We start from the raw sequence: 144,179 nt of genomic DNA on the forward strand, positions 1-144,179 counted from the left end.
CAATGCAAAACCACGGAGAGAAAAACTGTACTTCATACCACACTGTACTATGGGTAATTTGTCTGATTATTTCAAGTTTAGAATTCTTCTTAGTAAGAATAACATGGCTGTTACAATTTTGAAATGACATTCAAACTGACTATGAATAAGGCTAGTTGCTATAACACTGTTAAACTAGTGGTTAATGGGATTTTTAGCAGGGTAATTATCCACCTTACCATACCATTTGCTAGACTTTGCAAGGTAGAATTTAAATGCAGGCTGACATACACACGTATCAAAGCAGCAGGTGTTGGCACAGAGAGTTTCAGTGGTACATTGGATGTATACTTTGGACCTAGTTTTGACACAGTGTTAAAGCAGGTCTCAGTTTAACGTAAGTATGGAGAAAACAGATGGCATGAGGAAGCAGTTAATAATGTCGGACAAGCCCAACATGATAGTAGATGGGCAGGAGAGGTGAAAGAACTCCTTTATGAACATGGTGGATTCACATTACAACACGTTTTTCATTGTGGATTAAAAAGGAGCCGGTTAAAGGGAATGGGCGAAGCCACACGAAGAGTCTGTGAGGCCCGATCCTGAGCAGTTTATATGGAGGAGTGGAGGAATTTGAAGGAAGTAAAACCTAAATTGTTCTATAAAGAAGACACAGTGGTGAAGGACAGTACAAGGATCATACCGGGTAATACCATGCAAAGTGTCTGCATCAACAGACACTACCTTTGACTAAATAAGGTATGGAAGATACACCTGAAACTTGACTAATAAACAGCTACACATGATTTTTCCAATTGACATTAATTATAGTTTAATTAGCGTAATTGTCCTTTGACCCCTGTGCATGTACTGTATGCTAACAAAACTGTGATTAATTTTATTTTTTATTTTCTGCAAGCCGTGGCACATTGTGTTTCATTATATATATATATATATATATATATATATATATATATATATATATATATATATATATATATATATATATATAAAGTAAAAGGTCAGGAATTAAAGTTAGGTACAGTACAGTAAGCTATGATAACAATAATATACTGTAGATATTGTAAATGATCGTTCTGCATATTTGTTGGTGCCACTTTCCAGTGTGTTAATGGTTATGTTGAATCATAGTGACTGGGGAGCCCACCTTTCCCTAAAGAATTGTCTGAGACAACTCATAATATCACACAGGCCCTGAGCAACAACAGATGGGATTAATTTCCTCCTTTAAAACCTGGAGCGATACAATAGTCCTATACTGTGATAGCTTGGTGAGAAGGTGACGTGAACATCATTCTTTTTTGGGACACTGCAGGAAAATCTGGGATATTGGGTAATTCAACCATACCTCCACTCCTATCATTTTTTACTGTGCCTCTGAAACTGCAGGGTGAGATAACAGGGATCCAGGCCTAATGCTGCCTCCCGGCATACTTGCAGGCAGACAGTTGTGGCGCCATGATTTAGGGCATTTATTACACAGCTTCAGCCAAGGCAAATAAGCATTTAATATCTGTGTCCGTTAATGCATCCTCTGTCTGCTTCTCTGTATACTGCATGTGTGTGTGTGTGAGTGTGCGTGTGTGTGTGTGTGTGTGCGTGTGTGTGTGTGTGTGTGCGTGTGTGTGTGTGTATGTGTGTGCGTGTGTGTGTGTGTGCGTGGCTGCCTGTATGTGCGTTTGTGCTTACTGAATATACTTGTTTTTTCTTAGTCAAAGTAGTAGTTTAGTACGGCTGTATACTGTATGTGTCTGTCTCTCTGTCTTTGCCTCCTGACTCCTTCAGTGATCTGCTGTTTCAAATGCATTCTTCATGCACAAGATAGTAGCCTACCTAACAAACCAGATGCACTTGCACAACTCCTAGAAAGCACAGCAAGGGGAGACACCAGTTTAAACAACCTCGCCACACCAACATCTGCTGTGCATTACTAAAAACATGGGTATTTAGCTGATTTTAAGAGCGCTTTGTAATAATAAAAAAAGAAGAATGAAACTAAGGATGTACTATGAATTATGGAACATTTTGCATACCTTTTCCCCTCATTACCCATGACTGAGGATAGTTAATTAAATGTATACAAGGATAGGATTTACTAGTTTTCTGCCGTCGCTCTGTGTCATCTTGGCACTGTTAAAGTAGAGGAGAGCCAGCAGAGAGAACGATAAATAATGCAGGGAAGCTGGTCGCACCCGTCTGTCAGGAAATGTCATTAAGTACACGCTTAGCTTGGAGTTCTCTCACAGAACTTCTTCCCCCGAGTCCTGGGTGCCTTTGCCGAGTATTTGCAATCCCGCACAGGCTCTCTTATAACCTCATTATACACTGCAGTTAATTTTTCTTTTGCTTGAGATTATTAATATAATTTTTCATATGATTGTCAGCAGTGTTCTTCTGCGCAAAGCATTAGTTCTTTGTAGAGGGACAATGCCAAAAATGCAGGTGATTGACTCCTGTCGTTTTCATTTAAAAAAAAAAAAAATTGTATTTCATGTTTCTTAAATATTTGTGATCATTTTGAGCCTGTGTGTGTGTGTACAGTATGCAATTGTTTTGTAAAAGCCCTCTCACGCTTACCGATCAGAGCAGGTACAGAACTATAGCCAGGTTTGTAATTCACAGCTAGAAAGATGTATGAACCTGAATAAAACCTTTGCCTGGCTTGCCAAACGTCCCTCAAAAGTTGTTCATCCTCTGGGTTCCAGGCTCCTGGTTAGTAAGGCAGCATTCATCAGGTGTTTATACATTCTGCAAAGGAAAACATGATTTCACTTTTAATTAGCTTGAAAGAGGCACTCGATGAGTGCAAGGAGTAGAATCTTTTGGTTTTCGCACGACTGACCCAAAGCCACCCAAAAACCACACCATTAATTAGTGTAAAATCACTTTTTTTATTTTAAAATGTCTAAAATAAAACAGTTTTCTGTTAAAAAAAATATTTTTATGGATGTAGATTTCAGAAAAATAAACATCCATTCCACACGTACGGTCAATAAACACGAACTAGCATGTGATTTACTAATGAATGCAGATTAAATAAGCAATTCCTGACACACTTAGAATACTCATTTTAACATTTCCATATCGTGAACGACCTATTTTCTTACTCTACAGCCATCCTTCATAATGCATCAAATACAGTTCCTTCTGAATTCCAATAAAGTGAGCAGCTTCTTCAAATCAACAACCCTTTCGTACTGTAAACATGGTACCTAAAAACAACCAATTAAAGCTCAAAAAGGCAGTGCTTTGAACCTTAACTGCTCCCCATCTGTCCAGGTTTACCCCTTCAAAAGAAGTGAGCAAGCCCCCGTTAACACACCTCAGACGAGTGCTGCCATTTAAGATAACAGGTATCATTTGTTTTTAGCAGGTGTCATTTTTCTTAAATGCCTGCTTTCAACTCAAGTCAGGACCCCCACCTCCTCTTACCTCAGATACCACCTACAGTATTTCACTTCATATTTCTATTGCCAGCGTGGAGGTCCCATATCCAATGCAAACTTCAGAAACCATTAAAAAAAAAATCTCCCTCACAAAAGAGAAAAATCAATATTGACCCTGGCTATTCACACAATACTAAAACCATGTGTGATGTTGTGCAATGGTCCTCTTCAGAGCTGTTTTGACTGATGGTGTGAGTGAGTACAGCATTAAGATAGAACCATCTAAACTCTCTTAATGCTCGCTGTTGACAGGTTCACTATAGAAGAGCCAGTGCTGAGATCTGCATTGGTGCCATCAGCAATACAGGCAGCTGAAAGTACCACAATGTGGCTGTGGGTTTCAGTTCAAAGCCCACGGAGGGTAAACAGAGCCTCCCACATGGGAACTTTTCATTAATCCATAACTTCAAACACTCAGTCAAACAAACATTTCAGCTGATGCCTTCATCGCTGTCGTGATAAAATACGTATAATTTAAGTCTTTGTCGCTGTATTCCATGTTGAGAAATCTTCTTGGGTTCATTTTGATACTTGAAATGTAAATGATATCCATCATAATCTGGATGAAAAAAAAATGTGTTTATCAACTGTAATACGTTATATTTAAATACAATGGAATACAACATTTGCATTAAATGCACTATATACATTGTTATATTTTAGTCAGGAAGGAACTTTTGTGAAATGTCAACCCATGGCCATATCCAAAACTGCTTTTTAGAAGCTTTGGTACAGTATGTCCTTGGTAACCATGCATACAAACATATAGCAAGTGAAGCAAGCACAACCAGATACTGTTAAATACTGTCAGATTTATGACACTGAGGCTTCTCAAGTGCCTATTCCCATCTGGGCCCTAAGCCACCCCTAGCAAGAAGATTTATGGCACAGTTGACATTTCTGATTATTTTCGGACACTGAGAAAAATTGAACAAGGCCAATTTTTACAGAAGGAACAAACCTCAGGCGTGCAGATATGTCTAGTCCCTGCCCCCTGGGACTAAACATATCTGTTCCCCTGAAGCAGTGAACCCCACCCGCTCGGCACACAGGGGCCTGATAACGCAAGTGTGGGCCAACTTGGACTTGTAAAGGTCAATAAATAACAGATGCTAACATGGAAAAACCACAAGGAGGAACAACAAAATATCGGGTAATATTGCAACTCCAAAAACCTTTCTTTTATTTCATCTAGTTTTCCAATGGGGGTGATCTGAACTTGGACTTCAAACAGTCAGCCAAACCAAAGAGGTCCCAAATTGGAGCTATTGATCAGTAGACTTTTGTCCCACACCTGTGGACACCCATTACAATACGACCCCAATGTTACATCTAGAATCATTTCATTCCTGATCTTTGTACAGTCCATGCTGTTTGCATCAAGCCTATCTTTTTTAATTGATTTTTCTTTGAACCTTTTTTTTTTATTTACTTTGGAGACCGTACAGCATGTGTTGGTCTTTCTCACCATTTGCTCCAGAACGATATGCAGGTGATATATTTGTGGGAATGTGATTGTTTAAAACAAATTATTACAGAGCAGGGTAGTTTTATTGGTTGTATATGTATGCATGTATTTTAAAATTATATCTCAACTAAACCAAAAAGTCTTCTGATTTATGGACTCGAATTTATAAGCAGGCTGTCTGGAAATGTTTTAAAAAGTGAACGGATAGCAGACAGATAAACAATAGTGTTGACATCCATTCGGTTCTCCTCAAACCACAACCCAGCTGCTCGCTCCACCCTTGTTTGGGCTCTGGTCTCTGCATAAAGTGGCCCTCCAAGTGTGAGTCCCACTTCGATCCCATTTGAGAGATGAGGCCCCTGGGGGTTTGGCTCAAGCAAGTAAATACTTTAGTTCTTGGCTCTAACCATTACACCCCAGTCCAAGCAGAATTTGGTCATAATTGCAAACAAAAACATAGCTCTTTTAGAACAGTTAGAAATATCTGTTTTCCAACTTTTTTACAGTTTATTCTATAGCAGCGGTGTGTCTGGGAGAGGGTCTGGCATTCCTATTTGTTACTAACAACATCTGAGGCGCCAGTTCAGTTCCTCCAGTAACATCACTGTTGATCTTGAAATCAATTATACACAGAACGCCACTTCTGCATCTGTTTTTAATTGATTTTGTAGGCAACTTCGAAATTCCTTACATGGTGCAGTACAGCCGATGCAATGCTGGTGTCCGAGACAGTGCTCATAAATCTTGATGATGCATTGCGGTGATGACAGCCAGTGGGGCCCTTATTATTGTTGCAGACTCCTTATTGGAGTCTAGGGGGCCCTGTGTCATTTGCCTCCTTACAGCATGAGATATGAAAACAGGGTGAAACAAACCTAAAAGTGTGCATCTACAAACCAGGGAGGTTTTGGGCTCAAACCCCCCTCTCCTTTAATTAGCTCTATTAATGGACCTATAGCATTTGCTTATGTAACCTCAGACCAAGGTTGAGTTTCAATTGATTCACTGTGTCAGCTGGGCGCCATAATATTCTTTGTGGATTGCGAAGTTAGGCTTCTAGAGCATTCTTCTGCTCCATTACCGGTTCCTAAAATAAACATTTATTCCTTTTTTTATTTACCCGACTTCAGAAGGGCAAACACCACTCGAACAAATTTTGATGGTTCTTCTCCATCCATCTTACTTATGAATGTATTTTTGTTTTATGAAGGACTGTGTTTGCTTTGCTTTATGTTGAGCCGTACAGTCAAAAGAAATGGTAAAAAAAAAACAGTATAATGGAATGTTCCTGCAATAATACAACCTGTGCTCTTTAATATACAGGAGTGTTATTTTAAAATGAACCGCGTTATATGTGCTTTGATTATATTTTAAGAACATGTTACCAGCTTCATGAGCTATTGAAACATGCTAATGATAAGGTCTGATTACTGATGTCTGAATCAAAATAATTATTAGATGATCCCGTGCAAGTAACTTAAGAATTAAAGCACTGTAGTGAATTTGAAATGATACTAGGTAGTACCAAAATGTTTATTATTTGATCGAATTCCTATGATATATCGTGCTTGAATTTCTATCAATATCAATACTAGACAAATTGCCTTTTCAGTTTTTAATAAATCAACAGCAGAACACCTACTGTTGATATTATTAACCTTTTCTTCGAACTTTAAATCACCCACATTTAATTGGTAATGTATTTAAACCTGCGGTAAACAAATGTAAAAAGCAGTCTGTTTGCAAACTATAAGAGGGTTTCAGACTGTTAAAACCAATATTTTGATATCCTAAAATTAGTAGGTGTCCCAGGCAGAGCTGCCTTCACTTGAATCCAGTCATTCAGAGAGAAGACAGAGTCTCTCAATGCCAGTACAGTGTTCCCTGCCCAGATGAAAGCTCTTCTGTTACTGGGTCATTAATGTGTTCAATCGTCTTTACAGCAGGTAGATGTTAAAAACACATCCACGTGCTTATTTAAAGACTATGGTTCAAACCCTGGTGTGTTTCTTTAGTAACTTTCTTTATTTGCTTGAAATAAAACATTTAAAAAATGAAGACACCCAACAGACTGTAAATATTATTTTCCCGAATATGCCGCGGACATTTCTTAAAAGCTAGCTTCATCGTTCCAGCCCAGCCAAGCTCTGGTGTAAACAGCATGTTTGAAATTGGGTCTCTTTTTTTAATAGGCATTGGTGTTTATTTATTACTGCATATTTTGCAGTTTATATAACTTCTTAAAATGTCTGCTACCACAAACCCCTGCACGCAACACAGTGAGACACATTTTCCTGAAACAAAATAAGTTGGATTTAATGCTCGGCAGATATAAATGCCAGGTTTCCACTGGGACCGACTTGAAAGCAGCTTGAAATCAGTCCTGTGCATTTCCATCAGCAGAAGATCAGGACCAAACCAATTTGAACTGGGACTCCTTCAGATCAAGTTAGGGTTGCGTGCAGGCTGACAAAACTTGATATCTCCAAATACGTCCACCGGCAAGTGTCCAGTTTAAAGAATGGCAGAGCTGGGTTTTCTCTTTTGGACTGCCAGTGAATTAATTATATTATCAGGGAAATAAAGTAGCTGAATTAAGTTATAAATGGCAATTTTAAATTGTAAATTTATATTTTCGATTAAAACACTGGCTTATTTTAATGACTATATGTAATTCTCTGCTATTCAGGCTGCGATTCAAGGTGTTACTGACTGCAACATTGAGCAAGAAACCAGCGGTGTTGATTTAGCAAATGGCAGTAAACTAATGGCCTACGTTGCAGAAGCAGTAAATTAACAGGGTGATAAAAACAAAATAACTAAACCACTGTCAAAGCACTGAATCCCAGTATTCAGCTGGGTCGAAGAGCCTTGCATCTCTTTCCATTGCAGCCAGCCAAGGAAACCCACGTTTACGGGCTGGGCGAGAAGGGAATGTGTTGAAATGACTGTGCTGGCGACCAATGGAGGTCTTGGACAGAGATTGATTATTGCATAACGATATAAATAAATATTGTTCACAACTTCAGTTCTGGCAAGGGGCCATGTGAAGTTATGAATGGTTTAGTGTTAACTAAGGTCTGACAGACTATTAAAAACAAAAAATAGGGGGGTACTGGAGTAATGCCTGATTTCCACGGGCACATCGTTGAGAATTCCAGCAACTGTACAGTAGCTGAACCAATTTCACACAATTTTTAAAACTAGGAAGAACTGATAGCATGTTATCATTGACATTGGTGACCTAGAGAATAGGAAGGGAATTGTATTTGATAAGTCAGGTTATGGGGAAACTGATTGGGATGCACTGGGCTAACACAGCAGCTCCCTTCTGGTTGATTAAGTTCTGCTCATAAGATGGTCTAAACCCCCAACTAACGGAGTCCATGTTGGAACATTGTTTTAAGTTCTGCTCAGAGAGAACAGTGGCGCCTACCGAGTGACAAACAGCACTTTCTGTACAACTTGGCTTGACTTCTGAGATCTGCCAAGGACAAGCTCCAGGTTGATGTGGCTGCAGACAATGTTCTGATGATCAGCTTGAGAATGGAATTGAGTTTATTCATGACAACCTTGCAACCAATTAACATGCAACTTCATCCTCCTCAACTTTACAGCTGTTTTAGGTCTGCCTAAACCCTGTCTATACAGCTATTTAACATTTTACAAGATCCAGAATATTAGGGAGGGTTGACTTTAATAGGTTCTTCAGTGTGGTGCAGTATCAAGTCAAGAGTCAAGATGGTCATACCATGAACACGTTCTGTAAATACCTTCAGCTTAACATATCAAGATAACATTAAGTACTGTATATACAGTACTGTGTGGAAACCAAAGATAAAACTAGACGTTCATATATATATATATATATATATATATATATATATATATATATATATATATATATATATATATCTGTAGCAGTAAACTCTTAAATGTAATGGCTAGATTCCTACTGGCAGCCCAGGCTGTGTTACACAGTAATTTATTATGTAGACATTGTTTAGCAGTGATGTATCTGTGGTATAACAATAACATGTATTACAGTAGACAGTATATATAACTCATTAACAAGATTTATTCCTTACTGACTCATCCTTTGCAGGAAATTGTTTATTTAAACATTTTATATTCGTAAAAAATGTGGTAGGATTTTGCATGTTCTCTTTTCTGTAGGGCTTACTTCAAATACCAATATAGGCAAGAACCCTTTTTAATATAAAGAATGGTAGAGTGCCAGCTGTATACATTTATACAGGAATCTTGGCACCTGATTCAACACTAAACTTTTTTTTTTTTTTTACACAGAAAACTGGCTGGCCTCGTGAACATTTTCAGCATTACTTTAATGCGTCTTGCATTATTTTACCAGTGTAATTATCATAGTAATGACCCATGATCGTCTCTATTTCCTAGCAATACCCGTTAATAAGGGTCAGGTAAAAGAATAGGGGTCTAGAGTTAGGGTTATACAACTTAATAATGACTTCTTAAAAACGATAGCAGACTAGATAGTGTTAAACTGTATTTATGGGCTGTGCTGACCAAAACTTTTAAAACTTGACAACACTTTTAAATTCCCTGTATGGACTTAAATACTGTATATTGGGTCCAGTTTAGTAAGACTAAGGTTGCAAAACAACAAAAACAACAACACAACACAGAGATGGGTCACTCTTGCTTTGCTAAGATTAATTCACCTGGCTCGGTGACACAGGGGCAGGTTCAGTACAGAAATGAAAGCACATGTTTAATGACTATCAGACTACATTGTGTTATTGATTTACCATGTTCATGCCCTTCCCAAAAGTGCAATTACAATATGGTTTGAAGGCAGTGGCATTGCAGTGGTAACTGCTACAGTGCTATTCTGAGATGCTCTCGCTTAGCAGCGGTGATAAATCACAGAGGTTTAATAAGCCTGCTTGTACTCGTATATCCTTGGGCAGCACAATGGCACCCCTGTAGAAGCAATACAATGTTAGTGTATGAAATGTTCCGAAAACATTTGGAATTCCCAGTAGAGTGAGCAGAAAACCACAGCAATACCAAAGGGCTGAACCACAATGGTATGGGACTGATGTGGTATTTTCACCAACATGTAACTATTCACTAACTCCAGATGCTATTTTTTTTATTGTTTTTGTGTAGGTTGCTCATTCTTTGTGGTATTCTGAATACGAGATGGACCTTTTAATTTCACTCCTTAAAATATGAATTTACAATTGATATAGTGAGTTTTATGGCAAGCTACTGTATCCCATTATTATTATCCCAAAAATAATGTTTCACCTCAAAGCATCCCTTTAGGTTGTGAAATATTAATCATTTTAGTTAATCATTAAACATTGATGTGTTTTACAACACATCACCATGTCTAACATTATTACTGCCACACCAGTATGCACACAGCAAGCCTCGCAGTTACATTGAACCCTCAAGCACCGACTATCAAAGCATACAAAAATGAACAGAAACTCTTACACCTTGTTTAAAGAATAAGGTGAAGCTTTTTAAGCTTCTTGTGAAGTCTATTTTACATGATCAGACTCCAAGTTCAGGTTACAAACACGGCCAGAATCGTCAAACAGGTACCGATTTCCGGAGATGAATACAGGCCTGCGTTAAACAATGGAACACGGACAGATAAGCTGGACTTCTGCCAGCATTTGTCTTCTTTGGAAAGTTCTCTTAGTTCTTAATGAATTAATTCTAATTCTTATAACTAGATATACCATTGTGTTATTGGCCCAGAGGATAGAAACAAACCTCACATTGTTAAAGATGTCGTATCTTTGCCAGAAAGGAACAACTTTACTGAGATGAATATACATTTTTTGGTTTTTAGAAAAACGTCAATAATGTAAGTAACTCTATAACAGAAGGGATCTTCTGATGCATTGTTTACCTGTATGCATAAAATACCTGGTATATTATACACTTGTATATTACTTCCTTTGCTGGTATATCCCAGCTTGTGTTGAACTCTTCCCGCTTCTGGAACCATGACAATTCAGTGGTCAGTAGGAAAAGATTAATCTGGCAGTCTAAAAAAGCAGGCCATCAGAAAAAGCAGAAACATAAATAATGGGCCAAGTACCAGGGGTACAGAGGGGGCAAACAAGGGCACGGGGGCAAGAGGCCAGACATTGAATGAAAAGGCAATTTAGAGTTAAAGGAATTCCATCCACATGTCAGATTTATTGGCAGGAGCTGTTTGGCAGATGATGGCTGAAAAGGACACTTTTTTTTCTTGGCTAATTGGGTTCTACATTTATGATGACATGTGTCTGCACTTGCGCTTATCCAAGTACTGATCAGACCCAGTCCCACTTAGCTTCTGAGATATTTTTAGCGCATTGAGGGAATAGGTGTAGAAAGATGGGCCAAGCTTTTCAGAAACGGGCTAGCTGAAAGAATTTGAATACTAAGCTTAAATCAGCCTAATCGAAAGAATGCAGTCATTTTACATTGGCCCGTCATTCTGTACCTGTGCCACATCGAGTAGCCTATCAATAGAATGTCCCGTTATAATAAAAACACATATTCCTGACATTTAATATGGATTTTTTTCTGTTTTATTTAGAACAACAACCCTAAGATGTAGTTTCATTTTGATTCTATCAGTAATGTCACATGTGGGTTGATTTTGCAGTTCTTTAGTTCTGTTTTCATTCGCTGATATGAGACGTCCTGCGTAATAACTAACAGCGTTTAGAATTATTGTACGTGAAGGGGTTGAATATACAAGTTAGGGCTGCTAATATTTTGGCAGGAGCTGCCTGTGAAAACCACAGACTGAAATGCATTGGTATACAGCGCTATAAAACCTTGAAATTATAGTCCATCATAGTATTAGAATAATGTAGTGGGAATGAACGTAAAAATGTTACTGCAATATTCCGTGTTTTTTTTCTTTTCTTTTTTTAAATATTGTTATAAAAATACCATAACTGGCCACAGAACGTTTCATAAATGTAATTTAAATTTGCAACACTTTGGAATGAGGATGTTACACTATGTACCGTACACTTAATTATAATAATAGTACGTAAGAACTGCACTTTGCTAATTCCCATTGTTGGTAATGAACACATGCACATTTTACACACGCACAATAAACAGTGAAATGTTGGAGGTGCTCGCATTCATTCAAAATATCTACTGTTATTAAAAACAGCTCAGTGCCGGCTTTGCAGCTGGCGCATGTCTCTTTAATTTCGCAGGACAGCAGCACGGAAGCAAGTGCAGATCCGGAAGTTGTTCTTTTCGCTCTATGCAAAGATGGCGGCCCACAGCATGTGAAGAGGACAGAGTTAAAACGAGGGCTTTCTGCCGCACAATCATGTACAACTCGCCATGCAGAAAGCTGACAGGTACGGACCCGGGACCGGAGACATGATGCACGGAGGGGCGTAACAAATCAGGGGCGCTGGAGCGCCGGGAGCTGATTATACTCCTAAAATTAAGAGCAATGTCAGTTCTATAATTCAATATTCACTGACCTTCTCTCTCCAACCTTGAGAACCCCCTATGTTGAGATTGATATACTGATTATATATATATATATATATATATATATATATATATATATATATATATATATATGTTGTTAATACGGGACCTTATATAGGGCGAATAAACCGAGAACAGACTATATTGCCTTGTATAATTATTTACTGAGTGCATGCAAATAAAGAATTTTTTTTTTTTTTAAAACGACAGTATTCACAAATTATATTTTCATAATATGGTACGTACAGTACCATATTATGCTTTCAGATAAAGCAGCACTAATAAAAAAACGTGTTCATCTTATTGACAGGTTACACAGTGATCAAAACCTCAGCAATTGCTTGAGGTAGTGTTAGAATCAGTAGATGAATAAAGTTATCAACATCAGGTCTTGCATTAGTATTGTTTTGTGTTACTAGATTGGCCTCCTGAAAGATAATGCATTACCTTTATTGCAATCTGTGTCACTTTAATTTGTATCACTATGCGATGGCTGAACTATGCATGTATGTCTGTCAAACTGTTCACATGACTGTTCCTATATTATCTAGGTCTGGTAGGCGTTAGCATTCTCCAGAGTCTTGAAAATGCAGCCCAGGCAAGGCTGTGCTCCTCTAACCTTGTTCAACTATGCAGATCCTCCAGCAGCAAATGGATTACCTTTCAGCACTGTAACTTTCTCAAGCGCCAGGTATGCTGCCCACTCAAGATGTATATTTACTAGCACCTGCTGTAGTTTATTGGGTCCCATGCATAATGCATGCTATCTGATCATTCAGCCGATGGTACTGTCGACACTTTTCATTAAAATGTATTGGTGTACGATATTTGAGACAGCGGTAGCTTATTGCTTTTTTGTAGACATTTTCAGTAGCATCATTAAACAGAAAGCACAGTTAAATAGACAGTAACCAAGAATTGCCTTCCTGTTACAGTCTTTGTTTCAGAAAGTTGCACATCACAGTATTTTTGGTTCTTTGGTGCCCACTAATACTCCAGTGTAATTAATGTTTTTTTTTGTTCCAGTATGTCACAAAAACAACCGAAGGGTGTCAGCGGGCAAAGCCAAAGCAGGAAGCACTGACCGCTCCGCTGGTGGATCGGCATCCGCATTTACAAGATGAAACGGTTATTCGTCAGGTCCAGCAGATTTCAGCAATCGACCAACATCCTTCCAGCGTACAATCCTCTAAGGAGACCCTCACTCAGGATACAGAGGGGGCCAGCTCGGAAGAGGATCCCTCCACTGCGCAGGAGACCAGACAGTGGAAGGAAATCAAGGTGATGCTTGGGGACCTACCAGGAATCTACGCGAGGCTGTCTAAAATCAGGCTCACAGGTACACTGAAATCAGGCTTCCTGCCTCACGTTGCAAAGACGGGTGGAATGTTACTAATCACAATTGTGAATCTTATAGTCATTTAACCTCCAATCAATCACAAGGTACCCCAGGTTGTAAACGTTTAAGCTGTAAACAAAAATCCCAAGCGGTGAAATATGTTACTAAATGTTTATCTGAAAATGTCCGGTTTTATGAGGGTCTTGCATCGGTTTTCACATTTTTATCAAAAAGATGAATAATTTCTGTGCATTGTAAACCATTGTTATTGAAAACTGTATATGGAAATGAATGTAAAAAAGTTAAATATAAAGATAACTATATATATCAAATCCACTCATTTTTTTTTTTTTTTATATTTTCTTTTAAAAGCTGCTATAAGGATAGCCACAACAGAATTTAATTTGTAATCTTTGGGTTTGTTAGTTATAATTTTGTATTTTTGAAGTTATTCCCCTTATCTCCCACTCCATAGAAAAAGAATGAACTGGGCAATTTTCCTGTAGTGGAAAATCGGTCCCCTAATCTGCTATTAAGAAGCACACATTTGTCTTTTGAGACGCAGATTTCTTCATACATTTTCTCACTTGTGATTGGGTTCATTTTTAACATCCAGTCAGGTAGCAGCTCACTAGGGAGGCACATCTTTGCTGTATTATATCTTTTTTTTTGTTAACTTTATGTAAGGTTGATTATTTACAGTATTGGAGCAAGGTTTTAAAGCACCCTGCTTCATAGTGGAAATATTCCACCTTAATGAAGAATAAAACCAAAACTCTTTATTAACAATGTCTAGGCGCATGAAGCACCATGGATTTGTTTTTATAGTTTACCTCAATTCAATCATTTTTTTAAAGAGGTAATTAGAGGTTACGTCCTAAACTTGGCTAATCCCTTTTGAAGTATTGTGCTGTCCTATAAAAACCAAATAATTAAGTGCAATTGAAATATCTTTTTGTCTGCACTGCCCTTTACATACAATTTATAGAGCAGGTGACAATAATGGATTATTAAATAGAATAACTTGACACATTTGAGCTTGTTTTTCCAAGATCGAGGCTGAGATAGTGGAAGAAGGTACGATATATGCTTATTTTTTTATGAAAGCAGAAGGCCAACAGAAGCTTTTGCTTTTCAAACCGCTTTATGATCTAAGTAGTCCACAGTGGAGAATGTAGATGGCAACAATTACCCCTTAACAACCTCTGAGTTTGTGAGTACTAAGTTTTACATTGAGTGGACATATTTCAGGACCAAGTCTGGATCAGTCTGAGTTGCATATTATATAAAGCATCCTGGTGCTGTAATTTGGGCTTCAGATACCTGAATTGTGCATCTCTGCTTCATAGCATTTATTTCAGATTAGATCCCTGGGTTGGGGACTGAAGCCTCACCCTCCCAATCCATTGACAACTGCAGCACGCCAGCCTGTCCCCTGGTTTATATGCAGAGAGTAAAGGAAATGGACACAGCATTTGTGTATAATGAATTGTCATCGGACATCAACACACATAAATCAATGCAAAATGTGTGTTAATTGTTGCTACAGCTGTATTTGTTTGAAGAAATGTATCTCACAGGTGGTCAGTCATTCCAGTCTATGTCACTCATTTCCTATTCTGTTCCATCTTTCTCCCCACTACCCCTGCCCCCCAAATTACTGATGTCCCTGAATTCTACAAAATAAATGATCATGAAGCACTTCTCTTAATTCAAGTCGTGTTTCGCTGTTGAATGATTGGTTTATAGTGCGAAGATTTAATGGATCTCTAAACCTGTAAATCAGAAAGGTTGTCTGTTTTATTTTCTCTGACATGACTGTAATAGAATTTTAGTCTTTTTTTTAAGTCACTTAAAATGTCAAAAAGCTGCTTAGCGTCTGAAAAATGTTCAGCAGTCAGTATACACAGCGACTGACCTCTGGAATTGTTTAAAGTCAGGCTGACAGAGGCTGAAGTAATAGGTTATTCATTATGTTATACCCAGCTGTTCATTTTCCATGCAGCTTATACAGTACTTCTTACATAGAAAGCATTGTTCTAAACATTGTCTGTTTGTTTTTCTATGTGCCAAGATTTGTTAAGCTTGTTCTGCTCTAAGAGCCCATTTCCAAGTGGCTATCTGACAAACGATACAAACAAACAAAACCATGTGCATTGTGGTGTTTGGAACTTGACACTTGCTACAAGCTTTGCAATCCATCACATTATTATTATTATTATTATTATTATTATTATTATTATTATTATTATTATTATTATTCCTTACTTAACCCTCAAGGCAAAGTTTAAATTAAACCATGTACATATAATTTTGGGTCTCTGTTTAAGTGCAGCCAAGAACCAGGCAATGATTTACTCAATCACAATATACTTAAAGACATGCTGAAACAAAGATGACAAGATTTGGGTTAAACCAAAAGCTGTCTGGTGTGTTTGAGCTGTGCTGAAGGATTCTTGGCTGAATACAGTCATTTATTGCTAAGAAGCAAAATTATCTCATTGAGACACTTTGCAAAGAGTGCAGGCGTTTGACATTGTGTTAGTATGCTAAATGATCCACTAGAGCCTTATAAAACCAACATAAACATGTTTCCAAAAAATCAAATGCAGGTTTTATGCAAGAAAATGTGTTACAGGGAGCAAGTCATTCATATCCAAAAGTCTGTTGCAAAATGGATAACATTAAAAAAAAAGAAAAATAAATTTATCTGGTCCAATGCCAGCTATTTGATAGACCAAATACTTTCATATAGTGAAATAGTATTACCTATTTGGCCAGGGTCAGCTGACTGGCAACACACACACATGGAATTCTCAGCACACACATGCAACAGAATGTCACTGGAATCATGCTGCGTGTGTATTCTTTATACAGTCAACAAGAATCAAAAGCTGAGTTTCTATAGGCTTATGCTTTTAAATGAATTATTTTACAAGCAGCTTGTACATGTAGGTTGAACCACTAGATCTGACTGGCAGGGTGATTGCCTTGTTTGTTTTTGACGCGTAGGGATTTACCATTCCAGAGCACTCCCTTTAGACTAAATTCCAACGAGACGATATTGAATGGCTTTTTAACCTATGACCTTACAATCCTAAGTTATGTCTACAAAGCCATTTGATTGGGATCCAGGATCTGCCAAGTACTCCTCACATGCATCCTAAAATAAATTGATGTCTCTCGCAATATTGATTGATGAGGAGCAAACAGCAGTTGGATTGCACGTGTTAGCATAATCTAGATGTACATTTTTGATTTCTATGTGAATAGGTAACCTCCAGGTGGTATTATCTCTCATTTGTTTTCCTTTATTACTTTGCCAATTTGATGCCCCCTAATTTGTACCCTCTGTGTTTCTCAATTGTGTTTTCTAGCCTTGGTTGTCATGACTGCATCAGCTGGCTATGCTATGGCTCCAGTGCCCTTTGATCCCAGCTGCTTCCTCCTTGCCTCCCTGGGAACGGGCCTTGCTTCCTGTGCTGCCAACTCCATCAACCAGGTCAGTCAATTTCACACTCACCCAGCAGGCTGGGCGAAAGCTGGCATCTGCCAGGCTCATACACAGCCGTTAATGACGTGCTCACACACAGCAAGGCTGTGATTGGTATTGTTCCTCGCCAGTGCTGGGATGAGTGTGTCATTAGGGTTAGGAGTATGGATCCTTAATGATACAAGTAGGTTCACTGTATTTTCCAAAGTGGGAAATTGGGATGTTCAAGTGCCTGTGATGTCATCAAAATTTGGAAGGAAGGTGCGGTTTAGAAAGTTCAGTGAGTTATAAGGGGAAGTCGGTCACAGTTGGGAGCAGAGTTCTGACAGACACATACTGTAACCTGCGGTCTTTCAGAATATCACAATTGGAACTTGTCTTTTTTGAGCCTCCATTCTCTGGGTCTGGGATCTGTTTAAAAATAACATATAAACAGATGTGTACCCATTTGATCTAAGCAATGACCTGATCTTAATACCGCTATTGCAGTACTGGCAAATAAGATCTCTTAACAGTGCAAATTAGCTTATTTAGTGTATTTCTTTCTGTAACAACACATATAACTTTTTATTTATTTCAATTGCTGTGGTCCACTCTCCAAAATAGTATTTTTAGTGAGTCTCATACCATTCCAGCATTTGAAGACATTGAAAAAAAGACATCTATTCGAAACGTTTATCATTGCATTTTAGTATTTCTAATATTCATCACTATTGAGTGATTAATAGTTATGGAGGATGGTATTAGCATCCATTGAGTAGATCCCAGGATGTGTCCCACTGCAGTCTTCAGACACCGTATAGCTAAGTCGAGGCTACAGTGTCCCCTGACATATAAGCATGCATATTGTTTAACATCTATTATTTTTAATAGCACCTTATTTTCATAAACTATATGCATTTACTGTAATCACAGGACTAGCCAGTTGTATTGTTAGCTTGTCAGGTACATTCCGTCCTTCTATTTATCCATTATTAAATCATTTTCTATAAATCAAACTCTGTTTGATTTCGTCTTCACGTTTGTTTTTGGAGGAATGCACTTCTTGACTTGCCAATATTAGATTTAGTGTCTTGACCGTTCCTCAGCCCTGCACTGAACCCCATTAAAAGACTCTGCCCTGTAATTTAGAGAAGGCGCTGATTACACAGCAGCCCCTTTGCTCTGGGCTTGTTTTGTTGTTCAGAGCTATCGTTCAGAATAATGCGCTGAGCTTGTTACCTAATTGGGTCTTGGAGTAGCTTTGGCTGAAGCGGTTGAGTGACATGGAAGTTAGCTATGTATTGGAGAGCCTGTGGTTAACTTCAGTAAACATGTTCAAATCTACCCTACCGCTTGAAAGAGAATATTGTTAAAGGTTTGTAGTGATTCAACTTGTTGGATGTTGATCAGTACAGTATATCTTATTTTACAGTCACAATTAAAGACAATCTGTGCAAGTAATTGATACTTGATGTGTTTGAAGTTTATGACTGGCTGAAGAATTGTAATAAGAGTTAATTGGTTCTGTCAAACAAGGCACCACAATACTGTTTGGGGGGAAGGGGGGGGGTGAGGGGGTGAGGGGGTACCTCTAAATATGTTTATGGTATAGTGTTACTTAAATACAAAAAAAAAAAAAAAAAAACAACTTTTTATATTTTTGCTTGCTGTTTTACCATGTTTTCTAGTGCATTTCGCTCACATAGCCTGCTGTATGCAAAATAGCTTGCCAAGCCTTGCTGTAGTGTACATAGGGAAATGTCTGCAGCATAACTCTGGAACACCCAATAGTACTCCTTTAAAAGATACCTTTGAATGCCAGCCAATGCTTCCGTGTGTAAACTGGCTGCTCCTTTTGCTTTCTATATGAAGGTCAAATTGAGGTTTTCTACTGTAACCAGATCAGTAGGCTGCTGCTGTCCTTGTTAAAGTTCAGGCATGCTCTTATTAAGAAGCAGATCTTTCCTTTTATGAAAAGGATGTTAGCAAAGGATGTTAGCCATCACTAATCTACTTATTATATTTTTTAATTTATGAAAAGTCATCAGTTACTTTAAGATAACCCTTGTTTGACCTCCCCGCTCCCTCCCTCCTCCCTCTGAAATTCAGATGTACTGTATACAGCACAGCGAGTGTCAGATGCAGGGTCTTCAGTTCTGGGTGCTGGAAGTTCAACAACAATGGAAATCTCAGTTCTCATTCCGGGCTTTTCTGTTTGGCTGAATTGAACCCGCAACACATTTCTTTCACCCTGCATTTTTTTCCCCCTTCTTGTTTTGACTGTGGAGCTTGCCTGGGGCAAGAAAGTGGGATTTGCCTTTCATCTCCTTGCTGATCAAAAGCTGGCACACAGTGCTTTTTAGAAACATTGAGTTAAGGTTAATGTGAACCCAGACACTGCCTTGTGTATAGGAGCTCTACTGTAAAAGGGTGGGTGGGTGGTGTCATTTACAGGACTTGATATACAGAGGAATGCAGCAGTAATGGAGACCTGTCATTGTTAATGTTGTCTCGATAAGCAGTGTTTGATGTACACAAGCTTTGATCTCTCAACAGGCAACTTTAGACAGCGGTCAGTCAATGGGGTTCATTTACAGTTTTACCTAGAAATATGGAAATACAAGGAATTTCAAATGGAAGGGGAAAAAACTGTAACAGCAGGGCGACTTGGGGAGGCGAGGTAGTTGCTACGAGCTGATTGATGACTTGTGGATGTTCCCGTTAGTGTTGGTCTTGCAGTCTTTTCTATGTGTTTCTCTTCTGCTGGGTTCAGCAGGACAGGATTAAATTCAGTTTCACAATTGGGCCAGTTTATTGGCAACCCTTTAAATAACACGGCTACTTTCTTAAAGATAGGACGCTGATGACTGGCCGAAAGGCTTCAATAAATTATTATCTGCACTGCAAGATCTGCTGCTCATGTAGCGAGTCCATTACGTAGTGCCGGTGTTACAAGCGAATTCTCACCCCATCAGGCGACTTCTCACTCCATCAGGTGAATTCTCACCTCCAGAGAAGGTGAACATAAGCCTAGGCCAATTCTCACCCCAGCTTGCCATATTTAGAGGTACGCTGGCTCTCAAGAATGCAATATTCCCTTCTTTAATTAATAAATATTTTGGTATTGAGCTGGTATTGGCTATGATGTATAGTTTCTCATTTTCCCTTTTGTTCAGAATTGTTTCTAAAGCTTCAAATACTGTCTAAATCATGTATTAAGTATTTGGTCCGGTTTCTGGTGCTTTGTGGAGTTTTTTTCTCCAGTGATACAGTTAGCGAGTCTATTTTCCTCTGCTTATTATCTTTATATTGGGACTTGCGCTCCTGTGCTGTACGTTTGTTGGACATGTGTATGTAAGGCACAGTAACTTGAGGACTACTTATACCTACAAAGATGAAACTGACCTTTCTGAGCATGAAGTCATACCGGTGCAAGTTGAGAAGCCACAAGAAAGGCAAAGATCTCAAAAAGCTTTCATAGACCTGGGGGTGAGAATTGACATGACGTGATGAGGATTTCTCACTGGCACTTCATACGGCTACACCGCCAATTATAATGGGAGGCTGTATGGTCCTATGAGTTAGACCTGGACTCGCTGGAAGACCTGCTTGTATCTCTGTCCAACTCTGCTGTAAAATTGTAGAGAAAAACATGCATGTTAGTTAAGAAGTCTTGGGTGAAATTTAACACCGAAAGTGGATTCATGATGACTGATGGGATTATTTTAAACCCTCGAACTTCCTTACCTCTTGTGGTTTTTAGTTGTTGTTTTTTTTTTTTTTAATATAGGTTTTCACACACGCACAAGAATTTCAGAAGTGTGCTGTTTTAAAAAAATATATAAATTGTATGATAATTATGCACACAGCAGCTGATGGATGTCACCTAGGACATAATTAAAAAGTTTGCTTCAGGCTTTCTGATCTGAGTAATGTTGCTCAGTAACGTACTGCACACCTGATCGGGCTGCTGCTGTCTTTCTTAAAGAGCAAAAGGATGTCACTCCACGTACCTGTGTAATTGATCTGAACACTTTGTTCTTTTTTTTCCCTTTAGATCTCGTGCCAGGTTTTGTTGAAAAAGAAAATAAAGAGCAAACTGGGTGTGGGCTGATCAAAACGCTGGGGTTAGTTTAGGATTGTTAGAACATAAAAAGGAGGTGGGGGCTGCCTCTGTGTTCAGAGATGTGTAAAAGACAAAAAACTGCACACCCCCTGGAAATCATTTTATGCAGTGAATTAAAACGTTGATGTCGTGGGAAACCACTTTAATGGAAATACCTCCTCAACGCGTAATCCAGCCAAGGCCGTCGTCAGCCCAGGGGAAAGACCACAGACGTACTTTTACAAATGAATTAGAGTTTAAAGCTCAGTTGAGATGTGGCTTCTCTCTTTCTTGTGGGGTCCTGCTTTTGAGCAAGGTGGTTTTTACAGCAGGGTTTGTTTCCAAGAACTACAGTATGTATTGACTAAAGGAGTAAAAGCAGAATCCTTTTTGTGTTGTTTTTGTTTATTTTGTTCTCTAGGATTAACACCACTGAATGTGAGGTGCATGCTTCCTAACACCACTGAATGTGAAGTGCATGCTTCCTGACTGTGAGGTGCATGCTTCCTAACACCACTGAATGTGAGGTGCATGCTTCCTAACACCACTGAATGTGAGGTGCATGCTTCCTAACACCACTGAATGTGAAGTGCATGCTTCCTGACTGTGAGGTGCATGCTTCCTAACACCACTGAATGTGAGGTGCATGCTTCCTAACACCACTGAATGTGAGGTGCATGCTTCCTAACACCACTGAATGTGAAGTGCATGCTTCCTGACTGTGAGGTGCATGCTTCCTAACACCACTGAATGTGAGGTGTATGCTTCCTAACACCACTGAATGTGAGGTGCGTGCTTCCTAACACCACTGAATGTGAGGTGTATGCTGCCTAACACCACTGAATAGTCGTGTTAGTTCCTGGGACCATTTATTATTTACAATGGAAAAAATACAATGTTGGGACCATTCCAAATATCCTTAAGGAAAGGAACACAATGTTGCCAGTACATCCAAGTTGCAAAAGCTCTGTGACTCAATGACTTTGGCAGAATAACACTCACTATCTCATTCCGCTGAACAACAATAATAATATAGAGAGGCTAAATGAAGCATATAGCTGTCATTAATATATAAAGACCTGCTCATGTAACAAATAAGCAAAGTGCTCTTTTTGGTTCTGTGAGCATTGGAAGGCACAAACCTGATCATTAGCCAGACGTGTTGAATCTTATCACCTGACTTACAATTAGAAGTAAGTACTTGTATTGAATGATGTAGCTGTCGAGTTCAACAAGACTATCTTTGTGCACAAAGCGCTTTAATTATTTCCATTAATTTTTGGTTGCCTGCTACAATGCTACAATGACCTCTCCCAAACTAAATGGAGTTCTAGCAGATCTACCAGCTGAAACCATATATTTTGCATGTCTCATAATCTATTGGTTTAGGAATTGAAGAGCAGGAAAATGTTTTGCTGATTCAGCCACGCAGAGAGAAGCTAAGAAAAGCTGTGACTTTATCGAAAGCATTCGTAGCCTAAATGCACATTTAACTCGCGCAGAATCGTCCCTTGCATGGTGCTCTCATTATAACATTATACAGTACGTGATAAGCAGTAGTTATGTGTTATAATGGAAAAATTATTTTGCAATTCAAATGACATTTGGGTAAATAGGAGCTACACATTTTCATGTGCTTTTAAAACATTGTGCTGTGATTGGGATTATTCAAATCTTTTGGACATGCAATGGGATATATGCTTTACAACAGTCCTAACTATGCCTTTAGGAGGAATTTACTGACTGTAGATGCAGCTAATATTCCATGCTTGGTATTTTTTTTATTATTAAAAATTCCTTTACAGTTTCCTTTTTTATGGGGAACAGGTGCCAGGTCCCCAGAGAGTATATCACAGGAATTAAAACCTACAAAAACACGTCTGATCCTTTCCATGAGGTTTCTGTCTCTCTGCCACTTTGCCCATATACAGTGTTATTGGAAATCCCACCAGCCTCTTCAAACAGCAGTGCATTTTATATGAGCCATTGGAACCCCTGACTTTTGACTGCTGTAAAATGTCATTACATCCGCAACCTTTTATTTGTAGCAATTAAAAGAAAAAAAGAAAAAAAAAAAACTTAGGGTAATTAGCAGTCATTCAGGTTAGTGATTAATTGGACATTGAAATTAGCTTAAATAAATGGCAAGCTAGTAAAAGGGGATCTGTAGTATTTTGGTGTGGGGTCCCCTATGTTTCTGAGGTGTAAAGCACCCCTTTGGTCTCAATATATCGTTCAGAATCGTGTCTTGTGCACCAAAGTGTAACCATTAGTCTTTCCCAGTGCAACACAGCTATTAAAGGATTTAGTAGTATTTCAAACTGATGTATTTTTTTTATATACAGTCGAGGCCGTGTGTTGCAGGTGAGAGGAGATGAGGAGTGGTAGTTAAATATTTATTTCTTAGGCACGTTGCCCACACTGCGAGCATAAAAACAAATAGGTGTGTTGACTCCGGTTTCATTGTTGCTACACCAGTCTTTTTTCTTGATTTGGGGCCAAGGCATATGTAATTATCCTATTGAATCAAATATTAAACCACATTGAGATGCTCGCTGTAGACTTTTGATTGCCTGTTTGAGCTGTTACTTGATCCCAAACCCATATAACCCGTCAGGAACGTCAAGCAGCTGGAGCTCTTTCTTGAGGCACATCACACCCTGCTATCCACCAGTTGGCCACTTACACCCATGTGACTGGGGGGGGGGGGGGGTTCGCTGAATGAAAAAACAGACGTGGTTTGAAGAATTTTCAGTGCATTTGATTTCTGAGAAAATGAAAAGTATGTGGAAGGTTTTGCTGTGAGGAAGTACTTGAATATGTGAAATTGTAGAAGGAAACGCTTTAAAAAAAAAAAAAAAAATTATTGAGCATCACCCACCCCCCCAAAAATAGATATTCTGAAACATTTTGGTTCAAACAACACATTATAGGTGGATTCCAATAGGATGTAGTCCAGGGATCAGTATTAGTCCTCTGTTCTTCCTAATCTCCATTAATGACTTTGATTCTAGTACAGTAAGCAAACTTGTTAAATTTGCAGTTGACACAAAAATAGGAGGAGTGGCAGACACCATTGTAGCAGCAAAGGTCATTCAAAATGATCTAGACAGCATTCAGAACTGGGCAGACACATGGCAAGTGAAATTTAATATAGAAAAGTGTAAGGTACTGCAAGCAGGCAATAAAAATGTCCATTATAAATATCATATGGGAGATACTGAAATTGAAGAAGGAATCTATGAAAAAAGATCTAGGAGTTTATGTTGACTCAGAAATGTCTTCATCTAGACAATGTGGGGAAGCTATAAAAGAGGCCGGTTGGGGAGGGCTTAGGTCGGCCAAGGTGTCCTTGGCTCACCGCGCACCAGCGACCCCTGTAGACTGGCTGGGCACCTGCGGGCTTGCCTGTAAGGTGCCCAAAGCTGTGTTGTCCTCCGACACGGTAGCTCTGAGGTGGCTGCATGGCGGGCCTGCAGAGTGAAAAGAAGTGGTCGGCTGACGGCAGAAGTTTCGGAGGACAGCATGTGTTCGCCGCTCCTGAGTCAGCGCTGGGGTGGTAGCGGTGAGCTGAGCCTAAAATAATACAATTGGCTATTTCAAATTGAGAGAAAAACGGGGTAAAAATCAATTGCCGACTACTAAAATTAAAAAAACAAAACAAAACAAAAAAAAAAACAGCAAATTGAATTTGAATTTAAATCAAGGGAAGTAATGTTAAAACTTTACAATGTATTAGTAAGACCTCATCTAGAATATTGTGTTCAGTTCTGGTCACCTCGCTAAAAAAGGATATTGCTGCTCTAGAAAAAGTGCAAAGAAGAGCGACCAGGATTATTTCTCGTTTAAAAGGCATGTCATATGCAGACAGGCTAAAATAATTTAATCTAGCCAGTCTTGAACAAAAAAGACTACGCGGCGATCTGATTCAAGCATTCAAAATGTTCACCCAGGGGACTTTTTTAACCTGAAAAAAGAAACAAGGCCTATGGGTCACAAATGGAGATTAGATAAATGGGCATTCAGAACAGAAAATAGAAGGCACTTTTGTACACGCTCTTATGCTACTTAGATTGGCATTGTTGCAGTTCAGTTTACAATCCAACTGTCTGAAACCATGTTTTGAAATAGTATTGGGAGCTGACCAAACCAGCATTCACAGACCCTGGTTAGGTCATGCTAATCAAGGATTGCGAAACCAGCGAAATAATTTGTATTTATTTAGGACAAAATTATTGGTGCAATTTTGATTACACAACCCTCTAAATGTCTTGAGCATTGATTTCTAAATTACAAAGCAGCCTACCGCTGTGGCCAAAAGTTTTGCATCACCCTCTATGTAGAATGAACAAATTTTGCTTCAATAAGTCGAATGAAACCTGCTGAATAATGTTACATTAACGTAGTAAATTACATGGTGCTTTGTAGTTTTCCATATACTTTGTTAATTACATGATGTTAAATAAAATATCTAAAATGATGTCTCAATCCTAAAAATCGATGTGATGCAAAATTATTTATTTTGTTTAAGTTAGTAATCACCAATTATTTTTTTATTATTTTCTCCCCTTTAGTAGTGTCCAATTATTTTTTTTAGCTCAGCTCACCGCTACCACCCCTGCACTGACTTGGGACGGGCTAAGACAAACACATGCTGTCCTCCGAAGCGTGTGCCGTTAGCCGTCCACTTTTTCACACACTGCAGACTTACAGGCAAGCCCGCAGGCGCTCCGGCCAGTCCACAGGGGTTGCTGGTACGCGGTGAGCCGAGGACACCCTGGCCGACCTAACCATCAGACCCCCCCCCCCCCCCCCCCCCCCCCACCGCCCCCCCCCCACCCCGGGCGGCGCTCGTCCAATTGTGCGCCGCCCCCTGGGAGCTCCTGTCCTCGGTCGGCAAAGGAATAGCCTGGACTTGAACTGGCGACATACAGACTATAGGACGCATCCTGCACTCTACGCGAGTGCTTTTACTGGATGCGCCACTTGGGAGCCCCTTGATGCAAAACTTTTGGCCATAGCTGTAGATAGTCTCTCAGCTAAAAAAAAAAAGATTAAACTCGTTTTTTTAATTCTTTTTTTTTATTGCTTGAAAACAATGGACCTGATAAAGAGAGAGGTGGTATTTTCTAGCATTTTAACTTCCAGTGTGTGATACCATTTATAAAAGAGATGGCCCCTGCAGCTACTCAGCTGATTCCTTTGTATTGTGGACTGCACTCGGATAGCATTGCTCATGAACTTCACCTCAACACAGGCACCTCTGCAAGTGCCATTAGCTGTAACAGTATCTCACATAACACCAGCCCTCTTTAAGCATCTTCAAAGACAATAACGTGTTCAGTCTGCATTTATATAGCCCCTAGTGGGAACTAACTACAGTGTATACAGTTTCAAACAGTATAAAAATTCTTGACTTATTACATCAGCTTGCTCTTCTTAATGCTTTGAGAGTCAAAGAGCAAGCAACTGTACCTCAGCGTGGCATTTCATGTCGCCGATACTTATCCGTTTTCATCTTGGAAATTCTCCCTTTTTATTGGTTTTCTGAGCACTGGCCCTGGTCTTTTATTTTAATAGAACTTCACATGCTGGGAGGATACCTATTGCATGTGGCTCTGGTCAAATAACTGATCTCAATCCAAACACTGGTAAAAGACAAATACCCAGGGGAGACATTAAACCAGCCTTGAGTATGCAGGCTGTGGAATTAACTATTCTTTATCTGAAATAATATTAGCTGATCTGTGCGTGAGAGGCTTGGATCTGATAGCCAGTTGTTGGTAACTTTATGAACAGCGAGTTCGTGTGGCATGACTTTAACCCTGTAATGGCCATTTCTGTTTTATCATATGCTACAATGCTTAGTATGTTATTATTTTTTAAAGCCAGAATTTTTCACATGCAATACATTGTGTTGTCGGACAGAAAAAATGTGTTTTGTAGAAGAAACTGCTTGGGTGTTACAAGGTCGTCTCTGTGAGATTCCCAGCATTGTGTTTACAGAGGGGGCTGAGCTGGTTACACCAAGGCTTCTCCAGGGCCTGTAGTTCAGGTGCTTGCTTTTGGAGCCTGAGCAATGGCCCTGTTTCATAGAGGAATAAAATGATTTTAGTTAGCAAGAAACTGCTCACGATTATAATGCAACGTTTCAGGGACAAAACCTTTTTCCCAGGGTTATGTTAGTCCATTTGCAGCCTGCTAAAATCCCAATTCAGTAAAAAGGCACAGCTGGCATATATTTTGCTATGGCTCAGCAGCATCCAGGGACTCTCTGCTGTGTGGTCTCTTTGTATTTTAACTGTGGTTACAGGAGAGGGAATCGTAAAGGAATCTGCGTTTTAAACACCTGGGAGAGGTCTCAACAAAAGCAAAGTAATAAACAAAGTGCGAAATGTGCCATTAAGTTTATGAAACACCTTTACAAAGAAATTAAATATCCAGGAAATGATTGTGGGTGCCTAAGAGGCAAAACTGCCTTAGGCTTGTGTAATCCTCACAGATTTAGTTTTCAAAACCAGTGCAGTTTTAATGTGGTGTAATACAGTAAGGTGCCTAATCCACCTCTGGCATGTTCACAATGCTATACAAGACTACATTCTATATTTGTTTGTTCGTCAGTGACGACATCAGATACATTTTCCAGCTCTATTTCTCATCGGAAGATGCGCTTTACATGCAGTTTAGCTAAAAGCAAGTTTAAGCGAATAAGATGGCATCAATAGACCTGATGTTCATTTACAATCATGCAATCAAAAGCTAGATTGCTAAAACCGTGTATTCCGCTAACCAGAAAGCCACAGAAGAATGCATGTTAAATCTAAACATCAAACGACTAATTGGTCCAGGCTTGTGTATTGCAGCGTTTCTGTATCCGCTTTGAGTTTGGAATTGTCTGCTGCTGTCCATGTTTTGACTTTTTTTTTTTTAAAACAAGCAGTTTGGATGAAAGAGCCTGGCTAATTACATTGCAACTGGCAGCATCTTCACTTCAGTTGCTGTAGCAATTGAATCTGTCCTGAGTTGGATCAGCCTTAAATTCTGTTGATTACCATTTGCATAATGGAATGTGTTCTGACATGCATGTTCTGCATACACTGCAGTTATTCTGTACCCTGATGGGTGTGTGCGTGTGTGCATGAGTGTGTGTGTGGGTGTGCTTCAACCTTCTTTCTATAGCCTAAAAACTTTGGATTTGTGTAGAACTGTAAAACAGTGGCTGCCTGCACATTATTTTGCAACAGTTGTTGTTTTTAGTTGTGCATTATTTAAAGTAATCTCTACCAGAAGGTAGAAGCTATTGAGATGCTTTTCCTATTAAACTATTTTGTAAGTCTTATGCAAATGGTGGTATTTTTCTAACGTTATCACATTATTGAAAAGGTGTGAAGTTTCGGAAATTCGGAAAAATGAAAGCAGAGTAAAACACGCAGACTTGGCACGTTGAAAAACAAGTGCAAAATTGCATAAAGTCCTGGGGATACTATAAAGCTTGTACAACATCTTTCATTACAAACGTTTGATGGGCGCTTTGGAGTCAGCAGGTTTATAAGATTATTTTAAGAATAATCGCCGAAAATGATTTTCTGCTGTGGCACTTAATTTATTTAATTTAAGTGATGTGGAAGGAGATTTCACAGAGGAGGAAAATTACCTGTTTGCTGAAAGATGCAAGTTGTGTCCTGGGCACTGTCATCTGACAACCCGTTGAGATTACTGCTAAGAATATTAAGACGTGAATAAAAAGATGCTGGAAGAAAACTACACACTGAGGTTTAACGTGTAGTGTAAGGTGATATGGGTGGATTCAGACACCCAGGATTATCTTGATCTGTTTTATGATCAAAGGTGTCTGTCTTGTCATCCCTCTGACGGCTCTTCTGTGAGGTGTCTGTTTAATAGTGTGCATTAGCAGTTCCTACCCCGCTGCGTACAAATTTCTTCAAAGACGTCAAATTAAATAAGAACTTTAGAGTATCCCTTGTAAATGCACAGGTTTGACAAACAGCCATGGGAACAGATATAATTACAGGCTTCAGCGATCCAGGGGAAAACGTAAATGCTTTTAAAATGACTTTGTAGGCAACTTCAAATTACTGTCATTAGATGGATACGCGACACTGTTCATCCAGTTCGGCACAAATGGTAATGCTGGATGTGGAATTAATTTGTTAATTAAAACTTGCAGCACCTGTGACATTTTTCATCAGAAAGTCTGGTTAACTTTAAGAAAACAGAAAACTAATTTTCCATGAACAGAAAGGTCAGAGAAAAAATGATCTTTTTTTTTGCATACATGTAAATGAGCTGAAATGGCCCGCTGTACCAAAACGCACTCACATACGCCCACACGAATGATACATAATTCAGTGTTGCATTACTTAATGTTTTAACCGTATTGTGTTATTCATCTTGTCTATGAATAAATTGAAAAAGAAACAAGCCCAGTTTTAATCAATGGTTACCAATGTCTCCAAAGAAAACAGGGATGTTGCCTAGAGATGAATGCATTTGAAAACTCTAATAATAATTCTGAAAGTTTTTAATTGATTCAGATGTAATTTCCTCCTTGCCTGAATTGTAATCACCTGCAGTGGGTGCAAAGGCACTTTCATTGAGCATGTCCGGGTGGGCTTACAAGCTTGTTAATGCTTTATCATTACAACGTGTCTGACTCCCCCTGGTGTCCTAGTGCCTGAGCTGGTATTTGAACCCCTGGATCCCCTATACCCACGTTGCTATACAATGTAAGCCATGCTAATTCTCTAGCCTCCTCCAACGATTTGGAAATCGGCCCCAGGACTGGATTTTCATCTCATCTGAATGAAGTCACCTCTGTCGGCACAGTGCTTCCACACACACTGTGCTGGACAGATGAGGCAAATGGGAGATTCAAAACCAGCCTTCCACCAGCACCCTTAGGTACAGTGACTGTGATCATGCAGGTTCAAGCACTCTGGCTGTGTCATGGACCGGTTAAGTGGTGCCTGATCATTGCTTTTTTAATTTGAGCGAGCTCGGGGATTTGTTGCCAAAATATGAAACTTAAGACTGTAAATAATATGGTGACATGAATCAGATTGGCTGGGGGTGATAGCATTACTAACAGCCCATTATAGCACATTAGCTCTCGTAAGTCAAAAGTTCAGATCACTTTGCTTATGTAATGAAAATGTTTTTTTTTTTTTTTTACTGTTGCTGTAATTGTTTTGTTTTGTCTTTTACAAATGCTGCCAATTGTCAAGCTTTTGAATTTTTTTTTTCTTAAATTGTGAAGTAAAAAAAAATAATAATAAATGCCGGCGGCATTCATACTTTTGTTTATAAATATTACAGCTTATTACTAAAAATCCTATATTTATATATTACATCCTAAATAAAAGATTAATAAAATAAAAGACAGACATTGGTGCGAAGCCAGTTGTATTAAACCCAGTCTTGGCACGCATGGTTATTGCATAATTAAAACGTTCTCTTTATAGGGGTCAAGGGCAATGTCTTCATGCTTCATTAAATTGGGAGGGCAAATACAGGACTCAGCATGGCATTCGGACTGGCGTCCAAATCTCCCTTGTTCTGGTGACCAATCGACAGCAGACTGAAGCCACAAGCTGCAGTGGAAGGTCACAATCATTCTGTAAATAGATGCAAATCTGAGGGTTGTGTCTGCCTGTTTTTAAGAACCCACTCTGATGGATTGAGTAATTAAATAACCCAAGATGGGCTCTTATGCATTATTTAAAACAACGGTTTTAAAGCTTTTATTCCTGTCCAGACTTTTTAATGAACCCACCTTCCTCCCTTTTTAGTTACAGAGCAAGGAGGGTCCTTCGAAGATGTCTCATGGACTGACTATCTATGATTTTGTTTATAGACAGTCAGAACCCTGCTTAGTGAACATGACCAGCAATGAAGTATCAATAAATGTGTTGGAATTAATCTTCTTAATCTTCTTCTTCTTCTTCTTCTTCTTCTTCTTCTTCTTCTTCTTCTTCTAAATGAGAACCATTAAGTAATTTGCAGGCCTGTGCTGTATAAAACATAGAAGATGGAGCCTTGCAAATTTCAACATTTGTAACAAGCTGAATGCATGTTACATTTAATTGGGGGGAGGCGTATGTTGTCTTAGGGAATAGACCTTACATACTGTAGTAGGTCAAAGTTCAGTACAGCACTGGGCTTGAGCACAACAATTTTTTTTTATAACCGTTTACTCCAGGGTAACATTTGCAACATTTTGTTCTGGATGAAAGCAATTAGGTGGATTTCAGAATCCATAAATTAATTTCCTGAGTTGTTTCTCGCTATTATTTTTGGGTCACAGTTTAATTTTCCTTTCACCAAAAAAAAAAATAAAATTATGCAAATTGTACACTGGAGCATTAAGCAGCTTTCTCAGAATTTACCTTGAGAAGACGATGATAATGATTTTGGCATAATATGAAAGGGACACAGTAGGCAATTAGGAACTGGATTCTCGAAAGGACTTATCTGTAGCAACCTTGCTTTAATTAAGAGTGTGAATTTTGACAGAGTTCGCTTGTAAACGTATGCCTTTGGCAGGGTGGGAAGGCTGCCTAAAATAACTTGGAAGTGCCATTGTGGAGACTGTGCGTGACGTCGGCCGGAGATTCGATGGACCTGAGGGAGTGCTGAATTAATGTAACGAGCAGTAAGGGAATGATTGATGAAATGTGCTCCTTGTTCGCCTTCATGGATCATTTCCACTGCTTTGCCAGTTTGTGTTGGGCTTGCTGCAGGTGGAATCAAGTAAATATTTTGAACAATCTTTCTGTAGCGGGACTTGAAGGCAGCTTAGTCCCACAGCAGCCATTTTCAGGCTTTTTAGACCCTTAGTGAAACTGTAAAAAGTTCCTACAAGCTTCATATATCACTAAACCGTCAGGAGTGGTGAAATCGTGGAGGGGTGCTTCAACTGTGAAAGCTGAAATAAAGAACATGGATGGCAGTAGGACTTGCAGTACACTGTGTAGCAGTGTTTGAGCCACTTCTCATTTTAATCATCCATGTAAAACGTGGATTGTCATAAAACATTTAGGATATTCTCACTGATGTAATGTTGTTTGAAGATACTCCTCCCCTAAACAATGTAAAGTCTCATGTAGACGGCACACACACAGAGTTGTGGGTGATCTTTGAGGACCATTTCCTATTTATTTCTGCTTCTCTTGACAGCTCCATTTTCATCTTTCATAAGCTTCATGGAAAATTGCAAACTGGCCAGCAAGACTCGTTTAGGCTTGCTTTGCATTCAGTACAGATTTGACTAATGACTGTGCTCCTAAATGCAGGGATTTATGCTTTTTTGAGATGTACAGCTTGCACAGGAATGTCTACAACAGCGTTCTCACTTTATTTAGAGATGAAAGAGTGAGACCACACTGGAAAGGATGGACTGTACAGATTGGAAGTCATTCTGTTAATGCCAAATCATACCCAAGATGTACAACGTGCTTCACTCTCAGAATATTTGCTGTTGATCTTTTTTTTTTTTTATCCAAACTTTATTTTCACTAATAATAAAATGAAGCCTACATTATCAATCATGCAGCGACAGTATGTGTTTGTTGGTAGTGCTTAGTTTTTTTCTCCTCAATCGCTTCCTGGGTGTAAGGCTGAGGTGGGACCCGATTTTAAATGTAACACAGGAAGTGAATGTATAGCATTGAGGTAGTAAAAATGGACTTCCTCCAAGTATGGAAATGCAAGTTGAGATGTTGCTGCCTAAGCAGCATTATTGGAACACATTGTCTGCAGGTAAGAATTCTGGTTTCTGATATTCGGTAACACGTGGAATTCTAGCTTAAACCACGCTTCCAATTTAGGAAAAAAAAATGATTTCTTAGCAAAGAGACCAAGATTATTAACTGCTATTATCTGTCTTGTTTTGGATGTCAGCGATTATCTGTCTTGTTTTGGATGTCAATGATTATGTCTTTCGGTTTGCCACCAAACATTCTTCTTCACATTAACTGGAGGTATTTTTTCTGTGCTTGATTATTCTCCACCAACATACCATTGTTTATTAGATGCCAGACTGGGATGGTTATCATTAGTGTAGCCCAGCCTTTATCATTGCTGCTGCTGCTGCTTTGTGTTAAAGGCTATTGAAAGATGTCTGCTACAGTACAATTCAGAGTTCGTTAGTAACCAAGCCAAGTATAAATTACAGACTGCAATCACAGTCTGAATTAATCCTAAATGTTCATACGCAACTTGGAACCATGTGCTTCAACCCATGGACATGGAATAATTTTCCCTTCAGTCTAAAGCTGAAGGCATTCTTTTTCGTTTAACTCTTTCCATATAAGTTGCTGGCCTATGTTGTAGACTCATTGCCTATCAGAAAAGTACAGTGGCTTAACAGGAAAATACCACTGAGAAATCCTAGCAGGGGATGACCATTAGCATGCCACAACATTTCCAGCAATGTAAACATAATGGCCACTGATATTGTTCCAGGAATGTGTTTGTTCATTCCATTGTGATGCCATTTGTATGTATAAAGATATAATGTTGCCACTGTGGTCCCATTGTACTAATGGATAATTCAGCACAGTTTTTCCTAAACAGACACATGATTGATGCAATTGGACGTTAGCCATACAGTGAGATTTTACAAATATTTACTCTGGTCACAGGCTGATTTGAAGGGCTTTGAATGGAGAGGCAAGTAGACGGAACGCTAAGTCTCAAACTTAATAAAGTGGTTTAATATATTCTCATCTTTATTTAAAGAATGTTTCGTGTGAGGACTGACCCTTGTGATGCAGCGTCATGTTTTCTAATGATATCCCATGAAACTATAGGATAATAATTGTTCATGCTGCAATTGCTCATACAGATTGTAAATATATATGTAGATACAGTATATATATATTAACGTCATGGCAGTTTAAGATGTTTACACAAACCATCTGTGAAGCTTCTCCAGTTTGTTTGATCAGATTCCAGTACGAGTTAGCGTTGGAACAATAAGAGAGTATTGTGGCATTATCGATTTATTCACTGTACTGAATTAATGATTTATTGTATTTTCGTCTAATGCGAGAAAGGATCAGCACTACTGCTACCTAAATGCTGCAGGGGGTTAAGCACCATGTAATTAAACCAGGGCCTCAAACAATATGTATTTATTGATTTATTGAGTGATACATTTAATTGAACATCGGATAAATAGTAATTCAGTCCCCCCTCTACTGTGGGAGAGAACGGGCATGGCATCGGTGTGAGATTGCAAACTACTAACTAGAAAGTCCCAATTAATAGCAGTTAAAATGTGATCTAAGACCATCGTGAGAATCGAATTAGTTTTTAGCTTATGATCGGTAATTGAAAAATGCCATTAGTGTCCAACTCCCAGTACGAATGCACTTCCATCAGCAGTTGCAACTGCAGAGAACTCAGAGAGTGCCCAGAGAGAGAACCGGCTCAACAACAGAAGCATCACGGATAACGGTGTCTTGCTTTCCGGTGTGCAGGTGGTCTGCAAGGAATGATATTCCTGTCCGCAGCTGTAAAGCACTCTGACAGTTTGTGTTGGTCCTGTCATTCTGTAATTACTGAATGTAACAGCCAGCGTGATAGGCTGAAGGACTGATAGAAGCCAGAGCAAAGTGGGACCACAGAGTAGCGAGAGCTGTGCTGAAAAGCATCGTGACACATCTGTCTTCACAAGGGAATCCAACCGTCTGCAGCTCAACAGCTCAACATCAAGCATCATGTCCTAACATGGCTTAGGTGAGACCGGTTACCTGCCGATTTGAATCGCCCTTGTATGTAGTGAAAATAAAAACACTCCATAGAAGAGCACGCTATGTGTGCTTGCAGTGATCTGCTTCTTGGCTCTCGGCTTACAGAATACACATGCTGTCATGTATTGCTAGAAAAGAATTCAGTGGCGAACTTGCAAAACCTTCAACCCTAGTAGCTTCTCTGTCGCCATATTTGGGAAACACAAGGTTATTTGGGAGGGTACGTGGTCTTATGCAATATTAGAACTAATAAAAAATTAACTTTTATACGAATTTTGAAAGAATATTCAACTGTTCAAAATGCATTTTAGTCCCAGTGCTAATAAAAAATAAACAAATCAACTTGACGCTCAAATTTTACATAAAACTGATTGACAAAGTCTTTCTCGATGTCTTCAAAAATGTAGGTCATTGCATTTGACTTAAACCTACTTGAAAGAGACATTGTTTTCAAGCAGGTACCAAGATTTTCTGCAGTCCCACACTATTTGATGTACAAAAACATCCTCTGTTATCTTCAGTTTTACCATTTGCAGCATTTATGCAACGCATTTTTTAAAGCTCTTTAAGGAATAGTCTGCTCATGTGAAAAGGAAGCAGCGTCTAAAACTCAGGGAGTTGGTAAATAAAAGCTGTTTACTTGATTGTGATGATTAGGAAATTATGTACTGCAGGCATGTCATGTCCCTTTCTATTAAAAGCTATTATCTTACGTCACGTATCTAGTCTGCTGGGAAGTAGTTAGAATGAAGCATGCACACTAACGAACACAGTTAAACACCGTTGAATTTCTAATTGTCATTAGGGCAGCAAGAATTAAGGCAAATTTAACATGTTGTACACACTGAGATAACAAGCACGTTATAGCATGAGACATCTGAATTCAAACCTGCAATGTCCCACAATGGTACGCATTGTTACACTACAGTCTAATCTGTATAATTTCAGTTTAGCTATGTGTGCCGAATGCACACGTTGACAGTACAGTTTGTTTTTACATTCCCATAAACTAAAACCTGCAAACAGTGTGTTTTAATAACGACCTGATAAAAAACAATCCCAAAGTATTAGCATTATAATAATAATTATAACTTTGAAAATATGAATTATTAAATTGCTATATACAGATAGATAATGTGTGATGCAACAAACCATGAGAAAAAGGAGGGGGGGGGGGTAGGAAGAGAGAGAGAGCTTCAGCTGTGAGCTCTGTTATTTGTCTGTGGGATATTGTTATACAGCTGCCTTGAAATATTGGGTGTGTTAAAGCACTAGATATTCCTTAATTATGTGCTCAGTCTTTAAGATGACAGATTACTCCCTGCTTCTTGTTGTCAACCAGCATGTGGACTTCTTACTAGTTAGAGGATCATTAATTAAGCTTTGTAAAAATAATTTCCTGTTTCACGTTGTTTAAGAAAAGAAGTAGAGAAACTGTATGACTGGCAGTTTTATATTCCATTTAAAATTCATGTCACAAAAACCACAAATGTGGTTCATATCATACTTTCTAACATGTACAGTACTTTTAGAAACAATTCTCCATAATATAAACTTGTCAATGTAGGTCTCTTATCGCAGGACGTGGAAGTTTGCCATATATTGTTTAAGAGTACTTTCCTGCAATACTCATATCATGCTAATTAAATAGGCAATCCACTTGGGTGCTCTCTTTACAAGGAGTAAGGTTTTTAGACCCTATTGCAAATCGTTTGGTCATTGATTGTAGTCAGGTACTGTGCTGTTTTCTGTTCTTAGCAAAGGGTACTGTATGGTTTGCTGGCACTATGTCCGAAGTATTTCAAAAGTGTGTATCTGTCTTTGTGTGTTCAGTAATTCTCTGGACATAGTGAACAATCTTGTTGAGATTAGTTGCATTTCTTTCAGTTATCAGCCAAACATTTTTCACTGTCTCCGTTTCAGGATGGATGGTGTAATTGATTTTTTCTTTTTTCCTTGCCCAGATGTATAGACGTTACTGCACATCGTTTTCAGATTTATTTTTGGCAATTTTCAGGGGCTTGACATATGGAAGACACTTCAGTACTGTGCTTGCAATGGGTTTTTTTTTGTTGTTTTTTTTTTTTCCATGAGCAGTGGAATTACTGGAATGATTTTATTAAAGAAAATCATATTTTCAGTGGTTTCTGTGGGATTTGCAAATTTTTTGGAACAAAGACGGCGAATTTTTTTAGGAAATCAAAAAAAAATTAAAACTTAGCGAGAGAAAAGTGTGTGAAATGTAACCAAAGGCAAGAGAAATTAATTTTTATTTTTAAAGCAGCGATTGTATTAAAATATGTGTATCAATTCACCAATTTACTGCTCAAAGATGGGAGCAATTTGTATGATGAAGCACTCCAGTTAAACATAACTGTTGGAACACATTTATATTATGGGTGTAATTGCGTTCACAAGTTGGCCTTTCACTCTAAATGCAATAGAGCAGAGAAAGCTGAAACTCATTATGCTGTTTTCACAAGTTAAAATAGCTGAGCCAGTGTCTTGGAGTTTGTCCCAGATCTGTTCATCACTTAATCTATATACAGACCTCATTACATCTTAATAATTGTAGCTAGCCCATGATAAGTAATCTGGCATTAACCGCTCTTCCCTCTAGATTCCTGAGTGTTGAACCCAGACACACGCAGGGTCCTAAATCAGCATCGCTTTCCATGTTCCCTTCACTGACATCTGCAAGCTAACTCTCCCACCAACCCACTTTGTGCGTTTAGTAAGAGAGTGGCCCATTATGCAACCTCAATGGAAATGCGGTTATAAACTAGCAAACCTGTTTTAGACTGCAGAAATAACACTGTGTGGTCAACAACAGAGTCTGATGAGATAGGGGCAAAGGCATTGCAAGGGACTGAGGGAGAATTCAGCACTGCACATACTACGTCTTAATTATTTCCTATGCAAGTTTAAACATAAGATTTCTAGCACTAAAATAAACTTTTTTTTTTTTAATGTACAAATCCGACTCCAAATCGAAGTCATGTCATATGCAGAACTCTCAGGGAGACGGGACATCATTCCAAGGCTTTTTTTTTTTTTTTGCCAGTACTGTAGAACGTCATATTACATGCGTCGCTCTGCTTTGTTTTGTCAACTAACATTTGACGGTTTGAACTTTTCCAAAGGTGATATTCCCATAAATATTCATTAACGACTGTGCAGTATGGCTTGGAAGAAGCATTTAATCCATCATCAGAAACCAATATGAGTTGTTAGTGAAGCAGCTGTCCAGTTCTGAGACTTGATTCGGCACATGCGTTCAGCTGAGAATCTTAACATGAATAAACAGAGCTATTGTTTGGCTGTACCGGGCTTCAAGGTCTCTTGGTTCCCTCCATTAATTCCTGCATCCAAGTTCACACTTTCATTTATAATGCCAGTGAGAAATCTATATTAAATGTATATTTTTGTGTCTGACTGTCTGCTACTGTATATTGTTCTTCTGAATGAGAGCTGTTTGTGATGACACCAAGTACATTATACCACAGTACAGACTGTTGATTTTTGATGTGCACCCTCACTGTAAGCATGTATTATGTATGAACTTTTCACTACGGCACCAGATTTCAAGTTTGTAACAACAAGTATGTTGTAAAAGCATGACTTAACCCTTGGCTCCAAAGTGTGCTAAAACCCCACAAATTATAGTCCACCGAAATACACTTTATTTTGGCAACGTGTTACATATGGTTAAAATGATTGTGCACATCGTTTTGATCCAATCTAAAATGGCCACTTCTGAAAAGCACTGCAAACGACAAAACTACACTGGGCAGCTGCCTGATCAGATGTGACTTTTTTATAGCTTGGAGCTCTTGTGCAGCACATGATACCGCATGATTGTGTAGATTTAAAGGCAGTCCTCTGCTTTAGCTGGTGTAAAAGATCTTCACCCACTCGGGTTCGTTGCCCCTTTAAAAATGCGACCCAGGACACTGAAATGGATTTTCTTGCGCGGTTGCGCTATTTTTTTAATAAACACAAAAATAAAACAAAGCACACAAAATAAACACCTAGCTCTTCTGGAGCACTAACTCGACTTTCAGGAACACCCTGACTAACGCGGGACAGCTACGCTGTTTACCCGTCCTTCCCAAACACACTGGTTTCAAACAGCACTTACTTTCTCTTCCTTTGGCTACTCGGAGACAGCGCACCTCTCTGCCTCCTTCCACTCAGCAGCCCCGAGCAGACTGCCTGCTCTCCTTTTAAACCCCCGCACCTGGGTCTAATTTCCCAATAACGCCCAGGTGCGGATGTTCATTACTAATAAAACAATTAACAAATCAATTAGAAAATTAAATAAAACAACAAAGCAATACAAAACGGTGCATTCTCACATGTTTTTCTTTTGCAGGGAGGTTTTAACCCCCTCCCTGCCGTCTCTCACAACCCGCTATATTACACTGGACAGTATGCCATCAGAGGCATTTTACAGGCTGTCAATGCAGATCTGTGTTGGGCAATAAATGGTTCTTTCCTGTGACAGACGGTTATCTCCCTGTGCGTTTCTACCAGCAGTGCTCTGCCTGGATTGCCATGTGTCTCAGCCCTGATGGATAACATTTATTCCTTGTATAAAAACAAGACAAGCCGCTGACAACTCTCTTTAGCTTTCTGAATAGCTGCCTGCAATCTAATCTGGCATCGAGATCTGACATTTCAGGAAAGAAGGAAGGGCTCTGGTGCCCTTGGGGTTTAAGAAGATTTAAGGAAGTCCAGCTCCATCTCTGCATCTGTTTGAACCTGTTCCTCTGTGAATCTGTGAGGGTACATACTGGTACTGTTTGCATCTTATTTAAACATCCGGAGATTCTTTGTAGCATCTCCTTTATCTGATCTATCTTTTTTCATAAGAGATTTTAAAGAATTACCAAATTGTGCTTTATCCTCTTTCCCATCATTGCTTACACATGCATGAACAGGAGTAATGAGAGTGAGATCAGAAACAATTAAGCAGATAGAATACAGTAGCTGTTCAGATTCCTGAAAGCCTGTCTGTCAGCCATAAACATAAATACATAAATAAACCAGTAGCACTAATGACACCTAATAACATAGTACCGGTACTTATCTATGTAGTTTTTCAGCAGTATCAGTTTAATTTATATTGTAAATCTACATTGAAATGATGGCAAGATTTTAGATAGGGATTCCAGACAGGGATTCCAGGTTTTGCTATGAGCTTGATGGCGGTCCCAATTAGTCACAGTAAAACCTGGAATGCCTCAAACTGCCCTGTAATAGGAGTGTTGCTGGAACTTAGATCTGCAAAAAAAAAGAAACACAATGCTTCATGCTTGCCTTGCTCTCAATATGCAGTAATAAATGCAAGAAAAACAGCCTGTAAAGCCAAATATAATTAATTTGCCTTATCTTGTGCTGATTACCAAACATTGTAGCATCTATTTGTAATACAAGGAGCCAACAGGGCCCCTGTAAAAGCAGGTCTGATTACGGAATGTAAATATGCTCCTGTTGAACAAAACGCTGCTGTACACAAGCTCTTTAACAGACCTGCTGTGCTGGGAGCACTGTTGACCCATGTCCTGACATGTTAGTCGCATCCCTGACTGGGCTGATAAAGACGGGAGCACTGAAGAAAAGCCATTAGCTGTAGAATTGACACAGGTCATTTAAACCTCCGGTGGAGAAAAATCAAGGGTGTTTCAGACTGGCAATGGGCATATTGTGCACCAGTGCTGTGGGTAGATTAATCTTTAAAATTGATCACTTCAGAGCATATGTACTCGGATGACTAAAAAAAAGACTTGGTGGCTGTTGACCTAGTTTAATCAGTAAAAAATTCACTTGCATCTAAAAAAAAAAAAAAAACTGTTCAAGTTTTAAGCAGTTGCTAAGAATCAATATAGTCGAGGATTTATTTTATGTATAAACAGTAACGTACAGTAAGATCATTGTCTTCCATGCTGAATGTTTGCAAAAAGACAGTTCTGGGGACTGGATTAACTGTATATATTAACCAATGCCAGATGACTCATAAAACCTGAATAATTCAGGCATTGAAACAGCAGCACTGGAAGATGTGTCATTTTTTCCTGAGTAAATCACTTATTGAAAGACATGTGCCTAATAGAAATGTAGCATTGCGGTTCAAAAGCCATACCAGAACTGAGCTCGGCACCACCAAGCCAAGCCGGGAGCACTTGATGAATGCCCCTGTCGTAGAAATTAGCTCATTTGGTCACAGGCAGATAACCGTGTGAGTGAACACAAACTTGTAATGACTGATGATGGATATCGCCTTGTTTCTGAGTTAGGAGTAATGGAACGTGGAATCCGGTTAGATAGTGCCACTTTGTGTCTTTCTTTTTAAACTCCCCCGTAACCGGCGACGAGATTGATGGGGGCCCCCCCCCCCCTCATATCTCTTAACTTTATCTCAGCGGCTCAGGAGGAACTAACTGGGCTTGCCTGGCAAACACCTTCAGACAGGCTGCTAAGGATTGATGATGATCAGCACGTAAACATCTCTGGCTTTGTGTGTGTTGACCACACTCTATTATCCACCTGGTACTGTACGAGAGGGGGAATGTAAGGGGGGTGGTTGTTAATGGCATCGAACCGATCTATTGAGCCAGTTAATATTCTGCCAGAGGTCTAATTAATCATTGTTAACAAAATAAACCCTGACCAATAGCAAATTAAACATGCATAAGGAAAAATGTGTATATATAGTAGTTATTCACAAGGCGAATTTGTTGCATTAAATAACAATTACTTTATCATAATAATTTGTCTGTGTATTGAGGACTGTTGAAAACAGGCCAGCGACTTGGAGTCAGTGTTAAAGGGTCACTTTTCAATTCCTTGCAGGCTATTGAAATGGGTTTTACACCGGGAGGGAAATGTAACAGGATCATAATACTGAAATCCACCATCTTTCAGGTGGATACATGAGTGCTACATTTGTATTTATTTATTTATTTAATACTTTTTAATTATGTTTTTAATTTTTTTACTGTTTCATAATTTGTGTAAGCTCCAAAGTGATGGCAGGCAGGTCCAAACTTTAGCATGGCAGTGCTACTGCAAGTCAATAGGGGGTGGTTGACTGTGTTCAGACAAATTAAAACAACAAGGACTGAGGTTCAATCATTAATTCTAAACTGGAATCAATTAGATTCCATAGTTCCTGTACTCGTGTTGCTATCAAACATGTTATACACATGTTATACACAGCAAGTAAGCCCTAATGAAAATCAACATGTTGTACAGAGTGTACAGACCTGGTTCATCTAGTATTAAAGCCATTAATCAGGTAAAGACTATTCTCTGCCAACTGGTAGTCATTACCAGGACAAGGAACTTATCCAGTGAGTCTGGGATGTGAGTTTAATTGGAAACGCTGTGAGAAGTTTGACTCGGAGAGCCTCTCAGCTTCCCAGGGTGTTTGCAAAGGTGCTACTTTTAAAAATGACTCCAGGTCTCATTCCCATTTGAAATAAGGCATGCACTTTCATTTAACAGTGAAATGCACATTGGAAATCAAGAATAATGAGCTGTCCTCAGTGTCTGGAGAGTTTCGGTTTTATTTTACCTGTGAAATGTTTCACTGCGTGGTGAGATGATGTATGGATGTTCTCCTTGTCTCTTAGTAACGTGTTACAGCTGTGTGTAAACTGGGTGCTGTGTCTTTTTTTTATCCTGTGTAAATAATTTTAAATAAATATTACCCTTTCATGTCATCTTACACTGAATTAGAACCAAACGGAGCTCCATTCATCAGATCGGAACAGCAGTGGATAAATGTCACTGGCTCTTGTGTACAATGTTATGAAAACCAACGTCTCCAACTGTGCATGGGAGTTTAATGTATGTATGCCTTTTAAAGTATGCAATGTTACTTGATTCTGTAGATCAATAAAACAGACCCAAACTGGTAAAACGCAGCTGGATTTAAAGGGATGAAGGCATGTATCATTGTATATGTTTTTAATTAGGATTCTTAATATAGTGGTGTGTTTTCGTGGTGGTATACACAGAGAATGTTTTCTGTTTCCTTCTCTAGATTATGTGTGAAAGTGCACTAGGGGACCTTTCTCGTGTTGGATTAATGATAAGGAGGGATTCCCCTGAGCTGAGCCTGGACTGCAGGTCCATGTGCTCTGGATGATGAGCTGGCTACTTATTAATCATGCTGTGTGTGTGTTGGCTCATACCACTTCCTCTCCTCCAAATGTGTGTTCCGCATCTAGACATGCAAGGCTCGCTAATTAACCCCTTCCCACACATCACCAACTTACTGAAACAGGATCCAAACTTGGGTAAGCAGATGTTCAACCAAGCTAAACTGGTACAACGTGCAACACTTACAAACAGGTAGACTGCTGGTCAAATGATAGGGTCTCTAAAGTAAGGACATGCTTGACTTGTTACACTTTGTAACAGGAAACGTATATTGAACACATGAGCAATACTATTCCGCGACATTTATTATTGCATTAATTTACAAAAGATTTCTGCCAGCTTGTGACCTGCATTATATAATATGCTTGCTTGCTTTCTTTCTTTCTTTCTTTCTTTCTTTCTTTCTTTCTTCCTGCTTTAGAAGCAGACTGTATATCATCACGTTTGTCAGCAATGGAGAAGATCCTATGAAGTTATTTTTTGTACGTTGTCAATTTATAATAACATGGAACTTTGGAAAAACAAATACTTTTTTTTTTTTTTAAACCTTGCATGCCACTGGTTGTATGTCTGTGTGTGTGGGGGGGTACAAAAACAACACGGCCTTCACTGCACTTCATCTGCCATAAAGCCTGTGATGAAGTCTAAGTGCTCTGTTAAGTTACAACGCAAAGGTACGGCTCCCACACCTGGCTTTGCCATTTTCAATCAGCCAAGCCTGGCCCTGTCTGCCATGTTAACCGTTCGGGGTCAATTAAAAACAAATGCGGCGCACAATGGCTTGAAAAGTGCAGCGCCAGTAAAGGCATGCCAGCTGTCACTGAAATAAATAATAATTTGGATATTTGTGTTACCTTTTTATATGTTCTCTTTGATGTAACACAAACCCTCTTTTCTTTCAAAGTGACAGGCTTGGTATATTGCAGCAGGCAAGGGTCTGGAGTGTGACTAGCAAGCCAGGTGGGAAATATATATATAGTATAGAGAACGCCCTTACAAACTAGAGCAACAGGCACTGCTGCATCAGAGAGGTTCCTTAAGATGGAATTAATTCTGCTATATTAGAACATGTGGCTTGCGCAAGGGACTGCAGAGAATTAATGGGCTTTTCCAGTATTTGCAAACAGAATGGTGCTTAGCAACACCTATTACATAAATATGAAAAGCAATAGTAATTTACATTGTGTTACATTGTGTTTTATGGCTATACTTATACATATTTTCAAATAGCTCCCTAATACCGTATATATATATATATATATATATATATATATATATATATATATATATATATATATATATATATATATATATATAATATATATATATATTTTTTTTTTATGGAATGATGCATAATTAATAAGGGTTTTGTGGTGTAAGGTATTAAAAATGCATGTGGGGAGGTGATTGTAAGTAATGATGAATCCGCGTATGTAAATGGAGCTGTTGATTCTCTGTTGCGTCCTTTTGAAAGTCTTGTTCGAGTTCAAGTTAATAGGAATTGCCCAAGCCTTTAGCCCTTTTAGCTGAATGGTTCTATACAATTACTTCCAGCTGTCTTGCATTTGGAAAACTGGAAAATGTAAATGACATAGCTGGCTAGAAATAATTGTTCTGTTGTGACTGATTTTACTAAATGGAACTATGTGTTTTGTAGCTGTTTTAGTGTTCCTGTTAAGCCTGAATAGCTAATCATTAGACGGCTTTAAACCTGCAATATGAATGCAACATGTAACCATTAATAAAGCACCCTCCGTATACTCTGTGGACTTTTGGTCAAGTGATGGGGGCTGCTTTTTGTTCCGACCATTGAAATACAATGGCTAAAAACATATGGAGTGTGTGTTTGTGCTATACTGTAGTGCAGCTCTTGAAAAATGTATGGGATTAGTGTATAAACTAAATTTGCACTAGTATTTCCAGCAACAAAAAGTGGCAGCTGGTAGCTTAGGTAACCCCTTGACCCTGCGTGGTGTTGGATTACATAGCGATAGACGGCCAGCCGATTAGAACGCTGTGCACTATTGTATATGCATGTGCTTTTTTAAATAAAAATAATACTAATAAACTAATCCCACTGATGAGGATGAAGATGAAGCAGCAGCAGCATGTGTGCTTAGGCTCTGATCATATGAAATGCCTGTGCACCCTTTACCTGCTTCATAGGACCAGCGAGGGGGGTCAGAGGGCACCTTGGAGAATTCTCAGATGTCATAGTTTGGGGGTTATTCGGAATTACGTGGCAGCACAAAGCTATCTGATAAGGCATGCAGCATTTCAGCAACAGTTTGCTATAAGGTCGCTTGGCCACTACATGTTGCTGAACTTTGCAGAATAAATCGTTTTATACTTGAAGGACACCATCCATCAATAATAGGCTGTCGATCCCTGTAATAATTCTCTGTTCCGTAATTTAAAAGTGTCAGCCCAAGAAGGTTAATGCAGTAACACTTGAAGCTAGCTGAAATCAGTAGTCAATTTTTATCATTCCCCAGTTGTATGTCTATTGACAGTTATTCACATGCAAATGAAGTACTGTATACCACTGCACCCCACCCCCATGTGTCTATGCGTATTTTGCCAGTATGGTAGTATATGTTTGTAGCTGATTTTAATAATTGAAGTAGTTGTGCTTCGTCTTCACATGCGTCGCCTTGCTGTGAACTCTTGAAGAGCAGCAGGCAGGCATAGCTAAAAGCTGTAGCAATTTCATACCCGACAAGATGAAACGAAAAAATGAGGTGGTCAATTGTAATTTTAGATTTATGCAAGGTATCCTGAGCTAAAGACAAGCCTTTATTATAAAAATTGCCCTGCAGCTTCCAATAGCACTTCCCTGGTGGTGCCTAAATATATGGTTATGTATCCGGTAGAGAACTGAAGTGGGTGTATCAATGTAAAAGAAATAATAATTCAAAGGCAGCTATCATTTTCACAATGTAGAGACAAAATCCAAGCACCTGAGTCTGTATTTTGAGTAGAAGAAACAAAAGAAAAAGCTCCCATTGAAGAAAGGAAGGTTGTGCCTCTTTAAATACCCCTTTAGTGGTGTGTGTTTGTTGTTTGTATAGTTCTGGTGAGCAGAACATGATCAATTAGTCAATCCTCTTAGGCAGGTGGTAGAACTCATACATGTAGCGAACCAAAGGTAAATGCCATCCTGTGTGTTTTAAGGCTTAGTTATATTGGGTGAAGGTAAGGGTTGTTTTAGTTTGGTGAGACAAGTTTCACATGAGCCCTCCAGGCACAAAACAAAACTACATACTCCAGTATCACCAATGAGAGCCACAGGATACATCTCTTTTTAATGTAATATTACTGTTGTTTCTCCTGTTGGAAATAGGTAAATAGAGATGGATGTATGTGCAGTACTGTAGTTAAAGTGTGGTTGTCACATTTGTTTGTCCGTGATTTCTGTCCACAGCGTTGTACTGCTGTACCATTTTAAAATAAAATGTGTTCTAGAAACTTGAGGAACGTCAAAGTTGAACCAGTTGAATGTCTAGTCAGGATGAAAATGGGTATTTGTTAAAATTCTTTTACAGAAGGTCTTCTGGGTGTCCAAATCTTATTTGAATGCTGTGTGAAACAGATGCATGATCAAGTTAATCCCTATAAAATGGCAGCTGTAATGTGGTGGGGTTTTTTCTTGGTGAGGGATATAACCAGCCTAGTAGTTCTCACACATAAACAGTAGAATTGTAGGTGGGGCATGTCATATTCTGTCAAGTGGTGTTGTCATCCTATCAATACAAGCCATTCTTAATTGGGGCATTCCATCACTGTTCGTGGCGTCCAGTGTAATGGTATAAACAGCAGAGCCCCTCAGTAATAACAGATGGGTCCAGGAATGAGAAATACTGAATAGTACTGATGCGAAACAGATGATTGCTTTAAAAAAAAAAAAAAAATGTCTTTACAAATACGAAACAACGTGACAATCCACTTGATGTATGTACATCAGGCTCCACAGAACTTAATTACAGCTCATTGTATATAACAGTGTTAAACTGGAAACATATTTGGCACTCACAAATGCAAAACAGCTGCCCAGGCGACTCAGAGTGTTATCCAGTATATGCTTTATGTTTTTCTGCTCAGTATAATGTTGGGCGCCAGTTAGGTATACTTTTGACATGTGGGTAAGAAACACCAAATGTATCTTTTAAAGTTCAGGAAATGCGGTAGAACTAATGTGATGAATCACAGCAATTGGGTAATAATTTATACAAGTCAGTCAAACAGTAGTAATCAGTGTGAAATTGAAAAATTCAAGAACTGTCTTCACCAGTATTTTTATATTCCAAAAACCATCAAGACACTTGCTTAATCTAGTTTAATTCACCCTGGAAGAGTCTCATATCTTCTAATGTACGGTGGTATCATCTATCTAATGTGAGATGGTATGAGCACAGTTTAATTGTGTCTGGAAAATCCTGTGTAATATTGAGTGTGAAATAAATTGGCTTTATATTATGCACACACTAAGGCTAATCCGTATTATTTGGCCTGCCTGCATAATTTTGAGTTGACTATGAAAGACAAACAAATACAAGCGTGACACTGTTCTAGATGTTTAGACTTCTAAAACCCTTATCTTTAAGATGGAATGGTATCAATATTAGTTAGCGGATTTAAATAAATAAATAAATAAATGCCCAGCAAATCTGCTTTAACGCATTCTGCCGAGTCCTGCTCCTCTCCAGTGTCTCTTGAAGAAGAAATTAAGAACCACGACTGAAGCGATTATTTCTGAAAGAACAAGAAGAGGAAAAGGCGCTCTTAAGTAGTGAAGCATTCCACACCACACTTGACAGGGACCCTTTATTCCTACAGCCTTTTTAACTGTGTTCCCAAACAAGGCGGAGTGCTGCGCCCTGCTGCGATCCCTTTTGTTGAGTGCCTGTTATTCTAACCCTTTGTCTTCTCGCTGTCTCTCTTCTTCCCTGCAGTACTTTGAGGTCCCCTTTGACTCCAACATGAACAGGACCAAAAACAGGCCGCTGGTTAGAGGCCAGATCAGGTACAGTGAGCTCTTCTCCCGCACACCTGCCTCCCTGTGTAATCTGAGAATGGGGCAGACCTTCCTCTGCTCCCTTCACTGTCGCTTCCTCTCCTGCTGTTTACAGAAGATAGCCTGTGAGATACAGCTGGGAGAACTGCTGTGGAGCTGAGTTATGAGTTATATATCTTCACTAGCAACTTTAATTACAACCATAAATAGAAACATTTCAATATATACTTTGATGTGTACGTGTTTTTTTTTTCTTTACTTTGTAACAGTCTTTGCGATGTTAAAACATTATTTGCTTATTTAGGGTTTATTTAGGGTTTATTTTCTTAGAAAATACTAACCAGGGCTGTCAGTATCAGAATGTAATATAAAGAGTGTGTGTGTGTGTGTGTGTGTGTGTGTGTGTGTGTGTGTGTGTGTGTGTGTGTGTGTGTGTGTGTGTGTGTGTGTGTGTTACCAAGCTTAATACTGTAATGTCTGTTACCACTGTGAGTTAGTACAGGCAGCCCATTTGTACCTCGGGTAAAAGGAAATTGAAATATTCCGTTTTGCTCAGTTTTATTCAGGTATCGCAAGTCATAGTTTTGTGATTTCAATCTATACAAAATTCTGAAGAGACACATTTCACCAGTTAATAACTAACCATAGAATGGAAGCCAGCAGTTTGTCTCTGTTCATTGGCGTTGATGAGAACTGGAAGCTTATGTAAAGTTTTAAAATGCATTATCTGGAGAGAATAAACAAGTCCATCACAATAACGAACTGCTGTAGTACAGACTCAAGCTGCTGTTTGTGTTTCTCTGCTGTCTGGCTGTCTGTAAGCTCTTCAACGACGATGGCAAAGGGTCCAGGCATAGCAGGTGATATTAACTATGCAAAACAGTCTCTTTGAAATGGAAATAAGGGGTCCATTACAATCAAAACAACATCAAAAAGCCTATGACCGCCACATCTGAAGTGTTACATTTCCTCAGCTCTGTTTGGATAACAGCATATTGCTTAATAACTTCTTTTTGTGTCTGTCTAGTATCCCTCTCAAAGGCCATTTGTAAACATTAATTAGGTAATTAGTCGCAGGATTGACCCAATGGAAAGTTTTTGAACGGGGGATTTTTTCTTTCTTTGATGTGACTCCTAGGTTTTTAAAAAAACAAACAAACAACTGGATGTTATTTCTGTTTTATATTTAGTATTTCTGAATGATTTTTTTTTAACGCTAATATTTCTCGGTCAGATCAAAGCATATCCAATCTGTTGCTGAAAATTTCTGAATACAAATTAAAGAAACTGACACCATCCTGGAGAGAATGAGGGGGGTGTGTAGAAAGTTGAATTGACTTTGTGTTTTCATTATAAAAAGTTTTGTATAAAGTGCTTATGGACAGTGAGGGGTAACCAATCTGTTAGGCACAGTGGACATGTTTTTAGCTGCCCCACAAGCTCCACAGATGCACCTTAACCCTGCAGATCCCAAAAATGCCTGTGGGCACGCAAAGGGTTAGATTGATTGCCAGTACCTGTTGACTACAAGACATAGGGCTGCTCCAGCAGAATCTGTAAGTAAATCTAAAGCCTCTTTCACACAGGCACTCCTACCCGGGTCCAGATCCGGGTCACAATCCTGGGTAGTGTGAAACCACGTACCTGGGTTGGACCCGGGTTAACCCGGGTCCCCAGTGACCCACCTCAGGATGTGGGTTGACACGCTTTGACCCGGGCTGAGCGAGACAAAATGCATGACGGCCGTTCGTGCGCTGACGCAACAGCAAACAGCCACGCCTGCGTGAAAGTTTCACTTCCGCAAAGAACATTTCTGTTTATTCTGTTAAGCCATATTTTTTTTGATTTGAGACACACCATGAGCCAGATTGCAGCAGGGATGTAGAAACATTTGCTCTAATTAAATATTTGGCTGACGGTTTAACCCAGAGAAGCTTGGATGGAAGCGTCAGTAACAAGCTGCTTCCAGGGCATTGATCCGCGCATTGTGTACTTGCTTCTGTCACCCAGGTCAACCCTGCTATTATCAAAAGCAGTGTGAAATCGCATACCCGCCCCGCATGACACCGGGTCCTGACCAGGTTAGTTCTGACCTGAGTAGATTATGCCAGTGTGAAAGGCGCTTAAAGGGCTGATCCTAACCTGAAGGACCCCCTCTCCACAGACCTCTCCCCAGCACTGGTGGGTTTGTGTTGCTGACTTTTGTCCACCTAAGGACTATGTAAAGAGCACAATAATAATTGTACTAAGCCAGATTCAAAGCAAGGGCTCCAAAGGTTTTTTTTTTTTTTATGGAAGGTTTATTGACCTTTGACTTTTAAACAGATTTTTTTTCTTTTAATTTCATCAAAATGTGTTTTTAAACATCGGGTCACTGCATACTTGAATTGGTTTCAGTTGGTACTTCGTTTATCATTTAAAATCTGAGTCGGCCAGCTTTTTAAAATATTTATCAGCGGCTTTCCTAACGATTTTCTCATAATCGTTTTTTGAAGTTGGTGCAGATTTCTTGTGTAACAGAGTCTAACCTGTACTCTGATGTTTAGCATCTGTTACTGAGCACACAAAGCTCTGTGTGATTTACTGAACGCTCCTTTAAAGTGGCACAGCTGATTTCATAGGTAATTTAATTTCGTATTTAAACAAATATAATGAAGTTGGGTTTCAAACATCCTCGTCTTTTGATTACACTCAGATGCTTTAAAAAAAGAAGCACTTTTAAGTTGTGGAATCCACCTCATAACATCAGACTGCCATGACTAGTTGTTTCAATTATACGTAATTGCATATCATTTTCAGTATGTTTTGCACAGAATATTGCTCATTCTTTATGTGCAAGACCTCAGAAGCAACGCAGTGACTCGTAAAATGGGTGTCACCCAGTCCCAATCAGATACAGCACTTTGATAGACCAGGGGCTTGCTATCCTCTTGATTACTCATTGTGGCCATGAACTTCAAATTAACACATTAACAGAGATACAAAGCAGGTCTGGCGATCCCATTTAACAAAGTCCCAGGTTAACGTCTTCTGTCCTAATTCTGAATGCCTGTCGCATTTCAATGGAGGAATTCCTTTGTATCAAGCACTGCCATTTGTTTGATCGAAAATCCAGCAGGCCTGGATTTTCGATCAAACCCCCTCCCCTTGCATATCGACTCCGGCTGCCTGTATTCATCGCAATCTTTAATTGCTTCAGAGACAGTTGATCAATTTGAGGGCTTTGTATCTCCCCGTCATGTTAGGAAGCTGTCCAGATGCTGCAGTTTAAACAGGGTGTCACGGTGCGTTGTGTTAAATGGGGACTCTGCTTGCAAGAAGGACTGCAGAGAGGGAGATGCAGGTCCACCCCTCCTCCAGCAGAGAGGTCAAACTTGGTCAGGTCACTGAAACTCCCGCCACCCTTGGCGGCATGCCTGCTGATACCGACCTCTATCCTCTGTTCCCGGCGGCGTCAGCATTTGATATTCATATTTTTGTTTCTATTCATGTGTTGTCTAAAGAAACCCCAGTGGGATGCTTTGCAACGGATGACCTTTTCCTGTCTGAGATTGGGAGACCTCTTTGAATAATGTATACAGTTGTTCGCGAAGTGACCCTGTTGCATTTTGTAAGAACTGTCACTAAATTGAAGTAACTATTGTTGTGTTATAAGTTTTTACATATATTGGATATGGTAGGTCATGGTGTATCGTGTTAGTAAGTCTATTTAGTTATACCGAGTCATTTGTAGACCAGAAAAAGGAAGAAAGGGGATCCTAAGCCAAGTATTTTAAGTTCATGCCCTGTAGTTTGACACTAATTTGGACACATAGCTAAAAACACTCTTATGTTTAAAGATCTCGCATCCTATTTTTTTTTAGGAAGCAAGCATGTTCTTCTCTGTATCTCTCTAGCTAACAGAATAAACTAATAGAGCTCTCGGTTACGGGCTCTATGGTTTAAAATGATCATTGTGACAGTTAAAGGGATACCAGTGATCTACTCAATCACCAGCCTTTCTATAACCAAATCCCAGGCTTATACATCCAGCATTGTGAGAGCTTTGATGGTGGATTTTACTAATAACACAAGGATTCACATGAAGACAATATGTATACACTGTGTATATTTGGCTAATACTGTGAGTGGCTCTAAAGCATGTGAAAGCACAGGCTGGAGGGGGACCACTTGCGCTCTGTAGGCTTAAAGGGCCTGTAGTGTGAAAGCGTTTGTCAAGGGTAATAGCGTCCAACATTTTTTTAACATTCTCTGTTAGAATGAATGAGGCCTTTTAGTGTCAGTCCACTAGACAGATTGAAGGCTGCAGTGTTTTGAATACCCAGATTATACTTTTTTTTAATTTTTTTTATTTTAATTTTAGGGAACACCAAATCAAACACGGGTTTTTGGAAACAAAGACAAATAAAAATAGGTGTCCTGCAAACATATTTTGCCCTGTTAATTGTGTTTTTTTTTTTTCTTTTTCTATCTGATTGTTTGCCTCGTGGCTGAAAGGTCAGTGGTTCATCTAACGCCTGCCTAGGGGTTTGTTTATTTGTGTTTTGAAAGCTTAAGAAGAGCACACTGTCTGTTTATCATGAGCATCTTGTGAATGTGTAAACACACTATAAAGAGACATATGCACAAGTCAAATTCTGTAACCTGTACATGTTGTTTTTTTGTTTTTTTTTGTGTGTGTGTTTGTTTGTTTATTGTTATTGCTGTTTTTTCTAACTTGGATCAGTATGCAACCAGTGGATTGATTTGATCGCTTTTGATTGCTGACCTATGACCCATGGTGCTATATGTACTATTTATTATTATTATTATTATTATTATTATTATTATTATTATTATTATTATTATTATTATTATTATTATTATTATTATTATTATATTTTCACATATGTCAGTTTGTCATATTGCATACTTTAGCTCATTCCACTTTAAAACTGCTGCATGCTTTCTAATTTCTTTAATGCCTAACTATTAAAGGAGTGCATGCATTTCTTATAATGGGATTCTCCTGTTAATGGCAATCATATGTTCGGCAGATGGGCTACGAAGTTAACAGAAATCTGCTGCATAAGGAAGGGCCCTTGGGCTAAGTGTACGATTAAAGCATATGAAACAATTTAGTGCTATACAAATGAGTGTTTAGCATAGTGTTAGGGTCACACAAGCCTATGCACCAAAGAATGGGAATATACAGATGCATATTTAATTTAAACCCTAATTGAAGCAATTCTCACTTAGACCACCAGAATTGCACTCCTACAGGTTCCACTGCAGCATGTATAATATTGCTAAATTCTTTATTCGGCTGAAAACTATTGTATCAACCTTTGTATTGATGTTCGGTAACAATGGCACAATAGGATTTGTGGGCATGGAAAGTGAGACTGTAGAGCAACAGTGAAGGCATGGACACTGGAGGAAGGCAAGATAAAGAATGTCTCCTGATTAGTGAGGTCTGAATATGAGCACACTGTATGGTAATGTACCAACAGTATTTACCATGCAAGCAATGCAGGTAGCTTGTATGGTAAATACTGTCAAGGCCTTCATGCACAGCCTGATGTCATGAGACCCATCTGTCTGCAGGGAAGTCCCTGGGTGTTGGCTGTGGAAGAATAGGGATGCTTCCTGTCTGCCTTGGTGTCAGTCGCAGGTAATACACAGGGGGTAGAAGTGTGATGTTGCTATAGCGTGAGCCACTGAGAGCATACCCTGTCGGATCTGCCATTGACACCCAGAGAGCTGATTGGCAGAGGCTGGAACCCTGCCGTGCCAGGGTTCACAGAGAACTGCCTGTGCCTTTTGTGTGAGTGTGTGTGTGTGCGTGCCTGTCTGTGCATGTGTTTGCACATGTGTGGGTGAGTGTGTTTCCTGCTGTCTTAGTAACTACCCTTTTGGAATGAATATCAACCTGATGGTGGAAGTGTTTTCCATACAAACTGTCAGTTATTTTTTTTTGTAATATTGTGAAGAAACAACGAATCACCCAGATGTTTACCGTAGAACGTGCATGCTTTGTATTCAGAGTTTCTTTCTCTCTTTCCCCAGCCCTCTCCACGCAGTGAGCTTCGCTGCAGCCTGTGCCGTTCCTGGCATCACCCTGCTCGCCCTGACAGTGAACCCCCTAACGGGAGCCCTGGGCGCCCTAAACCTCTTCCTGTACACATGCTGCTACACCCCCCTGAAGAGGCTGAGCATCACCAACACCTGGGTGGGGGCTGTCGTTGGGGCGATCCCCCCCGTTATGGGCTGGACAGCAGCCACAGGCAGCCTGGACGTGGGTGGGTACACTTAAACACTCCCCCCCCCACCTCCCCAATGTACATCTCCTGAGGAGGCAGTGTGTTGTTCAGCTCTGTTCGTTTAGATTTGCTGATCGGAATCCAGTGGGTGTCCCATGGGTCTGGTACAGACGCAGCAGTCACGTTGTAATTAGTCCTTGCATGAACTGTTTGGCTGCTCTGAACAAGAGTGGGTGAAAATGTGCTTGTATGTTACACAGCACCCTGTACTACATATTGTGTATTTATTTATAATAAATAGTTTAAATAAGACACAGATTAAACAGTATAGCTAATTTTAAGGTGACGTTATTTCTACCTGATACAACAATATTTCAGATGTCTGTAGTCCATCAATATCAGGGTCTGCTATAAAGTATATGCATTTATTGTCTACATAATTCCTTTTTGTATGACCAAAATTTAGCTGAAACTTGTTTTTTGCATTGGAAACCTTTGCTCATTTAAATACTTAAATTCACTGAATGTGTATCTGAATCCGTTTCTTTTCAGATTTCATGACTTTTCTGCGTTAACTTATATATAGTGCTTTGTGGCAGAGAATGCAAAGCACTTTAGAGATTAGTAAATGGCATGTGACGAAGCACATTGGAATTTTAAACAAAAACAGCGCTTTTTTTTTTAAAGGAAAGCGCAGAAATCAACCGTTTGCCAGCATTTTTCTAAGTAAGTTAAATGCTTTACCATAAGCCCGAACCACCCATGGAGTGGAATTTCAATAGACATCCGACGGTCCTCACATCTACATGTGTGCCAGATAAGAGCATTTATTCAGGGTGGGAGGTGACTCGACTGATAGCTGAACTGACAGCACTAGGCTGTGTTGATCCCTAGTGTCCTGGGGGCCAAAGGCATAAGGTAAGGAAAATATTTATGCAACTGCTAATGGGGTGTGCAAGAGTAATTAATTGGTTAATATGGCAAAGATATTCAAATGGAACTGAGCCACTGAGATGCAAGATCATTTTCCAAGGCTGCCCTATACCTGCTTCAGAGGGTAGGAAGATTGAATACTGCATTGGACCCAGGGGAAATTCAACCAGTAGAGAAGACACAAACCTTTAGCGCCATGAGATTTATTTAATGTCTACAAAGTAGACAACCTGGTTCAACTGCTAATCCTCCCTCCAGCAGAACTTTGACCCCAAATGGCGACAGTGTTGTGGCCTGGAGGGGAGACTACCCTCAACTGAGCCCCCAACTCAAAGGTGCTGTAGCTGCAGGCTTGAACAAAATGTAATGTGTATCTTATGCCACATGTGGTTTGTTGAACTGCCATCAAGCGAACGATATTGGAAGTGTGTGTGCCTATATATAACACAGAGATAGAAAATGATGATGAATGGTACAGAAACATCTTTTGCCCACACCAGGGTATCCAGGTTCTTCTGTTCAAGATATATAGAGTTTGTTAGTAGTCTGTTCAGTGTATGTCATGTGTAAATGAAATTGCCTCCATGCTGTAATCGCTGTAGGGAAATCTAAATGAGGTACGCTGGGAAACACTCTAATTGCTTCATTTTTCTTTGATCACTTTTTCCTTGCAGACTTATTTAAGGAGAGCTTTAAAGATGCAGACCAGAAGTTGGGAGGGGGAAGCAAACAACTTAGCCATTATTCATTCATTTTTAAGTTCTGTTTTATAAAAGTTTCAATTCCCATCCACCTAAAGATAAAATACTGAGAGTATGAAGGAACAGCCTGCTGAACAGCCCTGCTCTGTGTTTCCAGGTGCCCTGCTCCTGGGAGGGATCCTGTACTCCTGGCAGTTCCCTCATTTCAACGCTCTCAGCTGGAACCTGCGGGAGGACTACTCCAGGGGAGGCTACCGCATGATGTCCGTCACCCACCCGGCGCTCTGCCGGAGAGTGGCACTGCGGCACAGCCTGGCCCTCATCGGACTGTCTGCCCTGGCACCAGCCCTGGATGTCACCAGCTGGACCTTCCCGCTCATCTCCCTCCCCATCAACCTGTACATCAGCTACCTCGGGTACAGCTTCTACAGAGACGCGGACCGCAGCAGCGCCCGCAAACTCTTCTTCTGCAGCCTCTGGCACCTGCCCATGCTGCTTCTCCTCATGCTCACCTGTAAGAAATCCCGAGTGGACGAGGAAGACAAATCCATGGCTCACAGTTAACTGGCGTGGCACATGAAAACCACTGAGGCATTTTTTTTTTTAAATAAAAATTTACCAAACAAATGGTGACGTGTCCATGTGTTAATCAACCATTGATGTAATTATTGGCTGTAGATACATTGATACAGAAATTTGGAGGGTGGGGATTTATGTTCTCATAACCTTTTGGCACACCCTGCTTCCAAGCCACAGCTATTGTTTTTTTTAATAGATCCAGTACCTGTTGGAATATGAAGGGTGCTCACATATTAGGTAACCAGCAATATTTTGCTTTGTCTACATCACCTCCCTCCCTTACAGTTCCTGCATATACTTCAGGGAATGTTTATTGCAATACGAAGCTCAGCTTGTGCGATTCAATTTGACAGTTAACTTACTGTATTGTATATTTCTTTGGGGTCTGTTAGTTTGTTTGTTCCTTGTTTGTTACACAGAAGACGATGATCATGATAACAATACATATGAAAGTTCCATAGATTCTCAAATTATTGATTTTTTTTTTTTTTTTGGTCTCCGCAAGCATGTATTTAACTGTTTGTATATAACTTGAGTACTTCAGGCACTGATTAAAACGTGCCCAAAATAATTGGCCTTGACTAGGAAACGCATAAACGAGTATAATTGGTATAACCACCAAATATGACCCTAAATAAAACACCATACATGATTTATTTTTCTGTATCTTTGTTTTTAACACAGAAATCTCAGCCTAGGTGGCTGTGCTATTCTCTCATAAACTCGGTCTAGAGTACTCTTTCAGTACTGTAGTTTGGCCTCTGCTTAGCCGATCTCCGTTCAGAAGGACCAGGGCAGTCACAGCTGTTGCCATGTACAGTACTGGACCTGGCTCCAGATGAAATATCAGTCTTATGCCAGCAGAAGAGCTGTAATCACTCTCCCACACCACTTGCGGCATCATAAGCATTCCAGCTATTTTGTCCTAGTCGCTGTGGTCAAGCATATCAAGTGGTTTTGTAGTCCACATCTTGCAGCAATTACTTCTGCGCTGTGGTTTATCTAGAGCCTTTACTTTAAATTCAGTACCTTTTACATTTTACTTTGCTTTTATCTTTTTGCGACGGGAAGAAGTGCTGGCACTGGTATCCACGCAGCTCACAGAATGTTTAACAGCTTCCAAACTATAGTTCTGTTACACATGCCCCCTGCAACAGAGAACATGTATAATTTGTGTACGTTAACAAAAAATGAATTCTAAAACGATGTTTTCCCAAAATATTATATTTCTGTGGCAAAAATTCTAAAAGGGATTTTTTTTTTGTATTTACTGTATCACAAAATACATTCTGTTCAAAACTTGTGGTGCTTTATTAAATATATTCAATATATATATATATATATATATATATATATATATATATATATATATATATATATATATATATATATATGTGTGTGTATATATATATATATATATATATATATATATATATATATATATATATATATGTATATATGCGCTAAGTGATGTGCTGTAGTGTAGACGAGTAAGGTTCAGTATATAAATAACTCCGGTGCAAGCTACATAGGACGTACCCTGAAGGACACTCAAGGGTTAAAGGGAATTACAAGTACTGCTGAATCATGTAAAATCAACAGCACTTACAAAAAAAGGAAAACTGAAGACTTCACTGCTCCCAACTGTGTGATCTCCAAGTCTGATGCTAAATCTCTTTGTAAAAGATCAGTCTACAGTGGACACTTGGTTAAGTACCAAACATTTGAAGAATGTACTGTATTATCATGTACTTTGGTGTGTAGGCTAAATACAGGCCCATGGTTTAGTATACTTAAGGGTATGCACCACAGACTTGGAATACAGTACAAACAACAGAGTGTTGGTTTTAGGTATTAGGATACAAAAAAAAAGATCTAGTGCTTCAGAAACAATGATTCACAAGTTAATGGTGCTGTTCATACTTTATTAAGAAAGTAAAAACAATTACCCCCTTATTTTTTTATATATAATTGTGTAAGCTGCTGCATCAATCACTGTTATAAACTGTACTTCTAACCCTTTCCAGAATATTGCATGTACAACGTTTTAAAACCCTGCCAATGTCAACAGCCTCCCTATGAAATATGCATGTGTACACATGTTCAAACCCCCAGGCATACATCAAAACCGAAACCGTGCTGACTTATGTCCGAGGCAGGGGTACATATTGGGTCTCATTGATTGCAAATACAGGATTAAGGCTTACAAGAAGTCTATACTGTCACACTTACCCGTGGCCGGATACACTGCACAGAAATTGCATTTCAATGCAGTGATTGCATTACTATTACTACAGGCACACTGGAATTCAACCAGCATGCTGCTGGCACACATTGCTTAACGTTTGCACAACGATACATTCCGATTTGCATCTAGTCAATTACAAGTTCATGTTAGAGAATAAGATGTGTGTGTGTGGTTAATTACCCAAATACTGGTAGCCAAGTCAGGGTGTTGGAAATTGTGAGAAACCTTGATATGTTGAGTTTCATTTGTGGATATAATGTTGTGTATGTATCAGCATACACACTTGCAGTCCTAAGAATTGCGTAAACTGGTGGTACTTTGCAAGAATATTTTTATTTTTTTAAAGGTGTGATTTTAGTGAGCTACAAAATAATAATATAACTGAATAAAATAATAATGGCAGGCATTTATTGCTGCTAAACAAAGCTGGTAATATATTTGAAGCACAACTAATACAACTTCAATTTGCGTCAAATCCCGCCACAAATCGTAAACTCAACAATTAACAGACAGACCGGGAATAATTATGTAAACATTAACCATGTCTTATTTTCAGTGCTCTCAGACCGTGCATATAGTTGCTTTCAGAAGAGTATGCATTTTTTGTATATTAAATGGATATTCAGATACGTGTATGTTTTTTTTAAATACAATGTTTCATTGTATTAAAAATGCCCTGGCCATAGCGTCCCATCTGGTTTTAACTAAGAGACGTTACATTAAACTGAATATAGAAAGCAAAAAATTGCATTATACCAAATCATCTGTCATTGGAAATTGGTTTGAAAGCGTATTTGTTAAAATTAAAAGGTCTCTGTTGGCCGCGTGGAATGGGAGGTCATATTTTTGGAACACATGCACGGGGCAGCACCTGCTTTGTAACGCCGGGGAGCCGAGTGGTGGGCGAACTGCGGGTTCAGATTGTTCTTCTGAATTGAAGTAAAACACTGTCCGTGGTAAATGCAATAAGTTACCACTAAATTATCTTTTCTCTCAGGAGATCTCGGGGTCCTTCAGTGGCGCTTCCTCTGCTCCTCCGGTTCAGGGACTGTGGCGGGTATCAGCGCACAGAAGCGAAGGTCATTCATACAACTCTCCGGGAGATGTTAACACATCTGCGGGGTGCATGGCCGATTCTTTCAGCGTGGTCTTGGTGCCCCTATTGTCTTTGCCTCGCCATGTAGAAGGGGGGACCACCGCATTGTCGCCTCTCCGCATTCTCATGCTAATTCTCTGGACAGGAGAGGAACCGCAAACAGATGTTAACCATTCGGTTTATGTTGTAGTTCATTTGTTAGGCACTGTATAGCAAGCCGCTTAGCAGGATATTAAATATTAGCCAGGCTCATTCACCGGACTCTAATATTTAGCTAAGCAAGTTTAGGGTCATGCGGTGTTTGGTGAATATATTTGGCTACTGATGGGTTTGTCAAGTGGCTTGCTCTTATTATGAATATCAATGTGTTGTTGTTTTTTTTTTTTGTTAAATCGTGATGCATAATATTTACAGATAGGCCTAGACCTATATTTATATTTACATATAGACCTAGATTTGTATTTAGACTTTTATCAAATTAAAATATTAGAAACTCTGTATAGTAACTTATTTGCTGTAACAAAAAACAAACAAAAAAAAAGAAAAACATTCATAAATAAAATAACCGCCGTCATTAACTTTGTTAAAAGTTTGAAAAGAACGGGCTATTGTACGGGACCAAGTCTTCTTTTGTCAAATTCATACGCCTGATTCTGCATTGTGTTAGAGAAACGGAGTGCAAAATTAAAGTGTAATATAACCGTTGTCATGATGAAAAAGGCTTTTGTTTGCCCATCTGCTAACTGAACACGCTATAACACACAGGTTCTCGGATAGGTAGTGACATTGCCACAAGCAACATGCGTGTCACACGCAAGCAAAATCACACGCCACAGGAAAACAGCAAAACTCGTGCATCACTCCAACTGCACATAAGGGCATATTAAAACACCCTCCATTTGGCTTTTTTTTTTGTTTTGTAATACATTGTAACCATGCAGTCGTGACAGAGCATCCTTTGCTATTGATTGACACGGTTTGCCACACTAGGAAACGGGGTGCTGGGCACTGACGTATTTCATATTTATTCCATGCTTATTTGAGCATAAACTTGAACAAGCAATGTTTATAGCCTGAAACTATTTCAACAGATGCCTCTTTGGTGACACATACTAGCGGGTCAGCCTGCATAGCCAGTATTGTTTATATGTTAGGTAAAGCGTATAGTGTTTTTTTTTTTTTTAAATAAGTTTTAAGTTAAATAATAAAACTGCTCAATATCGCACCGATAAAGAGATACGAATCTAAACTCCCCGTGGTTGGTTAAGGCTTAGTGGTTTTATTAAATTTATTTTAGGTTATTAGCTGTAGCCAAGCTTACATCGCGGTAGATAATTCATGTTTATTCATTTAGTGATTTCTTACCCCGTGGTTATTTCAGGCAGTATACAAACACGATTATTTATCACTCGTCAAGTATAGCTTGAAATGTGTTGACACACGTAAACGTTTTTCATGATTGATGTATGTTGGCATTATAATGCAGTATAATTAGGTGTTAATTAAACAAAGTTGGTAAGAAGCAAATAACTTTAAGTAGCCTCAAAAAAAAAAAAAAAAAAAAAAAGCGATCCTAAAAGGGTTGGTTTATAATAAATATGTCATATTTTTTCGTTGTAAAAAGTAGTTTTTTTTTTTGTTTTTTTTTTTTATCTGAAACAGTGAAAAGTTAGGAGAATAAATCCCATTTCAATTAACTTTTTTTTTTAAAATTATTATTGGTTTCCAATTGAAAACAAATCATAATTAATCAAATATAATCATTCAAATTGTATCAGTGCCACCTTGAATATTTAAATTAAGTGTAATATTACATTGTCTTGAATATGGTGTAATATCACATTTAATGGATTACGGTCTAATTGAGGCAAAGTCAACGAAATAAACTACTGTTACCTTCGCTGAATACGCTTAAAAAATGCCTACGTCTTTTTCTTTTTTTTTTTTTGTTAAAAGGAAACAGATTGTGAATTGAGTTTAATACGTTTTAAATGGATTACAAAACGCCGTGGGCACACGTGAAAGTGACTTTAACAGTAAGGGTATTTAAAGCTGTTATTTATTTCCTAATTATGTTCATTTATCTTTTATGCTGGTGCTTATTGTAATTCATTTGCATGTACAGCTATGGCCAAAAGTTTTGCCTCACCCTAGAATTAACTCATTTTGCTTCATAAAGTTGAATGAAACCTGCTGAATAATGTTACGTTAACATAGGCTATTGAATTACACACCGCTTTGTAGTTTTCCATATACTTAACGAAAAACTTAACAATTCAAAAATATGACATTTCCAAATCTAACATGAAATACTGTATTATCATGGCTTCCGGTAGACTTTTCCGATATAGATGTTCATTTTTTTTTTTGTTTTCACCAAAATGTGCGACTGACTAAATTTCACTTTCCATTTTTATATAGGCCTATGCTGATTTTTGTATTTATTCCTGTAAAAGCAAACAATTTAAATGTCCTTTATATATATATATATATATATATATATATATATATATATATATATATATATATATATATATATATATATATAGAATACTTCTGAAAAAATATTGAGAAAAATAAATTACATTATTTCGTTCGTAAACCTTTATAAAAAACAACATGCGACATATTTTATTTTCTCATTTTTGTTATTAATAATAATGTTAATATTAATATTACAATCCTAAAATGTGTTATATAATTATTATCTAAAAGGTTTCCATGTCTGTGGTCCATGCACCTTCATCTTCTTAATAATCTCTTCAAAGCTCCTCGTGTTTTGGTTTGCTCTCCCTCATAACGTCTTCATTTTCGGCTGTGCTTCATTCCCAGTTCTCTGATGTACACACTTCAAGGAAGTGCGAGAAAGCTGTAATTTGTGAACTCCACTTTAGAGAGAAAAAGAAGGGAAAAAAAACTCCTTCGCCTGTGTTGTTTAATCTTTCAAGTCCACGCGCCCCCCTTTGATAGTTCTAATTATAACTAGTGTTGTGTTAATACAACCACGCGCCTATAAAGCAAACCCTGCCGTTCATTTTCATTTTATTGCATGTATTATAATTTATTCAGTATGTAATTAAAAAGCAGAATGCGATGAACAGTTTTGTCCACTGGAGACTTAAACAAACAGTTGTTAATACCACTACGACTACTACTGATAATGATAATAATAATAATAATAATAATAATAATAATAATAATAATAATATGCAATGCCCTTTCAACCAAAGCGAACGAGTTACAGAAGTACTTGTCAGTGTAAGTGTACAGGCAGTGTTGCGAGAGACATAAGCACAGCGACCCCTGTTGGACCGTTTCAGCTCTCCAGTCATCGCGATGTAGGAAAATAAACACCTGTCTAATTTTTAAGCACATGGTAAATTAGCGACTGCATATATCTCACGTAAACCGATTCAGCAACTGTGCTAATTACACGATTGCACCTTGGCTGTCCTGAACCAGGGACAGTGGAAGGATATTTAATTATATGTGAGACACGGTCGAGCACTGTAAAAAAAATAAATAAATTCTTAAGAATCAAACATAAATCTTTAGACGCAGACAAAAACAAGTGTTACCAAATTAAATATTACAAAGTAAAGAATATAAATCGTGAAATGTTTTTTTTTTTAAAACGATGCATAATGTGTGTTCAAACTTTATGAAATGACGTCATATATATATATATATTATTTATTTATATACATATTAAATGCACAGATGCAAAGGCTGCATGCTACCAGTCTACAGAGGGGCACACATTAATAATGCATAGTTATAAGAAATCTTAATGGAATCGGTCCCTGGAGAGACCGTGCTCAGTGTGTTTGTATGTGGCAAACCAAGCTTGAAAGTACTGAACATGAAATTTGCGCCGGGACGGAAATTCTTGACAGGTTCCCCACCCCACCAAAAGGATAGCTGTGTAACTCATTGAGATACTGAATCTGTTGATATGAAGAGAAATCCGGTTGAATGATCTGTTAACCAATGGAAACATCTAATCAACTCAAATTGAGGGTCTCACGTGTAACCCTGCCTCTGCGCTCTCATGATAGGACTCCTTATATCAACAAATGGCTAATTATTTCACAGAGCCCGTGATTGGCTAATTCTGCTGTCAGTTTAAAGCATCAGCGTCCGTAAAAGGATCCTGCATTCTGCTGGAGCCTGGAAGCTCGCAGTAGCTGGCAAGCAATAACCATTGCAAGACATGCAGGATGCTCCAGTTATAAGACTAGGGTTTGAAGCAGCATTGAATACAGCAGCTCTGTAACAAGGCAGCGCCGTTGTTTTATTTAATGTGTTAATGATGTTAGACAGCTGGCATCCCGATAAAGCATCTTAATAGATGCAGCCTAGATGTGTTATATTTTATTTGTTATTATTTTCTTTTGTCGGGGTTTTCCATTGCATTTGCACAAGGATTTTCTTTCTTGCCATTTCAAAGCACAGTGTGGAATGAATGACTTTGCCAGTATGTCTTGTTGGATTGTGGTGTGTACAGACAGGGCTTATGGAATATAGCCTGATTAGTCACAATCGTTATGCACGTTCTTTCAACCCAGTGAAAAAGAAACTTGTATTACTCGCCATCATGCTTTTCCTGTGGGTGTATATGGCGTATTCCTGCGTGGGCTACTGTTCCACTATGCCCAGCATGATGGTGGACTATAGGGCAAAGGAGACTCAAACTGCCGGGAAAATGACAGATAACAGCGGGGTAGACCTCATGTCCAAGCTGCTCTTCAAACCTCAAGGCTGGGTAGACTTGGAAACTGATTACGATGAACCTCCAATAAGGACCGCTTCCAGAGACTTGCTGAATGATGAGGTCGAGATAGACCGGACTGAGGACTGGGATGAAATTAGGGGAGAACAGAAGTCGCCAGATCAGAGCCCCATGTCGAGTTTTTCCAACGGGTCGGGCAGCAAGAAACTACCCCAAGCGATCATCATCGGAGTGAAGAAAGGAGGCACCCGGGCTCTGCTCGAGTTTCTCCGGGTGCACCCTGACATCAGAGCCGTGGGAGCAGAGCCGCACTTCTTCGATAGGAATTACGACAACGGTCTTGACTGGTACAGGTAAGCAAGTAAAGCAAGTTATATGGAGAAATAGCCTACAAGAATGCAGTGTGCTATTCTTAAACACACGATATATGACTCGTGTTTTTTTTTTTTTTTTTTTTTTTTTTTTTAATAAAACCAGAAACTGACTGTGCGTTTTCGTATTAAATCTCAAAAATGGAAAACGCATTCTAAAATTGTCAGTTATAGCATTAAAACGACTATATAATGGACGAAACTTTTGAAAACTCGAATGTGTGGTTAATATCTACATATGCAATACGTGCCAAGTTCTAAATTTCTTGCTCCCAGCTTACAGTTGACATTTCCATTGATGTGGTATTCAATGAACACGCCTTTATCTTTTAAAATAATCACATGGGCCGATTTATACCATTGGTAAGTCATTAACTGCATTTTCTGATTGTGATACCGTTAATATGTGTCGTTTATTTGGCATCAGATGCCAATGCGACCACCTAATCCTTCATGATATGAAGCGAGATATATCTCTAGACTTTGCATGAGTCTCAATCTTTTGTGGATTCGAGTTGAGCTATAAGAAGCTTTTTTTTTTTTTTAAAGAAAGTTTAAAATTACATTTTTAGATTCAGAATAATGAATGGACAAATAATGTTCTGTTATTTTAATCTTGTTAAGTTCCATTATTGCTTTTATATATGTATAATTGAAATAGGATTCAGGGCGTAACATTGAAACTAATCGCAAGTAACGTGTGTGTTTTATTTTTTTTTTTACAAATGCATATTACAAATCATCCGGCTTGTATTTATTATTGTATTTTATTTATAATATTCAGCGGAATACAGATCATATAACAGAAGACACTGTTGCATTTTAATAACTCTTTAAAACAGAATAATGATGATACAGCAGCTACCGAATAAGCTTTAATTTATTATAGGCTAGTATTGCCCTCGCTTTTCGATCACAAACTAGTATGCCTCGGGCTAATACTGTCTATATGCACGTTTCATACATTTCACGTAGCATGGATGTATTTTAAATATATATATATATATATATATATATATATATATATAATTCTTCTTTCTGTTGTTTACGGGACCTGCACTATTTCTATACGGTGTTGGTCATGTGTAAAGCAGTGATCTCTATTGGGTAAAAGCGATCACTGCAAGTCAAACATTTGACTTCATAGAATAATTTCAAAAATATTATTATTATTATTATTATTATTATTATTATTATTATTATTATTATTATTATTATTATTATTTTAATTTGTTGTTTTAGATATATTTACTTGTCATTATTGATCAGTATGGGTTTGCATTTTTCATTGGTAATGCTATACGCTGTAAATCATGACATTCCCGGTGGTTGCTTTGATGGATTTGCAGAACACAACTTAATTTAAACAATGATCTGTAAAAACGCAACTGAATAAGAACCGCAGTGCGATCTAAGACAATGGAATCAGACTCGCTAACAATGTTTATGCGAGATTCTCCAAAGAACCTTTGAAACTCCAAAGTATACAGTCGGTCTCATGGCTCCTTTTAACGGACTGCGGAGCGTTTACCTTTTCATTAAATAGTTGTTTCCACTAAATAATCCATTAATAAATGTATTTTGTTAATTCAAATGGGGAGGAGGAAACATATATATATATTTTTTAAAAGCAAGAAAACAGATTGTATTTATAAGAGGTTCAGATTATTACAAAGGCACTTTATTATAGAATTGTCATAACTAACTAACTAACTAAATAAATAAATAAATATGTGAATTATTATTATTATTATTATTATTATTATTATTATTATTATTATTATTATTATTATTATTATTATTATTGTTATTGGCAGTTACAGAATAAGGATTTAAAAGTTATAGACGGATGATGACGGATAACTTGTTTGAAAATCACGCTTTTCGGTTCCCTTCATGCTTGAGTTGCACTACAAGGAAAACACTTGTATTGTAACACTTGAAATGTATTTGCTTACGATTGTAAATCGCCCTGGATAAGGGCGTCTGCTAAGAAATAAATAATAATAATAATAATAATAAAACACATAAACGTGTTTTAAAGGATCCCTTTACAAACAGGCAGGTGTAAAACAATGAAAAGGATATTCTCAACTCACGGGCTGTATGTAACATCTGGGGATTGAAATGTCAACAGAAGCCACGTAACTTTTAAAAAAAAAGTATTTAGATATTAAAAATAATAATCTTATAGCACAACGTTTTTAAACCACCCTAGAAACCATGTCACGTGGTTTAAATATGAATCACTGGCGATCAATATTAAAATGGTCGTGTAAAACGACACAGCACAGTCCTGTCACGTTGATAGTACACAGCGCCTCGCTATAAGCACTGCTCAGTAAATTGGATTACAGGAAGAAAAGTGAAGTTGATTCAATACGCAGTCCAGCCAGACGAGAAAAGAAGTCAACTAAATAAGGGATATGGGGTTATATCGATTGATAAGTTATGTTTAAAGTTGTTTTGGGATTGGATCAATCACAACTGACGTGTTCCAACGCATGCAGCATGAAGCTCTTAAAAAAAAAAAAAAAAAAAAAAAAAGTTACTTTCTTGCCAGTTAATTTACATCCGTTACCATAAGCCTGTGATGAACAGCAGCCTCCTGAGAGCATGTTATGTTTATGCTCATGTCAATGTCACTAAAAGTCACATTCATAAGATAAACTCAAAAGTAAGTGTTTTTGGTCTAAGTTAAACTACCTGCAAAAAATGTGTAGTTTAACATTTGGAGGATTTTTTTTTTAGTGAAATTATATATTTTAGTGTTGTGTTGTTTTTTTGTTTTTTTTAGGATTTTACTGAATCAAATAATCGGCCTATTCTTACGTACAATCCAGTGTTTCAGTAATGCTCCGCTTGAACGATTTTTATGTCACAATCAGTTTGGTGTATCTATGCATAGAATGGGTCATTAATGCCGATTGGAGATTGTTTTAAAACCGGTGTCAAAATCGTTTAATCTAGTATGACTTTTACGAGTAGAGGATATGCTCTTATCGGTATTTGAGATTAGGTGTAAATTAAGGACTGTTAATGATGTTAATAGGAGATGCAACTAACATAACAATGGAGGCACTACAGAAAAACAATGGAACGGAAAACACTTCTGAGTTCCATTAGTGTGTTGGTTTTGCGAATCTACTTTACTGGTGTTTGTAGGGCGCGACCGTGCCGCGTGTTGGCTCAGCGGGTTTATGGGTGGCGAACGAAATAAACACAGCGCATCTGCTGCTGTGCATTTGCCGGGTTATTCGGGCCTTGATCCTTGCATGAGGCTTTTATGACAATGCCATGGGGTTTGTTTAGATTTCGTTTTTATTACATTGCAGTCCGGTCCGCTATCCCACCCCTCTTCTACATGATAATAGAAACAATGTTAATTGCTAGACAGTCCGATTTGGTGGACCAGTTCTTAACAGATAAATACCAAATAAACATGCATTTATTTTATAATATATTATTATTATTATTATTATTATTATTTATTTCTTAGCAGACGCCCTTATCCAGGGCGACTTACAATTGTTAAGATATCACATTATTTTTACATACAATTACCCATTTATACAGTTGGGTTTTTACTGGAGCAATCTAGGTAAAGTACCTTGCTCAAGGGTACAGCAGCAGTGTCCCCTACCGGGGATTGAACCCACGACCCTCCAGTCAAGAGTCCAGAGCCCTAACCATTACTCCACACTGCTGCCCTATCCCACAGATAGCCCACTGATACGAAATTAAAGCTGCAGGGAGAAACATATTTTTAAAAATGTGTCTTGCATATTCTATACGTGTTTAACCACAGAGCACATATTACTAATTAGTTTCCTGATTTTATAAAACACCATTGTTATTAATTTATATGCACAGGCACAACTAGTTCAATTTTGTACGGTACAGATGACCTATTTTTTTTCACAAAACAAGTGGCCTGCAATAACAGCTATATTACCCCTTTGAGACTATAACGAAACGTCCAAGTTTTGTTGATCTCTACTATAGTTCTAAAATAACTTCTGGTTCGCTGGTAGGATTCTAGTCTAGATTACGATGAAGCACAAAGATGACTGATATTTCCAAACAGATGGCTGTGTATGTTGGTGTGGGTGCTGAAGGAGGGACGGAATGGGGGAGGCTCGATATACAACGTGATGTTCCAGAGTGACATTTTAATATCATTCACGTGGTATCCTTCGCGACCCTTCACAGGCAAGCAGTGCCTTGACTAGTGATGGATTTATTTTCACCGCCTCACCTGTTCTGCAGCTGAGGAAGAACTCACTGAAAAAATAGTAATGTATATTTGACAGGTTAGTCATATCAGAATTATTCTGGGCTCGTTGAGGGTGGTTAGTTTAATCGAAATTGAGCTCCAGTCCCATATAGGTAGCAGCGGTTGTATCCCGGTTTGGAAGCTCAGAAAAAATAGTTTGTCAATCACAATATAGGCATCTGAAACACAACCCAGACAGTGTCTTTATTTGAGTGACAGCTGTGCTAACAACGAATTAAAGTTAACAGCCCAGCAATGCATAGGTTACATTCTGGCTCACTTTATAATATCCAGAGACTTGGTTGGCTTTACAAAACATGCAATCTGGAGGAAGGTATCATTAATTCTTGAAGCCCTCACCTCAGCTATAAACTCAGAATTTTGACCAGGGAGTGCACAAGCTCAGTCATTTCTAAAGGGGCTGGACAGTGAAGGGAGGGGGGACCTTAAGGCTTCATTATTGGCTGTGTTCATCCTTCGTGACAAAGCTGCATTCACCTAACCTGGGGTAGCCTTGGAAAGCAGTTTCATTGTACATTTTTTCTGCGTGTTGCAGTAAAAAAATATGCAACAGAGCAAAAACTTCCATACTTGTCAGTGGAACTTTGCCAGCACCGTTCAACTTATTCCTAAGGGGCTTTGACGTAATTTGACAGTTTTCGGCTTTAATTTTTTTTAGAACTGAAAAGATAGGAAACACTTTAGTGTCTTTCCCTGTGAGCCCAAACTGTTGAAATGAGGACTTTCCCTAACCTTGTTAAGGACTTTCCCTAACCTTTTTCTCAGTGGCAAAAGACCAAATTTTAAAAGATTTCATTATCCGTCTATAGGTAATGCGGATAATAGCTTAGTTGACCCATAAGACCTCTTGTCTGTCTATAGATCCTGTTATGGTTTAGTTCCGTTAGTAAAATAAATAACGTCAGGAAAAAATAACTGTTTCCGTTTTGGTGTGTGTAAAGGGCTTTAAAAAAAAAAAAAAAAAAGTTTCTTATAACCTCCCCCCCCTGTTTTCTATAGCACAATGGCACATCGCCTTCACAAAGGAACCTATTTGGAAACAGGCTCAGTCTATGCAGCAGAGGTTACCCTTTCAAGTTAGGTCTTGATCGTTTCTGTCTGTCCCTTGACAGACCTTGAAATAAAACAGAAAATTGCAGGATTCTGAGTTGCCGTCATTACCTCTGTGTCTGTGCAACAACGTGGGAATGTCTTCAGAGCGCTGTGCTACAACTTCCCTTCTGAGATCTGTACTGTCTGCATCCCACTCCCCTGGGATTGCAACAAGGATGTGAGTGCTGCTTATCTACGTGTGTAATTATGAGACACTGAGGCTGTTAACCCAGCTCCAAAGACATGGCAAGCTTTGTTAAAAGGATATCGGTGCCTACAGATTGCTGTACCAGTATGAACCTGGCACGTAATCTACGCCTGCAGTTTACAATCCCAACCTACACTGAACATGAATTTGATGGATAACGTAAATTAATGTGGGGCCACATTATGTAACTGATATATGGTAACGGCTATTTGCATTAATACTCATTAAAAATAATGAATGCACTTTTCTTGTCATAATGGCTTATATAGTATAGGACTTGCATCTATAGAAAAGCATGGGAACATAATACCTAATTAAAACTAGCTTGACGTAATTGTTTTGCACGGTCTGTGATATTCTGAATGTAAACCGAACCTTCAACCAAAGGGCTTTGAAAGTCGAACCAAAAGCAGACTTTGCTCCTGATTTGACGTGCTCCATGCTTCCTGTGTGAGCCACAGAACTGAGAACCGTAACTTACTTCCCCAGGTTCACACAGCTTCAGTTATGCTGCTGGAACTGAAAGAAAGAGGGTCTGGCGCTGCTGCATGCATTAAGACACACAGATGGGTCAGATCCATTCCACAACGTCTTATGACAGTCCACAGTAACAAGCCCTTCTGAATTTTATGAGGTGAAATGCTCCAGCTCATTGGGAATAGGCTTCCCTCCCTAATGCCACTCCTTGCACCCACACAGTAGCATGAGCCGGGAGTGCCGCTTTCAAATCAGTGCAAGATATTTCTAAATGATAGGTGACCCAAACATGGATCTCAATCTCTGTCATCCTGGTATCATTTATTATACCTTTTAATTGATAAATATGTAAATACAGATCCTTTAATTAGACACACTATTATAATTGGGTGTTTCGTCAGGATCTCAAAGGTAGAAAGCAGAACCCCAGGGTACGAGGTGGGCAGGTTCTCCTATTACTTTGAATCTGAGAGTTTTGATCGACGCCAGTTTAATCAAGGGCTATGTAATTAAACACAGGTTTGGTGTAGGGTGACCCGTGTGTTCTTGATGTCTTTTTAATTTGGCAGTTCTCTTATCTCAGCCCCCCCGGAAAGCCTCTCCAACTCAAGCACAGTTAATTAGGGACTGCCTCTCTTTGTTTTCAACCTGCTGTGGAGTGCACTTTCTAGCCTATGGCCTCTAAATGCATTCTTACAGAATTATTATTGTAGTATTGGTAGGTGACCCTAATGAAGGCAATGCTAAGCCAAAACGCATTGGTTTTTTGATTGTTTTTTTTTTTTAAAAACGATAAAGCTTTTTTTTTTTTTTTTTTTTTTTTTAATATGCGAGTTGCTGGTTTTCCTTAAATTTTGTATTATTAACATACTATTATGACTACTACTAAATAATAATAATAATAGTAATAAATAATAATAATAATAAATAATAACCCTTTGTCAATGTAGTATCAAGGCTTATTATAAACAAGGCTTGTTATAAAAAAAAGGATTAGAATGTGATGGTTTAAGTACCATTGCATTTTGAATTTTTCTTTGAAGGTAGCGCAGTGTGTAGTAGCTGTTCTTTTCATACATCAAACCCTTTTAAGATATGTACCTTGGGATCTCTGTCGGGGCTCCAGGGTCAAGTCCCCTGCTCCTGTAAGAAGAGTCTCCGCTCTGCTACCATCTGCGATGCAGCTGAGGACCTCTGAAAGGGAGCATCATCTAGATATACAGCATTGCTAATGAGAGGATCAGAGGCAAACATCATCCCCTAATCTGTTCGTCAATATGGCCTTCCCTTAGAGGCCTGCAAGATACATATTACAGACAGCATTGTTTCCACTGGGCGCTGCAGATGAGATTCGGACATTGAATCCTATTGAAACGAGGCTTTGGGGAAGAGGAACTTGCCTCTGGTTGCACATATCCAGATACCTGATAGTTGCCTTTTCACATTGACTAGGACTAGCAGGACCTGTTCAAGACCTCAGTGCTGTAGTCATAAAGCATTGCCATGCCAGAGTCCTCTGTGCTTCCTGGCGCAGTGTTTTATGAATAGGTCCATGTGTGTCTTGCAGGCTATTAATGTATAGAAGGTGCTAGCTTACACAGTCAGTGTGCTAATGCTGTGCTCCACCACTCCTCCAGTAAAAGCACTGCGTTCGCTGTTGTAGTATTTTATCTTCTAGAGCCCCTTTCCTCCTCTTATTGAGATACAGGAAAGAGCAGCTGAAGGCCCGCTGTTTCACTGAGACCTTGGCAGCTTGGTGTTTTCGCTTGTTAAAAACGAGCTGTAAGCTTGCATCTGCTTGAAATGGAGAATAGTAAATATGTGTCTGTGACATGCTTGTGAGCAACTCCACAACTGCCCTTCTTCCACTGTATATAAAGGCAGGCATTTTGTTTGATGTCTCTGTCAACATCTGCACTTGAAAAACCTGAAATGCGCAGTTGAATGTTGCTTTGCATTCATCATATTCAGAGAGACTTTTTGTGGTGGTTTTTTTTTTTTTTTTTTTTTTTTTTTTTTTTTGAGATATTAATGAGGGCACTTCATCTTATTTAAGCTTCATCTTAGTTTTAAAGTCTTACTGATGATCTCATCATTGTTTAAAGTTATGGATGATAAAGGAACCCACCCCCCTCCAAATGCTGTTGAAGCCACCTTCGGGCATTGGAGTGCAGAGTGCATAGCGCTGTGATGCCTGAACTGCTGTGCCGACTTCCCCTTAAAAAAAGACAGCTAGCCAATTAAAATGTTTCCCCCGAGCAGTCACCTGACCGATGACTGCCCTTTAAAAAAGACAGACAGATTAGCTTGAAGGCCGCTCAGCAGTGTTGGCTAAATAAAAACCCTGTGCATCCGCAAATTAACAGATTCATTTCTCCCTGGTCTCCCCCGGCATTACCACGTCCCTGTTCTCTGACCGTGCCCCTTCCCCACTGGCAAGCAGAATAGGCAACAGAAAACAGGTCACATGCTCCCCGTCCCAGTGCCCAATCACGTTGTGATTCCCCCTCGCTGGCCACAAAGCATAGAAGGCATGCCTGCTGTGTTGCTGTTTCTTTTTTCTGTGGCTAAGCTGGCATGGAAGGGGTGGAAGGGAGGGAGGATGGCTTTCATCATGAATTACCACTGGCTAATTGTAAAGGAGGGCATGGGGAGAGGGGAGTGGTCCAGCTACTGGGGTGGCCTTTGAATGCTGCTCACAACAGTTGAGAAAACATGGCTGAGGGAAGCAGGAATCTCCTGCTGGAGTCTGGAACAAAAGCGAGTGAGCTCAATAGGAACTCTGTGTCAAATGCTCATGTCTCCAGAAAGGCCTCTTGCACAGATAGAGAAACACTGATAATTGTCCATGGTCATTCACACTGCTCCTAAAGAGTGCGTGTTTCTTTTTTCATTCTCTTCCTTTTTATATTTTCAAACCGCATGCTTCTTGGTTCGAGTTTACTTACTCTCCGCACCCCCTTGCCAAGGACTCAACTTGAATCCAGTCTGTGATTATTTGAAAGTTGGAACACTTGCCCAACAGAATCGGGCCCCTCTCCCATCCCCAGTTAATTCGCTGTAAACAAACACACTGGCCATTACAAAAAAAAAAATTAAATTCTAAACCCAGTTTAATAAAAAACTTTCCTCTATTAAACGGTTAATCATTTGCTTTTGAATCCCGGCACAACACTACTTTGGGTTTTTATGGAAACATTGCACATGCTAATGAGGTTGTAAACTGAGAGTGTGGCGTCAAGTAAAAGAGAAACAAGGGAAGCATTTTGCAGGTAAATGTGTTCAGCAGGTTCCAAAACATGCCATGCATTAACCCCACAGGTACCAGCTTGATAATTAGGTGTGAAAAACCATTGTCCTTCTATGCTAATAAGTTTGGGGGAAAGTGCTTTAAATTAGCACAGCATGAACTACAACATCTCCTGACCACTTGCACTAAAAGCAAGGTATCTGCTCAGCCTAGCAATGGGGAGGAATCCTGCCTCATCTATTTACAACCTCAGCATGATACTCTGGGCCCCTGTTCTGTCACAGGGAAGTACAGAGCAGCTACAAACCTGTTGATCTTTAGAAAAGCAATCTAGATGGTTAAGAGTGAGCAGGACTTGCAAACCTAGACGAAACACAGCATTTAAAATCAGACCTGCAGCTCCTAATTGTCCTTCATCTGATTGTGCTATTGAAGCATTTATGTGTGATTTTGTGTTGTAAGCACAGGAGATACTGGTTTCTATTTTAAAGATTCTGATTCCTGTGATTACAGTGCATGTAAGGACAAGGCAATCTGCCAGGAAACTGTAGTCTAATTCTGCCCCGAGGTCCTAAACACACGCCACACAGTCTTCTTTTTCCAAATTATTAACTTAAGTGATTAATGGTACATACTGATTATAATTTAAACGCTTTTCAAAAGACCACTTGACAGTTGTATTGGAATTTGCAGACGCACAGCCTTTCTTTGACAAAGATTTTCAGTTTAACTGAAAATGTTTATACAAAGTAATTAAAAAAAAAAAAGTTTGAGCCCTTGCAGAAATGAATGCTGCATTAATATGTTAACTGTATGCAGATACTATGTAGCGTGACTGACACACTGTACTAACTTTGCATTCCTGCAGGCTGGCTCTGTCCATACCATCAGGCAGATCTGATGAAGCTATAGATAGAACAACACTGGCATGTATTATCTACAGAAGTGCTGGGAGTGATTTGAATAATGTAGCGATCAAACTGATACTGTATTTGTCAACAAATGTGTGCTTTGAAGGAGATTACATTTTAAAAAAGCATGTTTTTTATATAGATACATAAAAAAAAACCAGATTGTTAACCCTTTACCTCCAAACATTCTGGAGTCATTGATCCACACTAATACCGGTACCTATTAATTAGGATCTGCTTTGGTACATTGAACAGTGTGGCAGTCTGCTGGAAACCAGTTTTTTTTTTTTATATGCGCTGAAAAAGTAAATTTAATATATAAAGATTGAGGTAGAAACAGGGAGTGGGTGGCTTTGACAAGCCGTAGAATGGATGCCAGAACTCCAGATGGTTTTGTGTCCAGTATCGTACCCATCGCTGTTCTTTTTTTAAAGTGCTAGTCTAACTGCCTCTGAGCTGCACCACTGCACAGCACTGCATGCAGCCGCCAGCACTAATACCTGCACAGTGGAGTGCTTTAGCACTTAACCCAGTCACCTGGGCAAACACCTTCTTCAATACATGGGCAAGGACACAAATCCATGATTTGTAGCCAATTTTAAACTCACGCACAGAATGCAGACTGCCTTATCAGCTTTTACATGCTTTATAGCTTTTGTTTTATTTATCCTATCGCAGCTGCCCGAAGCCCTTGCCTATTCTAGACTTGTTAAATAGGGTGCAGCGGGCTTCGTCATATCACTCAGAAGGAATGAGAGCCATAGAGTGCGATATGGGGGCTATAGACCGAATATGGTGGGCTTAGCCCTTGACACTTGGCTTTCCTCCTGTTGATTCTTCGCTGATAAATTGGGTCTAACAGGTTACAAACACCTACTGCAAACAACTCAGGCTAAGATTTAATTACCTGGGATTAGGAGTGTAAGCAGTCTGCTGATAGCTGGGAAATAGTGACATCTGATTGTGCCTTCATGATACATGAAGCAGTAAAGGCTTTCTTTTGCTGGTTTGCGTCTCAAAGTCTTGAGCTATAAGAAGTGAGAGAAGTGATCATGCAGAGCAAGTTTTAAAGACTATACTATATTATACTCTCTATCGCATGTTATTTGAGGTTCCTACTAAATTACCCTTTTTTTTGTTGTTCCTACAAAAAAAAACACTAATGGTGCTGAATCAGATTACATCAGCGAAATCAGGTAAAGTCTCCCAGAAGCCCTGCAGGTATAAAAAATGCATGGCCTGGAATTAGCAACTTTGCAAATGGGAGTTTTCCTCCCTGTTTAATTTATACCACATGGCAAGCCCAAGGAGCTGCTGGATTATTAACACTCAGTAATTTTATTCATCTGGCCCTGGGCCGGCTGCTGGAATCTGATGCAGTACAGAAAAAGAAATACTCTTGGTTGCTGAAAATGGACAGTGTAATATGATTTACTAAACTAGCGATGTGTCATTAGGCCAATCTGGTAAATACTTATAGAACTACAGTAAAACACATGGTAAATCAGAGTTAAGTATGGTAAAGTACGACAAAACTGCAAATGTTCTGTAATAAGGGGAAAGAAATCGACTTTTATTTCAGTCTTTTCAACTTAAATCTGTTGTACATCAGCAACCACCAGGAACACAAAAGCACTGGCTGCCGATGACATGACATTAAAACTTGAGCTAAAAATGAGCTCTTTTTGAGAGCTCCCTGGTCACTACGATAATACCCAGCTTTACTCAGGAAGCCAGTGGTTTGCCGTTAAACTTGTGTTCTCAGTAGAATACGGTGACCTTTGCCTGGTTAGTAACACCCTGCCCAAACCATCACGAGCACTGTAATAGCAAACTGATTGTAAATATTGGGTTAAAAAGAACTTAGCAGACATTTCTTTTTTTTTTACGGTTTACTGTTGAGCAGTTAAGGTTATTTTTTTGTTTACACAAAGCAGCCAAGTTCCCATAATCCACATGATCACAACGGCAGACAGTAAGAGGACAATAGCCCACAAATCCTTGACAGTCTGTGGGCTGCACTTGTAGATCTTGAGGAGTCTTGGGCTCAGGCTGTAAACGCGCAGTCTTTCCTTCATTCTTATTAACACCCACACCAGGATGCAGCGGTATAGGTTAAACCGGTCCAGCTGTGTCTAATCACAGTGAAAATACCATGTCAGACTCGGCTAAGGAGGTGTTTTCATTAGATCTCCTGTAAGTTATCAATTATAATTGGAATATGTATTCATCAGGGCTATCTGAGCTGGGCAGGAGTAGCAATTATCTGCTTGTAGCAGCACTATCTTGACTTAACAAGGTTACATTTGGGAATGAGAACCCTCATTCATTTACAGGGATTTTATCCAATTATCTCAATAGCAGCGGCAAATGTTTGTTCAGCTCAGTAACGTGTTGAATATTTATAATGTTTCATTAAAACAATGTAGGTGATGGATAGTTTGCTTTATATAAACAGGTTCTCTTGCACGTTATATTTTTTCAAACGGTATGTTTACTGTACAGCAATGCTTGGGCATTTGGCACTCCAAGAGTTTAGATCAAAGTTACCTAGACAGCAGACAAAGACATAAAAACAGTGCCTCCATTTTAATTAGGCAAGGTTTTTTTTTATATCGTTTGACTTTTGAAATACAGAGTTTGATATCTTTCTTGAAAATAATCGCTTGCCTGTTTGTGCAATTGCAAGCAATGTGTTGTAGTTCCAGACAGTTTGACAGGAAGGGGATGAGCAAGGGAGGGGTTTGTTTCAAAAGAAGGCAGTCTTTTTAAGTTCTTTGTAACACATGTCTTATGAACTATTGCTAAGCAGTGTAGTTTGCCTTGAGGCTGTCATTGATCTAAGCACTGATTTAAGATTGGAAGTTTAATGTTTTTGATTCAATGGAGCAAATGGAAGCTGGGTCTTAGCAAAAGATATTGGAGAGAGCAGCTATTTGGGTTGAAAGCTAATTATTAAGAAGACATCTTGTAGAGTTGTGCCTTGATGAGGCTTGTTGCTTGCTCATAGGCTGTGTTGTCATGTCACATTAAATCAGTTCATGCCAGACTTGCTGTTGGGTAGATGGAGTTCACTTCTCATAAAGAAGCTTGTATCTAGAATTCTGGAACACCTCCAAGTACACTTTCTTAGTCTAGTCAGCAGATGCTTGAAGGAGGCTTCAGTTAGATTAAACAAGTACAAACAGGAATTAAAAAAAAAATACTAGATATGTTATGTAGTAATACCTGTTAGACACAGGGCTGTAAGACACTTGACTAAAAATCTCAATTTAAAACCAAGAAAGTGGCAGTGAGCAAGGGGCCAGGTCAGATTTACATATTAAAATATAAATTGCGTATTAGCTATCACATCTTATTAGCTGCCATTTGTCATGTTTGTGGTCCTGATGTGGTTTGTGGTTCATAAAAGATAAGCAGACACACACCTGCAGTGAATGAAAAATCCAGAAAAACAGAAGTTCTGCTGTGTGTTCGAAATTGGAACTGCTCTCTCTAACTATGCTAGTCCTAATAAAGGTCATCTGTAACTATAGTGTTACTGTGCTGTAATTAGTTGGCATGCTTTCTGTGACCATAAAACAACAAGGGTATTAATACAACATATGCCAGGGTGCTACAGTAATCGTTCTCAGGCTGGCACACTTTTCCCATGAGTGCACTTGATTCTCCCCAGAAATTTGTCCTCTCCCTGGGAATGCCACAATGGCTGTCAGCTCTGCTTCCCCAGGCTGTCTTTTCAAGCCGGGCCCTGCCACTCACAATGGGTTCAAAAGCATGGGTCTGTGGAGAGAATGGCTGTTTGCTGACAGAGTGCTTTGAATGGTCAGCTCGTAAATCATAGTGCGTTATAATGGCTATTGTTTTGTGAGGGTTACTTCAGAGTCGTTCCTTCTTAAGCCCCGTTATTTGTCTCTCCTCTTCAGCAATTACCAAGAACAGACCAGCTGTGTTTTATCTCTAAAAAGAAGCTGAACTAACTTTTTTTTTTTTATCGCTTCTTTTAAAGCAGTGTCGCCCCACACCCCCCTCCCCCAAAAAAGTGTTTCACCTTTCCAAACACCCCTTCCTACTCCAAAAGCATTTAGTATTCTTGTAAATGTTAATGTGGAGTGGCTATTAATTCTCTTTACTTTGCGTACAGAATGAGGAATGTTCGTTCGATTTGAAGCAATGCCGCCCCTGGAGGGCAGGCAATATTACCTCGGTTATTTAGTGGGTTTAGTATTAAGCGTAATCATATACGTGTGTGTTTGTTTATGAATGCAGCCCAGGTCTTCAGTATGTGTTTTCTAAAGGGACCTCCGTTTGGTTTGGAGTTGCAAGTCACTGATTCAGTCAGTCATAAATTAAAATGATAAACTGTACTATTTGCAAGAAACAGGGATTTTGAATTTGTTTGCTTAAGTATTAGTTATCAGCAGAGTTTTTACAATACAGAATACACAAAGGGTTAATCATTTTCAACAGTTTATTTCAAAATTCTTGCAGTCTCAATTTTACACTCACTCTCATCACAAGCCCATTCTCACTCATGGTAATCTGCAAGATATTATCATCAATAACCAGATAGCTCGTTTAGCTTTTGAGCTCAAATCATCTGCCAACGAATCACTATTAAACATATCATTAGTTACCGTGCATTGCCTCAGGCATTTAAAACTCATTATTGCTGACAAAAGGGGTTTTCCATGATTATGCTTCTGCAACTTACTAGCTCAAAATGGCTTTTTTAAAGCTCCAGCCGTCAAAAATGGTAAGACCCTTAAAGTCGTACATTATCATGAAATAACATTGTAGTTCTTCCACACATTTCCATAATAGCATTGCACTTGTTGGCAATGCTTTTCACATCGTACTATACGGTAAGCAAGATTTGAAAATTAACAATGACTATTCGTGCTTGGAAGAACATGCTAGCTAGCTGAACCCCCTCCAACATACAATCTGTTGGGCTAGTTAGCAGAACGATGTAGGAGGAAGGAGGGAATGCAAAGCCTGGTTGGCTTTATGCAGAAGCAGATAATAGCTGTTGTAATTGTACACAAAGAAAGTCAGCAATGGTTAAACTGGATTATTATTAAGTATGCAAGTTGATGTACTGAAAGGTACAGATGCTGACTAATAGACAAGTACATATGATGCTAGGTAAACGTTTGGAATTGCACTTCATGTTACAGGACCTGATCCATACATATATAGCAATAATGTTATCATCTATCAGCTAAACAGTAATTGCACACTGTATGACAACCTGAACAGCACTCAGGCCTTGATGTACCTCAGGGGTTTGTGAAAACAGACTAACAAGTAGGCAGGCTGTTTGTGTGCCCTGCTCTTGACAATGACTAGTGAGTGTTTGCCTCAGAGAAGTGTCAACAGATTAGCCAGGCCCAGACAAAAAGCTGTCCCAAAGGTGCAAGGCAGTGCTATTGGATTAGAAAACAGTAGCCACCTGTCATGTAGGGCTTGTCAAAACAGGGCTCCTTCGGTCACTTGGGTGAAAATAGAGGTCATGCACTTTCAACTAGTTTGAACTGGTGACTTGTTGGCATTTTTGAGGACAAAGGGATCTAACGGAAACCTGCATGGAAAGGTGTTTTTGTTTAACTGTTGCATTAATCTCTACCCCAGGCATTTCTTTTGTAGCTTTTACCTACCAGTCCATTAATTCTTTAGCACATTTTAAGAGGAAGGGCTGGGTTGCCAGTGTAGTGGAGCCTGCTATAAAACATGTCTCTATAAAGCCATTCAAAAACAGTCAAATACTTTCCAAAGCTGTACACTTGCCCTACTGGGGATTTTTCCAGGGGAGCAGGAGTGTGGGTTTTCTCACCCATGGCAGTTTGCTGGTAACAGAGCTTGCTGAGTCAGCCTTCCACCTTCAAAAAGGCAGATTCATCTTTACTTTGGACTAAGTGGTTAATAGGTAAAGTAGGCCAAGATGGATTTAGACTAAGCCAGCCAGTTTCTTGCATTAGTCAAAGCTGTTGTCAGTCAGGAGATATAAATGAAGTCTGCAAGGACTAGAGATTGGGCTTTACTTGGGCTATAATACATGAGGCCAGTTATTTTGCCTGCTTTAATGGCCAGTTATTTTGGAGAAATTATGAGGTTATTGCTTCAAATCCTAGCTGGTCATCAATTGCTGATAAGGAGCCATTACATGAATGATCTTCTATATTATTGCAATATTATTATTTGTATTTATTTAGTTTAATGCACACAGCTTTCTCTTCTCTCCCTCAGAGACCTGATGCCCAAAACCCTGGAGGGTCAGATCACCATGGAGAAGACCCCCAGCTACTTTGTGACCAGGGAGGCCCCAGCCCGGATCAGTGCCATGTCCCGGGACACCAAGTTGATCGTGGTGGTTCGGGACCCTGTCACCAGGGCCATCTCCGACTACACGCAGACTTTATCCAAAAAGCCCGACATTCCCACTTTCGAGAGCCTGACCTTCAGAAACAGGACTACCGGGCTCATTGACACTTCCTGGAGCGCCATCCAGATCGGCATCTACGCCAAGCACCTGGAGAACTGGCTCCAGTACTTCCCCATGAGCCAGATCCTCTTCGTGAGCGGGGAGCGGCTGATCAGTGACCCGGCCGGAGAGCTGGGAAGGGTCCAGGACTTCCTGGGCCTCAAGAGGATCATCACGGACAAACACTTCTACTTTAACCAGACCAAGGGCTTCCCGTGCTTAAAGAAGGCGGAGGGCAGCAGCAAGCCCCACTGCCTGGGCAAAACGAAAGGCAGGACCCATCCCAACATAAACCCAGAGGTGGTGCAGAGGCTCAGAGACTTCTACAGGCCTTTTAACATGAAGTTCTACCAGATGACCAGCCATAACTTTGGATGGGATTAAAAGGAACACATTTATTTTCTTTTCTGTCCCTGCGAGACACTTGTGAAGTTATTGCTATATATATAGTGTGTGTGTAAAATGTACAGAAATCTATTTTATTATAAGTTATTTTTAATTTCTAAGCAATTAATTAATTCAGTACGCTGCCTAACCACATTGTATATAATATTCCAATGTTCCATTTTTTTTTTAATATTCCACATGGTTTTTATTTTGTTTGTTTTTTTTTCCTTCATGATAGTAAAAAAATGAAAAAAATCTTTCAGTTTATGATGCTTCTAAATCATTAGTGATTGAAAAGAGAAATTAAAAATAACAAAATAAACAAATTATTAAAAAGAAGAAAAGCAAAACATTTTGTGTTACAGGTAGTCAGCATTCACAGACGGTGAACGGCAATTTTTGAATGTGTTCACAATTTGCTTTTTTTATCAAGGTACTTAGTTCATTTTTTAAAAGAATTATTGACAATAAAAAATAAAAAAAAACTTTTTTTTTACTTTCGTTGTTGGAAATCCTAATCATTAAACCTAAACCCATATGTGCATTATAAACTTGTTCTTCCAGTTAAGGCTTATATATTAGCACATGGTTGTGTCCACCCCCAATCCCCCCTCTTTCTTCTACCTTTTTAATGGCTTGACCCCAAATTGCAGATAGTGCACTGAGCTAAGCCAAAGGGGTCCCTGCTGACTCTTAAGGCTTTTAGAATATAACAGGCAAATCAATGCGCAGAGTGCTAATCAAAACATCATTTGTGTTATTGAACTGATAACCCCCGCCCTTGTGCAGAATTTCTGAACCTTCCTGCAATGAAACAGTGATCTCTGAAGGAGTAAATTGCATTTGGCAACGGAGCAGCACATGTTGACATTATGCTAATTGTATAATGCAACGAAACTGGCTGATCACAGTTTCAACCCTTTACCCATTAGACACAGCTGCAAACATGAGCTGCCCCCCACCCCCACCCCTACCACCCCCCTCAGGGAAAACAGCTGTGTACAGTCTCTCTGCAGGAAAACACTGTTTGGGTGAGGACTTAGCGAGCTGCTATGTCTGTCATAATTGCAGATTTATTTGTTGGTAACCAAGTTGACATTATGGCATCCAAATTGGTCAGTAATGGGGGTTCTGATTGTGGAGGGGATCCTAGCATTATTACAAGGTCCAATTAACTATTCTTGCCCTCCCATGGCTGAAGTTTTACCTTAGACTCCATCTTATGCCTGGCTTAAATGGCTTCACATTGGTCAGCCAGACACATTACAGGAATATTATTTTTATTTAATTTGACTGTTTATTATGACCTGTTGATTTGAACACATGGGCGTAGTGATTGGAAGCCATTTGGGAATCGCTAGCTTTAACATTACTTAAATGCAGTATACTTTCAGGTAACAAGGTAGTTTCTTATGTGCAAAAACATTGATCTGGTAACGTCTGAGGGATGAAAGGAGTGCTGGCCTGGGTATTGTATTATAAAGCTGTTTCTTTCATCTATAGAGTTGACCTGATCCCTTAGTTAGTTCCATTTAAGTCATTGATATCCTGAATAAATCTGGTGGAATGTGGTCTTTTAAGCATTAGTCATTGACGGTTTAGTTCTGACATAGCCCCTTACAACTGTTTCGTGTTTGCTGCCAAATCTGTAACCTGAAAGTCTACAGAGATCTCATAAGGTATACATTGTGCACCCTTGTTTTGTGATATAATCTTTCTATTTGAATACTGTATAAGGTGAATGGAATAGGGGGAATTGTTTTGACTAAAACATTCTTCAGCACAGGATTTTTTCCTTCCACATTCAGAACGCTGGAGGGTAACTAAAATAAAACATTCAGTTTCTGTCTGGTGTGATAACAATGTGTACATAGTATCAGAAATAATTCTGGAAACACCCATATAAACAGTGTGTGATAAAAAAAATCATTGAATGGTAAGCGTAGTTGCTTGAGGTCACGTAGCATGGGATTATTATTATACAAAGGGGTCTTTCTTCTCTTTTTTGTATGCCTCTGTATTGGTTTATTACAAAGTGCCCCTAAACCCTTGTTGGATAAAAAGTCCTACCAGTTTGAAGCAATAATGCTACAGACATTCTCGTAGGTTTCTGTAAAGCTAAGACATTTATTATCATGCATGGTTTGGGTTACCAGATTTCCAGAGTGACAAAAAACAGGACTTTTTTTCCTTCTTATTCATTGAAGCTGTAGCAACTCTGAAGCAGTTAAAACAAGTATATAACAACACAATCATCATTTTAAAGTGAAATATTGGGTGTGTATATATATATATATATATATATGTATATATATATATATATATATATATATATATATATATATATAATCAATTATAAGTTTCTGTCTTTATCTATGTTTTCTATAATAAATTACTGTGCTGTCAACTTGCTGAGCACAACGCTAAAATTTTGTACTTATAAAAACCGTCAATACGAAATAGCAAAACTGGGACGACTGAACAATCCTGGGACATCTGGTAACCCTATGCATGGTACCTAGGGAAGCAATTTTTTATAGTGCAATGGGATATGTTACAGGTCATTCCGCCATATAAAATACAAACAAGACATGCTTTTACCATGTGGTCTCAATATAATTCCCAGTTTGAGAAGCTGAGCTCCGTTTCATAGTACTCTGAGGGACATCATCGTACATTAAACCTGTGGTTAGATCTTTCACTTTGTTACATTCATATATGGTTGAGTTTTATTCAGCCAAAGCAAAGGTACAGATATTAGTGATTTTTTTTTTCTTCCCGATGTAATATGGTACTTAGAATAGCAAATCTGTATATAAAAAATTAAAAAGAAAAAAAATGTAAATGTAAATTGTGTATTTTATGGTATGTACAAAAAAAAATGTACACAGTGAAAAAAAGAAATGTTTCTAGAGAATGAAATATTGAACATTCATACTATTTCTTTGTATGGAGAAATAAATAAAAACATATATATTTTACCAAAATAATGTTCTTTATTGTTTACTTATGTTTTAGTGTATTCCTTTGTTAAAGTCTGTGCTCTACAATGCTTTCATTGTGCTTAATTACACATTGCTGTGGGAAACGTTTATAATAGTAACATTTTCAAAGATAAATCTCTTTAAAACCCTTTTCATACTGGCATGCTCTACCCAGGTCGGAACCTACCTGGGAAGCCATTCAGCTAAATTGGCTCTTGTGATACTTGCTGTCCCACTGACAACAGCATAACAGGAAAAAAGGTGATTCATTCTAAACAATTCAATCCCTTCAAAAAACAACGCAAATAGACAAGTCAAAATGCTCATGAGAGAGGTTGGTAGACTGCTGAAACACCCCCTAATACTGTAACTCCTTCGACAGTTAGGGACACCTGTTATTGGCTTTCCAAATTCACTCACAACGTTTGTGGGATCAGTAAATGAAAAGGAAGAGTATACTGTTTCAAAAACGGCCTTCTAAAAAATAAGAATCCAGAAAATGATCCATCAACTATAAAATTGCAGACAAGGGTAGGTATAATTAAACCCTTGGCCTTTGGGAATTAAACCCTTGCCAGTGAGAAATCTGACTGTAAGCTCAATAGAAAATACCACCGAGCCTGGCTACAAAACATTTCAGATGTGTTATATAAAGAAGAGGTGTGGTAAAGTGTGGGAGGTGAGGCTGTGGGTTCGATTCCTGACTGGTTTGAAAAGATTGATGTGGAGGAAAAGTAACAATACTAATATTCATGTTAAGACAGTACCAAGCAGTGATGTAGTGATCGACAAACGGTGGATTCATATGCAGACTGCCTTCATTATTTCTTTCTGCAAAATCAACAATTTATTATTACACCCAAATGTGATCCGAAAGGTCGAAAGAACGCTAGGAGGCAATGATAAACAAAATGGAGGAGATCTGTGAATACTGAGGGCAGTTTTCATCTCCACCATGACAGACAGATAGGCAAACAGACAGACAATCAATATACGGTATAAGGGTCCACATTTGTTAACCAAAATCATTTATTGGAAACAGTTTGTAATATTAATACTAGTATGGGTCTTGATAACAGCAGTCAATACAGATCATGTTGATATGATTGGTCTCACTATTCAGTATATTCGACAGTAGTCTGGAAAAGCTACTGAAACAGATCCCCCACGTCTCCATGGCCCGCACTGTACTGATATAACTCAGTGCAGGCCAGAGTTTTCCACATGGTTTCATTGCTTCATTGCTGTGGAAGAGACAGGTGCTGCCAACAGTATAACCCTACTGAGACCCAGGATGTGAAATGCTTCCGTAGCCTGATGCACCAGTCTGTATACCTGCGGGACTGGGCTAGTTCAGACTAGATTGATGTCTTTCCCTCTGGCAGTCTGTGGCAGTGTTTTGAATTTCAGGGAATACACAAAAAGACAGAAATACCCAATATGTATGGTTTTCTTGATTTTTTTAATACAATTTTCATCTAGGAGCCTATGAGTGGGGTTGTGCGATCTTACACACTGTGAAATGTGTAACTATTTACTAAACGTGGCCTCCCACATACTATATATATATATATATATATATATATATATATATATATATATATATATATATATATATAAATATATATACAGACGTGCTCAAATTTGTTGGTACCCCTCCACAAAAAACGAAGAATGCACAATTTTCTCTGAAATAACTTGAAACTGACAAAAGTAATTGCCATCCACCATTGTTTATTCCATATTTAATAGAAATCGGACTTTGCTTTTGATTTTTTATTCAACATAACATTGTAAATAATAAAACAAATGAAAATGGCATGGACAAAAATGATGGGACCGCTAACCTAATATTTTGTTGCACAACCTTTAGAGGCAATCACTGCAATCAAACGTTTTCTGTAGCTCTCAATGAGACTTCTGCACCTGTTAACAGGCCCACTCTTCCTGAGCAAACTGCTCCAGCTGTCTCAGGTTTGATGGGTGCCTTCTCCAGACTGCAAGTTTCAGCTCTTTCCATAGATGTTCGATAGGATTCAGATCAGGACTCATAGAAGGCCACTTCAGAATAGTCCAATGTTTTGTTCTTATCCATTCTTGGGTGCTTTTAGCTGTGTGTTTTGGGTCATTATCCTGTTGGAGGACCCATGACCTGCGACTGAGACAGAGCTTTCTGACACTGGGCAGTACGTTTCGCTCCAGAATGCCTTGATAGTCTTGAGATTTCATTGTGCCCAGCGCAGATTCAAGGCACCCAGTGCCAGGCGCAGCAAAGCAGCCCCAAAACATAACTGAGCCTCCTCCATGTTTCACTGTAGGTATGGTGTTCTTTTCTTTGAAAGATTCATTTTTTCGTCTGTGAACATAGAGCTGATGTGACTTGCCAAAAAGCTCCAGTTTTGACTCATCTGTCCAAAGGACATTCTCGCAGAAGGATTGTGGCTTGTCAATATGCATTTTAGCAAATTCCAGTCTGGCTTTTTTATGTTTTTCTTTCAAAAGTGGAGTCCTCCTGGGTCTTCTTCCATGGAGCCCACTTTCGCTCAAAAAGCGACAGATGGTGCGATCAGAAACTGACGTACCTTCACCTTGGAGTTCAGCTTGTATCTCTTTGGCAGTTATCCTTGGTTCTTTTTCTACCATTCGCACTATCCTTCTGTTCAATCTGGGGTCGATTTTCCTCTTGCGGCCGCGCCCAGGGAGGCTGGCTACAGTTCCATGGACCTTAAACTTCTTAATAATATTTGCAACTGTTGTCACAGGAACATCAAGCTGCTTGGAGATGGTCTTGTAGCCTTTACCTTTACCATGCTTGTCTATTATTTTCTTTCTGATCTCCTCAGACAACTCTCTCCTTTGCTTTCTCTGGTCCATGTTCAGTGTGGTGCACACAATGATACCAAACAGCACAGTGACTACTTTTCTCCATTTAAATAGGCTGAATGACTGATTACAAGATTGGAGACATGTGTGATACTAATTAAAGAAACTAATTAGTTTGAAATATCACTATAATCCAATTATTTATTATCTTTTCTAAGGGGTACCAACAAATGTGTCCAGTCCATTTTAGAATATCTTTGTAGAATAAGCAATAATTCATCTCTTTTCACAGCTTCTTTGCTTTATTCTATGACATACCAAAGGCATGCAAGTATACATGATAAAATAGCTTTTAATTTCATCACTTTTCAGGAGGAATGAAGCATTATTTCAATGAACTGTAAGGGTACCAACAAATTTGAGCACGTCTGTATATATATATATAATACTATTTGTGAATGTTATTACTGCAGTCAAACTTGCTTTGTATTACCCATTAATACATTTTGAAGTGTTTAAAATATTTTTCAATCATACCCACATTTTCAAATAATATGTACATTTTAGTAATTAGGTAAATAACATAATGTAGGTTGCTTGATTTCCAGTAATACCAGAAAGTAGTACATTGCTTTAAATTTTTTTGTAAAACAAAATATGTTCTAGACATTTTTAAAATCAGTTGCTATTGTAATGTATATCCAGTCCCTTTAAATAAAAACATCACTTGCATCATTCTTTCGTCAGGTCCACCAGCGCTTGCATAACATCATTACTCAGCTCACTGTGTGGTACGAGGAAACGCTCCAGTTAATTCATTGGGTCGCGTCATTTCTGGGTTGGATTGAGCCTTTTGCACTGTATGCGATTTGAAGAAACTGCTTGTGAAGGAAAATAAATCTAAAGATCTGTCAAAATCTGTCAAGACATTTCAGTAAAAACAAAATGTTCCGCAATATTCAAAACATCAATCAAAACAAGCTTGTCACAGGCAGACTGGGGTTCAGTGGGCCAGCTGGATATTTCATCATGGCTCATTTGCAACAACAAAGATCATGTATCAACAGGCCTAGTAATTACTTCAACGAAAAACGCTACTGAAGTATATGAATGAGACTGCAGGGCGTGGTGTATACTGTGCACATCTTTATAAATGCATGTGTGATCTGTTCTATATACAACCTCTACCACCTTGTTAATGTTAATGATCATTACAAATAAAACCTGGAATGTATATCCGCTAGTGTTTAACATTAAAAGCAGATTGAGTTTACATATTATTATTATTATTATTATTATTATTATTATTATTGCCAATGAGTGTATCTCACTGTTGTATATATATATATATATATATAAAACCTCAATTGTGAGATGCAGTGCATTAAACAAAAAACCCTATTTCTTCCATATTCTCTTGAATTATTTAATTAAAATACAATCAAAGCATACTAGATTCTGCTGTAATTAGCTAGGAAAGGTGAATGGCAACAGTTATTACATTCTCATTTGCTGATTTATTGTCAGTTGATCTGCCCCGGGGGCTGTTGAGAGCAAGCCTCTTGTTTGCATGGTTTGTGGGCGCAAAGCTGCCTTCTCTCCAGCCCATTATTATGTGGAAAATTGAATCTGATTACTTTCATCCAACAGAGCAATTGCCGGATATCCAAACAGACTTGTCACAATGGATACAAACACAACTGACAGACAAGGGGCCAGCATCAATAATGCAGGCATCGTAGACTGTACTTGCAACACCAACACATGCGATTCACTCTTGCACAATTACAGATAATTCAAATAAAGCAGGCTGTATGCCTGGAAATGGAACTTGCTTTGGTTAGACAGCCTGCATTTTTAATCCCGTCTGACCCATATGTTGAGACCCCTGGTTACATGTTAATTCTGCCCTTATTTCAAACATCTCTTTGGATAACAACAAACAATAGAAATACTTTCTGAGACAGACTGTTTTGCAAGCTGTGCTCCAGACACCTTTTTGTTTAGATACATGGAGGTAAGGGGGATTCATTTGACCTCTACAGTATTGCTAGATCGAAAAGGGCATAACAACGGTTATTAAAATCAGCCTCTTGTGCCCTGTTTTAATGAAGAGAGGGACATAGCCTGTCCTCACTTATTAGGTGCTGCCTACAGCTGCTATTGAATGGAGTGAGTTAATGTTGTTCTTTGTGTTAGTTCTTAACACAAAAAACAGAACAGTTTACCCAGCTTCAAGATGCTGTAGACATAACGCTGACGCTGAAAGCCTACTCACTGGGCGCCTGCGGGCTAGCATGTAAGCTGCCCAGAGCTGCGTTGTCCTCCGACGCTGTAGCTCTGGGTTGACTGCATGATGGGCCTGCAGAGTGAAAAGAAGCGGGTGGCTGACGGCACACGTTTCGGAGGACAGCGTGTGTTCGTCTTCGCCGCTCCTGAATCAGCGCAGGGGTGGTAGTGGTGAGCTGAGCCTAAAATAATACAATTGGATATGTCAGATTGGGAGAAAAGCGTGGTAAAAATCAATTAGCGACTACTAAACTTTAAAAAAAAGAAAACTAATAATAATATAATACTCAAGTAGGATACCACAATGCAAGTTAAATGTATTTTATTGGATGTATATTACTGTATAAATCAGTGACAACACTGATTTGCTACTGGAACCTAATTAAAATAAGTATAATTTTTTGTTTTATTACCTATTATCAGAAGTAGAAAATGTACAGTACCACTTAAGTACCAATCTTAGAGTGTTGAATTAACAGGTAGACGTATAATGAGGCTTTAGGGAATCAACCAAACTAATGAAGAAAGCAGCGTGCAATAACCTGATGGCTGATTGTTCTTATTCATACACCGCTTTGTATTTCGGTCTCGAAGGAATGACACCATGAACCCTTGACTGACAAAGACAAGACAGATTGCAGATAATCCAGATCAGTGGATTGAGGATATCTGGTGAAAGAAAGGACACCTGTGCCAGGGTGTTGATACAGTGAATACAGTTTCATTATAATCCTAAAGAAGCACAAAACAGTGTTTGCAATTACATTCAGACTCTTTTGTGTGTTTAACGAGTGTAAATGTTTTAGATTTTCTTTTTTTAAATAAATGATTTGGTTACATTTTATACATTTGGTTACATTTTAGGCTTTAATAATAATAATAATAATAATAATAATAAGAAGAAGAAGAAGAAGAAGAAGAAGAAGAAGAAGAAGAAGAAGAAGAAGAAGAATATAGTTTATAACATCTTTATAACACATTTATAGGTGGATTATTGACTTTTCTTTATAACTGATTCTTAAACGAAAAGTTTGAACCCCATCCCCTGTGCTTAATTAAGGATTGGATTTGCTGAAATGAAAGGGGTACTGACTGCCCACGTATTGCAGAAGCGTGCCAGTGGGGGCTCATGTCATGTTTTCCTGCACTCTCGCTTGTTTACTATGGGACCTCCAGTAGGGTCGATTAAATGTGGTCAGACACACATGGCTGTGATCAATAATTGAGACGTTAGCGGGGCACTTAGACCCTCCTGCACACTGGACTTCCTGAGATGCGGTGGGGAAGAGTTTGCATACATATATTGAAAGTGGTCAGGGAAACGCAAAGTGGTTTATTGCAGAGAAAGTTGAGAGTATGGTGAGTTGTTATGTGCTGTCGGTTCCGGAGATGAAATGGTCTGTAATAGTAATAATACTACTACTAATAATACTTTTCAGTACTGTACACATTTTATACAACATTTTCATCCATTCTGTCAATTGCAACAAGTCCATCAAGTGTGCTTATAGGTGATTCTAGGTGCAATGTGCGCTCTTAGCTTACTGACAGCTGTCTGGATATTAATGCTCCCAGTGAATACATGTTTTCATGTTTCACTGTAACAGTATATTCTCAGGGCAGTATACAGTACACAGCATACATAAAGACACACTGCCCATGTTATTGAGGTGAACTCACTGGCTACTTGTGACCCTGTCCATCTAATATATTGCCACTTCCCAGGTCAGAGCTACATGGGTCTAATTCCTTTTGACTACAATTTACTGCAAAGGGCGCTGATTCTAATTAAAGCTGATTAATCCGGCCTTAGTTTGGGAGCCTCAATTAGTATCCGAGGCTGTTTTGTGGTACGTTTGCCCTCTCGTGCAGTATGGGTGGGACAAAGCTATTCTGCATCGCTCGTTTTAGACTCTATTACATCAATATGATGTAGCACTTAGGTGTTTGAATGTCACTTACCGTTTTTCAGGTCAGTGCATTAGTGGAATTGATTTATTCATTACTGTTCCCACCTCCTGGGGCAGACACCATCGTTTTAATAAGCCGATGACGTCTATCTGCAGGGGAGAGTTAATATACTTTGAACGGCGAGAAAGAAACTCTGCTTGCTGCAAATGCATTGCCCCAGCAGTAATACAGCATGCCTGATACTGGAGCCTATGTGGATCTTGTTATTTAGCTACACTTGAGCATGATGAGTATTAGCCTGGTTTCAAGCCACGCAGCCAAACAACTAGACCCTGAAGCAGAAGGAGACACTGATGTCAAAATGAAAGAATGGCAGGATTTGTTGTAGCTGCTTTTGTTGTAGTACTCTGAAATCTAAAGTTCCCCTGACCTGTAAAATGAATGTGGCTCCTGAGACGTAAGACCTGTGAAAGGAACCAGTACCCTGTATATCCTGCCTCCACTTAATCATAAAAACAAATATGCATCATAAAGTATAGCTTAGATAGGCAACTTATAGTACAATTATACATGCATTAACCGAAGGGCTTATGTTCCAAAAATAAAAATGCTAATTTAAAACCGAATGTCCAATTTAGAAGCAAGCAGAATAGCAAACACAACTTTCATGTGAGGGTTAAACAAATTGTAAGGGTAAACTAGATGAAAATAGCTTAGTTGCAGTAATAATAAACAATTTGATAATACCTCAATAAAATGCTGGCATGTTTTGACAAAATCAGCTATAAACAATACACAAATGCAAAATTAGATTTCAATGAGGAAGTTGCCTGCCACTTTCACTTGTCTATTTTATTTAAGGACACTTTTAGGACACATTCTGTGCTTCAATGACAATGGATTCCTGTGTTGCCACTTTTTAGAAGCCGCTCACCTTATTAGACAGTGCTTTTTCTTTTTTTTTTTTTTTTTAGTGGCTTGAGCTGTGAGAGACCTTTGAAATAAAAACTCCACTTAGCAGCTTTGGCGTTCGTTCAAACACTATTTTTTTTTTCCTTCGGTGCTGCTTTTACAAGGTTGCCTACACTTTCTGTGCCAGCGTTTAAGAGGGTGTTAAGTTGATGATAAAATCAATGCAATAGAACTGTGCATGTCTTTAAAATAAACCCTATGCATCAAATCAAGCATTCTGGCAATCCTGGTTTGTACATTTCAGTAAAGTACTCCCAATGGTTGGGTATTTGATTGAGAAATGGGAGATACAGAGGATGCAGGATGGTTCTAAATGAGCAACACAAAAATAATCAATGAGAGAGGGAAGACATAAACGCACAGGGAGGGACCATATATTACACTTATGATGAGAGATTTAATTACGTAATTTAGTTTTAGAGATTGAACATTGCTGTGCCGTCACTGCTACAAGCTGGCTATTGAAAAATGAAATGAAAATACATCTTGTAACACTAAATGAACCTTCAATATTAACCTCTAAGTGTACCCATATATATGGTGATATATATATGAGAAAGAAACGCTATACTCCTTAAAGGCACTGTCCATACATATACTGTATATAAGGAAAATGGAGAAATTTAAGGAGTATTCACTCACACTTTAAAAATGTTTCCTACATTCCTTACATTAGCACCAATCACTGTGCAGCAGAAGTTATCATTCTTGAAGTATTTGAAGCTTTTCAGTGCCTCTGGTTCTTGACACATGGACACACTTTTGTCCCTGGCTTAAGGAAGTGTGCAGAGGCCTCCATGTACACTTCTTGGGGCTGCTGCCATGGTAATATTTTTATGTCAAAAGGCAAAATATTTGCAGTCCTAGCATTTTGAACTGTATATCGTCTTCATAAAAAAAAATGTATAGAGGGAAGGAGACACTTCTTCAAACAGAACGGGCTACCTAGTTAAGGCAGTAACACTGGGGTCCTTTAAGACCCGACTTGACAAAGTTCTGACATCAATCAGCTACTTGAAACTGGACGAGCTTAGATGGGCCGAATGGCCTCCTCTCGTCTGTAAACTTTCTTTTCTTTCAATTACTGATTTTCCTTTCTTTTTGAGTAATCTTTATTATGAAACACATAGGCTGTATAAAGGGTGAACAGCTTCCCTCACTCCAAATCCTTGAGACAGGGAGAAGAAAGGGTGTGAAGATAAGAGACTTTGGCAAGATTATAATACTATACAGAGCAAACAGTTACTGTGCCTGCATACTTATTGTGAGAAAAGTGAAGATACCTTTAAATCTTAGAGGCCCTTCTCTAATGTTTTGTAAAAGGCTGCTTGTTAGCCAGCTGTGTTTAACTCATAATTGCTTTCCTTTGAGAAAAAAAGAAATACAGATCTTCAAGGTTCAGCTCAATAATGAGTTTTCAGACTCAGTACATGCTGCTTTAAAATGAAGGTTATTCGATCATTGTGGGACATTGTATTTCACCAGATGAGCATGCTTTTGTTTTAAGAAGCTTTGGCAAGCCTTGTTTTTTTAGCAGCTTAACAAGTGGTTGCTTCTCATTGCTTTTCAGTCATGGGATTCTATTTTTGTCTTTTTTGTAACCGTGGATATGGAATCTCCTGTCTCATTCTCTCATCCTTCAACTACAGACTCTTTATGAGGCTTACAGGCCTGTCAATCAATTTAATGGCTGTGAAAGTAATGAAATGGGACAAATATCAGGTATATGAATCTATCCTGCTTGACTGTCTGGCACTGATCTGATCGAAACAGCTTTCTCACTACCTGCTTTCAGTTATTTTGTCTGTTGATTGACGCCATTCACTTGCCATAATCCTCTGCAGCTGTCATCTTCCGCATGTGTAAAACAATGGCTTTAAAATTGTGGTTGCAGTCTGGTATACCTTTGGGCTTGAAGCAAGGGTGAGCACAAAGCTAAAGCCCAAATCACAAAACATACCGAACTGATGCATTTGGGATTCATAACCTACTCTGTACATCTTTGGCTTGTCTGGGATGAAACCTTTTGCTTCAAACAAATAATAACAGGCACCGAATGTGGTCCTAAATGAGTCACTCTCTTAGTGTAACTGGTCGAGTCTCATGCGCTATCAGACCCGGCTGAGCTAGGTGCTTTGACAGGTGCACTGTCTTGATGGGATCATCACTGATGGGGGCCTGGAGGACCCAGTCCCACTCCCCTCCTCCAGAAGAAGCTTGAGTAGCCTCAAAGCTGGTATTTAGAGCAGAACTTTACAGGAAAGTCTTGCGGTTTAGCATGGGGATGAAATTTTTATGATGCAAAATCTACACAGACTTTTAGTGTCAGTCAGGGTTAGCCCAGAGTATGAGCACACATGCATTATTGAGCTACCAGCGATCCCAGAGCTCAGAACCTGCCTGTTAAATAAATGGCTTAAAACAAGAAAAAAAAGACTTAAAAACGACTCAGGCGGTCTCCTTTAACACAGGATATAATTTACATTAGAGAGGACTCAAAATGAGAGTGAAGAATGAAGAAATAAGCAGTGATGGAGGGGGATATGGCAGAGAAAGAGAGAAAAAGAAAAAAGAGAGGAAAACAGACAGAGTGAGAGAGAGAAAGAGACCTACATCTCATCAACCACTCTACACATGAAATGTATGAATAAAACATTATAGAACAAATTATGAACTGCAGTAAGAAGTTTAGCAAATGCCATATAAATACTTTAAAGGTCATACTTTCTGTGGGGGATTTGGGGGGGTCACATTAACTGTGGGTTCCAAATTTGATTCAACCCCTCAACCCTGCTATACAAAACTCCCTCGGTAGGAACAATTAGAGACACAGAAGATCTGAATAAATGCATACAATATATCACTGTTGATGCTGTGTATTACATACCGATTTTTATTGGGGTTTGTATAAACAAAAGAAGCTGCTATTTTAGCTGGGGATTGTCTGTCTGAAATGGCTTGGCAGGTGAGTCACAGTACTGTAAGAAGGTTGTTCTGTTGTTTCAGACGGGGCTGTCAGTCTGTTTCGATAGAGACACGTCTGCTGTGTCTCTCTCACTGTTAGAGAACACAGCGCTCCCTTGCCACAGTGCATAAACCCAGCAGTGAGCCGGGACAGGTGCAGGCAACTGTAAATAAAGGCTTTTTCCTCATCCCACACTGTTATTCTTTTGCCATCTTTGTGGTTCTTCAGTCCTTCGTTTTAAAGCATTTTATTGAAATTCTTTTAGCAAACCTTTTCGATTCATTCATGGATTGTTTTTGCATTCTTTTTCAGCCCCATGTTGACAAAACGTATCAATGCATGTTTTATTTTTGCTTCAGTAAAATAATGCTATAGTTGAAATGAAAATACATTCATTTACATGCTCATTTGTATATTTGTATATTCATTTTGAATGTCAAAGTTATCCTTCTGGCAACCACTTGGAATCCAGTTTTAAATACCAAAAGGAGATCATGTCTTAGTTTGTGCATAAGTACTTTTAAAGTTATTACAAGATGTTTGCAGAATATGGTCCTCTGAGGGCACATTCTTATGACATTAACCTCTGAAAAACAGTCTCTCATGTTGCACTTGCCAGGAAGGTCAGTTGGCTGCACTCATTTGCATCACTATAATCTCATTATTGCCCCTTCGCCTTATCTTCAAGCACATGCAGTGTGCCCAGATGATTTAGCCTCATTCATTCAGCTCCTCTGGGAGAGTGGGCTCTGGGGCACCAAGAGAGCTATAAATCTCTCCTCTGCATGGCCGTGGTCCACTTTGGGATGAATTGTTACTTAATAGCTACTTTATTCCTCCTGCTATTAAATGAAGACATGCCAGACTCTCTGCTTTCCTGTGCAAAGGTTAAAGCTACTAACACAATCATTATTGAGTATATTATTTCAGTCAGGAAACTTATGCAATATATTGTTTATTAAAACTTAGACTAGACAGCGCTACACATTATCCATATTCTACACTACATTCTTTGGGTCTCACCTTTTCGAGGTACCCTATTGCCATTGGCGGGGGGGGGGGGGGGGGGGGGGTGAATAACTGCCCTTCCCTGTTGGACGAAGCCAAAATGCAGGTGGAGGCTGGGGAGGAGGAGGCGAACTCGCTTGATGTTTATGTGATTTGATTTAAGGTTAAAGTGAGTTCACTGCCTGAACCACAACTTTGCTTAATTGCAAATGTTTCAAATTATTTGTTGCAGAACGTTATCTATTATTACCTTTAGCAAGTTTGTCATTGGCTACAGGCTTAAGCAGTTACCAAGCACAAAAAGCATACGCCACGGATTACAACATCATTCTGAGTAATATTGACATCTTACTGCACTTTGAAAAAATAGAAAATGGTAAGGTTCAGACTGGTTTCCACGGTTTCAGGTCGTTTCCATATTTTGTGACTGTTCAGGGTTACAGCTTTCAATCTCCGGTCTTATCTGGGCTATACTTTGAGATTTTGGGCTGCATTTTCATAACTTATTTTTATTATCTAAAAAGTCATGAATACCTTTTACAATTCTAAAACAAAAAAAGAAACAATTAAAGACTAATTTAAAACTACCTGGGCTGTTTATTTCTGCTCTGGTCACTTTAATAGGTTTTCTTTTCTTTTTCAGAAATCTTTGCTGAGGATGATTTGAAGTTAATAGCTCCACCTATCCAGCCCATTCTTTCTGAATTGAATTGAGAACTGAATTAAACCAAGATTTATGGCACCACCATACCAGTTTTGTATAGTAATGGTGGAGCCGTCATTTGATCTCATTATTAATTGACTATTCTATTTCTTGGCAAATGTAGCTATATATAAATCAAAGTGTAGAAAAGTTTATAAGTGGTTTTGTTATTGCCAAAGTAACCATTGTGATCTTGTGTGCAGTAATTATACATTATAGCTTGAAACTAGGAGATAACATCAGTGTTAGCAAATTCGAGAGGTTGTGACTGACAGCTTGAAAGATAAATTAAAAATCAATAGATTATAAAATTGACATATTTAAAAAAAAAATGTCCACAGGGCCTGTGGAGATGCAGAATGAACATTATCCTCCTGTGAACACAGCAGGCTGTCACAGTCGAGACAGAAGAATATCAGAAGAATATTATCAATTATAATCTGGATAGCGCCAGAGGGGGAGAGGTGTATTTTAAACACATCCATAACAGAGATTACTTGAATGGTTTAGCTCTCCGAGTGTGACAGAGTTGCCCACCCAGCCCTCCTAGCATCCCCCCACTCCTTGCTTGCTATAACTGGGATGAAAGGGAGATGGTACTTTCTGGACAAAGTAAACCCCCCATTGTTTGGTCAAGTGTTGATTGCCTAATAGCTGCTAGCTGTAAATCTTTTTTTGCCACTCCAAAAGGCTAGCGTTGAAAGACTTTTTCAGTACAGTAAAGTGCCACCCAGCTTTCCATCACAACCCTGCTGTTCAACTCACACAAACAGAAAAGTCTAATAATGTATCCCTAGTTACAGTGCAGCACATTGGAATAGCAAGCCATGTGTACAGTTCGCATATTTCTTTTTGTGTTTTGTAAGGGTGTGCTTCTTTACAAGCAATACTCTCAATTGAAAAAGACATTATCAGCAACTATAATATATATATACGTGCTTCTTGGCAGCTATGATTGCTTGTTACAAGGGAACACTCTTCAAAGTCTCATTACTATGAAAATATTCCTGGCTTTACTTTAGAAACCCTGCTTGTTACTTTAGCATTCTTTAGGAATGCTATGGGGCTGTGCTCCATGTGTGACAGCTCCCGCACGGTGCTATTAAAGACGCGTCAGAGCCAGAGTAGAGACAGTGATAAATATGGGACTGCCCAGAGAGGGAGAGGGTGGAAAAGGAAGCCATGGGTTATCCATGCCGAGCTGTGCAACAGTGTAAGGGAGAGACTGGACGCGGCTGAGTAATCCTGGCTAATTGCCACCTGCGTGGGTCAGATCCTGGAGATCGGGCTGCTGTAAGGTCATTGCAGCATCCATCATAGCACTCCTTCACAATGCACTGGCCTACCCCTAACCCAAGACAATGGGGAACTACAACCACAATCAGGCTGCCTGTCGCATGGGGGTTGCCACTTCCTCAAAAGGTCCAGATAAGATGGACTATGTATTGTGGTGGGAGAATGCATTTATAAAATATCCAACAATATTCTGTATACTTCTTATAATGCTATAGGTTTTTGTAGTTATCAGGATTATATGGGCGCTTTGTTATTCATTTTAAATGTAGATTATTTTTTTTAAATACATAAATTGTATAAATGTTTGATTTTATTTGTATGAGGTTAGTTATTTATATGTCACTGGTGTTTAATAAATTAATATACAACTAAATAAATAAATCATTCACTACACATCATCAGAGTTGAAAAAGCCCTCCTATTTTATATATGTGTTCACCACTTTCTTTCAAGACTGTATGTATGTCAGCAGTTCATCCTGTTTTAAAGCTATGAAATTTAAAAAGAACACGTTGTAGGACTAGAAATTAACACTTACGGGCTCTAACCATTTTTTTTTTTTGTACAAAATGCAGTGGAACTATTCAGAAACTGCAAGGGGTAATCTAATTCCTACAGAGGTGACGAAACAAACAAGTCAAATATTGAAATAAATGTATTAAAAAATGTCCCATACTTCACCAAACCAAATTAGTGGGTAGAACTGTCCTCTTTTTACTTCAAAGAAAATAAACATATAGTTCAAGCAGTCTTTTTCAAACATGAATTATAAAGTTGACTAATGGAAATTTGTAAATGTCTTAAGCAGAACCTACAAAGAAAAATCGAGAAACTGAAAGTGTATATTATAATCCATTGACTCAACAAATTACAAGGCAGTAATCCAACTGTGAGTCCACAAACCACTGAGGTTTATGTGATGTCATCTGAACCCCATGATTGAATGACTGGGTGGCATTTCATGACCAGTCTTTTGCAACATTAGAAATTAAACTCTCTATATCAATTATCTAGTTATTTAGCCATTTTCAAGAAACTCGTCATTAGACACCATAAGATACCGGAATGCTTTATGAATTTAGCTCCCACAGATGTGCTCTGTTTTTTTTTTCCCTCTGTCACAGAAAGCCTTGTTATGTATCAATTTAAACAGTCTTGGATTGCAGGAATACTTACAGTACTGCAGGATGTTTGCTGGGAATCACCCTGTACTGTATTTTTATGAGACATGCTATGTCTTTAACATAAAAAATCCAGATGCCCCAGTCCCATTAAATACCTCACAGGGAGCGTAGGCCTCTGAAATCGATATTTTATACTCAGCGTATAAAGCTAAGCAAATTTAACATTTTATAGAAAATGTAAAGCGGCTATTGCAGGTGGCAGGAAACAAGTCAAGGTTAAAATGCCAAACGTGAGTTTTTATTGAGGCCTCAAGTGAAAAAATGGGCAGTACAAAAAAAACCTAATAATTAAACAAAAACAAATCTACAAGCCTGTATTTAACACAGATATTAAACATCGAGTACACAGCTACTCAGTCACTCCAGCCTCACTGGAGTCTCAAATCTAGTGCCCCTAAAGTGAGCTCTACACAGGTACTTAGGGCAGCAGTGTGGAGTAGTGGTTAGGGCTCTGGACTCTTGACCGGAGGGTCGTGGGTTCAATCCCCAGTGGGGGACACTGCTGCTGTACCCTTGAGCAAGGTACTTTACCTAGATTGCTCCATTAAAAACCAAACTGTATAAATGGGTAATTGTATGTAAAAATAATGTGATATCTTGTAACAATTGTAAGTCGCCCTGGATAAGGGCGTCAGCTAAGAAATAAATAATAATAATAATAATACTTATACCCTCCCTTATCACTAGCCCCTCCCCAGGAGTAATCCACTACACCTTCATTAAAGTATAGTTTTATAAATGTGACAGTATCTGCATTTATAACTAATTCACACTTATTAAAATGTCAGGGTAATTTCCCTTGGTTTAAACCTTATATACCCACTCTCAACAGTTAAGCATACTATAGTTAAATCCCAACCAACGGATATATTTCCCCCCCACATTGACTATTATTAAACATGCCCACTGTTATAACAGAGCTTTACATCGACGCACGCATTTCCTAAGATGGCGGCGGACAGAGCAGCTTGACAGAATGTTTGCATTCATTCAAAACAGGAAATACATTTTAAAAATATTAACAAGCGCTTTCACCTTTCTTCTTTAACTAAAAGAAAGTCTGGGCTTTAAAATAAACTTTGGCAACTCGCTAGTAAATCATATGTGCACCTATTCATTACCAAACACAAAAGTAGTTACAGCAGTGGTCTCAGAACTAACTTTTAACATAGCAATTTGTTATTATTTTACATTGACAATGTTTATCACAAACAACCAGTGTTAAAAAGATGGTGATATAAGTCCATAGTGATGGAGTATGTATCTCTTTTGTTTTCACTCCATCACAGAAACAAAAAAACATCCAATCTTACTTAAGCCGCATTTGACATACCGGTAGTGTTTCATATTTTCTCTTATCAGCCTGGGAGCTGAAGTTGGAGGCCCCTTTTCTTAAAGCAGTGATATTTATATAAAGACCCCTGCAATGTGATTAATCAATGACAGAGAGAGACTGAGCTCCAGAGAGTGTAAGCAAACACGGCTGAAAAACGATGCTTTCTGCTCAATTGAGATGCAAATATTTGAAACGCATCCCCCTTTGCTATGATTTCCTGAATTATTTGTATTCCTGCGGACAGTTGCATCCTGTCTGCACCTCTCCTGATGGAAAAAACAACTCTGGGGTCATGGTTTGATTCACCTGGATAAAACCTCTGCTCAGCCTTGCAATGTTTAAAGCAGCTGTGCTCCTCATTTTAAGGGCCTTGTTTTTGCTGCTAAATATTTTTGATAGTTACATAGTTCTGCCCCACATTTTCTTTTGAAAGTTTCCCCTATTACAATAAAGGAGTTTAGCAATGAGTAAAACATTATGCTTTTGCCATCGTTTCCATTATTTCCTATCACTTTTTTTTTTTTTATCATTATTGACATCTGAACTTTACCATGGTTGCCTTTTATATGCCTTACCATTCTCTCACTGTACCTTATACTTAACACATAGCTATGCTGGCTGTTCTGTGTCATGCATTTACTCAGGGGTGTCCAGCTTCAGGTTTAACAGGTCAAAATATACAATTAACAACTTCAGGGTCTGGATGGAGGTTTCATTGGTTCAATTCAACAATTTAGAACAGGGTTGGAACAAAGACTAGGAGTGAAAGGGCCGACTTTAGCCACCCCTGCGTTAGCCAACCCAAACCTGAGGGAACATGCCCAAAGTTTCCAGGTTCGGGCATACCCTTGCATAACAATGCATGTTAAATCAGACACAGGTAACTTCTGAGTTTTTAAAAGTCGCCTGGATGTAATGAAACTGATACACAATGTGTAAACAAGAAGAATAAATGACTTAAGATAAGTGGGATTTCATACCCAAACCAAGCTGATCTTGAGAGGACCTAGAAAGCGTCTAATACGAAAGATGAATGAATTGTTCTGTGGTTATTAGCAATTATTTTCTGTTCATCTCGAAAGCTTTATCCTTGCATTGTGCACTGCTAAATCCTAATCTTCTAGGAAATGTAAGCGTTAATCTGAGCATGGTTCTGTGTGTGAAACATCTGCTGAAGACAGTAATCTCCATCTGTGCCAGCTGCTCCTCTCCCTCTTGGCAGCCTGGGATACGCACAATGCTACTGGATCTCAGGAAATTCCAGAGACATCCCAGGAATTACTCCAAGGTTTTTTGTTTTTATTCCCCATTTTTGTTTAAGCTGATCAGCAAGGTGAGGTAGATGGTGCTGAAAAGCTGTTGTTTATTCTCTCACCAGTTATGTGTCATAATTTTTAACTGTTACTGGCTTCTGTATCTCTGCACGCACAGTGTTCGGCGAGAATTATATACAGTGAAGGTAACAAGACAAGAAGCTGCCTGCCATTCACTTGAATTGCGGCAAAACAATTTTAGAGTTTCCCAGCTGGTGAATAAAGTACCTCCTCTCTGAAGCAGGACCCAGTTATTAACCCTCCAGTATCTATCTATCTATCTATCTATCTATCTATCTATCTATCTATCTATCTATCTATCTGTCTATCTGACAATGTGATTCCCCAGCCCGGACACTTCTGTAGTCAGGATTAGTGTCATATTAACACAGCTGGGTGTTTGTCCTTATGTCTAGGAGTTGCTGGACATGTGTTTTGATGTTGTTTCTTTTTTTCTTGTGGTTTTCAGCTTGTGGTGGGTGGAACTGAAAACAGTCTGGTCTTCATTAGCAACACTTTTATTTCATTTTTTTTTTTTTTATGTGGTGCTGCTGATGCAGTCTTAGATTGTTTATGAGGTTTTGTCATTTTTAATTTTTTTTTTGTCTTTAGTTAAAGTTCAAGACCCCCTTATGTAGTTTTGAGCTGATTTTAAGCCATGGATTGAAGGTGTTTTCAAGAAATGCACAAAATTGCCTCATATTGGCTGAGAGGCACAACAGCATCAGGAGGGAGGAAGAGGAGGTGATACAGATTAGGGCTGTCAGTGAAGTATCCTAAGCAATCAATTAATTGGGTACACAAAATTGAATCGTTCGAATAAATATCGATGATTGTACCGCCCACATACATTCTTGCTCCATTCCTCTCCCCCTGACGTGATTATGTTAATATCATTGCTGTTCAGTAAAAGCTTGTGCACAACAACTGAATACGAGGGGTAATTACGCCTGGGTAGTGCAGGAGAAGAAAAAAAACACACACAACAACATTCGCAGCTAGCCTAAAGCAAGTTTAACACACTACAGGGGTGTTACTAAAATATTTATTCCAAACAGATTACAGTACTTTGGAATGTAATCTATATAAACTAGACACAAGTTTATGAAAAAATGTATAATAATAATAAATTGATTTACTTACCACAACATACACACCTGCTGTAGGTCAAGATGACCATTACTCCAAAATTGCATTTAACATCACTGATCGTTTATTTATTTTTAACATTATTGAATATTGTTAAATATTCATTATATAAAACAGTTCATTTTGAAACTCCATAGAAGCGCAAACTATATACAGTCAGTTTTCTTCAATGTGCACAATGTATTTACAGGCTGTTTGCCAGGAATACAAGCCTGTCATCCTGCTCTGGATTCAAGGCGCTCGCGAATACACAGAGGGGCGTACATACAAAGCATTTTCAAAACTAATTTGCTGGTTGGATGGAACCAGCAAATCATATGCTAGTTAACACATGCAGGAAAAGAAGAGCACGCCCACTACTTGTCTGGCAGAAATACTGTCACTAGCAATGTAATTATTGAATCGATTATCCAGTATTTATATCGATGTATATAATGAGGAACGGAATCGATCTTAAAATCGATTTTCGATTTAATCGTAGCAGCCCTACTCAGTACTGCCTGTTGATATTCTTCTGTTTGTTAATGCACAGCCTCTACCACTCCGGGGGTATGCGCTCAGATGTGGGCACATGAGGTCTATTGAACTGTTTACTGAAACGTCCCACAAAGAATTATGCATCTCTCCAGGGAGGGGCTCGGTCCAGAAATTGCCCACAGTCCCTGCTAATTGCTGTTCCACTTGTGTCAGCCTCTTATTGGGAAGACAATGCCCAGAGCTAAAACCGAACGCTTACAACATCGCTCACCTGTGCCTATGTCCTTCCATCTACATACAAGGCTTTGTATGCAGCTCAGCCAAAGCAAAGCCGTGGCATTGGGAAGTCTATTGTGTTTTCTATGCTGTTGTGCTGATTTTAGTGCTTACCTATTTAGAAAAGCACTCTGTTTCGGGTAACGCTTTACAATTAAGTGTTTTAATTGCTGTGTATTGACATAGTAGTTACATAGTAAATACATGTTGTACTTACACATAATTACAATGTTGTTATGCATAGTTACAGTGTACTTAATGTGTAAATCTTTTTGCACAATATAACTATAAACCTAACCCGAACCTGAACCCTTTTCTGATACAATTATGTTACCATTTTGCATATGTCAAATGCATGCATATCACACATTTTGACAGATATTAACTCATATGCAGAGATTTGTTTTCATACATGTGTTACAAGCCTCTCTTAAAGGTCCAGAAAAAACACAGTTGAGGACATACGTTATCAGCCATACAAATGCTGAACCAAAGACGCTAATTAGCCATGATTAGGGATGTGCATAGGACCCCTTTTCAACTACTGCCCAGACCCAAGCAGCTTGATTTGTATAGCTGCAATATCATACCACAGGAAAAGGGCCACACATCACCGTCATCAATCAATCAATTAGTAAAAGCAGTTGAAGTGGTGCACATGAATTCATTTGTTTCAGTCAAATTTAATTCATACATGATAGTCATTGGATTATAGTTCCTTGCTGGGACTAATAGTTTTCATGTGGAGATTGCCTTGGCACTGCCTTATGTATGCATGCTTTTCAGAATTGTTTTTTGTTTACAGATGTGCAAATGGTATTGCTTTGTCTTGCTGTATTGTTTTATAGAAAGGGTGATCTAGGTGGCACAATGGTTGATGCACTGTTTTTAGTCAACTATGAAATCCGGGTGTAATTCCGACTTGGGGCACCTGTGTAAATGTAGCTTTGCTTGTCTCAGCCTTGCCTCCTGCAAATCTTTACACATTCCTGTGATTGGTTGTAATAGAGTAGATGGGTGGATTGATGTTTCTGGAAATTCATAAAGTGTGGCTGGTGTTGTCTTTTTTATCTGTTGTCTGTTTTTGGGAGAAAAAAACGTCATGGAAGGTGTTAAAAAATGTTTATGAAAATGTTAAAGTGAATTCATGAGGGATGAAGTCATGGGATAATTGAAGCCATCAGTGAAAAAAAAAAACATATTTTGAAAATAAGTGGCTTAAACGGTAGGCAATTTGTTCATGCATCAATGTGAACCACTCCAAGCGTTATGGTGGTAACAGTGTCTATATCAGAAATCTGTAACTCATATAACAATCCCAGCTCGTCACAAAATTCAAACACTTTACTTTTCTCTCAGTGTGCGACTCATCAACTACTTATCCTTACTGTAGTCCATAGTCCACAAAAATATATATTAAATAAACAAACACACCTGCACATTGTCGTGCTGTAATTTTGTTTTTACTGACATACAGATTTACAGTGGCCTTTTTTTTTGGCACTGTATTTTTTTACTGACATCATTTAAAAAACAAATAGAAACAATGAATAAAAATACATTATAAAATAGCCTCGTTTTGTGTACTTACATTTCTTTAGGTCTTATTTACTTTACTTATTTGCAGACTGGATCGTTGGTCTGAAGCTGCTGCAGTCTTGATAGTCGGAATTCCATTCAGAATGTCTGGAGACAATTGATTTCTTAAGTCTGTTTTTACGAGGTTCATCTGAGAAAAAAACTTGTTCTAATTCTGCAGTACTGTGTGGCAAAATCAACATATTTGTCAACCTTGGCATGTGTAGGAAACATGGCTCTCCGCTAAGTATATACAAGAGCGCAGTTTTGTGCCACTTTTCATCAGCTGCCAGAGTCTTAGATCGGTCAAGTCAGTCAGTCACTTGTTATTGCATAAATTCCATCTAGGCTATCCAGCATATTTCCAATAACAAGAAAGCATTGCAAGCTGGACGAAGTCTCCCGAGCTCGCTATGCTGTGTTTACTTACTAACTTGTTTGAAGAATGTGTATACTAATTTCAGCACAGTAGTGTTAATTGGTATTCTTTTTTTGATACTTTTTACTGCCATCACATAAGGTGATTGGGAAAGCTGCAAGCAATACAAAATATACCAGATTTATTTCGATTCAAAATAACGGACATTTTTCGATTCATTTACATTTTAGTGGTAAAATGTGACTTTTTTATTGACTGGCCTTAAATGACAGTTGGCAACCTTAAGCCAAATGCAGTTTAATGTGGCTTACTTCTTTCTCAATCACCAATACAACAAAGGCAGTGAGCTTTCCTTGCTTCACTGTTAATCGGAGGTGTTTTTTGACACGCTTCGTTTAAGGAAATGCTCTTTCTCCAGGGTCGGGGATAATGTTTTCGGCGGTTCGGGGCTTTCAGCACAGATTTGTAAATATTTCTAATGCCCCTCTTTGCCGCTTGCATTCTTTTTCTTCCCGTTTCTTTTGTTTATGCTTTGCTGCCCATGAAAGAGACATTGTTTGCTGTATTCAAGTAAAATCAGATTTACTTGAATTTACTTGATTCGCTGCACGAAAGTGAGCAAGACAGTAAGTTCCGGATCTGACTGTAACACATTAACAACAACAAATGGTTATAACTTTCCTGCAGATATTGAGCAATGAAAAGTGGGGCTGTGATAAGGGAATGTGGCAATGTGCCCCGCCCCTGTGTGCATTTGTGTGTTATGTGTTGTATGTTGCGTGCGTGTGTAAATGTTGGTGTATAGATTGGTACACGGGATATAAACGGGTCTGTGTTTCACGTGTATTAAAGTGTAGATTTGTATTTAGGCACGAGGAGGGCACAAATCACTTCACGTGCTGGTTAAATGTAATATGTGAGCACGGGGTTGCACAGAATTAATTCACGTGCTGGGATTCAAGTGAATAATTAATTAGTAATTGAATCCCAGCACAACAGGTTTAGGGTTTAGGGTTAGGGTTAGGGTTATATCATGCAAAACAATGTACACGTCAAGTACATTGTAACTATGCATAATAACACTGTAATAATGTGTAAGTACGCATGTATTTACGATGAAACTACTATGTAAATACAGAGTAATTAGAGACACTGAATGTAAAGTGTTACCCATTAGAAAATGTTTCGTTTCATACTGCAGTGGTTTCAGGTTGACGTTCATTGTTCAATCTGTACCTTTTTTTAAAAAAAAGCGTGGGAGTAAAATGTTTGTTTTCATGTGTGCATATACCTCTGTGTATATATTTGTAAGGACAGTAATTTATTTTTCAACATGAATACATGCATCTATCTGTCTAAAATGCTCAATGTCAAAGATTTCTATTTTATTTTTCATATAAAAAAAGAAAAAAGACAAAACAGAAATGGCGACAGTCACATTGTGATGAACAAGTAGTACATTTTAAAATAGTTTCTGGAAATTTAAACAGCAAACATGAATCTCTCATCTACATGAAATAAAATAATAGGGCATGAAATTCACATGTCAGTAATGTAGGAACCAGTTCAGTACTGACAGCATATTATTTGTTAATTTAACACTTTGCTCAATGATCCAATACAGAAAACATAGTTGCGGAAATCGAAAACATATCACAGAAAAATACACAAAAAAGACATCAACATATAACATCCTTCACAAAAAAATAAAAAAGAACATGTATTCAATTATAGAAAGGCCGTTTGGCATGGAAGTTTGTACCATTTGAATGTGCTTAAAAATAAATTGGAAAAAAAGAAAAGAAAATTAACTCATTACGAACGCTTGTGGCTGTATTTGCCAGGCAGTTGTACCTATGATAGGAGACTCCTAGTTCATACATCACTGTGGGATAACATACAGACTCAGCCTGCTGGTGCTTGCAGATTTTATGGCGTGCATGAAATCTCTCCATGGAACTTTATGCAAATATAGAAAAGTCCTGTTTTTTTAAAAATGACAGTTCCTTCTAGTGTTTATATGGGGACATAGGGAAGACACAAAATGCATTTGGAAATACAATAAGATATTAAATATGCCGTTTTGAAAATCTACACAATATAATGCATTGCATTTAAAATATCTCTACAGACATTTTAGTAAAGACTAAAGATTAAAGGATGAATCACAAAATAAAAATGAGTGAGAACGTTCTGGAGGAAAATGAGTGAACCAGACGGAAGAAATGTAGAAAACAGAAAATGTGTTTTTCTTGAATTTGCCATGAGAACCGTTTGCTTCATCTGCCTGCGTTCCAAATTCCAGTAATTTATGTCCCCAAGGGTGACCTCAGTAAGTAAAAACATTACTTTGTCCTTTTAATTTAAATTGTCTAGGTCCTGGCAGCCTACAACTCCAGAAAATGCAAACGAAAAAAAGAAAAAATACAAATAAAATAATAATACAAAAAAAATTTACACAAGCAAGAGGGTGCACTGGTTTCACAAGACAATAATTCAATAGCAACATGGAATAACAGGAAGATCCACGCACGCCAGGAGCTGAGTCAAGCAATTTTTATTAAACTGCAACTTTTCCATTTTCATTGCTTAGTTGCTTGCAAATAGATTGAGCCTGTTTTGTTTTGTTTTATTTAAAGACGCAGCAATGGTATAAGCCGTTGGTAGAATGGTACCATATTCAGTATTCACAATGATCCAATGCTCGATTGTAACCTATTGCAATACCATGATATCACATGAGAACCAGTGTGCTACTGTACCAGTTCCACCATTTAGTTAAAGTATGAAAAGTACATAAACATTATTTTAATGACTACCAAACCATATTTTAATTAATCAAAAGGCTTTTAAAAGAAACATGAGTTGTCCCGGTCTCTTTAACTTGGGTTACAATGTTTTTGCGGCCCTGTGTTCATGGTGCATGGACTCTGAACGCCAGGGAACATCCTCTTCCTATGCGATTCCTCCTCCCTTTCACCGCTCAAACGGTGATGCTCGCATTAATCTTGCTGAAGTGTCGCTCATCACGTCAGGCAGGGAGCAAGCCGATGGAATTTGGGGAATTCCTCTGAACAAAGGTCCTCTCTGAGCTCATGTGAAGAAAGAGGGAAACCACTGGAAGTGAATGGCAAATAAAGCCAAAATACTCCATTTAACCAATCTCAAGTGCCTTTGCCGAGGGAGGATATGATATACTTAGTGTTCCGCATTTCTGGTTTATACCGAATTTTACCAAAAAATTACAGGATTATACCCGATTTCTGTCTATTGGCAACTGTATCCTAGGATACAGCAGACGTTCAAACGTGGTTCTCTGCCACTTCTCAAACACATTATCACCTGATTATTTTGGCCAATCAAAGTCTGATTATTGTGGCAATTGCTGGGCGTAGTAACTACTAGCTTGATCAAAAACTAAATTGAAATGCTTACACGAAAATATAATAATTTTAGTGGATGAGGAATGGGGAGAATCAGAAGAGAGTCAGATGAGGCAGAGGATGCATAGCGTTGCAGATACTGCTGATTGAGGTACATGTTCACTCTGACAAAAAAAAGAACATACTGAAATATAAGCGACACATTAAACTAAAACAATAAAATGAACTGAGAGTCAAGCAATCCATTTATGAGGCTTTTACACGCACTTTAATAAAAAGAAAGCATTGCTGGACAGGCACTGTTTATTGCAGAGGTATATATTGGTGACTCTGTGCGACAGTACTGTCTGTCCATAAGCTAAAACGCTGCCTAACGCCGATAAGCTTAATCGTAAATATTTGACAGAACATAGTGATGCTTTAGTCGGTAAACTTATGGATCGTATCGATGGAAATGGCTAGTGTGATTTTTGACGCGTCTCCTGATGGCTTGCACTGCCCAGTGCTGTCAATATTATTTTCTTTTTATGATTTCAAGGTGAATAAACCTGGCTTGTTTTGTGCTGATGTCATGTTCATACTTTCTGTAGACACTATTTCCGTCAGCACAGTGATTGCCCAAACGTTCGAAAAGTACCAGCTAACTTTGGAAAATGTGGCTTCGACTTGCACAGATTCTGATTCATCATACATGCCAGAGACATTATTAATCAGAAACCAGAACTGCTACACATCATATTCCACATGTAAAGTGTGTATACTGAGACCCCCCCCCCCCCCCCCGATTTTTACATATGTTTCAATTAAAAACTTTTTTTTTTAACGATTTCATCCCTATATTAATATTTGTAAAATAAACTCTGAAAAATTCCCCAGAGAGGAATGAAGTTAGTCATTAGGGACGGCATGGTGGATCTAATAATGCATTTCTTTTTAGGTCCTCTTCTTTCTCTAGGATTGCATCTTATGGTGTTACCCAGCTGGTGGTCACTATAGCAAGCCTACAGAGTTACAAATTCCCATCATAAACCTGTTGTGCTAAAGCCAGTGTTGCAAACTTGCACTGCATTGCAGCTTGAATCATTCCAGGTTCTATGAGAATAAACTCTCAATGAAACTCAGGTTTGGTGCATATTGTAAAAACCTAAACAGCTAGATTTGTAAAACCTAGAAAGAATATCTCAAACTGCTATGTAATGCCTTTTATTTTTTGACAGCTTTGGTTTTGGAGCTTAAAGAGACAAAGATAAAATGTTTTTTTTTTTTTTGTTTTGTTTTTTTTAAACCATAGATCCCCGGTGCACCCAGAGCAGGCCAGGGTTCTTCTCTTATAAATCACTCCTGTCAACAGTGAACCTGCCCCATTGCTTGAATTACTTTAAACCCATCTGCAGAAAATTCAGCGTGAAATTGCGTGGCTCCTACAGAACAACCACCATCTGCTCTGGTTCCTATCAGACACAAGCACTGTCAGCATGGCTTTGGTTGATGTAGACTGGGGAAAAGAACCATGATTATTTTGGACTGTATCACACTATATCACACCACAGACTTAACCAAGCTAGACCTGTTTCACAGTACTTACAACTGACACTGTCTAGTTCTTTAAAACAGACCCCATAGAATCAAACGTCTGTGAAAATATGAATCGAGACTTCTAAATCCCCAATTCAACTCTAAAGCAGTCAGACGTCTGTACACCTCTGTCTCCTGATAAATTCACTGGACTGGAGCGCCCTATATACACCGTCAAAACATCTCAAAACACCTCAGTATCCTACTCATTACCCCACAATTTCCACACTGAGCAAAACAAGTAATTTCAAAGCCTCCAGAGACTAGAAAGAATAATATTATTAGCCATAGCTCTGCTTGTAGAAAGAGTAATAACATGTGTTGGGGATGCACAGAGGAAAACATAACCTCATAAAAGTGGACTGGAGTAAATCATGACCTTCAGCTAGATGAAAAAAAGGTTCCTTATTCATAAAATGTAACTGGGGCGAAAATATGCTTAATGTTTACAATTGACGCGGAGACACGGTTTCAGAATATTGGAATATCTTGCTTAATAAATCGAAGAAACAGTAAATAAATTCATCAGATTTTCAATGCACCATTAATACGACTGATAATTTCACTAGTTGAAAAATGTAGCAAATTGTAATCATTTTACATCCAGTAAAACATTGCAAGAGGGAGGGGTGGGAGTGGGGTGGGGGGGGGGGGGGGGGGGTGTTATCTATGACTTAAAAAAATTCAATCCTAAGTATACGTCTATAAGAAATACTTTTTTTATGAATATGTCTCACAGAGAAATGTTCTGTACAGATGGCAGACAAAAAAAAAAAAAGTACTTCAGAATTGTAAAAGAGGAGACATATCTCTGGTGTCCAGCATTCATCACAGCCCCTTCGTGCCCCCAGTGTTGTGCACGGCACTCACTTAATAGTGCCTATATTTGAATGAATTCATTTAATTGGCCTGGTAGTGGAGAACCCAAGCCTTTTGAAAGCCTTTTTTATTCCCTCCTCTTCTGTACATTGGAGCCCCAATGAATACATTCCCCCCTCTCTCTTCCCATTATGAGGCTTCCTGACACCCATTCTCCTGTTTTTTCCTTCTCCACTGCCCCCCTTTATTACACGCTGGTATTGAACACTGAGGGGCTGATTAGTCACAGGCTGTTTGGTGACGGTGAGGTAACTACAGTCCACTTGTTGCTGGGCATCCTGTCAGCGCATGTCACTCTCTGGGTTGCACAACACTGCCCCCTTTTCCCTCTCTCTCTCATCACCCCCCACTCCCCCCCCCCCCCACATGACTATCCTGAAAGGGGACGGAGTTCTCTTCTGCTCTGGTAATGTGGAGCTGGTAAAAGTTCTACACTGTTTAGTACGGTATGAGATGGCACTACATTGAACAATTACTCCACCTGCTGGTTCCTGATTGATTAAGAGAAAAAGCAGCTCATTGGTAACATTTGGGAGAGGTGGGGCTGATTAGCTTCTGGGTTGTCACTCAAATCTGTCCTGTCTAGTACTGTTATAAGCATGGGAAAAGCACGATGAACTGCAAAATTACAGTGCAACATTACCATGTGAAACTTCTATAAAGGAGAAGTCTCTTCAGGCCACATTCCGCCTCTTGAGCTCCAGGAACATAGAGGATGAGTGATGGATCCCAGTGGGTAACTCAGAAATAAACAATGAGTGAGGAGGGACATAACTACCAAGGGACGAGCCATCATGTTGATCCTCCTCAGACATCAATACCTTTTTTAAAAGCCTTTCTACTTAAAACCCAGCAGTTACAGAGAAGACAGTAACTGTCATGCCATCACGCTACAGTGTTTTTAATCGATCTGAGAAACTCCACTCTAGCGCAAGGAACAAGACAGAGCAGACAAATTATTACTTATTAATGCTTTGTAAGCAATCACAACAAAAACACAATGAAACTACAAAATCATAATGAAACTACAAAAACATTCCTTTACAGTTCTCTTGTCTGGTGACAACTGACCACAGACATTTATTAACTTCGGTGTGACGATGGACCTCCATAAATATGTTGTATCTTTATGAAACAAGCAAGTTGATTTATTATTATTATTATTATTATTATTATTATTATTATTATTATTATTATTATTATTATTATTATTATTATCCTGGGATCCTAGAAGGAAATACCTCTTGAAAACAAATGCACTGTAAAATAGACTATGCTGAACAAGACCATACCCACATAAACAATAGTACATTACAAACCCAATAGTTTTAGAGAGTATACTGCAGTACATAAGACAGTACATTAAAGGTGTTAATTGTTACTATAGTATATTTCATACAGGTTACACAAATAACGAATCATGGTGAGCAGAAATACATTAAAACCAAACACACAACATAAACACAATATTTGTGGGATACCAACTGCAAATATGCATTAGCTTACACTCACACAACCCTTGTGTGCAATTATGGCACCACACAACATTGTTAAGTTGTTAACCTGACTGATTGTGTTGTGCAATGAATTGTCACAGCTTTTTTTTTTTTAATGACAACAAACAGTTGCTTTTTCCAAAGCACAAACTTCATTTTGCTGCTCATAGTCATTTATAGGAATCTTTTTTTTTACTTTCTGTTACCCGTATTCAACCATTAATTGTCTGTTTACAGGTTAAACAGGCAGAGTTCAAGGAAACCAATGGTCTGTTTACATTGCTGTCCATCTTCAAGGGCGAGATATAGTCATTATCAGCAGCTAGTGGACATCTCAAACACTGGGGAGGGAAGGGTCAATACACACACGGCCTGCCAGAGGGGTTACTAGGGGAGAGACAACGTGCAGAGGAGCTAATATGCTCAGGGAGGCTCTGCATCTGTCCCTAAAAAGCATGGCAATGTAAAGCATGGTAAAACATTAAAGTACACTAATGCATGATAGGAACATTGGAACAGCATTGGAAATGACTCCACCCACACATATTAATGTATGTATTTTGTTTATATTAACTGTTAAGTAACTTACTAACATGTTAACAAATGTTGCTTGTTTTTTGTTGTTGTTAATGGTTAGTTAATATGTATCGAAATCTATTTATTAACTTATAAAAAGGCCAGCTAAAACAGCATCAGCCAAACATTATTTTCTGAAACAGAATTTTCTTTAAAAGCATTTGAAATTGTATTTTATTAAACCCTTTTTTTAGTTTTTTTATAGTTTATATATATATATATAAACAAGTTAATTTGTATAAACTAACTATTAACAAAAACTGAACAAATGTTTTACAGTGTCAGTAAGAATGTTAAACTAAAAAATATGCCTTTTAAAATGTGATTTAAATGTGACGTTCTGTTAGACGTTTCCTGACAACTTCCTGTGTCTGCTGCTTCCTGTTTACTCTAGCACGTCGGTGAAAATGTGGCAACCCTTTTTGTAAAGTGAGCCAATGGTGTGTAGATACTGCTGTATTCAGAGCAGCAATTACAAAACCTGGTCATTAAAGTTTGCAACAGTGTTTGCATGCTATGGATTGCCACTGTTATCTTTTTTGTATTTAGCACATAATTATTCCACTCCCCTACATCAATAACAGTATTATCCTAAATGTCATATTTAAATGTGTTAATTGTATTACCTTATACAAGTTTAATAGCGTTAATTTGTGTTGTTATATGTGTGTGGTGTCTGAACCCGGGAAAGGGTTAATTTTCCATGTGAGCATGTGGCTGGAATTGAGGAAATCTGGGGCTTTGATTTGGTTTCAGTGATGCAGGAGTGTATAAAGGGCTCCAATTATGTTCAGTCTTGTGAAGACTGGAGCTTAGGAAGGAACGGAAATAAATAAATAAATAAATAACATATGGGGGGCCACCACAACTTACAACTTGAGATTATTAGTTAAACAGATTTGTTTTTGTTCTGTTGTGTTTTTTTTTTTTTGTTTGTTAAATAAAAACGCTTAATAGCATTGCTAGTTCAACAGCTGCCTGATTGCTTTTGTTTAACCCTTACAGATTATATCATAAGAGTAATTGTGAGGATGGATTTACATTGCACTGCTATATTCTTCAAGGAATATAAAAAGAAGAAAAAAACTGGCTAAATTAACATTCTTTACTAGTTGTGTAACAGTGCTGGAGCACAAGTTTAATAAATCTGGGTCATAGTGCTATGGCTTCCATATCTCTGGCCTTGAGAAATGAATGCACAGTAAATGGGAGTAAAATTCACAGCAGCCCATTACTGCTATGTGGTGTACAGGGGGTCAGCTTGTCTGGCCTTCAGTTTCTCCTGTGTCCAAGAGCCGGTTGGTAATTCATGAGGGTTCTACCAGGGAGCTTTTCCAATGGTCAGTCTGCAAGGAGTCCATTAGGTTCTCTATCTTAGCGATAAGAACCAAGGAAATAAGCTTTGTTTTAATAAGTAACATGTCATTCTTTCCTTATTGTATCTTAGCCCTGACTTCTCTTGAAGAAACAGGTGATAGCTAACTCTCATGAAAGTTTACCTCAGTACATTTGTACAGCGATTTTGCAGTTTATAATAGACGCCAGATTCATTCAGCAATAAACTAAAAAAGTAACTCAAGCAGAATTGAATTGAGTATGTTAGCATCAAGAAAGAAGGTCCAATCATGGCACAGTGCTCCATGATTAAGTTCCAGTCGCACCTAAAACACACCACATGTTACCAAAATACAAACCGTGTGTTTTATAAGACCTTAAGGTAAAACACATACTTCACCACTGGAATGTTTGATTGAATCACACCATAGAACAGGTAGCAATGCTGGATTTGTATTCTTTATTGAATCCCTCCACTAAGACTGCAAAAAGAATGCATTATGAATGCAACACACCAGGAATCACTGGGCAGCAGGAAGGACAATAAATAGAAAAACAATCCCTGCATTAGCATACAGGGAGCCAGCAGTGAGGTGATTTCGTGGGAAAAGTAATGATGTGGCCATGCATCAGAGGCTGTGTTCTAACCAGGCAGCTGGGTGGTAAGGTTTTGGAGCACATCCTGAAGGAAGTTCCTCAAAGCTGTCTGATTGCCAGACCTTGTCTGCTGCAGGATCTATCTGGCCTCCCCAGGCCAGCCACATGTGCACATGTGAGTTCATTAAAAACATTGTCTGCCTTTAAGTGGCTCTTTGAAGCCACCATCTTTTCTTACACCAACTCCCCCGTCTGTCCTCGCAGACCCTCAATTGCAGAACATGCTTGAGGCAGCAGCTTTGGATCTGGAAGGAGGCCAGCAGGATCTGTGAACCGTTTTCATTCGGATCTTTGACTCATCACTTATTATTTTAGAAGATTCCTTCTTTAAAAAAGTATAGTGCATGCCCAAATACCCAAATGTAAAAAAAAAGAGTAAAGAAATATAGAAACCGTATACTGTAGGTATTATAGTATTTTCTAAATGGGCTCCCATAGTTTTGCTTTTTTCATAGTTTTTTTTTGTATATATTTCAGTAATTTCAGTTGTTCCCTCATAAACCCTGTTGAAAATATAAGTTATTTATGAGGTCTGTGGTTATTCCCTGTCAAAAACGGTTTAAGATAGCTTTTGGACAAAAGTTCTCTTTTTTAAAATAATTTTTGCTTCCTTATCTATTACACGGGATAGAAATGTGAAAACAATAACAGCTGTGGTGAGTAGATTTGAAGCTTGTGTGACTTCCTGTACTGTACTATAAAATGCCTCCCAACAGTTTTTTTAGTGTTGGTTTATGGATAATCTTGAGGCCCCACAGGAAAATGTTAAACCACACAGTAAATTGTCAAATAATATTAAGCATTTGTGACTGTAATCTATAATGTATTTTGCACGCTCTATTTAAGATGTGATAAAACTGTAGCCTTAAAGTCAGGGAAGAAAGATACAGCAGAGGTGTTGAGTTTCTGGATGGAGTGGGAGGTCATTAAATAAATATGACAAAATGTTTGAATACAGTTAAAGAGGAGTGTTTGCAGTGTGAATAGACAGGAACGGTTTCAGCTGCTCTGACAGAGGAAATGCATATTCAAAGAGGATTTATTTGCAAGTTGACTCTTTTCAACTGAAAGATCAAGTCAAGGGGGAGCTCAGTCATTGCATGTCTGTAAGTGCCCAGTGCGATCACATAGCAATTAACAGTGCGTCCTGGGATGCAAGGTTCACTGTTGCTGCCTTCCCAGTTCCATTAGATAATTCATGAGGTGCCGAAGCATGGAGCATCCAAAACTGTCCTGTTTCCATTTCGACCACAAGCAAGCCCAAGATCTGCTCTGCTCTGCTCTGCTCTGAGGGGCTGAGAGTAGAGTTGAGTCTCCATGCACTTTGGATCCTTAGCCTCTCTGCTGGGAATCAGTCAGTTTGATGAGCTATGAATGTAGTGCTGGCTTTATGATATGCAGCTTGGTCCATTAAGATCTATATATAAGTGTGTTAATTGAATATAATTCACAGATTTGCAACAATGTCCTGTATCAAATATTGCAGTATGGACCTCATTCATTGTTGTTTCTTCTTTACCAACAGTTTCATGGGGTCCTTATTTCAAAACTTTTACAATCAACCAATAAAATGGAGATTCATTGCAAATTCAAGAGCGAGGAATAAACATCCTGGGCATGTTAAAAAATGGAAACTCCCACGACGATTATGTCTCCAGCTAAGAAAAATCTTGACTTTTATGAATGCATGGTAGTGGATTTGGAAAAATGGAACTTTGCATGCTTTCCATTTTCAGCAAGGGATTGATCTTAAATGTTGAACCTCAGGATCATTATTATTATTATTAGTAGTAGTAGTAATAGTATTATTATTATTATTATTATTATTATTATTATTAGTAGTAGTAGTAGTAGTAGTATGATTTTGTTTTAAAGGAAGACTCATAGGAATGGTGCCAGGCTTGTAAAATTCAGTAAAATGTAATAACACCTAATAATTGCAAACCATTCCTTACAGTTCATTGGCTTTAAAGCCTTTACTTCTCTATTTACTGAGCAAAATAAAATGAAACTGAGGCAGCCCCTTATAAATGTCACAGACGTGTACCCTGAGAAGAACCAGGCAGTCCTCTGCATCTGAGGGGTCCTCTGGGTGCCCTGACCCCTGGACTGTGATCCGCTACAGCCCTGCTATTGATCTGCAGAAAGAGCGCTCTAATCCATAAAGACATAAATACCTGCAGCTGTCAGAACCTGTTTATGAATCAATAAATTGTAATAGAGAACAGCAGCCATTAACCTCCTCCCCTATGGGGTAATCCATTCCCATTTTATAGAGCAGAGAGAGCACAAATGGTTTCACTCCCATGGCAACCACTCCCAAGGCAGGTCACTTCTAATTTCTAACTGGAGTCTTAAACAGTCTAAAGAGCAGTCATGTTTACTGATCACAGGTCCTTTTTGAAACCGCTGTAACTAAATCTGCACAAAACTCGCTGTGGTTCTTCATGCTAATTGATAGCACTGTATTAGTGCTTACCCAGGTTAGCAGAGACATCTCGTGATTGATTGACCATGGCCTCCTGGCATTTAATGTGGAAGGATTGCCTTTTGGTAAAGGTAAATGTATTCATTAAGTCTGATCCTGAACACATATTTAACATTGTGATGTAATGTAGATGACCTGGATTTTGTCTTTTTTGTTTTTAGAGAAAATATGATCAGAACTATAACCAAGTACAAGAGGCTACTTCCAATAACTGCAGATAATTCATAATCTACAAAGCCCAGGAATGTGTGCAGTTCACCTGGGAAAACAACCTTAAAACTTGTTCCACTGATACTGCAATAGTGAGACGATTGTAGCCTTTGCAAACATGAATCAAAATCTTCCTCCAGCACCAGTTCTGCAGCTTTTGATACTATTTTAAGAGGATAAAACCATACTTTGAAAGAACATATCTATTACTTTGTGCCAAAGTGGGTAAGTGTGTGCAGGTGAAGGTAATACAGCAGTACAGAAGAAACAGACAGAGAACGATATGAAGGTGCAATGGTGTTTATTGATTGTATTTTGTCCAGAGCCTGACGGCAAACAACAGTAAAGAATAATGAAGTAAAGAGAGTTGCAGAATCTTCCACAGCCTGTGTTCTGTGACAGACCGATGGTCTTTGAAGGGGCTGCATCTCACATTACTGATAAACTGGTAAGATATAGATCAGCTATGTCTGCCAGGTGATTACCGAATTGCTTTGCAGTCTGAGTTGGCAAGACCACATTAATGTCTCTTAAGGACTTGGTGTTACTTCTAGAAAATGTCCCCTTGACATTGCAGTTTTTCCAAAAAAAAACCACCTACTTAGATAATGAAGAAACATGTCTTATGTCACTTATTAGCATGGTAACCACTGATTCAGCAGTAAAATAAAAAATGAATAATCATTAGTGGTGTTAAAATGTGGTCCCTTTGTTATTACTATTTGTTGTTTCGCCAATACCACAGAGAATGCAAGCCATTTTAATATTCTGTCATTTGCTCTATATTAAGACAAAACAGACATATTTCCAATTGAATTCGTTATTGAATGAATATGAGGTAAATACATCATTTCACACTATATAGCTATAGACATTGATCGTTATCTATTAGCAAGGGAGTTTCCATGTATAAACAAACAGTTTCAATCAAAGTAATTATCGATGCACTTTTCTGGAATGGTGAATGGGCCTGTGATTGTAACAAGATAAGTGCTGCATTCAGTGAGGCTTTCAGTTAGTATTGCATATACAGCATATGCATGTGCCATATGTATTACAATAAGTAAGATCAGTTAGAATATAGGATGGTCATGAGAACTGATAAACCAAACGTGCAAACATCGCTAGTTAGCAGACGCTTCTTTTTCCCCTAACATGTGGAAATTTGGTAGAGCCTGTGATGTTTGGCTTATCCTATCACTTCTTTAATCCCTGCTGGATCCCTGAGGTAAAGAGCCTCTAAAGCTTTGCAGAAACAGGACGGCAGAGGCAGGATGTTTCCTGGTTCTGGGAGATGCACATCGGCTGCAGTTGTGCAAGAGTGAGTGTGGCATCCAAATGTAGCCAGAGAATACTGCTCACACACACAAACACACGCACACCCAGACCCACACCCACACCCCCACACACCCAGACCCACACCCACGCACACCCACACACACACAAGCACACCCAGACCCACACCCACACCCCCACACACACACGCACACACAGACCCATACACACACACACGCACACACCCACACCCAGACCCCCACACACATATATCCAAGACACTTCAAAGCTCCAGTTAATAATTCTTAATGGAGACAGATTAACCAGAGTCTGGTCCCACAGCGCATGCTAACCACTGATGGTTTACAGACAAATTCCACAGAAGAATTTTAATGTCTTCGTTGTGTTCCTGACAACTGAATGGAGGCAAAGGACATCTAAGTGGAAATGCATTTGATACCTATTCTAAAGCCTAAGATCAGACTGTAAAGATTGTCTTGTCTTTAAATACGTCAAATACAGTAACTTCTGGCAAAGCCGTAGGGTTTCAATGTAAGTATTGGATACCCCGGAGACACAGCAAATTTGAAATACGCATTTTTGCTTAAAGATCAAAAGCCGTCTCTTAAGCCCCTAGACTGATGGAAAATATGTTCATTTATTTTTATTAGTTTATTTAGCAGATGCCTTTATCCAAAGCAACTTACAGAGACTAGGGTGTGTGAACTATGCATCAGCTGCAAAGTCACTTACAATTACATCTCACCCGAAAGACGGAGCACAAGGAGGTTAAGTGACTTACTCAGGGTCACACAATGAGTCAGTGGCTGAGGTGGGATTTGAACCAGGGACCTCTTGGTTAAAAGCCCTTTTCTTTAACCACTGGACCACACAGCCTCCTAGAAGAATAATTTTGAAAATTAATTTAAAGTGGTACACAACTATGTTGCCAATTCCATTTTATTCAGGAGTGTGTTAACTCCCTCACAAAAAAAACCCTAATTTAATTCTAATCTATGTGCTTCTACTTGCAAGTGTTATTATTTTTAGTAGTGGTCGTAGTTGTGTACCACTTTGTGCAAGGAATACAATTCTTTAAATTAATTTTCAAAATTATTCTTCTGATAGAGCAACAGTAAAAATGTTGTGAATAACAGCCAAATATTAACTTTGGGTTCCGTTAATGGGATACCAAACAATGTAATTATTTGATCTTGGCTTTAATGTCTCATCCAAACTAAAGTCCCCTCTAAGCAGTACATATTGGAGTGCAATGCTACTCTGGGGAATTTCAGTAAAGGAAATATCAATCCTTTAAAATGGCTTTGCTCCTCATATGGTAGCATGTCAGTGTGACCAAATGGGATGTTTATGCCATTGAAATGAATCCTGGTTGTACCAATATATTTGTAATAAAAATGTTTTCTACCAATACCCTTGGCCCACCATCATTCCATTTCTTGGCCATGTAGTGCAACTGTAAGAGAAGACGTATTTAAGAAAGGGTTAAAAGAGATGTGTATTAGTGAGAGTGGAGAGTGCAGTGTTTCGTACAGAGGTATCTGAGGAATTGCAAATGCATTGCTTTGAACCTTTTTATTCCTTTGCAGCGTGCATATTTTTGTACCCATTTGATATTTTTTATACCAGGACTAAAAGGATACAAAATTATTCACACAAGCATTAGACCGCCTGGCTGCTCCAACAGCATTTTGAAAATCCGCATCAATTAAACTGCAGTGAAACTGCATACTGGGGAAACTAAATGGGACATTTTGAATGGACTGGTTAACTAAAGAAGCTTCTTATAGTCTAGTAGGGATATTCTAGACTGCACTAGAACTGTATATTAAAACTGCAGTTTACAATGCTGATCTAATTAAATTAACCCCTATGAATGGTATGATCCTCATTTTATTATTTACATCTGTGCTGCTTTTTAAAAACTGTGGAGCATACCACATTTATATGGGGGGGGGGGGGGTTCTTTGTGTCATTGGTAGGTTTTTACATCAAAAGGACTGATTTGTATAAGTGTATAAGTGGCAGGATGTGCTGAAATCCAGACACTACGGCCTCTGAGAATATCCACAAAACATTTACTTTGGAGAATCTAGTGTTTATACTGGGATAGTATTAAAACCAATAAAAACACCTGAGCTCCTGATCACAAATTGCTTTTCGCTGGTCCTTCCAAAGATTTTACCTCCTGGGTCCACGTGGCTACAATCCAGGATTCTTTTCTTCAAGCCCGTTTGGTCGAACAGAAGCACGCACTGTAACTGTATAAACAGTAATTAACCACAAGCTGTGGCTAATAGGATCTCAGCAGCTACCACTTGCCCGCATTGCCCAAATCCACATGATTCAGGTTTCAGATGACAACGATGATTATCTACCACGCCACACCCCACTGTGTGAATGATGATTGGTAGGATCTGAGTGCAGATGATTGAAAGCCAGGAAATAAAGCCATGTGCAACTGCATAAACCGTGTTTGGGGCTATGTTTTTTTAAAAGACAGATCAGTGATGTCAGAATAATGTGAACACAAACGTGCTATTAAAGTATGCCTCAGCATCTTTGCATACGAAATAGAAATTTTGGAACAGTTTGACTTACATAATAAAAGTCCTGCATGTTTTAAGAGATATGGAGAACCTGCTGCCATGTGGTCATCAATTTCTGAGCCATCTCCATGTGTTGGTCTGCTAGAATCATGTTGTTTTTATTTCAATGCTCTGGTCACAATCATCCTATGTTCCTTGTTTACGAGGATGTTTTTCCATGGCTGGTAATCCCTGGAGCATGTACAAAACTTTCCATAGCAAGGTGGAGGAGATCAGTGAAGTATCTTATGGGAATTTCCTCAAGACGCCACATTAATACCCCCGCTCCTCTGTAAGTGTTCTGGGATGCTTCATGTCTGTAGAGCAAGCATACATTACATTTGTCTGGAATTGATCTGAGTGATACTGCAGGAAAGGTCTACTCATTTTTTAGCAATCCCATGACACCGAGACCTCCAGACGAACCTGCGTCTTCCTCTTAAGCGGGTGAAGTTTGTGTAAGATCAATTTGAAGCAAGCAGTCTTGTGAGGATGTGCAGACAATGGAATTATCTGACATGGATCACTTTCTGGGTTTTTTCTTTTTTCTTCTATTTTGAAATTAGTCATTTCAATAGGCATGAAAGGAGAAAGCATGGTAAACTGTGCTCTTACTGTGCTGGGCTATACCATGCTTTTAACTGTGCATTATGTGTAAGGTAGAACTATAAGAAATTCAAGCAGACAAATGTTTAGGATTATGCCTTCTTCAATGTACTTGGCCTTAGAGCTCTGATTGAGCGTTTGAAGTTGTGGATGATTGACCTCTGGCACCGCAAGACTCTCTCATCACAAGAAGAAACAAATCAGAACACTGAAGAAGTCACTAGCCAAAAACGTCTACCTGACTTTAGCTTTCTGATTGTTCTTTTTTGAAGTCATGGATGCTGTGCTTTTACAAGGGCAAACCATAGTAAACTTCAATAAGGGTATATTTCTAATTTGACACACTTTGACAGGCTTTTCATGCCATTGTGATTGTTCTATTACCACACCATGCCTTGCATTTCCTTCAATAAAAGCAGTAATCCAAACCATAGATATTCAAAGTCCTGTGTTTTAATTGACACCAGTTGATGCTATATCATTTTTTAATTATCCCGGTGATTAGGTTCACCCCTGCAAGACAGCAGCTGAGCAGGAACTATCTTCTACCAAATAACTGTTTCCTTATTCCGAGAACACAAACCACAACAGCCATGATGAATTGCAAATTCATTTCTCCGTCCATCCATGAATATGGGCTTTCTGTCGTGTAAAACAGATCCAGGCTTCTTTAATCCCAAATCTTTCAACTCAATCCTAATAAAACATTATCAAAGAGCAGAGGAGCAAATGCATATTTGATCTGGACCCGAGCCAGCTAATGCTAACTCAAACACAGATTCGAGAAAGACCCATTGCCTTTGTTTAACATGTGTTTTCTGTTTGTGCTGTTTGTCCTATTTGCTGGCCTTGTTTATGTCATGTCCAAGGTTTAGCGGTAACCAAGGACAGTAGGTTTCAGGTCTTGAGTGTCGCCGGGAGAGCTTGGCAGAAGATCGTTGCATGCTGAAGACGGATTTCTGAGCTATCGAGTTGCACTTAATTGAAGATCATTGCATGCTGCACACATATTACTGCGCTATTGAGTTGCACTTAATTGGTCCCGTGTTCAGCAAATTGCACCTATTAAAGTCACACATCTGGTATCACTACCCATTGCTGACACACAAGCCTGGTTTTGATCTTCCCCTGGTTATTCAAATGGGTCCCTGAATGAGGGAAGCAGTGATCGTTGTTCAAGCTGTCATCTGATCTTCATCAGAATTCATAGACTGCACACGCTACCAGCCAGGTTAGCATGTCAGTCAAAGACTACTTAACCACAAAGACAAAAGCATAAACATTACTCACCTTGGTTTGATTAACGTTGTTTATTTAACCACACTATCAATTAATTATTATACTTAAACCATGGAGTATGTGCTGCTACATTACATGTACCAATTGCTTGTTACTGGAAGAATTCTATAAAATGCTCTGCAATTCATACACAGTTTTACTATATGCTACCTGTTGCATGCAGCCCCTTAGATTTTGTAAATAAAAGTGCAGTGGCACTAAAATGGCACTGCAAAGGTCCTGTACTATAAGCAAAGGTAGCATTTGAGGGCAACTACAATGGTATGAACTATTTATTGTGACATTACAATAAAATCACAATAGTGTGAACCAATACACACTGGTAATCTATTGTGATCCCATATCAATACCAATGAGCCAGCATATCAGGACCACTTTGCAATGTGTCTTCTGGTGCAAATGATTTCTCCGTGGCATTTATTTTTTCATCATTTCTCTAAGAATCATTCTACAATAGCACTACCATGCTGGCCTTATCACCTTATGTTTTGTTAAAAAATAATATAAGAAATATAACTGGTAGTTTTTAGTGAGATGCAACATCTTGTTTCATAGCATGCTATGCTCCAAGTAATAGGCTTGGGGGAATTGAAGTGTGCTTGAACTGAATTAGAACTTCATCAGGAAGGATACATGTAAGGAACAGAAGAATTAGACACCCTGGACTGCTGCTGCTCTTCATATATATCTGTTTACAATTGATTTTGCATTACACATTAAATACTCCACTGGGGCTCGAGTTTACAGGACAAGTCCTGTTAGCAGCAGCGCCATTATAATACGATTTCATTAGTGTTTTGTTAGAAAGGGGGTTTCGCAGATTATTCCCGTAATTACATTTTTAAGACTAATGTTGACATTGTGAACAGTCAGGGATGAGAGGGTGAAACGCATATCTCTAGTTAGCACAATTTTCTAAGTCTGTATCTTAAAGAGTAGTCTGAGGTGTGTGCTGCGGTGTGGTGGTATTATGTTGTATGGTATTATAAGTTGTGTTGTGACTTGTGTGACAGTTTTTTGTATCATGGGGGTTTCTTTTATCTATTAATTGAACCATTGTTTTTATTTTTATATTTTTGTTGACCTAATGTAATCAAAAGCTTTTGCTGTGTTTCGTAAAATATGTCATTATTACGTAAGTTAATTTTTTTTCCCTCTGGGCACTGGGGGCAGCTGTCATGAGATTTGAGAAAGCCTCCATTTAGTTTTCCATTAGGTTTAAAATGAATCTTTGGCTTCTGAACACAATTACATTCAGTTAAGTATGTTGTTGTTTGATCTTTTAGGCTTAAGATTTTAATGTTTTCAGCCTTGTACCTTACGGATGGCCTACCCTGAGTTCAGATAGCTTTAACATCATTAAACCACCCTTACTATCTAACTACTCTAATAATAGTTTCCAAAGCACTTATAATCAGAGTAATTTTGGCAGAATCCCAGAATATCACAAAGAAGACCTGATAGGCTGTCCTCACTTGTTACCGAGGTAGACCGTCTTGTTTTAATTTTTTTTATAAACCTACAATGCAAAACAGATTTTGGAGGAATTCCGTAACCACAGTTACACAAGAACAACTATGTTCCGGAATCGACAACCAGAAAATGTCCTTTTAAGATGTTTATTTTTGTATTATTCAAACATCAGTGATAATAAATACCTCTATTATGATTTCCAATGTTTTAAAGTTTCACTATATACCAATGCCATATATTATTATGTTTACTTGCCTTAATGTTTGCAACCCTTTCAAACATACTTGTTTTCTTTTATTGTAAGAATAGAAGTTCCTTGTTTATGTCAAAAGCAATTTGCTATTTATACCATTGTTAATAATAAAGAGTGTTAGAAATGACACCAGATAAGCATTTGATCATTATGAGTTAATAAACAGTGTGAACACACCCTAAAAGAACGTGGGTTCATGAAAATGAACTACCTCAAAGATTAGAGATCCATCCTACAATATACGCACTGTCTAAACATCCCATCTTGCATAACTGTTTGGAAAAGTCACAATGAGTGAGTCACGGAATTCAAGACATGTCTAATAACTAAGCTTATTTTTTTATATATTTATTCTGGTAATTCCTATTGTTGCTTTGCTTGGGGAAAAATAGATCAACCTAATTAGTTTCATAACTAACATTGATGTCATGAAAAAATAAAATCATTATGGGACTAATAAATCTTAAATATCCATTGACTTTCTAACATGGATAGCCCATGCAATGATGAGATTAAATGGTATATGAGCTGATCTATATTTTGTATTGACAGCAGTTGCATTGAATTTCGATTGTTCCAGGATAAATATTTGCATTGCAAACTGGGTATCAGTTGCCGCTTTGTACATGACATTAGCCTATCGCTTGGCGTTCATACTGAACAGTGGGCAATAAGGTTGAAAAACAGCTCTCTCATGTGGTTAGAAGCAAATGTCTGGCTGACCAAAGGAGTAGACATGGGACTGAAGTGCCCACACTTCCTACCCTCCCAATTACTGTATGTAGCATCACTGGTTTCCATTCCTAGAAACCAAGATGCCTCCAGTATGGGGGAAAAAAAACATGTATTCAGTGTATATGTATAGCCATATGTAAAATGTATATACAGTATGTAATGTAGTGTATACAGCATTTTTCCTTATATGGAAGTGGTCGCTTGTAAAGGCCATTTTATATGAATTAATTCTGCTAAATAAGGTCAACTAAGCGAGCAGAATCATAACATACAATTCCCTACCTAAAACAAAGGATGTGTGTGGTTGGATGACCCTTACACTGGACTACAAACCTTAATCAAAGCAACAGCAGTTAACTAAGAGCAAGGGAAGGTCAAATGCCGCAGTGCAATGTATTGATAATCAATTCTCCGAATCAACATTGTCTTTTATGTTCAAATTAATGTCCAAGCCATCTCATGAATTCAACCAAAGGTTTTGGAAACTGCCAACATTTCTTTAACCTGTAATGATCATTGCTGCACCATTGGACAATTTGTTTTACAGACACTGTACTTTAATAGGAAACAAAGTCTATTCAAAAATATATATTTTGTCAACTTCAGCATCTCAGAGTGGTGATGGGGTTTCTCGAATGAGGATTTCCACCAATAACTCAACAGAGAGTTACCCATCCAATGCAAGTCAACCAAACTTGATAACATTTTATGAAATGGACAAACACCTCCAAATGAACATACTCTTTAATAGCTGATGCAGCATATTGCAGTTTAAATAAAACCATGCATCTAGTTATATTATTAAGAAGATCAAGCATTTTAGTTTCAACTCTAATAAATGTTATTGATTGAGTGTTAAAGTGATGGTTTTGAAAAACCTGTTGTTTATTATTTATTTATTTATTTATTTATTTTTTGCTTGTCTTGTCAGAGCATCTAAGTATGTGGCCAAAATGTGGGCCATCTCCTCACAGACCAATGCCTGTTTCAGAAATGATGTTCTGGCCCTATAATATGGATCTGTAGAATTCCCCTTAGGATTACTACTAGTTTGTATTGATGAGCTGTGTAAATTGGACACTGCTGTGATAAAAAGAAAGCCAATCAGATGACATTATGATAGCAATCTCCTCCCTGTCCATCTTTATTACTGTAACCTACTCCTTTTATCCGTTCTCCTTGCAGCACCTCAGATACTGATCTTCAACTCAACTGTGTTGCTGTAATTTACCATGGAGTAATCAGGGGAGCTGCGATGTGAGATAGTGTCAAAATTACAGCTTCCGTGAAATATAGCACAATTACAGCCAAACTACCGCCAGCAGTCCTTGTCCAAACAAATTATAAATGTTTGTGAAGGGTATTTTATAGTGTGATCGGTGTCCTATCAGTCCCATGAGTCCGTAGAATGAACCACACCTGGCTCGAGGCCACATTATAAATACATTGAAGAGACGTACTGGAATACTGGTCTATTTGGTGCAAAAGACCTCACAGTTCATCTAGGAGCTGTTTATCCTTTTTCGCACGTGTTTTTTTTTAGATTCACAGAGTGTTGGCCGAATCAGAAGAAGGTTCTTACTATACGTGGTTTCTTACCCAGTCTGTACTAACTAATAAACCGATGTTCATTTATAGTACTTTATTTTCAGCAGTCAGCTTTCTGTTGAATTATTTCATTAGACATTAAGATCAAACAAAAACTGTAAAAACTAGAAAGGTTCAGCTAATCAGTCTAATTGCAATGAATTTTCCTGGAGGGTTTCTTCAAGTTGTACTAGCTAATACCGTCAAGACATCCTGAAATGTGCTGTCCGGCACGGAGATGTGTATATTATTCTAGTGTTATTAACTGAAGCCAGAATGCTGCAACGCTGTAATCTGCTCTGTTCTGCTCCATCAACCCTGACCACTATACCTACCCCAAGCCCAATTCCAAATGCTAATCGATACAATCACTGCAGCTACACTCCAATTTTAATGATATTGTAGTGCCAGTAAGAAAAACAATTAGCACCAAATCTAACAGATTTTTTTTGTGTTATTTTTTATTTGTAATTTAGAAAAGTTCAGTACCAAGGTTTGTTTCATATGAAGACACTGCTCTCTTAGATAATAAATAATGCCCCCCCCCCCCCAAAAAAAAAAAATAGATAGTTGCTCGCTGTATAGAAATACTAGTATTATGAATTGCTAGATTTTGGGGAAATATAATAGTACAGTAAGTGTGTTTTTCTTTTCTTTTTTCATCCCGATGGCTTTGCATCCTTGTATACCGAGTAGGTTAAACTATGATGGAGCTTCCCCTTTGATCTAGAATGCCTTGATTTGAGCAATCAGACTCATGCAGCTCAGTGGAAATTTTAAAGGCAGAGCTAGCAGTGCTGTCAGCTGTTCTTGAGCCAACAATCCCTGAGTGCAGGTCAACGGACTGGAAAGCGAAAAGGCAACGTCCTCAGGGGTCACCCTTCATCACAAACAAACACAGAATCATTATGTTTGATCACACCATGTTCGAAAAGTTTCAATTTAGACCATTTTCTGTCTGGACTGTTTTTTTTTTTTCTTCCTGTGAATATTCTTTTGAAAAGCTCCAGATGTCTGTCATCCAGAACCACCGGCACCATGCATGTCATGGATTCCTTTAAGAAAAATGTAATATATGAAAATGTACAAGAATACGAGTATATTGTAAGAACATTCCCTCAATCAATAATAAAAGCACTGTACTGTAATGTATATGCACCTTTTCCTGGAATGTTTGCTGTAGGTTTTCCTATAAAGGTCAGGGACACCAGGTCCAATGTTTCAAAAATGCTGTTTTTTTTTTTTTTTTTTTTTTAATAAACACATTTGTTTGCTCGTTTCCCTGTATTGATCCTAACAGGAAGAAAAAAAAATTACTAGATGGACCTCCATTTTAATAGCCAATTCAATGTTAAGGTTTTAAAAACTTCAGTTTAACTTCAATTGAAGAATAGTCAATATAAGGCTAATCCATTAGGAAGAAGATTTTCTATGGTTCTTGACTGGAGAGCAGAACTTAGTTACAATTGTAACCTGTGACAAAATGTCACAAAACCCACAGCATTCTTCCAAATTTTCAGTAAGGGCATAAATGTGGTTCACACACACACACCTACTCTCCAGTATAAAAAGGTCATCATATTATAAGCTCCACTGATCAAGCTTTTGATAGGTACAGAACATTAGTGTTTAAAGGCTGTGCAAATATCAATATTAATATCCATGACGGGCCTGATGTCATCATTTTTCATGTTAGCAGCTACAGGCCAGCCGACTCAGCAGCAGTCGTCAATCAGTCACAGTAAGAGACTATACAGAGGTGATTAATCCCAGTCCAGCTCACTGCACACACTGAGCAATACTGTGTTATACAAACAATATCACTTCATTATTCCCTGGGGTTAATCATCTCTGGTAATGGAGCAGGGAACTAGCTCCTCACGTTCAGAAGCATCAGATATGGATGGAGCGTAGTTTCCGTGGAAACTGCCAGCTGTTTGTGCATTAACAACATGGACCAGGGAGGAAATGAGCAGCACTGGGAAATGAAATGCAGGTGAAACACAGAGGTCAGAGCAGTGCAGGGGGGGGGTTATTCTTTCTAGTATTCCCTAAGTTATGATTAGAAAACATAACTGCATCCTTCAGAGTCACATCTGTCCAGATTCATTTTACCTGCTTAGCGTAACCATATATTTAAGAAACGGGGTTAGGGCACACACTGTGTGATCACTGTAAAAAAGGCCAATTAGTATGAGGCTGCCAGGCATAGCCTGGTCTTCTTATGGGGTTATATGCAGGCTATTTTACAGACCTAGTTTGTGGTTGCCACCAATCCTGCTTTGATCAAGTCAGTTAAAGCCTTCCTTTGGGTGAATGTGTCAAAACAGGGAGCAGAGAAATGTACTGATTGTAGACAGACAGTGAGCCAAATAATGGCACCAGTAATATAAGGGAATTCTAAATAGGTGCCCATCCCTGTCGCATTTACATGAAAAGCATCCCTTTCATTGTTCCTGTTTCCCGTGCATATCACAGCAATATACAGTAGTTTTCAACTTAATCCCGACTGCTATTTTTTATCGACACATAAATCAGGTGGGAAATAAAACCCCAAAACATTTCTAAACTTTGTTTCCGACTTTAAAATGAGGATTTTCTGTTTCCGCATTTCAATCAGAGCGTCAATGCTATCGCAGAAGGAAGGTCATCTCCTTTTAACGTATGACCTGGTTTCAAAGGCTCCAGAAGCAGAAGGTTCCTGCATTAACCAAATGAACACCAGGCGCTTATTTGTTTATTTAAAACATTTGAGATGTAACTTCCTCCTGAAAGACCTCTTTCCTATGGTCAAGTGACTACCCTGAAAGTGCTAATCTACTAACCTTTAGGTCGGTCTGTCTATCTTTTTTAATGACCCTTTGCAACAGAGCAAAGGGTCATTTTTAATAGCTTCTTAGACAGTCATTAGACAAGATGCACGTCCTCAAACAATAGGAAGCGCCATTTCAGCAGTTTGGAAAAAAAATCCTTCAAATCGGGGTAGTCTTTAAAACTGAAGAAGCTGCAGTTTTTAGCGGATGTAGCTCCAGATGCTAGGAGTGTACCCCTGCCCTGGAGGGTGCACTCACCAGGGGGTGTAAAGTTCGTCCAGCGATCACATCCGGTCATATCAGTGCTTTAGCTGACTGGGTAATTAATAACCATTTGGCGCAAAACATGCTTTACTGCTGTGGTTAATTTGTAGATTTTCCAGGAAATAGCAGACTTCCCAAAAACCACCTCGACATGTCAATTTTGGAAGGTTAAAAATAACTTTACAAGCAGTTTAGGGGACTTTTTTTTTTTTTTTTTTTGCCGAAGTGCGGTGTTAAAATCTTTCAGATAATTTTTTCTATTGAAAATTGCTTTAAACAGCTTTGAAGTTTGTGTGTGAGCCAGCGATTGATGTTTCTGAGTGGAGCGTGCTAGGAATTGTTTGAGGGTTTTAGGCTGCCGTGCTATTTAACCTGGTGTTTCGATGGAGCTGTGATCTTAAAGAATGATTAAAGAACAATGTTTTCCCCCTACACAAACACCAGAGTGAGAGGGAGCTCCATGACTCTTGCTGGACCTGCTGTCTTGGCCAAACGCAGCGCAGTGTTAATCAAAAGAGCATTCGAATAGTGACTCTGAAGCTTGAGAGGACTGGACAAGAATAAACATGTATAGGGGAACTTTCAAAGGAGGCCCGAGCTCGGAGGAAGAGCCTTCTAAAAGTGTTTGATACATGTCTCTTCTTTCAAGTGTTCCCCTTCCGAGTCCCCCCAGACTGGCAAGCCCCATTGAACTTGAAAACAAACCCACTTCTTTTGTCTTTCCCTTTGCGTATCCTTTTCTTTTTTCACTCTTTGAAACTTCACTACAAAACCAGTTACAGAAGGCATCATCGATTTTGTTCCCGACACGGGGCGAGGGGGAATAATATTTCAATAGGTTAATAAACCTTTGTACAATTATATCAAAGAAAGATGTGTAAATGTTGTAAAATGAGCATTCACTTATCACAATAAATTAACAGTTAATGTCATAGTGCGATTGATCTGTATTTCTGCTGAATCGGTCTATTTTAATGATCTGAAGAATAACCCGTCTATTTACTGATGCTCTGTATTAAACTCAATCAAGCTAGAGATCTCCTTATTTATTGACCCGCTTAATAAAGCTAAATAAGACAGCTAAACGGGGTTTGAGATCTGCCTCTGTTTATCATTAAAATAGACCCATAAAGCTAAAGTCAAGCAGGGCATCAGGACATGTGTAAAGTTTAAAAGGACTGGCTCCCTGTACCAGCAGAGAAAGCCGAGGGGACTAATAGGTGTGTTTCAACACGGAGGAGAGACAATCCTTACAGTACTGTTCTTTCTGAGACTTGTCAAAGTGAAGCGATCAACTGTTCAGCTTCACAAAGAAAGCCAATACAAGGAAGGCAAATGGATATTCAAACCATAAGGACCACACCATTAACTTAAAATGACATGCAATGATGTGCTGCTCTGGTGTTCACGCACCCTGTAGAAAATGCTCAAATTTCCTCCCACAGATAAGATTAGTTCTTATATACCTGCAACAAAACCCAATTAAAACCTACCTATCAGTCTGACGATTGGGAGCCCAAAGCCTGTAGCTTTGTCAGTGTGCCCAGGTGTTCTGTTGCACCCCAGCTCACACCAGTGGTTGTAAACATGGCTCTTTTGTGTCTAGACAAGGCTTGATTTGGGTTTTGAGTAGAATAGTGACTCATGCTGTAGGATGGCTGGTAACCGCACATCACCCACCGCCTGCATCCCCATCTCAAGCTCCATTTCATCAGCTAAGCGAAGTGATTCGCTCTACAGACCCAGCTCCAGGGCCCAGCTACAGCCTAAGGCAGGTTTCCACTGTCATGAAAGATAACTGATGCTTGAGTGGGAGACTAATTTGTATTGTAAAAAAAAGACAGACTTTAATTGAGTTGTCATGGCTATAAACAGCCCAATTAGCATCACGTCGCTTGAATTCTGAGTCGTCACTTTAATAGAATTAAAGCATTACTTCTTAACTGTTGGCAGAGTAAGCATTTAGTCCCCATCTACTGTTAGTTCCTAAAGTGGTAAAGGCTGCTTCAGCTACATCCATTGGATAGTGTTGAGGGCCAATTAAAAATTCCGACCACCAATGGCAGAAAATTGCTTGGGATAATTTTTTTTGTCTTAGCCACTGGTTTTACAAATTATCGGAGGACTTGAAGGCCATTTAAGCTTTACAGCTTTATCTGCCATTGCAAAAAAAAGCATCCTGTTTTTTTTTAAATGTCCTTTTGAAGATTTCCTGGAAGATTTCAAACAAACAAATAAATAAACAAATACACCTAAATGTTCTCATTGCTTCAGCTTACAACATGATTAAGAGGCACTGCGGTCTCTGAACCACATCATACAGGTCAGTGATGATATATGGGGGATTATATGTGTATTAAATGGAGTCACACCTATGAATGTGGCGATTTAAAAACAGGCTATGGGCGTTATAGAGAAAGATGAGAAACTGGGATAGAAGGTGGATTAGTGGCATGTTGTCGATAAACACTTAATTTAACCTTATGATGTTACCAGAGCATGGACAACCTGTGGTTTCATTGGAAGTGTTAACTTGTAAGATTTAAAAGCTGTACATCTTACAGTATCTATAATATTTAAAACCTGTTTGCATTGTAATGATGCATGCATTGTTTTTTTTCACAGGCATTACATTGTAATCGAAGTTGTTAGAATTATTTTCACACTGCTATTAGGGGGAAGTCTGTGTGAATTTGAGAAAAAAAAATGTAAACATTTTTTTAAAACATCTTCTGCAATAAGCAGAGGTCATTTAAAACCACTGCATTCTTAAATTGGTCTTGATTTCTGTTACGGTTAAAGATCCAATTCATATTCAAGATGGAACAAAGGTCAAAGAAAGGCTACCGTCTCACAAAAGGTTATCCTCAAAAATCAATTTGCAACAAACAATGATTTTGTCTTCACCTATTTGCAAGAACACAATTTAAAACAATGTCACTAGTAATACTTACCAAAGTGGAAATGCTGTCTTTATTAATTATTTACAAAACACAGTACACCTGCTTACTCCTTAAGAAGTTGCTTCAAACCTAAAACAATGTGGTCTAACTGAACACTGTATGACAACCAGCGATCACTGTTTTAGTGTTGTAACAATAAGTAATTACTGCATGATTACAACCTGATGCTCTCACAAAGTCACAGATGCTTTTTTATTGTTATTATTTTATTCTTAGCAGACTTACAATTGTTACAAGATATCACATTATTTTCACATACAATTAACCATTAATACAGTTGAGTTTTTACTGGAGCAATCAAGGGTACAGCAGCAGTGTTCCCCACTGGGGATTGAACCCACGCCCCTCCAGTCAAGAGTCGAGAGCCCTAACCACTACTCCACACTGCTCCACCTACTAAAGTGACACCTGCTTTTTTTTTTTCACGTGTGCATTGTATCAAATTGCATTTCATGTAAATGGAACTTTAGTGTTCTGTGGCAGTGAAAGTGACACAGTAACAGGAAGTGTGCTGCTTGATTACAGGCAACAGGCTTTAATTGCAAGATGACCCCACCTCACTTTGCATCTCCAGTGTTGCTGGTGTGTAATTACAATACGAGATTGTGTGTGTGTGTGTGTGTGTGTGTGTGTGTGTGTGTGTGTGTGTGTTTACTTGGCGTCATGACCAGGTGCTGCAATGTTTGGCTTTAGCATTGGAAGACAAGCGTAGCATGACCAACAGGTTGCTACCAATGCCAGCAATACATGACACATGAAGAACAACATTCCTCCGTCCAAGGGAGCCAGCATTACACTTCAGCCATCAACACTAGGCAGAAGGATATTTACATCATCAGATGGAATGAAACGCAGATGGATCACATTAGTTTACAGTAAAAGAAGCTATCATAGTTGGTGCTCATCTGGGCGAGAGCTGAGTCCAGTAACAGCATGAAGTTTTAATACCTACTCTCATGTGATGGAAATCATAAAATGTCAAGAATATAAAGTGTGTGGTCATTACTATATATATATATATATATATATATATATATATATATATATATATATATATATATATATATATTAACCCTTTCAATCTTTAATTCTTTTTGTCGAGCTGAAGAGTGTTGCATAGTTTAAAAAGGAACTCCTTTATTGAGTGCACATGAGAAAAGGACAAAACAAAATTTTGCTGCCTCAGACTGGGGTTGAGGAGTCCCGTGAGGTTCCAACATGATTTCCGACAGCATAGGTTAACATACTGGGACCTTGAGGTCTGGCCAGGACTGGAAAGGTTCCAATTCATTTTAAGTACACAAGAGACGAGGGAAATTCTACTGAAGTTAACGAAATGTAAAATGAACTGAGCGAGAGAAGATAATAAGCCTCTGAACACATGCAGCACACCTGAAAGCCCCAGTCTTTCTGATTGCTATCACTGGAATATGAGCCGACAGGAAGACAGAAACCTCTGGACTTCAGACTGAACAGTCAGGTTCTATTGGGGTCCGGAGGCAGGGGCTTCAAACAGACAAGGTTAAATTGAGACACATTAGTAGGAATTGTCAGCGAGTATTACAAAAGGCACCCTTGGAGTAAAAAGCGCTCCTTGTTTATCTGGATATCAAGATAGAGGGGAGGCAATAGGTCAAGTGCTGTGGGAATGCAGACTTCCCCAAAGGGAATGTAGGATAATGGAACGGGAGATTCAGGTCAAACTGGGCAATTTCAACAGTAGCCAGGGGGCTTTGTGTCTTTCAATGAAGATGGCCTGACCTGAGCTTGGTACTAATTAAGAACTGATCAAACCCATTGGTTGTTTTTTCAATGCTTGATCTGTTGATTTTAGGTTATTTACAGACACATATATATATATATATATATTTCAGGTTCTGATGCCTCTATTTATGTGATGGCCCCAAGCGGCGGAACCCCTCTTGTTTGTCGGGTCTCAAAGACGGTGACTCCTCTCCTGTTTGTCGGGTCTCCTCAGCGACGGAACCCCCCTTCTATAATGTTGGGCATTTGAAGAGGCGGAACACCCCGCTCAATACGTTCTAACAACTACTAACTTCTTGTTTTCTTTCCGGTTCGCGAGCCTCTTCGTATGTCGGGTAACCTCAACGATGCTGCCCTGCTTTGTATGTCGGGTCACCTTAAAGACGGTGGCCCCCCTCCTGTATGTCAGGTATCGTCAGCGATGGAACCCCAATTCTGCATATGTTGGGCCATTGAAGAATCTGAACCTCTTTTATGTGTTACTATTACTAATCAATGTATGTTGGGTCATCTCCTAGACGGTGACCCCTCTTCGTATGTCGGGTCATCTCAGAGACGGTGACCCCCCTCCTGTATGTCAGGTATTGTCAGCGATGGAACCCCAATTCTGCATATGTTGGGCCATTGAAGAATCGGAACCTCTTTTATGTGTTACTATTACTAATCAATGTATGTTGGGTCATCTCAGAGACGGTGACCCCTCTTCGTATGTCGGGTCATCTCAGAGACGGTGACCCCCCTCCTGTTTGTCGGGTCTCCTCAATGACGGAATCCCTCTTTATATGCGTAGGGCCTTTGAAGGACTGAGCCTCTCTTTATATGTTATACTTTACTAAATTTATGTCTTAAAAATGGGCAATACAATCCTCACTCCTAGTCTTGGTGTAAATCATTTGTTATTTCCAAACTTTTGAACACTAATGTGTGTTAAAATCTCCCTGCCAAACTAAATTGTTAATTATCTTATTGTTTAATTATCACCTGCACCTGGCTACCATTGTAAATTAGAGCCAGGTGCAGGGTATTTAAAGTAAGCAGCCAGTCTGCTCAGGGCTGCTGGGTAAATAAGCCTGACTGTGTGTGTGTGTGTGTGTGTGTGTGTGTGTGTGTGTGTGTGTGTGTGTGTGTGTACAGCCGTAGTTAAAAGAAAGGTAGTGTAAAACCTTTTGATAATTGTGAAAAACTGTGTGTTTTTGTTTGTTTGTTTAACTGTCCTGTTTTATTGTTTAGGTTGCAGTGTGTTTTAGTTATTGCTCGAGTAGAGCTAGGTGTTGTTTTGTTTATTTAGTTTTGTTTTTATAAATCAAAATGTGCAGCCATGCTAAACTGCAAGTGTCTGTGTCGGGTCAGTGGTTTTTTTAAAGGGGCAACGAACCCGAAAGTCGCAGCTCGGTTACAATATATATTGCAGAGTCTTCTGTATTTATATGCAAGTATGGATTTGTAATGCGACTCTGGTGGTGTGAAATGATCTATACACATCATTTTAAATGGAATACTATATATCATTGTGGGCAACAGAACACAGAAGTCTGGAGCTGAAGAGTCACCTCTGCTCTGTGCAACACTGCTGTCTGCACCCTGCTATGCGTGGCTCAGAGGGTCAGACTGACACTGATGCTCTCATCCCAAAGGGAAAGGAAGCATGGCTTGGGAAAGGACGGCTCTGCAGACCACACATATCTTGCAAGACCAGCTCTGTATTTATGCCAGCCGACTCCAATAGCAGCCCATTCATCTCGGCTCCATGAACCTCTGCAAGGGTCTGCTGGGCTTAACACAGCAGTGTTAGTTACAGAAGGAGGTGTGCCATGGTAATTGAAGGAGAGGCAGTGCATTCATAAACTACCAGGGCTGACAGAGATACTGAAGCCAGCATGATCATAAGGGGATATAAATTAAGATATTTTGTGTGTTGGTGCCCAAAGCTTGACTACTACTTCATTAATTAATCTGATAGAAAGGTATATTATTCTGCTAATTCTTCAGAAGTGTAAAATGAAAGAGAAATTGCGAATTAAGATTAGCAGAAGAGATGAATATCTAAATGAACACAAAGACTATTTCCTTCAGATCAAATCAAATTAAAACTGAAATGATGTTCTCTATCCCATATGCTGAGCAGCACTGCCTCAATCATTATACGTTTATAGCTGTCTGTGCGTGTCAGTATGTGTGTCTCCGATGCACATCGAGCAAATAAATAAAGCAATGACCCCTAAGTGTGCTTCTATTAGCTGGGTAATGGGTGCTGGGGTGTCCTGGGACTGCTCAGGGGGGTGGACAGGTTTACAACCTGGAGAGTGTGAGAGAGAGGTAGAGAGAGGGGAGCTCAGAGATCTAATCAGATGACAGCTGCTGTGATGGATATTTTTACAGCAGAGGAAATGCATTAAATGAAGGGAAATTAGACTGAGCGATGATAAGGATCTCAGCTTGACACAGCCAATTAAAGGATGTTTACATATAATACAAATTGATAGATCAAAGGGGGTTGGTGTATTTTTAAGACCACCAATTCCCCTCCATTGAGTGTTTTTAACCCCGGGGGGATACTATCCAGTCTACTTCGTATTCGTGGTTAGATATCATGGTTTATTATTTCATGCATTTTAAATTCTCATTGCGACTGTGTGCTCACTTCTCTGAAAGGTGCCGCGCATAAAGAACGTGTTCAATAATAATGTGTTTTATCTAGGTAATGTGGCACAGCGGCAGACTGTGTTCCATTAGATAACCACTCCCCTAGAGAGGCACAGAGCCTTGAGGTGAGCAGTTATCTCTTAGTAACATACCCCTGGAGTGCCTGATTACATTTTTAAACCCATTTTAATATTTTTTAATAGTTTCAAAATTGTGGTACTATAGTTAAACACATTGATTTTAATGTAACTGCCAGTTTTGCATTTTGTAACCAAGTCCTACCCCATCACTTCAATTAGATTTGCATTTTATTTTACATTTTTATTTTTGTATTTGTCACATAAAAGATTAATAACATTGGTGGCATACAATTTATCCCAAGGCTAAATAAATACATATACAGCACAAGGAACTGTGATATATGAGACAAGGGGTGGAACCTCACAGTTTGATCCTTCAGGGTTTAACACTGAGCTTAAGAATGAACTGACGAGGTACTATAGACCAGACCTTGTGACATTTCAATTCTTTTTGTAGTGTGGTTAAGACCATGACAGTAACTAGCTCTGAGGACACCGAGGTTGTGTCCTTGGTTGTTTTTTTGCATCATTCTGGTAAAGTACAAAAGTCTCCTTAATTTTCTCTGTTGGTTTGCCATGTAACATAGATTTGGAGGCTGAATAGTAAATACCAACTAGTCATATAAATACTGCCAGCTATAGCTTGAAACCTCAGTTTGACCTCAGTAGAATGCCAGCTCTGGTTATGACTCTGGTTAAGACACTTACTGGCAGTGTGGAGGGTCGCCGGTCCGTGCCAGAGATATCTGGCCCTATTCACATAGCTGTGCCTTGTGCTGCTTGTTTTTCAAGTCTGTGATGCAGTATGTCAGGTGTGGGGCTCAGTATAACGTGGGTAAATGCATCTCTAATTCATGTTGATGTAACGTGCTGTGTTGTGTGATGCATTGCTGTTACGGATTCTGTCCCATCATTGAGATGAGATGAGGTTAAAAGCTCTAAAACCATGATTGCAGACAAGCCTGGCTCGTTTGCATAGTGGTTAAGACGCTCACTTGCACGATATATGTAAGTACACAATTGCCTCAGGAGAAGGGCACATGTATTTACTAAGTAACTACTAGGTAAAGACACAGTAATTAGAGAGACTCTATGTAAACAGAAGCGATAGTATAGCTAGTGGTAGTAAGAAGTAAGAAAGTGGATTTTTCAAATCAAATTCGCTGCTTTAAAATAAAGCGTTATGCACGTTTTCTAATTTTGCTGCTCTAATCTGGAATTATCTGGTGTGGTGTGGTGGAGGCAGAAGCTTTACAGATTGAGGGCATTTCTTTGCTTGGTTCTGAACAGACAGCTGGGTCAAACATGGCTGGGAGGTTAATGGGTTAATTGCATTATTTTCATTGTCTGGCAAAACAATAAATTAAACAATTTGATTCAATAAGCGATATTGTATAAGGTCAAAGAGGGAGTCAGAATACTGGAGAGAAGGGAGGAATAGTTCAACTGAGTGTTTTCAGGGGAGCTGGAATATATTGCAGTTCAACTCTCAATTTTATGAAGATACTTATATCAATGGCTGGATATAATTACTGGGAAAAGTAATCTGTCTCTTGATCACCCACTCCAGTTCAACTGTGACTATCAAAAGAGCATGAAATAAATAGTTGATCAAATCTGCTTTCCCATCAGGAAATGAATGAATACGATCTCAGTCTGTTTTTTGTTTGGTGGACTAAGTGCTCTGGAGGACAGCAGCATATCTCTGCCAGTGCTCAATTCCACTGCATCAAGTGCTCGGTCGGGTTTGAAAACAAGTCAGACCGAGCATGTGTTGAGCAGGTGCTGACGTGAATGGACCGCTTTAACGCGTTTGTATCAAGTGGTGAGCATGTTATTCGTGAGGCTCCTGGGGCTGATGGAAAGATGAATTAGTGAGCGTGAAGGTGATGGTGATGGCTCCGTGTTGACCTCGCTAAGTTTGATCTGGCTAGGCCCTTCACCTGGACCCCAGCGCCTGGCCATCAGATTTACCAGCCGTATCCTACTTCAAAGGAAGCCAGTTAGAGGGCAGGAGGCTCAAGTCGTGTGAATCCCTCCTCTCCCCTGTTGACTCAAGGTGTAACCCGAGAGCTTTTTCTACAAAGACCGCCAAGGTTGGTGTTCACCCGGACCTGCTAAACACCAAGCTGTCACTCGAAGGGGAAGTGAAGCAGCGAAGATAAATAAACGGTGTGCCGTAAGATAGCCATTAAAATGGGCCAGTGAACCCAAACTGGGAATGCAGGGAGAGGGATCGTGGCCTGGGGAATAGCAGGAATGTGGGCGGCACTGGGCTGCCTGACCGTGCCATGGCCTTTGTGGGGAAGAAAAAAAAAGATTCAGGTTGATCATGTCTCTAATACTGTATTAAACAGACTGGAGTGCTGCTCACTTGGGACTCCTACCATGTTCTGTGTTGATAGAATTATTGAAGAAATCACCTGACATGACTTGACAGCACACACGGTATAGCTGGGTGGATCTATCCAGAGAACAATTATAACACTAAAATTATACCAATAAATCTTCAAAGCAAGTGGAGCAGAATCAAAAAACAACAAGCAACCAGATTTATTATCACGTTTTTATGTTAGGGCAACATTTATTATGTTTGGACATAAACAGAGCACTACGTTTGAACCAACACAGGAAGTTTATTTTGAGACCAAAATAGAACAACAAAACCTGCATCAATCTCATTTATCTGGTTGCTTTAGCTTGATTTAAATCTCTGGAGAGCATATCTATTACACCACCTAGTCTTTTAGGGTCATTAAAGTACAACCACATCCAATATATAGAGATATAATACAATGTATTCAGGAAACTTGGCGTGACATTAACAGTATAGTACAGGCCTATATCTTACTACACCAGAAGTATAAAAACAACTGTTTAAAAATATCCTACAAACTCATTTGTATCAGTACCGCTACCCTTATATCCTTACAGTAACAAGTAACAAAACAAAAATGACTGTTATAAAGATAACATGTGCGGTTTTAAATAAAAAAAATTCTAATGCCTCTAGAAGGATGCCTGTGTCATGATTAAAATGAAGTACTAGCGTGAGTTTATCTTTGCAAACTATAAATAAAGGCTGCGAGTGTATCAACATAAAACAGTCAGGGCTACATAGCTAATTAAAAATAAAAATACAGAAAGAGATGGAAGTTTTCCACTGTAACTAAAGCATGCTTTGCATTTAACCTTTTGATCACTTGGTTATTTAGCATATAATCAAACAATGATGTTGTCCACACCAGGAAAGCTGCATGTAGAAGTCTTCATAAGGGGTTTATGCCTTTCTCCAATCAAAGAGATCTCAGAGAACAAAAGACAGGGCTAATTGTCAAATTAGAACCTGCAGCTGCATGGAACTTTATCTAGACACAAAGACGCCCGCCAGTGGCTAAACTGATCATTTTGAATTCCAATAATGAGGAGGATCCCTCTGTCCCATCTGAAATCAAACGCCCTGACAGAGGTAATTCCCATCACTCCATCTCTCTCTTTGTCGCTCTCCGACGACACCTTTCTTGTCCTGCTCGAGGGCTGCTGCAGCTCACAGTAACAATGGCACAATCAGAAGAGCCTTAGGTACAAATCACTGATGAGAAACCCTTTCCACTGTGCTGGGTCTAAAGGCATTACTGGAAAGCTTGGGTTTATAGCCCTGGAAAATTGGGTTAATCTGCAGGATGCCTTGGCCTCTGCCAGGGCCTCCAGATAGGTAATGAAGCGCTCCATGGAGGATTCCCCTGGTCCGGTATGAGGCTCTGCAATATATCAGAGTGACAGGGACCCTGTGGAGTCCCACACTGGCTGCACGCAGAGACACATGCACAGTGCTTTATACCCGCTTGTGAACCTGACAGAGCAGCCACTGACATCCACTCAGGAGATTCTTGACATATTTGCAGATGCATTACTCTAGTGCAATCTGAGCTCTTGCAATAGAATAAAACAGTTATTTTTAAACTGGAGTAAAAACAATTATAAAAAAAGAAAAAAAACAGTTCATCCTTTATAACCATGTGCTCACTATGTTCACTCTCAAAGCTCTGCACTATACAACCTCTCATTTTTGTATGACAAACATAACATCTCTCTGTGCTCAATAAGGATCCCTAGAACACATACGATTACAGAATCTAAATGTCAAGAAGCTCTATAAACTCCAGCTAATGCATCTCGTTTGAGAGAATTAACTATTTGCTGCAGGGTTTGCTCAAGCCAGGATGATGTATTACCCAACAGTCCTGAACCAGCTTCTG

The 144,179-nt window shown here is 38.8% G+C and overlaps 2 protein-coding genes across 3 annotated transcripts; both read left to right on the forward strand.

Moving 5' to 3' along the window:
• Window positions 1-12,137: 12,137 nt before the first annotated feature.
• LOC117423004 (protoheme IX farnesyltransferase, mitochondrial-like) lies at window positions 12,138-57,413 on the forward strand. Of its 2 annotated transcripts, XM_034038315.3 has the most exons (7): window positions 12,141-12,290; window positions 12,981-13,120; window positions 13,456-13,768; window positions 17,146-17,270; window positions 48,245-48,315; window positions 54,355-54,587; window positions 56,340-57,413. In XM_034038315.3, the coding sequence occupies exons 1-7, from the start codon at window positions 12,191-12,193 to the stop codon at window positions 56,744-56,746; spliced, it is 1,389 nt and encodes a 462-aa protein (XP_033894206.1). In that variant the 5' UTR covers window positions 12,141-12,190; the 3' UTR covers window positions 56,747-57,413. The 2 variants fall into 2 exon arrangements, with proteins under 2 accessions (XP_058845762.1, XP_033894206.1); XM_058989779.1 differs by lacking the exon at window positions 48,245-48,315 and having other exon boundaries at window positions 12,138-12,290.
• Window positions 57,414-64,259: 6,846 nt separating this feature from the next.
• LOC117423786 (heparan sulfate glucosamine 3-O-sulfotransferase 3B1-like) lies at window positions 64,260-82,811 on the forward strand. Its single transcript, XM_034039980.3, has 2 exons — window positions 64,260-65,190; window positions 81,693-82,811. The coding sequence occupies exons 1-2, from the start codon at window positions 64,571-64,573 to the stop codon at window positions 82,309-82,311; spliced, it is 1,239 nt and encodes a 412-aa protein (XP_033895871.1). The 5' UTR covers window positions 64,260-64,570; the 3' UTR covers window positions 82,312-82,811.
• The last annotated feature ends 61,368 nt before the right edge of the window (window positions 82,812-144,179 follow it).

Source organism: Acipenser ruthenus, chromosome 17 (genome assembly GCF_902713425.1).
Source record: "Acipenser ruthenus chromosome 17, fAciRut3.2 maternal haplotype, whole genome shotgun sequence".
NCBI classification, from domain to species: Eukaryota; Metazoa; Chordata; class Actinopteri; order Acipenseriformes; family Acipenseridae; genus Acipenser; species Acipenser ruthenus.

Excerpts from the sequence above, each read along its gene's own strand:
- LOC117423786 (XM_034039980.3), top strand. The coding sequence starts at position 64,571 with ATGACTTTGCCAGTATGTCTTGTTGGATTGTGGTGTGTACAGACAGGG. Across the intron at positions 65,191-81,692 it reads AACGGTCTTGACTGGTACAG|AGACCTGATGCCCAAAACCC; the intron begins GTAAGCAAGTAA and ends TCTCTCCCTCAG.
- LOC117423004 (XM_034038315.3), top strand. The coding sequence starts at position 12,191 with ATGCAAAGATGGCGGCCCACAGCATGTGAAGAGGACAGAGTTAAAACG. Across the intron at positions 48,316-54,354 it reads CTGGTTAGAGGCCAGATCAG|CCCTCTCCACGCAGTGAGCT; the intron begins GTACAGTGAGCT and ends CTCTTTCCCCAG. Across the intron at positions 54,588-56,339 it reads CACAGGCAGCCTGGACGTGG|GTGCCCTGCTCCTGGGAGGG; the intron begins GTGGGTACACTT and ends CTGTGTTTCCAG.